This window comes from Xyrauchen texanus, chromosome 20, assembly GCF_025860055.1.
Source record: "Xyrauchen texanus isolate HMW12.3.18 chromosome 20, RBS_HiC_50CHRs, whole genome shotgun sequence".
Taxonomy (NCBI): domain Eukaryota; kingdom Metazoa; phylum Chordata; class Actinopteri; order Cypriniformes; family Catostomidae; genus Xyrauchen; species Xyrauchen texanus.
In genome coordinates, this window is record NC_068295.1 from 28,324,844 (window position 1) to 28,440,988 (window position 116,145).

At 39.2% G+C, this 116,145-nt stretch overlaps 5 protein-coding genes and 1 pseudogene across 5 annotated transcripts; 3 read left to right on the top strand and 3 right to left on the bottom strand.

The window, feature by feature from the left end:
• Positions 1–29,304: 29,304 nt before the first annotated feature.
• LOC127660489 (phospholipid-transporting ATPase VD-like) lies at positions 29,305–62,307 on the top strand. Its single transcript, XM_052150761.1, is given in 22 exon segments — positions 29,305–29,528; positions 29,530–29,948; positions 32,400–32,604; positions 35,044–35,129; positions 35,937–36,043; positions 36,199–36,330; positions 36,833–36,945; positions 39,122–39,374; positions 40,266–40,498; positions 40,695–40,871; positions 42,470–43,100; positions 44,451–44,548; positions 48,292–48,418; positions 48,517–48,701; positions 49,111–49,384; positions 49,489–49,565; positions 50,995–51,120; positions 51,250–51,450; positions 53,675–53,755; positions 56,906–57,010; positions 57,231–57,418; positions 60,975–62,307. Coding segments are annotated over 22 exon segments (4,113 nt in total). The 5' UTR covers positions 29,305–29,462; the 3' UTR covers positions 61,204–62,307.
• Positions 62,308–67,052: 4,745 nt separating this feature from the next.
• On the top strand, positions 67,053–75,143 carry dapp1 (dual adaptor of phosphotyrosine and 3-phosphoinositides). The gene is made up of 9 exons (XM_052150765.1): positions 67,053–67,254; positions 69,565–69,687; positions 72,694–72,827; positions 72,914–73,044; positions 73,306–73,353; positions 73,548–73,610; positions 73,700–73,785; positions 74,456–74,543; positions 74,758–75,143. Exons 1-9 carry the CDS (start codon positions 67,199–67,201, stop codon positions 74,779–74,781), a joined length of 753 nt encoding a protein of 250 aa, XP_052006725.1. The 5' UTR covers positions 67,053–67,198; the 3' UTR covers positions 74,782–75,143.
• A 147-nt stretch (positions 75,144–75,290) lies between these two features.
• Positions 75,291–76,734, bottom strand: lamtor3 (late endosomal/lysosomal adaptor, MAPK and MTOR activator 3). Its single transcript, XM_052150764.1, has 7 exons — positions 76,637–76,734; positions 76,403–76,444; positions 76,274–76,308; positions 76,049–76,107; positions 75,827–75,960; positions 75,677–75,740; positions 75,291–75,595 (listed from the first exon to the last, which is right to left on the bottom strand). The coding sequence occupies exons 2-7, from the start codon at positions 76,415–76,417 to the stop codon at positions 75,522–75,524; spliced, it is 381 nt and encodes a 126-aa protein (XP_052006724.1). The 5' UTR covers positions 76,418–76,444; positions 76,637–76,734; the 3' UTR covers positions 75,291–75,521.
• A 1,333-nt stretch (positions 76,735–78,067) lies between these two features.
• rrh (retinal pigment epithelium-derived rhodopsin homolog) lies at positions 78,068–81,888 on the top strand. Its single transcript, XM_052150763.1, has 7 exons — positions 78,068–78,310; positions 78,735–78,925; positions 80,198–80,297; positions 80,446–80,599; positions 80,821–80,989; positions 81,481–81,659; positions 81,748–81,888. Exons 1-7 carry the CDS (start codon positions 78,181–78,183, stop codon positions 81,851–81,853), a joined length of 1,029 nt encoding a protein of 342 aa, XP_052006723.1. The 5' UTR covers positions 78,068–78,180; the 3' UTR covers positions 81,854–81,888.
• enpep (glutamyl aminopeptidase) lies at positions 81,879–100,375 on the bottom strand. Its single transcript, XM_052150762.1, has 20 exons — positions 99,459–100,375; positions 96,195–96,336; positions 95,532–95,663; positions 95,288–95,408; positions 94,711–94,865; positions 92,940–93,053; positions 90,273–90,407; positions 89,195–89,260; positions 89,040–89,105; positions 88,746–88,906; positions 88,440–88,519; positions 87,873–88,009; positions 87,710–87,765; positions 87,004–87,154; positions 86,723–86,796; positions 85,320–85,424; positions 85,050–85,223; positions 84,670–84,810; positions 84,491–84,572; positions 81,879–82,754 (listed from the first exon to the last, which is right to left on the bottom strand). Exons 1-20 carry the CDS (start codon positions 100,085–100,087, stop codon positions 82,608–82,610), a joined length of 2,868 nt encoding a protein of 955 aa, XP_052006722.1. The 5' UTR covers positions 100,088–100,375; the 3' UTR covers positions 81,879–82,607.
• A 5,132-nt stretch (positions 100,376–105,507) lies between these two features.
• On the bottom strand, positions 105,508–109,270 carry LOC127660572 (leucine-rich repeat, immunoglobulin-like domain and transmembrane domain-containing protein 3; annotated as a pseudogene).
• Positions 109,271–116,145: the final 6,875 nt, after the last annotated feature.

A 116,145-nucleotide genomic window follows, 5' to 3' on the forward strand; every position in this document is an offset into this window, starting at 1 on the left:
GTCAAATTAGAACAAGATTTCTCACTTTTCCACTTTTTCCAAAGGTAAAAGAGGTTCAGTTTAAAATTATTAATGATATTTATCCTTGTAATGATTTCCTCAGACACAGATTTAATATGGATTGTAATGAGTGCACCTTTTGCGAAGCAGATATAGAGTCGTTGGAACATTTATTTTATTTATGCAAATTCTCAAAGAAATTCTGGGATGACCTTTATGGTTGGTTAAGATTGAAATATGAAATACCTGACTTTAATTTTAAAACTATAAAATATTTGTTTTTTTCTTTGAATTACGATAATGAGTTTTTGGTGAACAATATTGTGCTGTTGGCCAATTACTTCATACACAAATGCAGATTCTTTAAGAACCCTCCCATTTTCTTACTTTTCCATAAAGATTTAATGATCTTCTTTAAATCTTTAAGACTTGTGCATAACAAAAAAGCCCTTAAATTGTATAATCTTTTGAAGGTATTTTTTGATGATTACCCCCTTGTGTAATATTTTATTTGTTATTTAAGTTCTTTTTTTTTTTTCCCAGATTTATGGTATTTATTTATATTTTGTGCTGCTATTTAGACTTCTTTGTAATTGGATAAGATTTGTATCTTGAGGTTTGTTTGGTATTTTGTATGTTTCTTTAAGCAATTAAAAAAAAAAAAAAAAAGATTATTTGTTTTTTTTTGGTTTTTTTTTATATAAAAACAATTAAAACTTAAATTGTGGAAATTATTCTTCATTATTTTACATTGGTTGATTTGTACATGTTATTTAGCTTTAAATAGAAAATTCTGAAATTATTTTTACTATAATATTATATTTAAAAGTCATAAACCATAAAAGTTTAGTATACTGCTTTGATATTGTGTGTGAAGATTAGGTGAGGTCACGTATATATGCGCTCGGTTAATATATATATATATATATATATATATATATATATATATATATATATATATAAGGTGTGTTCGACATCGGCTGCTGCTGGATGTAACCGATCTGCGAGAGTTGCCGCGTGCAGGCGGGGAAGATCTGCAAACGGAGATATGAAGCCGGACACGTTGTGGCTCCCGTAGTTTGCTGCAATTACGTCAGTCAAGGCAGATCACGTGGTGTTTGCTTGCTTTATCGCAGACGAGCTGGAAGCGATAGAAATTCCATTATTTTTGCATGACATTGGGCACAATGAGCAACGAAGGTGAGTTAAATGGTTAAATGTAAGAAGTGTCTATTTAAACAAATTACACATTATCAATTTTGTTTTAAAGTTACTATACCTAAATCTGCAAATTATATGTTGAATAAAAATACTGTATCGAAAGTCTAAAGTCTTTGCAATGTATTACTGATGTAATGGGTGGCTTTTGTAATCAATAGCTGATACTTGCTCCATGACAGAAGAAAGGAACATTTGATCTGGGGGAATAAATGATAAATAAAACACTTGCACAAATCATTGCTGCCTTGTAATTATTTCACAGTTATGCGGTTTCCTTACCATTCTTCATCCTTTCAGCGATATCACTGGAAACTGTTAGCATGACAACATTACCTTTGCTGTCTAACACATTAATGGTTACGTTGTCCATTTTGTTGTGTGTTACATAGGGTAGTGCAGGTTCTTTATATATCCTAAGGAACCATGGGACCATAGCCAACACCAGTTCCATTCATTATTACTAATAGTTAGCAACAAATGCAATTACCCTTTTAAGTCAACTTTCAGTTTTGTCTCAACATTAATTAGCAATGATTTCCATTGTTTTCATGATTTAGTGATTAAGTAACTTTATGTATTAACCATGGACCATGGTATTAACACACTTTTGAGATGTGTGTTTATAAGTGGTGTTTTGGAAGGGGGTCTTCCAAAACAAGATAACATATTGGATATATACTTTAGCAGTTTGACATAGGTGTTTCTGCTAATACAAAATCATAAAAGTAACCTATAAAAAAAAAGGTTTCAGCAACAGGATTTACAGTACCCTCCAGATGAGCTCTTTTTAACATTTGAGACAAAACACCATTCATTTTCATATACAGAAAAGCACAATTCTGTTGGATTTCTATTGTGATTTAGACCAACTCTTTGAAAGTGAACAGAATGTTGTACTGTTGTTAAGTTGAAGATATAGCAAGTTGTTAGCAGTTTGTTAACCACATGCAGGTGAAGTATGACCACAGCTAAATAAACTAGAGAATATGAAGAAACCATATGAACAAATGGAAGAACAATGTATTATGCATCATTTGTACAGGAGCATACATTTATGACCACATTAGATTGTCTGTTTTTAAGATTAACATTTGAGTTATTAAAAATGCTCATTTGAATAGGTTATGCAGCTGAATACTGTAAAAGGTCTGTATGAAAAAGAAAGTCATGCAAAATAAACATACACAAACCCTTTATTAACAATAAAGTAAATACAGTAAAACAATATCTAATAAATATGACTTTTAAGATAAAGACGACATAAAAAGGTATTGAACTGTTTTAAAAGTCGCAATAAACTTGAAACGCACGTCATCGGTGTTGTCAGTGAATCCGGCCAATCGTGGATCAGTTGTGTCGTCATCAGAACCTGTGCAGCTGCTCTTGAAAAGCTGCGCTGGCTGAGTCCTCCGGCTTCTCTCGAATCGCTCTCGCGGTACTTTGATGGCATACGTCACAGTCACATGGCGTCGGCGCTGTATCAAGTCGGACAAAATTTCTAACCGGCATGCACTGCTTCAAGTCAGCCGCCGATCGGTCTGCGCAGAGCTGCATGAAGTCGAACAAGCCTATATATATGCACTCGGTCGCAGTCATAGACAGTAGGCTTGTTTGAGATGAGCAAAATCTGCGCAGAACCGATCACCGGTGATCAGCGCGTAATGCATGCCGGTTAGAAATGTGTCCGAGAGCAGTCCGCCTTGCTCTGATGTCATGCTGACGTATGTCAAAAAACACTCGCGAGCGCAAGGCGCACGTGTCGGATTCTGCAGTCGCGCGCAGTTGCTCTCCACCGACTGCGCTGATCAAAAGCATGATGGGAAACGACTTGCTGACGACACAACTTAATGCTCATTGGCTGCGATTGTCAGCTGATATTTTTTTCCCTTAATTCTAAGAAGTCCATTACCTATAGCCTAATACTATTTACTTTTTCTTTAGTACTTTATTAGTAATTAGTACATGTGCTTTATTTATCCTTTTATTTTTATTTTCTTGGTTTTAAGTCCTGTTTGTTGTAATTTTCTCTTTATTGTATTGTATGCTTGTGTTAATTTTGTACATTGACATTTTTGTACCACATTATTCCATTAAATAAATTAGTCAATCCATCAATACATGCATACATACATCTAATGTGACGGTTTTACAATTAGGCCTCATGTTGGTGTGTTTTTATCTGATATCTTTATCTGGGTATGTCTTATTCCTGGAGTGCAGTAAACCCACACATGCATGCTAATTTCTTAATTTAGAATGTGTTTTTGTTTCATATTATTTTTGAATAATAATTTGTTGTACACACTTTTCCTAATCATTAAACATGAAATTCAAACTTACATTAAGGTGACAAACAATTGTGTAATATATTTATATAGAATATTTTTCATGTAAAAAGGGGATAGTTCACCCAAATATTTTTTTTTTCTTTGGGTAAACTATCCCTTAAGTAGGATACACATCATTAGGTTAATCAGCTGTGCCATATCCCACTCTGAAATGTTTAACCCATAATTAGGGATAACAATGTAAACAGCATCTGTATGCTCAACATTTCTCGTTATGGCTTTGATTATAAGAGGCACCCACAAAGTTAACAATTGTAGCAAGATGGAGAATGTGTTATTAACACTATCAGACTCCCAGGAGCAATAACATTAACAGTAAGCAAAGAAATTGCTGAGACAATAAAGAATGGTGAGGAAAAAAAAAAAAAAAATTGGATGCTTGATGATGGAATTAATTTTATTTTATTGATTTAAATTCCTTTTTACAGATAAAAAAATATGCAGCATATATAATGCAACAAGTGAGAAATGCAGAACAGAAACAAGGTAAGGCATTTTAAGTAATGAGCACTGTTCACTTTCGGTGATTCTCCTCATCATAACCATCTTCGTGTAAAAACAGTGGTATTTCAATTGCATCCACTTCGTCTGCGATAAAGAACGCGAACGCGATCTCTTCCATTGCTGACGTTTGCAGTCCACAACACAGCGAGATTCAGGAAGTGTCCGGCTTGCCTGCACTTTTTTCACTCCCCTCACTGCAGCCGCCTACTCTCACCTACATTTCAGGCGAGGCAAGGCGCATCTCAAACAAGCCTAGTATAAGGCCGCAGTAGAGGTGACGTATATATGCGCTCCGGCGCAGTGGAGGTGACGTATTTCCGCTTTTGAATGGAGCTCCACTCGCCCCGTAGTCTGCAGCCAGCCCCTTTTGCGATACCCGGAAATGTCGTGACACTCACGAAATTTCAAATGAAAAGTTTAATAAAGTCAAAGTTCTTCAGCCAGACCTACATTCTGTTAATTTACTGTAAACTTAATTGCTGAATAATTAAATTAGGCATGGGTACCTTTTAAAAATATATAGACGTGTACCTAACTAGACTAAAACTTTTTTCAATGTGCAAGGTTAGTGTAGACACAAAACACGCATCATGGCATAAAATGTAACATACAAAAACATGTATATTTATCTCAAGACCCCTTTGAAGATGTAATTAATTACCGGTCTGTGCGTTTTTACATTACAATAAAATTAGTAATGCTTTGTTTCGTTTACTATAGCATGCTAATTGCGTCCTAACAAAGAGAAGCTGTGTGTGGGTCGGTGAGGGTGTAAGTTAGTGAGCACTTCTACAACACAACAGATGATGATGATGCTGCTGCTGATGTGCGTGCAGATTATTCTCCAACCCAAATATATAATGTGACTGCTAAGCATAATACCTCAAATAGTCAATTCACGGTTTGCAACAGTGCTTTAGCTATTCTAAAATATTAACCATTGTTCGACCATGTGGCCAAGTCGATGAAGACTCGAGGGTAAGTTTAACATCTTTGTTATCTTCTTCAAGGTTATGTGGCTAATGTTTTGTTTCCCGGGGCTTCTTGTGAAGTCTTTGTTGCTTTGAGAAATGCATCTTACTATGCTAATGCCATTTCGACGACTCAACGTTTTATGATTTACGTGACAAGATGAGACACTCTTTGTTTTAACCCACGAACACGAGGTTACATTGAACCTGTTTTATAGTTATGTTTCTGTCAGTGTACCTCGAATGTAGATTAATAATGTAACAGAGATTATCTTTTAACAATCAAACAAGAAGCACTGTGAGCATTTATAAGTATAAAGTATTAACATCTTTACTCTGTGATAAAACAGTGTGTAAATACAGAAACATATATAATGTTAAATCATACTTAATAATGTGAATGTTTTGTAATATATAAAATAGAGTTTTTTTTTTAAAGAAATATTAAATCATATTAAATTATCGAGACTAATAAGTCTGACAGTGTTTTTAGTTGGGAGTGTTTTCATTTCTCTATCCATAGTACTTGAATTGTATATTCTATTTAAAGACCACACAAAAATCTGCTTAGTTTTAATAACCTATGCCTGGTTATAATTGTGCAGTGGCAGCTAAGAACAGGGGTTCCCTATCGAGAGGTCTCTCCTATTGCGTAAGTAGCTTACGCTATGGGAAAACTCAGTTTCTCGAGAAATATTGAAGTCTTTATGTAAAACGCATTGCAGCTGCACAGCAGACAGCGATGAGCGAGGCAGCTCGGTCATTGGCTGTGCCGCGGCAACTGCTCGAACCAATGATGGGGCGACTCTGAACGCGCGACCAATGGGTGCGCGCCTCGCGTTCGCGCGCTCAGAGCCTGCCGAAATTAGCATAGGCAGGCTATATAATGGGCACCCCGTCATGCAAGTTCGTTTGGATTTAATCTCCTTCAGCGAAGACCTTCTCTTCGCTGGATCCTCCGGATTGTTGGAGTCTTTCGCCGCCGTTGACAAGCTTACAGCGGGACTGCTAAGAGGACGCCGGCGCCTTCAGCCGCCTTCGAAGCCTTCTGCTGCGCCTTCAGCCGCCTTCGAAGCCTTCTGCTATGCCATCCGGCGTGCATCGCATATCCTTTACTGCAAGCGCTCGCCCCCGCGACGCTTTTAAAAGTAAAAGAGTGATTTTCCAAGGCGTTGTTTCAAATGCCTTCAGCCTGCGCCTCGTGCAGAGGCCCTCTTCACGACGGAGATCGGCACATCATCTGCACTCGCTGCCTGGGTCTGGACCACGCAGAAGCTGCACTCATTCAGGGCGGATGCCCCGAATGCGACTCCTTGGGCCTCGCCGTGCTGCGCGCTCGCTTTGCCGTTTTCACCGCAAATGAGCCGGCTTCCACCATGCTGCCACCTCCGTTCGAGCCGCGCAAGAAAAAGCGCTGCTCACAGAGGCTGCCAGAGCACGCCGACTTCGGTGACGTCACGCCGGCTCAGTCCCCGCGTACATCACCGCTACCAGAAATCTCCCCGCCGCCAGTCCACTTCACGAGAGCGGACCTGAACCCCTCCAACAAAGCGGTGGGTCTCGTCTCGTTCGGCACATCAGGGGACGACGATGGAAAGGATGACAGCCTCTCTCTTGACGCTGCATCCGACGACTGGCCGGGCTTGTTCGACCCCGCGCCATCGACATCAGCGGACCTCGGGCTCGACTGGTCTTCCCCGGAAGAACCCGCCCGCAGCCGGCTGGACGAGTGGTTCCTGCAGGGGTGCCGGCAGGCCCCCCGACAGAGACCCTCTCCTTTCTTCCCTGAGGTCCACGACGAGCTCACAAAGTCGTGGAAAGCCCCGCACTCTGCTCGCCTAAAGCCTTCTTTTTCTTCCTCGCTCTCCTCAGTGGACGGCGCGAGAGAAAGAGGCAACTCCGCCCCTCGAGGAGACCGTGGCCAACAATCTATGCCCACCCTCCACCGCTGGATGGAAGGCCAGAGCTTCTCACTCCTCGAAGCCCTGCAGAACCACCTCAGCTCTCGCCGGTCGCGCATACGCCGCCGCCGGCCAAGCTGCGTCAGCGCTGCATTAGATGGCGGTCCTACAAGTTTTTCAGGCCAAACTTCTCCGCACCATGGACGAGTCTGGACCTGAACCCGAGGCTTTCAAGGACCTGCGCAGTGCTACGGACGTAGCCCTGCGAGCCACAAAGGCCACCGCCCAATCCATCGGCCGGGCTATGGCTAATTTGACCATCCTTGAGCGCCATCTGTGGCTAACGCTAACGGAGATGAAGGACGCGGATAAGGCACCATTTCTTGACGCGCCTGTCACTCCAAGCGGCCTGTTCGGACCGGCGGTGAGAGAATACACTGAGCGCTTCACTGAGGCTCGGAAGGATTCACAAGCTATGCATCACTTCCTGCCCAAGCGCTCCAGCTCGTCTCAGAAACCGCCCCAGCAGCAGCAGCGAGCTAGGGCAGAGCCGCCCGTCTCCCAGCCGAAGAGCAACCTGAAAAGGACGCTCGACGCCACTCGTGTTCCGCTGGCCGAAGAAAGCCGCACGAGCAACGAGGTCCTCGGCCCAGAATCACTCTGAACACGGAGCCTCGTAAGTCTTCCTAGCAACAGGAAGAAAAGAGAGAGTACGTGTCTCGCAAAAGCCGGACCGCTCTCTCTCAAACATCTAAAATATTACCCAGTCCCCTTACAGGCGGCTGGAAATGTCTATACAGCAGTCAATGGGCCAGTCATAAAACTCGCTCACCTGCAATCAAACGCCGTTTTCACGGCGACACACAGAAATCACGAAAAGAGTCATTTTCTGCCTGTGTCACTAAGGGTTCACATGTCCACACTAAAGTGCGCATTCCCGCATATCAGTACTGTCCAAACAGTGCCAAATACCTCCCCAGTTCAGTTCAAAAATGTAGATCGTGTGCCTATTGTCATGTATGCACCACTACACACAAGCACTGTTCCCACAGTTATAAACACTTCCCCAGTAAAAACGGGAAATACTATAAGTGTAGCGCGCGTGCCTGCTGTACTGCACGCACCCCTGCACACAGCTACCCATACAGTTTCAAACAGCTCTCTATTTCATGCCGCAAGCATCACAGATGCAATGCGCGAGCAAAGAATCTCCCCGCTAAATGCGGAAAGCTTTATGAATGCGGCGCGCGTGCCTATTATGATGTATGCACCCCCACCCCAAAACACTGTTCATACAGTTGCAAGCATCTCTCCGACTCATGCTGTGAGCATCACGGAGATAGCGCACGTGCCTGTACTCTCACACGCACCCCTGCACTCGGCACTCAATATGGCTGCTCAGCGCCCACCTGCGCCTCTGAGAGCCGTAGACTCTGTGTTAGCACAAAGCCGATTTGCCGGTGGGGCCCATACCTCACTGCGACACGCCCCCAGCCAGCATTCAGCCCATATCTTTGCGAGCAGAAGCCTGGGAAAAAATCCCCGACATGCCGAAATGGGTTTTGAACATAATAAAACACAGATACTCACTTCAGTTCGCTCGCAGACCACCCCGCTTTTCAGCGGCGGTCGAGACGAAAGTGAGAAAAGATGTGTCACATGTTCTACGCACCGAGGTGCTCAAACTGATAGAGAAGGGTGCTATAGAAACTGTTCCTCTCTCTTTGAGCGAGGCGGGTTTTTACAGCCGCTATTTTCTCGTCCCGAAAAAGGACGGTGGCCTTCGCCCCATCCTGGATCTCAGACATCTGAACAAAGCTTTAATGATTCGCTCGTTCAGAATGTTAATAACCAAACATATCCTCGCGCAAGTTCGCCCCTGGGATTTGTTTCTATCAGTGGATTTGAAAGACGCTTACTTTCACATTCCGATAGCGCCTCATCACAGGCCCTTTCCCTTTCTTTCGAGGGACAGTCATACCAGTACACAGTACTACCATTCGGCCTATCATTGGCCCCCCCGTACATTCACGAAATGTATGGACGCGGCACTTTCCCCCCTGAGACAGCGGGGAGTGCGAATACTGAATTACCTCGACGATTGGCTAATCATAGCACAATCAGAGGACCAGTTAATGACGCACAGATCTTGGATTATCAGCCATCTAGAATACCTGGGTCTGAGAATCAATTTTGCAAAGAGCGTGCTATCCCCCAGCCAGAATATCTCTTTTCTGGGAATAGTGCTAGACTCAGTGCAGATGACAGCTCGCCTCTCATCAGAGTGCGCGCTCTCTATTCGACGCCTTGCAACATCGTTCAGAACGGGCGCGCACGCCCCCGTCAAACGATTTCAAAGAATGCTCGGTCTCATGGCCTTGGCATCAGCTGTACTCCAGCTAGGATTGTTGCACATGCGTCCTCTCCAGCGCTGGCTCAAGAGCCGTGTCCCCACTCACGCGTGGCGCTCGGGCCACTTTTTGATCAGAGCGAATCACGGCTGTATAAAAGCCCTGACGCCCTGGAAAGCCATCAACCGGCGTGAGTCTGGGCGTGAGTACGCAGAGAAAAATGATCATGACAGATGCCTCCAAAATAAGATGGGGGGGCCCTTTACGAGGGCAGGCCTTTCTCCGGGTTTTGGTCAAACCCAGAAAAGCGCCTACACATAAACTGTCTGGAAATGAAAGCGGTCGCCTTGGCTCTCAGAGCCCTGCTTCCGTACTTAAAAACGAACACGTCCTGGTCCGAACGGACAACATGACGGTAGTTTCGTATATAAATCGCCAAGGTGGACTCAGGTCGAGCTCCCTGCACTCTATGGCCAGGGAGCTCATTCTATGGTCACAACACCACCTCGCTAAGGGCAGCGCACGTGCCAGGTGTCCTGAACCAAGGAGCGGACATGCTATCCAGAGACAAGGTTCTCCCAGGAGAATGGTCTCTCCACCCTCTGACGGTTCAGTGGTTATGGCAAACCTTTGGCGAGGCAGAGGTCGACCTCTTCGCCTCCAAGGAAAACGCGCACTGCCCTCTCTTCTTCTCAAAAGCACGGACCGCTCGCCCAAGTTTGGCCAAGCCACCCCTTGTATGCTTTCCCCGATCGCGATGCTACCTCAGGTCATCAGTCGGATCAGGGAGGTGAAATGTGCAGTGCTCCTGGTAGCCCCACTCTGGAAAAACCAGACGTGGTTTCCAGAACAGATACAGATGATACAATCTGCCCCATGGCCGATTCCGCTGAGGCAAGACCTCCTCGGACAGGCCAGCGGGATGATTCTTCATCCCGCCCGATCTGTGGGCCCTCCATGCATGGCCCCTCAACGGGTTCCCGAGAACCTCCCCAGTGGAGTTTTGAGAACCATTACTGAGGCGGCGCCCTCTACGAGGCGCTTGTATGCCCGAAAGTGGAAAGTGTTCAGTGACTGGTGTGATACCAAGAGTTTGAACCCCAAAACGTGCGAGATACCAAGTGTACTCGCCTTTTCGAACCTCTCCGAACCGTGCACCTTAAGCAGCTCTCGCTCAAAACCGCGCTCTTGCTGGCGCTCGCTTCAGTTAAAAGAGTGGGCGACCTGCACACGCTGTCATCAAGCGCTGCTTGCCTGGAATTTGGACCTAACGACTGCAGAGTTGTCCTTAGGCCAAAGCACGGGTATATTCCTAAAGTGCTCTCTACACCCTTCAGAGCACAGGTGATATCTCTGTCAGCTTATCGTCCCCAGCAGACTAAAGCGACGCAAATTTACTCTGCCCGGTCAGGGCTCAGAGTATATTTGGAACGTTCTGCCCTGTTCAGACAGACGGAACAATTATTTGTATGCTTTGGCGGCCGAACTAAGGGTCTCGCTGTCTCAAAGCAAAGAATATCGGCTGGATAGTGGATGCTATAGGCTGGCTTATGAAGCCAAGGGCCTTCAATGCCCCTTAGGCATCAGAGCTCACTCTACGAGGAGCATGGCCTCTTCGTGGGCGTGGTCGAGTGGGATACCCATTGAAGATATTTGTGCGGCGGCAGGCTGGGCCTCGCCTTCGACATTTATCAGGTTTTATAACCTACAGGTCCCCTCATTGCATTCCAACATTCTATCAGCCTGACTATAGAATGGAATAGAGTGTGTGTATGCTGGACATCACCTCCTCCCTTATAAGGTCCGTCTCTGACCGACTTAAAGGATTTATTATGCATACCAGTACATAAAAAGCTCAGTACATAAGATGTGTGCTTGTGTTTGTACAAAGAGCGCCCCGCCTTGGCAAGGACGCTCTGTAATATCCCTAGTATATAGCTTGCCGTTGGCCGGCTCGGGAATAATCACTTTGCTTTAAAGCTCAGGCACCTGCCTCTGGTTTTATAGAGCGAAGTCAGCACGCACGGCGTTTTACATGGTGTTCCCATAGCGTAAGCTACTTACGCAATAGGAGAGACCTCTCGATAGGGAACGACTCGGTTACTAACGTAACCTCGGTTCCCTGAGAGGAGGGAACGAGTATTGCGTAAGCTGCCGTGCTTGTGCTTGGTCAGTTCAGCTTCAGTCGATTGAACCTAAAGGAACTCGCATGACGGGTGCCCATTATATAGCCTGCCTATGCTAATTTTGGCAGGCTCTGAGCGCTGAACGCAGGCGCCGCGCCCATTGGTCGCGCGTTCGGAGTCGCCCCGTCATTGGTTTGAGCAGTTGCCGCGGCACAGCCAATGACCGAGCTGCCTCGCTCATCGCTCTCTGCTGTGCAGCTGCAATGCGTTTTACATAAAGACTTCAATATTTCTCGAGAAACTGAGTTTTCCCATAGCGTAAGCTACTTACGCAATACTCGTTCCCTCCTCTCAGGGAACCGAGGTTACGTTAGTAACTGAGTCGTTGTTTCACCTCTTCAAAGTGAAAGTGCTCTGAGGTTTCCAGTTTGAAAAGGCATCTGAAATTTTGTTTGCGCTTGCATGCCAAATTCTATGATGCTTAGTCATCTGATCTGATTTGTTTAACATTTCATTTTAGGGAGTAGAACTCTGTTAAAATTAGTATTTCTAAAAGGGATAGTTCACCCATCATTTACTCACATTCATGCCATTCCCAGATGTGTATTACTTTCTTCTGCAGAACACAAACTGAGATTTTTAGAATATCTCAGCTCTGTTGGACTTTTCAATACAAGTGAATGGTGTCCACAACTTTTGAAGCTCTAAAAAGCACATAAAAGCACATAAAAGTAATCATTATGACTCCAGTGGTTAAATCCATATATTCAGAAGCATTTTGATAGGTGTGGGTGAGAAACAAGATCAATATTTAAGTCCTTTTTTCCTCTATAAATGTCCCCTTTCACTTTAGAATGTGAAAAGTGGAAATTGATACTGTAAAAAAAAATATATATTTTCTGGCAGCAGTGGTGCCAGACAATGTTTGTTGAAAAACAGAAAAGTACTGTCCGATTAAAAACTAGGAATGCATTGATACCACTTTTTCTTTTCCGATACCGGAAATCTCAGTATATGCCGATACAGATCCCAATCCGATACCAGTGTTGTTTTTAGCGTAATCAGTTTAGAATATCTTTACATTATTGTGTGGAACTAATTGGGTGTACTCTTTAATATGTAAAGAAACACATACCTCTAACTACACATTATTTCAATATAAATGTATAGCTTATTAAGAAAAATCTTATTATTAACTAGGATACTGGATAATGTAGCAGCAAAATGAACAGTAATTCCAGTATACATTTTTTTGAGCTCTCAATATTCTTTAGAATGGGGAGAAAAACGAATAGTATAAAAGTCTTTCAGTTAAATTACACAACAGTAACCTTAAAAAAAAACGTAATTTAATTTAAAGCATCACAGATCTCCACTAAACAAAAATTCCTCAATGTTGAAAATGCTTGTAAATATAGAAATTGTACCTCTGCCGATACACAGAGGAGCTGCTTAGATAAGCACATGCTGCATCATTTAAAATAATATCCTGTTGACGGACAAAACAAACGCTCTTTAGATAATTGTTGCTGTCTGTTTGGTATTCTACATATCCTATAATATCACCATTAAACTGAAGTTAAACTGAGAGGTTAACTCAGTTACCTAAACCAGCAACTTGCTGTATGTCTCCATCCAACATTAAGTACTGTTTGGGATATTTATGTAAATACATCTCAATTTAATATTTGTCATGTAATAGTTCCCGTATTACAAAAAAAATTACAGATTTATGATTGATCTTGAAATTACTTTTGAATCCACTCGGACAGCGACGAACATCTTGATGGAGGAGAAGTGCACACACAGAGACAGCATGTGTTTGAACAGAGGTATATTCCTTCTCCTGTAGAAAACTCCTCTAATTAGAAGCGACATGCATATAAAACCTTAAATACATGCAAACTGATTTTTGGAAGTAGATATTACAGGTCCTTCTCAAAAAATTAGCATATTGTGATAAAGTTCATTATTTTCCATAATGTAATGATAAAAATTAAACTTTCATATATTTTAGATTCATTGCACACCAACTGAAATATTTCAGGTCATTTATTGTTTTAATACTGATGATTTTGGCATACAGCTCATGAAAACCCAAAATTCCTATCTCAAAAAATTAGCATATTTCATCCGACCAATAAAAGAAGTGTTTTTAATACAAAAAAGTCAACCTTCAAATAATTATGTTCAGTTATGCACTTAATACTTGGTCGGGAATCCTTTTGCAGAAATGACTGCTTCAATGCGGCGTGGCATGGAGGCAATCAGCCTGTGGCACTGCTGAGGTGTTATGGAGGCCCAGGATGCTTCGATAGCGGCCTTAAGCTCATCCAGAGTGTTGGGTCTTGCGTCTCTCAACTTTCTCTTCACAATATCCCACAGATTCTCTATGGGGTTCAGGTCAGGAGAGTTGGCAGGCCAATTGAGCACAGTAATACCATGGTCAGTAAACCATTTACCAGTGGTTTTGGCACTGTGAGCAGGTGCCAGGTCGGTGCTGAAAAATGAAATCTTCATCTCCATAAAGCTTTTCAGCAGATGGAAGCATGAAGTGCTCCAAAATCTCCTGATAGCTAGCTGCATTGACCCTGCCCTTGATAAAACACAGTGGACCAACACCTGGTGCTGACATGGCACCCCAGACTATCACTGACTGTGGGTACTTGACACTGGACTTCAGGCATTTTGGCATTTCCTTCTCCCCAGTCTTCCTCCAGACTCTGGCACCTTGATTTCCGAATGACATGCAAAATTTGCTTTCATCCGAAAAAAGTACTTTGGACCACTGAGCAACAGTCCAGTGCTGCTTCTCTGTAGCCCAGGTCAGGCGTTTCTGCCGCTGTTTCTGGTGCCTGTGCACGGTGGCTCTGGATGTTTCTACTCCAGACTCAGTCCACTGCTTCCGCAGGTCCCCAAGGTCTGGAATCGGTCCTTCTCCACAATCTTCCTCAGGGTCCGGTCACCTCTTCTCGTTGTGCAGCGTTTTTGCCACACTTTTTCCTTCCCACACACTTCCCACTGAGGTGCCTTGATACAGCACTCTGGGAACAGCCTATTTGTTCAGAAATTTCTTTCTGTGTCTTACCCTCTTGCTTGAGGGTGTCAATGATGGCCTTCTGGACAGCAGTCAGGTCGGCAGTCTTACCCATGATTGTGGTTTTGAGTAATGAAACAGGCTGGGAGTTTTTAAAAGCCTCAGGAATCTTTTGCAGGTGTTTAGAGTTAATTAGTTGATTCAGATGATTAGGTTATTAGCTCGTTTAGAGACCCTTTTCATGATATGCTAATTTTTTGAGATAGGAATTTTGGGTTTTCATGAGCTGTATGCCAAAATCATCAGTATTAAAACAATAAAAGACCTGAAATATTTCAGTTGGTGTGCAATGAATCTAAAATATATGAAAGTTTAATTTTTATCATTACATTATGGAAAATAATGAACTTTATCACAATATGCAAATTTTTTGAGAAGGACCTGTATGTCCAAATTAATATGCATGACAATAAAGGTGTCTGTTCCAGCACAATACTTTAAAGTTTTTAATGTACTTGCTTTGCTTTGCACATCACATAATAATGTTAATTGATTCTTTCAATACACAGGAAGCTCATTTTGTTCATGCAGGCCAATTCCTTTTTAATTGGCGTTATACATTGTATTCTGGAATGCTAGTAATAAAGGAATGTAGTGATTGGTAATTTACGCTTGATTTGCATGTCATATAAATGTAAGGAAGCGTAAAACACAGTTATTAACTTTTTTTAATGGAACTCTATGGTTATAAACAGGTTTATATAACATGAAATGCACTTATTTAACAATAACATTTTTAATTAATACAAATGTAGTGAAGTGAAATTAAAAATCTGATAAAATGTAGTTTTTAAACTGTCTCATAGGGTAGTCAATACCTGTGTTTTTTCAGTTTATGTATGTAAAGTAGCGGTTAAGCTATGCAAAATGACAAAATATTTATTTCTTTAGTCATATTTTATTGTTTTAAAAAAAGAATATTTAATTTAAAATCTGTTTAAAAAACTATATTTAATTTATTCCATTTATTAGTTAAACCTCGTGACACATTTCGATACATTTCACATTTCAGTTTATTCTTGTAATTTTAATAAAATGTTTCTGTCATTTGGAAATACAGGGAAAAAATTATATTTATTGGTAAAAACCGTCAAAATTAATACAAACATTCAGTGTAGTAAAAAAGGCTTAAATATTGATTTGTTCCTCATCCACACCTACCATTTCGATTCTGAAGATATAGATTTAACCACTAGAGTCTTATGGGTTACTTTTAAATGATGATATCGTTTTCATTTTTGGGTGAACTCTCCCTTTAAAGAGATAGTTCACAAAAAAAAAATGACATTTCTGTTTTTTACTTACCCTTACCAGTTAAGGCAGTGAATGTTTAATGCACTTTTAAATTATTTTATGTGTTCCCAAAACCCACAGATCATTCAAAGGATTATCTAAACTACTGTACAGTCACCTATGCCTACATTGTGCATGTTTTTATTGTTATTTTGTATTAGGGGGCTTTTCTGTCCTTTTCATTTCACTCCAACAATTCATCTGCGTCACCCTCCCTTTGGACAAGTGACAACTTTTGTACCTCAGTACTAACATGTAAAATATAAGACGCTTCAAATGAAACTAACTCCTTCCTCTTCCCATGATACAAAGGGAAGTATGAGTTTGATGAAATGGGCTTTAGCTACTGGCACTTCTGCATATAGACATTACTGATTTGCACATCACATGTCAATGGGATTCGAGCTCTCACAAGTTAAAAATGTTCATGTTGCATCCTGTCGAAAACAGAAGAAACAGCAGGTTGCCAGTAGAAGCCACTTTAAAAGTGGAATACTATGTGGGTTTAGAGTAATTTTGTGTGTGAACATGTTTATGTTTGTTTAGGAGGAGGGCTATATCAAGTGCAGACAGGGACATTTCGGCTTCTCTGGCACTGGAATCTCACTGGCCCACTCTCTGCTGCCTTCATGGAGTGCCTCCATTGGGTTCGACACAGATGTCTACAGCTGATATCCACAGATTCGAGGAGGGACTTGTACTCCCCTTCATCACTGTCCCCTAAGAGCAGTCTGGACACTCAAGAACCTCTGATTCAAAGACTCAGTGGCAAGAGGAGAGTGGTGGTATCACGATGGGGTCCGAACCATGCAGAGTACCACAGCATCTCAAAGGGCTACAAAAACAACAGCATCAGGACCACCAAGTACAGCCTTATCAGTTTCATACCAATGAATTTGTTCCAGCAGTTTCACAGGTCAGTTGTTCAGCTCAGCATTTCATACCTGGTTTATTTAGTGGTTCTTGACCCTTAAAAATGCCTGGGAATTTCACCAAATACGCTTGCATATTCTGGTCTTTACAGATCCGGCACGTACATCTACCACAAAAGGATCTACAAAATGCCCAGATAATGTAATTTTTTTTAAATATGTTCAAGACAATTAGAAAATAATAGAATTAAATATATTTAGATATTTTATTTTTCATATATCAAAAAGACAATGCAACAAATCAGGACAAATTTAGAACAGGAATCATTACTTCCACATTTAAATGTCCCGATACGCAACTGGCTGTCAGAAATACTTTGAGCTACACATAACACATAAGATGCTCATAAGCTATACATAAGCTACACATATGTATTTTCTCAGGCACTTATTGAGTCTAAATAGTTGCGAAACTTAAGTTAATCGCAACTTAACACGATTTCAGTAGTACATCCAAATGACAATACTGTTAAGTGTTGTACTTGCTATAGTTCACTTCAATGTTATTTTTTGTTGAAATAGCAATGTCAAAAGTCAATCACTGAAACATTTGCGGCACCTTGAGTAACAAATAGCATGTATGTTGTGTATGTGTACATGCATATGGGATTCTGATAATTCACAATTTGTACACAGAAAATCAATGTGATATTGTTATCATTTGTCTAAATATAATACGTATTTCTCTTATATCAAATAAATATATATCCTGTGAGAGTAAACTTATATAGATATGAAATATTCATAAAAAATATAAATTACGGAAAGAAAAAAAAAGCTTGACACTATTACATACCCAGGGTCTATAATAATCTGATATACCTTTGGTACTTAAGTCATTATAAAAACTTTTTTTGTGTGTGAGGCAATTTTGGCATTATTTGTGTGTGTGGGTTACACTATTTATAAGTGAAAGATTAAGGAATATTAAAGTGGTGTGGGCACAACTCCAAAACAAATAAATAAAAAATAGATGAGGTACAGGGGTGGAATGAGGTCCCGGGTCACTAAAGACCCGAGGTAGCCTATGCGTTTAAGTGTTAAACTATGGGCATGTTCACTTGATTATTTAATTTGCCCACTTAACAATGTCCTACAGTTGATATACAATACGTAACAGCATTTTTCCTCAACTTTAAATTTTTTTCAAACATCATGAACATTTCCGCCACATCTCAAATTATTTATTGTGTTTAATGGCATTCTGTGGTGGAAATTTAGTTTTAAACATTTATGAAATAAAACGTCTAGGTTACTGTTGTAACCTCCATTCCCTGATGGAGGGAACAAGCCGCCAAAAGGCCATTGAGAAATTGGCAGACTGAATTTGCATGTCCCTCCCCCGGACATACGGATATAAAAGGAGGAAATTGTGCATCTGTTCTTCAGGTTTTGCACTGAGGAGCCGAGAATAAGGTTCGGCCTTTACAGTGGCTTTGTACAGCGTCGTGGCTGGGGCGACACAACGTCTTGTTCCCTCCATCAGGGAACGGAGGTTACAACAGTAACCTATACGTCCCCGTCTGTCGCTCACTTGTTGTGTCGAATGAAGCAATACTATTATCAGAATGATCAGAATCCCTATCCACGCCATGCGCTGCACTTGTACAAGAGCTGCTGATGCGGGAGCATGCAACCGGGGGTGGGACATGTTAATTCTGTCTGCCAATTTGTCATTAGCCTTTTCTCAAGTTCAGAGGTAACAGAGACCTACAAGAAAGACCCCTAGTGTTTTTTCATTCAACACAACGTCGAGTGAAACCACGTGCTCTCACATGAAACTAACACCCGAATAGCACGAGTGCACATTACCAAGACAATAAGGCAATATGCCCCGACTGGCAGAGTGACAGGATCGTGACTTTTTTTTTTTTAAACAAAAATCACCCCCCGGAACATAAAAGTACCTTTAAAAAAAACACCTAGTTACACACTTTAACAGGCTTACAGCATTAGTAAGTCGATGACAATTTATGGCAATAAGAAAACAAACAACATTCACCCTTTGTATGCCAGAAAGTTACATCATTGTGGCAGCGGGGGCGTGGTCAAGCGCCCGTCCGGGAGAGAAAAGCGGTAAGGGCGCTTACACCTGGGCTAAATTATGTCTAACACCTGTCTCTAATTTCAGTGAGCACGGGGAGAGCGGCATAAAACGGCAGCGAGTGGGCCTCGAGGGGAAGATGACAGACTAACCCAGTGCGCTGTTATTGTGTTGTGTGTGTTAAAGTTATAGTGTAAAGTGGAACGTGAATTAAAAAGCTTACCTTGTGGGGAAGACGTGTTTCCTGTCGTCCTTCATGTGAATAGTGCTACACTGGTGCCGAAACCCGGGAATTTAAAGGAAACAACATTTCCAAGCATGGAAAGTGGTCGCCCCATAGAGTCCTCCCAGCTGGCAGAAGTCCTCCAGTCCCTCGCGACGCTGCATCAAGGCCACCAGCAATCCCTGCTTGAGCTCCGGCAGGACCAAGATCGCCGATTTTTCGAAATCATGCGGGCTCAGGCAGAGGACCGGCTCGCCATCCGGAGCCTCCTCAGCCAGGAGGCCGCGTTGGCCACAACCGCGACCCCGGACACCCGCGCTACGCTGCCCCCCCCCCATGCTTCAGAAGATGGGGGCAACAGATGATCCTGAGGCCTTCCTCGATTTGTTCGAGCGCTCAGCAGAAATCTGGGGCTGGCCCCTCGAACAGTGGGCAGCCCGCCTGATTCCCCTCCTGTCCGGGGAAGCTCAACTTGCGGCACAGCAGCTGCCGGCGACGAACCTCCTGGCCTACGCCGATCTGAAGAGGTCTATTCTGCAGCGGGTCGGTAGGAGCCCGGAAGAGAATCGCCAGCTCTTCCGGAGCATGAAGTTAGAAATGTCCGATCGCCCGTTCGCGTTCGCTCAACGGCTCCGGGACGCCGGTCGGAGGTGGCTGCTCGCGGGGGACCGCGACGTCGAGGGAGTAATCGACCAGGTGGTACTGGAACAGTTCGTTCAACGGCTGCCTCGGAAGACGACGTGGTGGGTCCAGTGCCATCGCCCGGCGTCGCTGGAGGAAGCTGTTCGACTGGCAGAGGACCACTTGGCGGCGATCCTGAGGGCGGACGAGCCTTCTTCTCTTTCCCCTTCCCTTGTGTCTGCCCCTGCCCTCTCCCCCCCCATGTTCTCTCCCTCTGTTCTCTCCCCAGGGCCCGCTCCTGCCCCGCGCAGGCGTGGAGGGTTCCAGAGACCAACTCCCCGGCCTTGGGAGAATGTACCCTCCCATTCCCCGTCATTCAGCCGCTCTCCTCCTCAGGTGGGGGCGCCCGCCAGCACAAGTGCGGCCGCAACGCCTGGGCCGGCCTGTTGGAGGTCCGGAGACCCGGACCACTTCCGGGATCAGTGTCCGCTGATGGAGGTGGGGACGGTGGTGCGGGTCTCCGACGTCCCGCAGGCTGCCCCCTATCGGGCTGGAGCATACCGGATTCCGGTAAGGATCGGGGGGGTATTTACCAAGCTTTGCTGGATACCGGCTGCAATCAGACCACCATCCACCAATGCTTGGTTCAACCCGGGGCTTTGGGTTTAGCTAAACTGGTGAGGGTGAGGTGTGTGCATGGGGATGTTCACGAGTATCCCATGGTGACTTTGGCGATTAAATTCAGGGGAAGAAACCATAGTGTGGAGGCAGCGGTTAGTTCCCGCCTCACCCATCCGCTAATCTTGGGTACTGATTGGCCGAATTTTAAAGATATTTTAGAGGGTATTTGTGCGGATGGGTCCTGCATAAAGAGGTGTACGGTGTGCGATGCTTTGGCAGGGGAGGCGGAGCTGGGGCCGTCCTCGGCTGCTCGGAATGACGAGGGAAGGGGCGAGGTGGCCACCCCTCCTCTCAGGGAATTCCCGGAGGGGGACTTCCCTCTAGAGCAGTCGCGGGACGAAACCCTTAAACATGCTCTTGACCAAGTGAGAGTAATTGATGGTCAACAGCTCCGGACGGGCATCGCCATTGCATACCCATATTTTGCCATGATTAGAGATCGGTTATATAGAGTGACGCAGGATGCTCAAACAAAGGAGGAAGTGACACAATTATTGATCCCACGGAGCCGCCGGGAAATGGTTTTCCAGGCGGCTCACTATAATCCTATGGCCGGTCACCTAGGGGAACGGAAAACACTTCTCCATCTAATAGCCCGTTTCTATTGGCCGGGCATTGGTGGTGACGTCTGCAGGTGGTGTGCGGCGTGCCGTGAATGTCAGCTGGTAAACCCACCGGCCACCCCAAAAGCGCCATTGCGCCCTCTACCATTAATCGAGGTTCCCTTCGAAAGAATTGGGATGGACCTCGTCGGGCCATTAGAACGGTCAGCACGCGGACATCGCTTCGTGTTAGTCCTAGTGGATTACGCGACGCGATATCCGGAAGCAGTGCCTCTGAGCAACATCTCCGCACGTAGTGTTGCAGGGGCACTCTTCAAGATAATCTCCCCGGTGGGGATTCCGAAAGAAATCCTCACCGATCAAGGCACGACTTTTATGTCACGGACACTTCGCGAACTTTACGGGCTCTTGGGCATTAAATCGATTCGCACTAGCATTTACCATCCGCAGACTGATGGCCTAGTTGAACGGTTTAATAAAACGCTCAAGAACATGATTCGTAAATTCGTACATGATGACGCTAGAAATTGGGATAAGTGGCTAGACCCCCTGTTGTTTGCAGTATGAGGGGTCCCACAAGCCTCCACATGGTTCTCCCCGTTTGAGCTGCTGTACGGGCGACGCCCCCGCGGTGTCCTTGACGTCATCCGCGAAGCTTGGGAGGAGGGACCTTCTAATAGCAAAAATGAAATTCAGTTCGTTCTCGATCTTAGAGCAAAACTCCACACACTGGGGCGACTAACACAGGAGAATTTGCTCCAAGCTCAAGAACGCCAACGCCGGCTGTATGACAGGGGTGCTCGGCTACGGGAATTTGCACCGGGAGATAAGGTACTTGTATTGCTCCCAACATCGAGCTCTAAATTACTCGCCAAGTGGCAAGGACCATTTGAGGTCACACGACGAGTGGGGGATCTCGACTATGAAGTTAAATGTACCGATAGAGGGGGCGCACGTCAAATTTATCACCTCAACCTCCTGAAATTGTGGAGGGAGGAGGCGGCCTCTGTGACATTGGCCATGGTAGTTCCGGAGAGGGCGGAGCTCGGACCGGAGGTAAACAAAAACTGTAATCTTAACACTCCGGTTGCTTGTGGAGACCACCTCTCACCGCGTCAACTCACAGAGCTTTCCGAATTACAAAAGGAATTTGCGGATGTGTTTTCCCCTCTACCGGGTCGTACAAACATCATACAGCACCACATCGAGACCGAGCCGGGCGCGGTGGTACGTTGCCGCCCCTATCGCTTACCCGAACATAAGAAGAAATTAGTACGGGAGGAATTAGATGCGATGCTTGATATGGGCGTAATAGAGGAATCCCACAGTGATTGGTCCAGCCCGGTTGTTCTTGTTCCCAAGAGTGATGGGTCTGTTCGATTCTGTGTGGATTACAGAAAAGTCAACGCGGTGTCTAAATTTGACGCGTACCCAATGCCCCGTGTTGATGAACTGCTCAATCGGTTAGGTACTGCTCGATTTTATTCGACTTTGGATTTAACAAAGGGTTATTGGCAGATCCCCCTGACACCAATGTCCCGTGAGAAAACAGCCTTCACTACGCCGTTTGGATTACACCAATTTGTGACTCTTCCTTTCGGTTTGTTTGGAGCACCAGCCACGTTTCAGCGTCTTATGGATCGGATCCTCAGACCTCACACCGCGTACGCCGCTGCCTATTTAGATAATATCATCATTTATAGCAATGACTGGCAGCGGCACATGCAACATCTGAGGGCCGTCCTGAGATTGCTGCGGCGGGCGGGGCTCACAGCAAATCCTAAGAAGTGCGCGGTTGGGCGTGTGGAGGTACGGTATCTGGGGTTCCACTTGGGTCATGGCCAGGTGCGTCCCCAAATTGACAAAACCGCGGCGATTGCGACTTGCCCTAGACCCAAGACCAAAAAGGGGGTGAGGCAGTTCCTGGGGCTGGCTGGCTATTATAGGAGGGTTGTGCCTAATTATTCGGATGTCACCAGCCCGCTGACTGACCTCACTAAAAAGGGGGCTCCAGATCCGGTCCAATGGTCGGAGCAATGCCAACAGGCGTTTTTGCAGATTAAAGCCGCACTTTGTGGGGGGCTGCTTCTTCATGCACCTGACTTCTCTCTCCCTTTTGTATTGCAGACGGACGCTTCAGACAGAGGGCTTGGGGCCGTACTCTCGCAGGTGGTGGAGGGGGAGGAGCGCCCGGTGCTGTACATTAGCCAGAAGCTCTCCTTAAGGGAGACTAAGTACAGCACCGTGGAGAAGGAGTGTTTGGCCATCAAGTGGGCGGTCCTCACCCTCCGTTTCTACCTGCTGGGGCGGGCCTTCACCCTCTGCTCGGATCACGCCCCACTGCAGTGGCTCCATCGCATGAAAGATACTAACGCCCGGATCACCCATTGGTATCTAGCTCTCCAGCCCTTTAAATTCAAGGTGTTCCACAGACCGGGGGTGCAGATGGCTGTCGCCGACTTCCTCTCCAGAAATGAGGGGGGAGTGGTAGGCAGGCCGGATGACGCCCCGGCCTGAGTCGGGCGGTGGGGGTATGTGGCAGCGGGGGCGTGGTCAAGCGCCCGTCCGGGAGAGAAAAGCGGTAAGGGCGCTTACACCTGGGCTAAATTATGTCTAACACCTGTCTAACACTTGTACATGTGTTTTATGTTCTACTGAGAGTATTTTACTAATACAAATGTATCTTCACTATTGCAACAGAGTGGCAAATCTATACTTTTTGTTCCTGGTGTTGCTGAATTGGGTTCCAGTGGTTGAAGCATTTCAGAAGGAGATTACCATGATTCCCTTAGCAGTGGTCCTCACCGTCATTGCCTTCAAAGATGCCATGGAGGACTACAGACGTTACTGCCATGACAAGAAAATCAACAACACATTGACATACACCTACTGCAGGTCAGTATTTATGTCTGATATAGAGAAATTAAGGCAGGGGTTCAATAACAACATTGCCTTAAACAAGATAGTGTTTTTGTGTTTATGTAAGTTTTATGCATTTTGTCATTTTTTAACTGTCTGCATTGAGTAATACACACAGTAATTTTAATTACATTTTTCCCCCATATTAAAATATAGTTGCATCTGTTTACAGAGTTTTTGAAATCATTCAAATTCAAAGAGGGTGGAAATGTAGATTTTCATGACCATTTAAGACAATCTTTACTAACATTGTTAGTGGACTTCAGGTAGAAAAACAAAATAATACAAATATACATTATCCCTTTAATTAATTGAGCTTTAATCAGCTGTTTAAACTTATATATGTGGGACACTTAACTTTTATTATAATTGGCAAGTGTTGACTTTTGACACAGATTCACTATCAAACATTCCTCTTCCAGGAAGAGGAGCTATTTTCCAAGAAATAAAGTTGCATAATTCCACTATTATGCAAAACTTCCTTCCAGGCTCTCAAGCAAACCTGCTTTAGCCAATAGGATTAATGATTAAAGAATGAATGATTGCTTATTGTTCCTTATTGTTACTTTATAGTCTTATAGAAGTTAGATAAAGGGTCTATTTCTGAAACAATGCTTAAGTGTTTACTTGATGGGATGGAGTGGGATAGGATAAGAGATATTGTCTTGATATGAAAATACAGACTTTCAGAGCTACACTGAAATTGTCACAGTTTGTCCGTCCCACCTAAAAGGCCAGTGATAATTTCCTTTCACTGCACACTAATAATTCTTTTTTTATTCTTATTTTAATCTCTTCTATGTAAAGCACTTTGAATTACCATTGTGTATGAAATGTGCTATATAAATACACTTGCCTTGCCTTGCCTAATCTTGCCATGGTATGCATTGTTAGCGGTTATACTTGGTATACCAGTGTGACATTTTATACAGGTAAAATGAGTAAACATTATGAAAGAAACGTACTTAATGACAACAGTTCCTATTTCAATAGCCAAACTAATAGAATATTCTATATTCTACTAATAGAATAATAATAGAACGAGTATTCCACTCATAATAAACCTAAATGAACGCATTGAAAGCCAGATATTCAAAATGACTGTAAATGCGCACTTACAGAACATGTTACTTTTAGTTGACGGCAACAACTGCACATGCCCCGTATTTTAGCAACTCACACGGACACAAACTGCACCCAAATGTGTATTTAGAGAAATTGACAGACACCTTCAGTGTGAGTTTGAGATGCATCCAGCTGCATACTTGCATCAGGTTCAAATATTGGTGAGTTGTGTGAGATAACATGGACGCTACATGACCGAAGCGGCTGCGGGGGCAAGATAAATGTCAATGCCACTCTGTGCACGTCATGTTTCCATCAAAAGAATTTTATAAAATATTTATTAAAAAATGTAGCATTCGAGTGCATTATAATTGTTTCTCATCATTGTGATCCCAAAATACCAGTAAAAACACATTCATGATGGAAGATGGAGAGAGACTCAAATGACTGAGGAAAAACTGCAGCAAATAAAAAACAAAAACTAATATAAAGAGAAATACACTACATTCATGTAAAACCTTTTCTTAAAAACAAAAAAGCAACAACAAAAAAACTAAAACATTATTAACATGTACAAAGAAAGTTGCCCCACGCAGCTTTAGGACTTTACTACCAAGTATTCATCTGGCGAATGTCCGTTCCCTCGCCAACAAAACAGACAAACTGCTTCTGCTTACTCAAACAAATAAGGACGTTTCTAAATCCGCTGCTCTGTTTTTCACGGAAACCTGGCTGAGTGAAGCTATCAGAAACGAAAGTTGATGTACAGATGTAACCGCTTAGAAGAAGCTTTGTAACAGCTGGCTGATCACATCACAGACATAGAGCAACAACACCTGAACTCTCTTATCATTATTCTAGGAAATTTTAATAAAGCTAACCTCACCAGTGAACTACCAAATTACAAACAACAGCAGCTAAATAAATATATTGGACCACTGCTACACCACTATAAAGAATGCATATCACTCTGTCCCGTTTGCAGCTTTAGGACTCATAGGTCAATGTTTGGTTCATCTTCCGACCTACAAGCAGAAACTAAAATCAGCTAAGCCTGTAGTAAGGACTGTGAAGAGGAAGACAAATGAAGCAGACCTGAAATTACAAGCCTGCTTTGGCTGCACCGATTGGAGTGTTTTTGAGGCTGCAGCCACAGACCTGGAGGAGCTCTAGTGAGACTGGGGAAACTCACATCCGGGACCCTCGCTATTAGCACTGGTGCTCCTCAGGGATGCGTTCTCTCTCCAATGCTCTTCTCCCTGTACACAAATGACTGCACTGCAAAACACCTCACTGTCAAGCTCCTGTAGTATTTCCACGATGGCAACGATTCTGCATACAGATGGGTGGTTGATCAGCTGGCTGTCTGATGCGGTCACAACAACCTTGAGCTGAACACACTCAAAACAGTGGAAATTATAGTGGACTTCAGGAGAAATCCTCCGGAAGATCAAACTGCCACAGGGGCTGCTGACACAGTTCTACTCGGCCGTCATTGAGTCTGTCCTGTTTACATCAATAACTGTCTGGTTTGGTTCAGCCACCAAATCAGACAGAAGGAAACCACAATGGACAGGACTGCTGAGAGGATTATTGGTGCCCTTCAAGACCCGTACGTCTCCAGAGTGAGGAAACATGCAGGTAGAATCACTCTGGACCCCACACACCCTGCCCACTCCCTCTTTGAACTGTTGCCCTCTGGCCAGCACTAGGACATCCAGACACAAAAACAGTTTTTACACTCAGGCCATTTTCGAACAATTAAACTGCTTCAGGACTCCCCCATTGTGCATTAACATGTACATGAGATATGTATTTACATGTCAATTCACACATTTAATTCAGTAACTGTACATACCCCTACCATGCACATACATTACCACTTGCACATGTACATAAACCATTCTGTTATATGTCCTGTTATTTGTATGTCTATTTATACTCCTTCCTTGTTTCATATTCTTGTGTCTCACTGTAATGTTCTGTGTGCACTTTTTCCTATTAACATAAAAATTATGTTTTTTTTTCTTTCTCCCTGGTAGTAGCCTTTTCCTTTAGGCCTATTTGTTGGGGCTGTTCACAACGAACATATATTTGCATGTAATTTAGTTGGACCTCTTTGACAGCTTGTCAGTTAAAAAATAACTTAAAAACTTGATACACCTGCTTTCTGCTTGTTGCGTCTTCCATTAGCTCAAGGGCACGTTCGTCGCCAAGAACATTTTCAAAATTAACGAATATATGATTACCATAAAAGAGTGACATCCCGTGGAAAGACCCGCTGCTGGCAAACGTGGAAAACAATATTTGTGTATTTGCGCAACAAGCACCTCGTCTGCAACGGCACAATATGAAGTGACACCCCAAGAGATCACTACTCAAGCCTGAAAAGGTGCACATGCTCTTATTGACCAAAAAATGTGTATGACTACTGTACATATTTACTGTTTGGCATGTTTGTTTTGAACATAGCCTTTGTTCTACACACTCTCACAGCGTAATCGTATGGATTCATACAAGATATTGTACGACTGTACATTTCCATCTAATACATGACAATTACTTGCTTATGTCACACACAACAGCTTTCTAACATGTTTACACACTCTTATGATCGGTTAGGATTTGATAAGGGGTTTGGGTAAGGGCATAAAATTGATAAGCATGTCCTTAACACTTCGTATGCGAAACTCGCGCTTTATTCCACATTAGACATCTGGGCATTTGCAAGTGATGAAATCATACAAATTTATATGAACGAACTCATACAAAATCATATGAAATAGCTCGTATGACTCGTAAAATATGTAAAAAGTTTCATGAGACTGGGTTGCCTGTGTTTGCTGTGTTGGTTGAGGTTTGTTGAAAAACACACAATTTAATCTGCACTTTATTTTTTTAGTATCATTTAAAATAAATAAAATTAATAGTGAGTGTGAGTGTATGTCTGTCTATGTGTGGCCCTGCGATGGACTGGCGACATGTCCAGGGTGTCCCCCGCCTTTCGCCCAATGTTAGCTGGGATAGGCTCCAGCCCCCCGCGACCCTGTACACAGGATAAGCGGTTGACGATGGATGGATGGATGAAAATTAATAGTTTTAAATCAAGCTGCATTGTATTATTGTGTAGTAGATCATTGAGCAATGAAAATTACACCTTAGCACCACTGAGTGTCCAACAAATGGTATTTCCAGAATAACCGGTTTGTAATGTGGTTACGCACCAGTATATAAATGATGACATTGTGGCAAGTCTACTGCACACCAGACATGACTTGCTTTCTCTACTATGTTTTACTATGGCCATCATTAAATACTCAAAATACAAACATCAAATATCTACAAAGTGCAATTCAATACAGGGTATAGTTTTACATTTACTATATAGTTACGTTACATTTACTGTACATTTTTAATTCATTTTTATTTCTGTTTTATTTAAAATTGTTCCTTTCATTTTAGTTTGGTTGTATTGGCTTTTGCCTTGTTTTATTTATTTTTTTTGATTTCTTGTTTCAATTTAGTTTTTCAGTATATTAATTTTAGATTATATCTAGTATTTTTTGCACCCCCAAAGGTAGTTATTTACTAATATAATGGAAATATTCTAACACAGTTACATTTCTCAGGGTTTTTGCTATACTGGCATTTTCACGTTTAGTGAAGGTGTGTTTAAAAAGGTTTCAAAGTTTAGTCTATTGTGTTTCAAAAACTACAAGTAGCTCATGTTAATTTTTATTTTTGTTGTTTTTTTTTTGTCGTGAAAATGCATTGTAGTATAATTTTGAGTTTTTGTAGTTAGGATAGTTTCTATGTTCATGCTTTACAATAAGGTTCTTATCATTAACATTTGTCAATGCTTTAGGTAATATGAACTAACAATTATTAAAAAAAAAATTGTTGATGCTAATTTATCAAATTACTAATTCATTGTTGTTAATTTTAGATGTTAGTTCATAATGCATTTAATAATGTTAATGTATACAACCTTTAATGTAAAAAAAAAGTCTTTTTATATATAGAAATTATCCAAATAACCAAAATGAATTAATCCTGCAAATATACTGTTCACTGTCACTAATGTAGTAAACTAATTAATAATGAATACAACCTTATTGTAAAGTGTTACCATTTTTATTCCAGTTGAAAAATTTTGTTCATTTAGTTTTTGTTAACAATAATAACACTAATTAAATTTTAAGCTTTGTTAAATTCTCAAAATTGTGCACTGCCCTCCTGAAGTTTAATGATAATAATAATAATAGTCCAGGGCTGCTTAGCTGATTGTTAGTGTGTGTTCACGGTCTCAGAAAAACGTCACACTGTAAGCTGGTCACTCATTTACCAGCCTCTTTGAGTCATAAAAAGCTCTATCTTGAGTTTGTTTATGATGCCTGGGAGTGTTTCCTTGACAAGGAGCAGCCCAGTCTATATGCTGTTGATCATTAGGCTTAGTATCATATGTTTCTAAAACACAAACTCACCTGAGATCATAACGCATCTCAAGTGTCAGATCTTTCACGTGTAGACCTTGGTTTGGAGAAGATCAGAATGAAGACAACGAGACACAAATTTGAAGCGTGGTGGTGAGACTTGTTGGACATGCTGGACACCGAGAGACTCCCTGAAGTGGCTGGAATATTCTTACACACTGTCTCTCTGGAGCTGAATGGCCAGTATCCAGAGTCCATTTGCCATGACTTCATTGTTGAACCCAGATCAAGGTGACACCGCAACAGATCGGACTAAAAAGAGAAGGACGGTGATCCCAAGTTGGACTGAAGATGAAGAGGTGAAGGAATTGCAGAAGTCGTATAGCAGAAATAAGGTCCGAACGACCAAGTACACCTTCTTGTCCTTCATCCCCAAGAATGTTTTTGAGCAACTTCATCGTTTTGCCAATGTATACTTCCTCTTTTTGGGTGCATTGAACTTTGTGCCTGTTGTAAATGCATTCCAGCCAGAGATCTCGATCATTCCTATTATCGTAGTGATGACTATCACTGCTGTTAAAGACCTTTGGGAGGACCAGCGTCGGAGGAAGTCTGACCAACAGGTCAATAACTGCTTGTGTGATGTGTATGACAGGTAAACACAATACATGTTCTGAACCTATGTCAGAATTCAAAATATAAGTATATAGCTAAAGTTTGTACTTTTAGCTATTATAATAATAAAATGAAATCTGTCCTCAGTAAATCATGGCATCTCTGTCACTTCCTACAGTACGTGCCTTTTCAATGACATATTTTAATTAAATGCTGGGAGTTTTGTGATTATGGTTTGTTTGCTTTTCATTTATTTATATTTTTATTATTTTGCTCAAATCATTATGTTGTATGTTTGTTCTTGAACAGAATGTTTAACTTGTAGTTAAAGCGATATGTAGCCTAGATGTGAAGTCATTTTTCTCCGATCTTTTTCTTAACACATTTTTGACACTTTTTTTTTTAACCAAACGTTAGCTCGATCTTCTAACAAATCAGGTGTGTCTTCATAACTGCATTGTCGGCTGGTTGCTCCTGATACAGCCATTGGAAACAAGTATTCACATGTTTAAGTCTCCTGACACAGCTAAAATGTTTTTTTGTGTGTGTGTATGTTTCTAAAGTCACAAAACTATAGTTGCTGGGCTTAGGCTGAGTTAACTGAGGCTGAGACTGAGTCAACCAGTATCATGGTCTGTAAACCCATATAGGTCATTTTTTTATTAGCATGGCTGTTAGTTAATGGTTAGCTTGAAGTATAGTTCTTATTGAACACTGTTTGTCTTTTATAATTCAGTCAGTGAATAGGTTTCTTGTAGCTTTGCCTGTGCACGTGTATTTGAATATGTGAATGTACATAGCTATAGTCTTGGGACAAATTTTCCTCAAAACTGAGCTAAATCTGACAAAACCACCATTTGGGGATGTCATCAATTGAAAAATTGATTAATAAATTAAGTAGATGAAATAAGTTTTCTTTTATGGATAAAGGATGTGGGTTAGGTTGCCATAGAGTATTTATAAGTAGCTTTATATAAAAACAATAGGTGTCTGTGTTATGAGAGTGAATGAGAACAGTGCCATTTTATTGAACTCCGTGTGTGTGTGTGTGTGCGCGCATTCTTTTACTTCCAATGACCTTGACATATGCACAGTTACAAACATTAGGCTTATTCTCATATATTGAATACTGTTTAATATATACATTGGGATATTTAAAAAGGCTTACGGGTATACTCATGGCACTTTGCTACTATACACAGTGTTTAGTCAACTGGCTTTGAATGGTAAATAAGAAAATGGTGTTAAAGTAGACTAAGAGTAATATATTGACTGTGTTTGATTGTTCCAATACATTGAATTATCTGATATTTGGCTCTAGCTGTTAATGCTGCTCGTTTAAAAAGGCTCCCATGTGAACATCTTGTCGCAGAGGGTCATATTAGTTTACCTGTTATGTAGCTGTTGCTGTGGGTGATATTGAAGCACAGCTATTACTTAATTAGTTTGAGGCTAGTGTGTTGTTCATTCAAAATCATAATGGCAAAGAATAGTTTTAGATTCTGTGTGTTTTTGTTGTACTTCTATTGTATGAAAGTATGAACAACAGCTTTGTTAAATGCATATACATACATGGCATGTTGCAGGACTGATTTTCAGGTGAGGGGGTGTGTTTTACCTCATAACAAGACAAATCAATTTAATATAGAAACAGACTTTTTTCTGAACACACTTAGGATTTTGTCTGCCTCATTGAACTAAACAATCTAAACAATGTATAGGTTTCAAAGTCTAACATTTTGATACCAACCCAAACCAAATATTTAATATAAAATGCATTTTTAACTTGTGCTGTTGTTACAGTTGTCATCAGTAGGTGAAGATTATACCTAAATGTGTGTATTACAACATGGCTGACACATTGCTCTTAACGCACTGTAAAATCTCGTATGTTGTAAAGAGAAAATTGTACTGTACTAACAACAATCATCAGCAAAAATAAATACCACTAGTCAGACTGTTAAAATTGACTGTTTTTTATCACTTAGCCACTGTATATTTGAAAAACATCAGAACTATTGTTCTGGAAGCTGGCTGTTGTTTAATGGAGGAGTGTTTTAAAAACAAGTTGGTGAAATACTAAAATTTACTGGAAGTGCATCCACTTATGAACCTGTGATACTTGTTAACATTTTTAGAAGTCATAGCTGTGTATACTGGGACTGGGAAAGGAACCCATACAGAAATCTGATAGTATATGGCCATATATGAACATAAAAATGTGGGCATATATATTGGCATATATATACTTATTCAAATCCAACTGTGATATACAGTTTGTTTCATATATGTGCATAATTGAAAACCATACATTAACTTGAACATTCTTATTACTTATATGTTTTACATAAATTGCCATACATCAGATTTCTGTTTTGGAAGAGTTAAACCTCTAGCAAAGTATAATGTTATTATAATGACATTATGATTATATCATTGTAATTCTGAATTTAAATAAGACATTTAAAGTGTTTGTGTTTGTGCATTAAAGGACGCAACAACAGTATGTGGGGCATCGCTGGGCAGAGGTACGTGTCGGTGATTTGGTCCGCCTGGGCTGTAATGAGATCATTCCTGCTGACCTGGTGCTTCTTCACTCGTCTGATCCTAATGGCGTGTGTCACATCGAGACTGCCAACCTAGATGGAGAAACTAACCTCAAACAGAGGCAGGTGGTTCGTGACCTGCCACAACAGGTGAGTGGCTCAAGGCCTTATCATGTCATCTCCATCACCGTTAATAACATTGTTTTCCTCCATGAATATATGAGGTAAATTGTGTTTGTCTTATATTTATAAATGGGTCAAAGGTGTGACGCAAAAAAAAACAAGGATGAAAGAACATTAAAAATGCAGTTCACACAGACAGTGACTTGAATACACCTCTTCTATTATAAACAATTACTGGAAGAAGAAAAAAAAACGAAAAAAAAAACATATATATAGATATGGTGTAACCGTCTTGAGATCATAACAAAGAAAGAATCTCATAAAAGGGGGAAATTCTTGAAATAAAACAAAATTAATTAGTTTGACAATTTAATTATCTGAAAAAATAAGTAGTGAATCAGTTTATTACTACTATTTGAAAAAAAAAATTTGACTGCCTTTATAACTTTTTGTAATAAATTATCATATTAGAGAGGACTCCTAGATACTAATGACTGTGTGTCAGTGACCACGTTTACATGCACTTAAGACATGCGTTTTTTTTGCAGAAAGCGGCATTCTGAAATGTCATGTAAATGATAACGCTGTTTTCCATAGGTGGGTTACCCCACTATTGCAGTCCAATTCATTTGTAGGTTGAGATGGAGAGTTCAGGAGGCAAGCACAACAACAACTCCTGAAATATCTGAAAAATAAAGTGAAGCAACAGAGAATAAAATAGCAACGTTTTCCTCAGATCCCATGTTTGTTATTTACACAAGTGTCTAGGTGAAATTACATTGCTGTAGAGAAAGCAGCTTACTGACCAACTGAATTTAATATCTGGGCGATCCTCCTTTGGCAGCAATAACCTCAACCAAGCATTTCCGGTAGGTGCAAATTAGACCTGCACAACGTTCAGAAGGAATTTTGGACCATTCTTCCTTACAGAACAGCTTCTGCTCAGCCATAATCTTAGGATGTCTGGTGTATACGGCTCTCTTGAGGTCATTGCACAGCATCTCTATTGGGTTAAGTTCTGGGCCACTCCAAAAGGTGGATTTTCTTTTTTTTTAAACCATTCTGTAGTTGATTTACTTCAATGTTTAGGGTCATTGTCATGCTGCATCACCCAACTTCCACTGAGCTTTAGCTGGCGCACAACCACCCTGACATTATCCTGTAGAATATCATGATAGACATGGGAATTCATTTTTCCCTCAATGATGGCAAATGGTCCAGGCCCCGAAGCAGCCCCAAATCATGATGCTCCACCACCGTACTTCACCGTGGGGATTAATCTTTCACGTTGGCATGCAGTGCCCTTTTTACGTCATACATAGTGCTGCTTGTTCTTCCCAAACAATTCAACATTAGTTTCATCTGTCCACAAATTGCGTTGTGGAGTGTCATGGTGGTCTAAAATAATTTTGTTGGAAAGCAGTGGTTTCCTTCGTGGTGTCGTGCATGGACACTATACCTGTTTAATGTTTTCCTGTATAGTAGACTCATAAACAGAGATGTTAACCAGTTTCAATTATTCCTTGAAGTCCTCAGCTGTCACTTTATTTTATTAAAAACAATTTACCTCACTGAGCATTCTGCAGTGTACACTTTGAGTCATCTTAGCTAGCCACTGTACTAAATTGTCTCCATTTATAGGCAATTTGTCTAACTGTGGACAGATGAATATGCAAGCTTTTCAAAATAATTTTGTAACCCTCTCCAGCTTTATGCAAAGCAACAATTCTTGATCACAGGTCTTCTGAGATCTCCTTTTTGCGAGGCACGATCCACATCAGCAGATGCTTCTTGTGAATATAAAACTCAACATGTTTAATTTATTTTTATAAGTTAAAGTAGCTCTAACCCTCACCTCCAAACTCATTTCATTAATTGGATGCCAGGTTTGCCAACTCCTGACTCTAATTAGTTTTTGTTTACGTCATTAGCATATACTTACTTTTCCCAACCTACACTGTAAATGTTTGTATGCTGTATTCATTATGTACAATAACAATACAATAATTTGTATTTATAGTTAAAAGAAATTGTTTGTTCATTGTTGTTACTTAGATGAATATCAAACAGGATTTTAACAAATTAATACTGAACATAAATTTAGGTGATTCCAATGTGTTCACATACTTTTTCTTGCACTGTATATTCAGTAAAACATTTATTTCTATTTCTTAATACCACTTGACATTTTCAGAGTCATTAAATATACTTCTGTTGAAAATGATTTAAAGGTTTTTCAAAAACATATGAACGTAACATGAAAACACTTATAAGCTTTAGATTATGTGTATACCTTTCTGAGAACTTGGTACTCCAGTTTTAAAAATCCAGATTTTTCATTGACTCAAATACACATTTAAAAAAAATGTTTTAAGAGTATTTTGTTCTTGCAAGCACACATTTCACCAATGATCATGAATCACCATGTGTGCATGCATGTATGTGATATATATCATCTTTTTTTAGGAATCAGAATTTATTCCTGAAAACTTCAACAGTCGCATTGAGTGTGAGAATCCAAACAATGACTTGAGACGGTTCAGAGGCTTCATGTGAGTATGCATTCTGTTAATCAGTGATTCTTACTGTAACTGCATCAGGGCCCATATATATCATTGGACATGAATTGATCCCCCAACACAGTACCAAAATTATCACATATCACATTATTATCACATAAAAATGAACAAAAACTTTAAAATCTTAAAAAACATTGAAATGTATTAATATTTCCATGAACTGCAAAAGTATTAACATGACATTGACTGAATAGGAAAATTGAAAATCTTTGTAATATTGTTTCTAAATGTTGATGGTTTCATGCTCCTGGCAGCCTATAATTCTCCACACAAAAACACATTGTGGTCTGCACAAACCACGTTTATCTTCACTGCTATTGAACCTGTATTTAATTTATCCTGGCCCATATATTCATGTGTAGTTTTGTTCATGGTTTTTGGGGATGAGAGCATATCACGTGACCTGTCTATGTTGGCACCTGCCTAATTTGACTGGCTTTTACTACCGGTAATTGACAGATTCATTTTGCATCATAATATCATAAAGTCTGATTGGACTCACAGCCTTTGACATCAGCACAAGATAAGGGAAGCATTTTCTTTTCCCTTTTAGGGCGTTGATAGGCCTATTTGATTTGCTATCCAAACTATGTATGCTAATGTATTTAGTTGCATTTTTTTATTTGCATTTAGAATTGTTTTTCCTTGTTGTCCACAACCCTATCATAACAGACCTGTGACCCACCAGTTGTTTGCTTTAAATAATAGGCAATAGGCTGGAAGAAGCATTGTCTTATTTGAATGAAAATAGTAATGGCTTTGTTTGTTTGTACAACACAGGGAGCATCCTGGTAAAGTTCGGGTTGGACTACACAGTGAAAACCTGCTTCTGAGGAGCTGCACTGTGAGAAATACAGAGACTGTGATTGGCATTGTGGTCTATGCAGGTCACTTTTAAATCTCTTCACTCAGTGATAAAGTTCAGATGTGAAAAAAGTATAGAAAGATAAAGAGCAACTACTGCTGGATTATTGACCATCAGATAAATGAATAAAAATTACACATGGATATAAATTAAGTAAATATGTGTGCATACTTGCAGGCCATGAGACCAAAGCGATGCAGAATAACAGCGGGCCACGCTATAAGAGAAGTAAACTGGAGCGCAGGCTCAATATGGACGTTCTCTGGAGTGTTGCACTACTACTACTCATGTGCTTTATTGCTGCTGTAGGTCAGTATTACTCACTTAAATTATTATTCATCATTATTCAAATTATTCATATATAGCAAATAGCATATAGCCATGTTTGTCTGAAAAGGATATCACCCAAAATGTATGTTCCGTGTCACTCTCTTTACCCTAATTTACTCACCCTATTGTCATTCCAAGCCTGTATGACTTTATTTGTTATGAGAAACACAAAAGGTAAATTCTTTTTATAAAAGGACATAAGTATTCCATAAAATAATATTCCAAGGCTTATGAAGGTATATTGTACATTAGGTTTTGTGAGAAACAACTTGAATTTGAAATCAGTTTTCTGTAAAAAAAAAATAAAAAATATTGAGGTATGATGTACATCGGATGAATGAGAGAAGCTCATTCACATTAACTAGCATGTTCACATGTGCACTTGCTTTGTTTTTATGCTAAACGTCATGCGCCAGTGTGAACTTTAATGAAAATGTGTTTCCACTTTGTGGTTAATAGCTAAAGTGTGATTGTTGTTTAGGTCATGGTCTTTGGTTGAATGGATTAAAGGATCCCATCTTCATGATTTCCGATGACACACCTGCTGCCCTCGCAGCCTTTTACATGTTCTGGACTATGATCATTGTTCTGCAGGTGAGTGATATTGGGTGAGCACATCTGACTTCTATACACACACATACAACTAGATGAACTGTGTATACATCAGTGGTATGTAGTGACTTCTGAGATGTGGAGGCGCAGGCTTTTTGACTAATGTAATCTTATGTTCCAGTTCTTTTTGATGTTTACATTGTTTTTGGATTGAAGGCAAATGCAGAGCTATTTGTAAGCAAGCAGTGGATAATTGAATAATTTCTGGATATTTATATTCACAAACTGCAGTAGTAATTAAAGAAATTGTTCAGCTAAAAATTATTATTCTCATCATTTATGTTGTCTCAAACTCGTAAATCTTTCTTCTATGAAAAAACCCTGAAGATATTTTGATGGAGAGACAATGATCAGCCACAACATTGAAACCACTTGTCTAATACTGTGTAGATCACCCTCATGCTGCCAAAACAACAGCAACCCACATCTCAGAATAGCATTCTGACATGATATTGTTCTCACCACAATTGTACAGAGTGTTTATTTGAGTGACTGTTGACTTTGTCAGTTTGAACCAGTCTAGCCATTCTCTGTTGACCTCTCTCATCAACAATTCATCAGCATTTCCATCCACAGAGCTGTCGCTCACTGGATGTTTTTTATTTTTGGCACCATTCTGAGTAAATTCTAGAGACTTGTGTGTGAAAATACCAGGAGATCAGCAGTTACAGAAATACTCAAACCAGACCATCTGGCAATCATCCATGTGATTTATCTAATCAGCCAATCGTGTGGCAGCAGTGCAGTGTATAAAATCATGCAGATATGGGTCGGGAGATTCAGTTAATGTTCACATCAACCGTCAGAATAGGGAAAAATGTGATCTCAGTGATTTGAACCGTGGCATGATTGTTGGTGCCAGATGGGCTGGTTTTGAGTATTTCTGTAACTGATGATCTCCTGGGATTTTCACACACAACAGTCTCTAGAAATGTAATCGGAATTGTGCCATCTAGTGTGCTACATTTCTGTGGATGGAAATGCCTTGTTGATGAGAGTCAACCGAGAATGGCTAGACTGGTTTGAACTGACAAAATCTACGGTAACTTAGAAAACCACTCTGTACAATTGTGTTAAGAAGAATACCATCTCAGAATATCATGTCAGAATTCTTTTCTGAGATGCAGGTTGGTGCTGTTTTGGTGGCACGAGGGGGACCTACACAGTATTAGGCAGGTGGTTTTAATGTTGTGGCTGATCAGTGTATGAGGTGTTTTTGTCCATACAATGCAAGTCAATGGGGTGAAACAATTTCCAAACTCCAAAAAGGACATATAGTAAAGGCAGCATAAAGGTAATTTATACAACTCAAGTGGTTTAATCCATGTCTTCTGAAGCGATACAATCGGTTTTGGGTGAGAAACAGACCAAAATGTAACTCCTTTTTCACTTTAAATCTTGCCATTTGCGGTATCCTTGGCAATCATGATTTGAAGCTCAATTACACTTCCACTTCTGTATATGCACAGAGTGCTGGATTAAACTACTCGAGTTGTATGGATAACCTTTAAGATGCCTTAATGTCTTTTTTGGAGCTTGAATCTGTTTGACCCCATTGACTTGCATTTTATGGATAGTTTCACATAATATCTCCATCCAAATGTTTGTTTGTGTTCTGCAGAAGAAAGAGAGTCATGCAAGTTTGAGGCGACATAAGGGTGAATAAAAAAGAGATTTGTAATTTTTGGGTGAACTATTGCTTTAAAATCACGTCATATAAGTCTCATGAAGCTACTGCGTTTTTAAAAAGTTTTAGAATTTTCTTAAATTTCTTTAAGAAAGCATTGTTGTTACTCTATTGGAAATGATATCCGTAGACACCCCCAGCTGGGCACCAGTTAATTTTAGTTGAAAAGGGGTAGTTGATTTGTGGTGCTCATATAGTTGACATAAATTCAAATCTGACTTTCCTACTTCCATTCTAGCTCTTCTCCCCATCATATACTGTCATCTCTTAATTAGATATTTCAATAAAAAGTGGTAAGAATTTATTTTGAATGTATTACTATTAGATATTGGTGAATCAGGCCCATTCTTCATTCAATGATTCAAAAATCATTACTTGAGTTGAATAGATGAGTATAATTGTTTGTACTCAAGTATGTGTTTAGAAAACCTCATAATTCACTCCTCTTCCCCGCTTTTCTGTGTGTTGTAGGTGCTGATTCCAATATCTCTCTATGTGTCCATAGAGATTGTGAAACTGGGACAGATTTATTTTATTCAGAATGATTTAGATCTGTATAACCCCCAACTGGACACAGGAGTGCAGTGCAGAGCATTGAACATCACAGAAGACCTAGGACAGATCCAGTATGTTTTCTCAGACAAGACTGGAACCCTCACAGAGAACCGCATGTTGTTTCGACGCTGTACTATAGCAGGAACTGAGTACCCTCACCATGAGAATGGTCAGTTTGCTTCATTTCAGCAACTACTTATGCTTGACTGACTTTTTGGGTGTGTCGTATATAATGATCGTTGTAAAATATGGTGTCTTTAAATCTAAACAATGGTTATGATAAACTAAACTGATTTATGGTTAGGCTAATTCTCTGATACTTCCTGCTCAGAATAACTTGTGATGTTTGCCAGATATTGTGTTGTTCAGAGGTTTAAAGGAATAGTTCTCCAAAAATGAAAAATAAAATTTGTTTACTTTTCTCACCCTCATGTCATTCCAAACCAGTATGCGTTTTTTTTGGGGGGGGGGGGGTTCTTTCTGTGAAAAACAAAAGGTACATTTTCAAGAATCCCCACATAGACCTTTTTTTGACAATACTCAAAAGTATAACAATTATCAAAAGTTGAACTACATGGCTTGTGCACTATATCCCAAGTCTTTTGAAGCCACAAAAGAAGCTTTGTGTGATGAATAGGTGTCATATTCACGGATAATCTTTACCTCTACTGCAGCTCTCAAACCATATATGCCACCTATGGAGCAGGTTAATTATCAATAACATCAAACGTCATTGGTTCTCAAATGTTTCATAACCAAACACCCATGATGTCCAACCTGCACAATAGGCATAGAGCGCATGTGCCTATGTCAAATGGGCTACTTTTATGAAACTCTTTTCATGCTTTTTGAAGCTTTACCTTAGTCAATATTAACTATTGTAATATGGAAAGATCTATGTGAAGATGCATAAAATTCTCCTTTTGTGTTCCATGGAATAATAATGGCATACAGGTTAGAAAGTGAGTAAATGATGAAATACTGATCATTTTTGGGTGGAGGACTACTTTAATATTTTGTTGTGGTATGGTCTTGATCGTGTTTGGGTGTGTGTCTTCAGCGGTTTCTCTGGAACATTATGAGAAGCAGGCTTTTGGTGATGCAGATCCCTCACTCACCCTGAGGTCGCGCTCTAGCAGAAAGTCTATGAGCTGTAAATCACTCAGCTGCAACCGGAGTTCAGTGTCCCTCAATACCCTCACTGAAGATTCTGACATACACTCCCCCCACGACACACACTCCCCCCACGACACACTACGCAGACACACACCTGGAGCCTTCAGCAGCACTATGGTGAGAAACACACTACCACATTTGCATTTATCTTTTGCATCCCGGTCCTGCGGTGACCGCTGGAATCCCACAGGAATGCAGACATCTACAATATGTTGCCATGGATAATGGTCAAATATACAGTTTATTGGTCATTATACAAAAATATTGGAACGCTCAATGCTGTGATTAATAAATAGTTTACTATTTCCTATAGGAGTGTGCTATTGTTCCAGACCCTCAGCTACAGGTAAAGCTGGGTGCCCTGTCTTCCCCCACGCATTCCCCTGTCCGACAGGAAGCTGCTGAATTATCTCACATCCTGGACTTCTTTCTTGCTCTGGCTGTCTGCAACACTGTGGTAGTTTCCTCACCCACCCAGCCAAGACACATGGTACGTTCCAGGTCTTTTTCCCATATTCAGCTGATGTGTCTCAAACTCCAATTAAATACAGATATACTGTAACATTTGGTATTTATTACTGTAGTGTACCATTCTATAGTTATAATTTTCTGCTAATCAATATGTAACCCATTTAAAGCTGTATATAAGCCCTTCATTGCATATTGCAAAATTGCTGTTCACTTATACAATGTAATTAGGACCACCTGAGCAGAAATTTAGGTAACATTTTACAATAAGGTTGTATTTGTTAACATTTGTTAACAACATTATTTAACATTAACTAAGAATGAACAACTTTTTCAGCATTTATAAATGTTGTTAATGTTAATTTCAACTTCTAGTATATTTTTAAAATCAAAAGTTGTTTATGTTAACATTTAATGCACTATAAACTAACATGAACTAATAATTAAAAATTGTATTAACTAGGATTAACAAAGATTAATAAATGCTGTATAAATATTTTGTTCATTGTTAGTTGATACCTAATGCATTAACTGATGTTAACAAATGGAAACTTATTGTAAAATGTCACCAAAATTTGCACCTTAAATGCATTAACATATAGCACTGGTTAAGATGAATAGTGATCAAATCCAAAGGCAACGCTGGTAATTGAATGCCTTTTATTCAGTTGGTAATTTATTCCTAAATAAATTGGTATTGCATCAAAACAAATCTGAATCTAATGGAAATGATTCCTTGTGAATCAAAATAAAATATTATTGGGTAATCTGTGGCAAAACCCAGCTCTAGTAAGCATAAAAGCTTAAAACAAATTGTTCACCCAAAAAATTTAATTCTCTCATTATTTACTTGCCCTCATGCCATTGCCACCCAGATTTGTATGGCTCTCTTTCTTCTGCTGAACACAAACAAAGATATATAGAAGAATATCTCAGCTCTGTAGGTGCATTCAATGCAAGTAAATGGTGACCAGAAATTTGAAGGTGCAAAAAAATATATACAGGTAACATAAAAGTAATCGATAAGACTTAAGTGGTTACATCCATACCTTCGGAAGTGATATAAGTGTATTTAAGTTCTTTTTTACTATAAATCTCCTCTTCATATGTGAAAGTGAAATTAAACAGCCACCACATGTGACTTTCAGATGTGAAAGTGGAAATTTATAGCAAAAAAGGATTTAAATAACAATCTGTTTCTCACCCACATTTATCATATCGCTTTTGAAAATATTAATTTAAACTGGAGACTTATTGATTACTTATTGCTTTAATGTGCTTTTTGGGCCTTCTGATTTCTGGTCACCATTCACTTGCATTGAAAGGACCAACAGAGCTGAGATATAAAAAAAAATAAAAAAATTCTTAATTTGTGTTCACCAGAAGAAATAATGTCACACATATTTGGGATGGCATGGTGGTGAGTAAATGATGAGAAAATATTTTTTTTTGGGTGAACTTCATATCTCCTAACTACTTAACCACATATAAGTGACTGTAATGCTGTATATCTTATGTGTTGTGAAAGTGATGACTGCGTTTGCCACCTTAAGTAATTGGAAACATGTGTGTGTGTGTGTGTGTGTTTCTGTGCATAAATGTGAATATATATGATATTAGGTCCAGATGCCTGTATTCCGCACTCCCCTGCGCTCTTTAGAGGAGATGAAGGCCCTGTTGCAGAAGCTGAGTCTGCCTCGCTTTCCATATTCACCTAACCAAAGCACAGACACCCCTCCTAGCCTGACCAAGAAACTCTTTACCCGGGGTCGTTCGGCAGCTTACTTCCCTAACAGTGCACCACAAACACCTATCATGTCCCTACAGTCACCCTCCACACCCATTTGTGTCTCTTCAAACCCTTTCTCCTCCCCCTCGACACTGATGCCCAGTGGGGCATGGGGAGAGGACATTGGAGACTTACAGCAGGCTAAAGATGATGGTGCTGATGAGACTGACAGCGAGGATGAAAATGAGGCAGAAGAGTTGCTTTATGAGGCAGAGAGCCCGGATGAGGCAGCGTTGGTGCAAGCAGCAAAGGCATATGGGTGCACTCTGCTGGGCAGGTCCCCTGAGCAAATCATTGTAGCTGTTCCAGGCACTGGGCCGCTCTCCATCCCTCTGCTACATGTACTACCGTTTCATTCTGCACGCAAGAGGATGTCTGTGGTTGTCCGCCATCCCTTCACTGGAAATGTGGTAGTGTACACTAAAGGAGCTGATAATGTCATCATGGAGCTGGCTGATGAAGGTATAACATAGTATATATGAAGGTATTTAGTGAAGTCTCACTAAAGGAAAAGTTTAACCATTTTGTCATTTACCCCATTCCCTTATTATTTTCTTTCTTCCATGAAGCTCAAAAGGAAATTAGGCAGAATATAAACACTTTTGTTTTCCATACTGTGAATGTGAATGGAAGCAGACAAGTTCAGCTCCATAAAGGTCAAAAAAGCACCAAAAAGTATCATACAAATAGTCTATTTGACTCTTCTGAAGCTTTTTATTTTGAGGGACAAAAACAAATTCCAGTTTTTCTTTTTTACTTGCTGTGTCACGGACCATCATGTGGCATGCAAGAACCAATGTTGTTTGCCATCAAAGCTGGTGCAATGCATCTTAAAGGGATAGTTCACCCAAACATGAAAATTATCTGATCATTTACTCACCTTCATGCCATCCAAGGTGTGTATAACTTTCTTTCTTCTGCAAAACACTTTTGAAGATTTGTAGAAAAAGATCCAGGCTCAGCAAGTCCTTAGAATGGGAGTGGGTGTGATTAGATATTTGTTGGTGCAAAAAGCACAGATAGTTAACATTGACGCTAGCATGTTCCTTTGACTCATTTGTTATGTCTGACATGCTTCAGTTCACGTGCCATCGTGCTCTGGTAAATTCGGCCATTCCTCAACGCCTGACTGTAAGCGATCTGTTATAGTTAAAAAGTTCTTAAATATTGTTATTTTTCACACAAATTGATCGATTTGCTTTAGAAGACATTAATGTCACTGCTGGAGATAGGATGGCTTAATCTAATGCTATCTATCTGTGCTTTTTGGAGCTATAAATATCTAATCACCATCCACTCCCATTCTAAGGACTTGCTGAGCCTGGATCTTTTTCTACAAATCTTCAAAAGTGTTTTGCAGAAGAAAGTAAGTCATACACATCTCCGGTGGCATGAGGTTGAGTAAATGATATTTTTTGGTGAACTATCCCTTTAAGGCACCATTTTTTAATTTGAACACAAATGGCTTTTTAATAAAGTTTGGTCTTTTCCACACAAAGCTTTTGTTTGGCTTCAGAGGTCTTAGAAAATAGCTTAGAGTCAGAAAGACTTAGTACTTTTTGTCATTTTTGGAGTTTGGCATTATGAATTACCATCCATATTCTGCCTAACATCTCATTTTGTGTTTCACTGAAGAATGAAAATAATACTGGACCAACGTGAGGTTGAATAAATGATGACAAAATGTTCATTTTTGAGTGAACTATCCCTACATAATAACTACATAAGAACTTGTTATGTGAAGTTGGATTATTCACCTGAACATGGTATGCATGTCTCTCTGTTATTACTGTGTGTGCATGTGGGTTGCAGCTGAAGATGGTATTTCTAGGGAGGTTATGGAGCGGACACAGAGACATCTGGACCAGTATGCAAGAGAGGGACTTCGCACACTCTGTGTTGCTAAAAAAGTATGCCTTTCTCTTTCATTTATTCTCTCTGCAACTTTTATTATCATCTGTCTGCATACTTGCACGTCAAACTAATCTGAGAGTAGCATTCATTGTGGTTTCACACTGACAGACTTTCTGCTGTATAACTGAGCGGCGGCTCTATCCACCGTTTCATGACCAAACACTGGGTTCCACCATGATAATTCTAATAATGTTTTCTTGTTCTGGTTTTCCATAAGAAACTACCAATACGAGCATTCCAGATGGAGAACAACAACCCTTTGTAGTGTTAGTTGGAGTAAAAATTTGTTCAGGCCCAACTTGTGCTGTTGTTGGCTGTCATAACAACTCAAAGTAGTTCATGATATCAACGTAACTAACCTTGGTTCATAGCTTCACATCGTCCACCCACTCCTTATACTTCTACGAGTGAGGCACTCTCAAATTTTAAAATAATTTTAATATGCTAAACGTCACACAATCCACTAAGAACATACACTGATGCAAGTAAAATCAGTACAGACCGGAAAACGAAAACAGGCTTTTATAAATCGTGGAACACTTCAGCATTCAGGAAAAAGGTGGAAACATAACTTGATTCATGGGTTGAACATGCCAAGTCTCTGCCTGCAGAAATCGCAACCCTTTTGCTAGCAAAGACGCGATAGAACCTGTCCCTCCAACCGAGATGAAGAAGGGTCTCTACAGTCCTTACTTCATCATACCCAAGAAAGGCGGCGGCTTACGACCGATCTTGGACTTGCGAGTTTTCAACCGGGCCTTACACAAACTCCCGTTCAAAATGCTCACGCAAAAACATATTTTAACTTGCGTCCGGCATCTAGATTGGTTCACAGCTCTCAGCATTGAGGCTGTCCTATATACAATATAGAGTACTGTGCAAAAGTTTTAGGCAGTTGTGAAAAATTTATAGTGCCGTTGTTTTTGCAAAATAGTGCTGTTGCAAGGAGGAGGGCGGGGAAAGCAGAGAGAGAGCTACAGGCGTTTTTGTTGTGTGTCTTTTGCTTAAAGTTAATAATTACATTATTATTTATATTTTTAAGCCGGTTCTCGCCTCTTCCTTTCTCTTTTACCCTGTTACAAGTGCCATGAATAATTAGTCATTTTGAATTAACTTCATACAAAGTGCAGTAAGCATAAAATTGTAGTCAAGCAGCTTGTTCCAAGCATCTTGGAGAACTTGCGTATATTTAAATTTGACACTAAAGCAGTGTCACTTTCAAAAAAGACTTTCAGTTTCATCATACCACGTTGGTGGAATGACCTTCCCAACTCAATCCGTGAAGCTGACTCACTCTCTATCTTCAAAAAACGGCTAAAAACACATCTTTTCCAAAAGCACTTAACAGGTCACTAAAAAAATTTACAATTCTTGTTGCACTTAAATCTGTTTTGTATACTATTCTGATGATAGTGAAACTTTGTAATATGGCACTTTTCGTACCACTGTCTCCTTAAGATGATTCGGTTATTTTTTCCACTTTTGTAAGTCGCTTTGTATAAAAGCGTCTGCCAAATTAATAAATGTAAATGTAAATAAAATATCCATCTTAACCATCATGTTTTTGTGAAACATCTAACATGCCTTAGACTTTTTGGACAGTACTGTATATTTAGAATGAAATTATTAAATGCAGCATGGACTGTTGCACATTATTATACCATGGTCTGGGTGAATACTCGATTTTGATTGGCTGCAGGGTGTCCGTTAAAAAGTGATAGAGGACACCTAGTAAAGTAGTTCTGGTGAAACTGCCTGTTTACCATTCGAAATTAATAAATAAATGCGCTGCCTACAACAGCTGTGAGTAACCATAGCAACAGGCAGTCAAAGTATCCGTTAACAATTTGCTCTATCAAAACAAACATCTAACGTTAGTTAGATATTACATAGCCTACTAATACAATAATGAGCGACTTCGTTATTTCTTTTAACATTTATGGAGAATATGAGAACTTTGATGACTGGGATGCTGCTGAAGAAAGAAAAAATTTAAATAAAACGGAGAAACGACACAAAGAGATAACACCGGGAGAATTGAATCAAATAGAAGACGAAAAAGATGAGATCAACACGAAAAAAAATATGAAATGGGCAGTAAATACACTCAGAGACTTTATTGTTCAAAAAGAAATGGACTCCAGCTTTGAAAATTACACCGCTGCTGCTCTGAATGAGACCCTGCGGGAGTTTTACGCAGCTGTCCAGACATGTAGGCAAATGACCCTCTCTTTGATCTGATTAATTTATTGCCCTCTATAAGCGCAAATCGCTGGAGCGCAGAACTAATTGTTTTTTTTTGTTTGATTGTTGTTTGATTAATTGTTTTATGTGTAATAAAAAAAATAACTATGCCTACCTTTGTGTTTCATGAAAAAAAAAATGCATTTTTGAACCTGAAGGGTTCTACAAGCTGAGCGGACTATAAATATCTCCGGTTGCTAAATAAACCGTCAGGCAAGTTATTTTTTGTAAAAACTAGATTTAGCCTAATTAAAATATAAACTAATGTTTTAAAAATGTTTTATTTGGCAAGTGACCATGGTATCAGCGGGTTAATGCCCTCCGAGGTGTCCATTGTCAGGTTTTAATCCGCTGCGCGTCGGCCGGTTCACACCTCGCCGTCGTCCATTAAAACCTGACAATGGACACCTCGTCGGGCATTAACCCTTACTTAAATAACAGTAAATAACAATGAAATGTAAACATAAATAAATAAGAGAAATGTATGTTGGAAATTCATTTATTATTGGATAATTTTAAAAAATGGCATGAAATAAACCTTTAAATAAAAAACCTCATGAAATAAGTTATGAAAGACACCTTGAAATTAAATTAAGTGGACAAAATAAAATAAAATAATTTAGCATGAAATAATCATGAAATAAAAGTGTAATGAATATTGAGTACAAATAAATAAATGTATTTATAAATTTATGTGAAATGAAAAACAGCAAGAAATGTGCCTTGAAACACAACATGAAATACATCTTAAAATGAAAGAAGTCATTAAATACATCATGGAATGCATCTTGAAATAGGTTAAATGTTAACTCTTTTAACTTTCAAAGTTGTGAGGGCAGGATTTAAAGGATTGCTTTGTTCCATAGATAACAGTCATACATTTTTAAATGTTTTTTTGGGAGTGGGCCATTGAGAACTACTACAAACTTGTTAGAACTCAAGAAAACCCCAAAATGTTGCTACTGCTTAAATGGTCTGGATTCAGATTTATTGAGTAGAATTTATGCCTGTCACTACGTGTGTAAATTGCTTTGCACAAGAAAGAGATATTTCTTCAAACATGGTGTAAAAATGTCTGACAAAGAGGAGGGCATCACCGGCCCGTGAGCGTGCACGCTTGCAGAGCTAAGTTGCTCAATCAGCAGGAGAGAGATAAGAGGAGTCGTCAGGGATGCCAGAGAGAGAGAGACAGAGAGAGACATGTATCATCAACGTTGGTTATTATGTTCCAGTTCAGTTTGATGTTAAGTTATGATTAAAGTCTTGTTGAATGTTGATCCGGTTCCCACCACCTCCTTTAAAAGTCCTACATTGGAAAAGATTGTGCTGTTAAAAGGTCTACTTTTAGGTTGCTTCTGCTACGCAGTACCTCACTGCATACACTCGAAGTGTGAATATTTTACATAAATATGAAACAAATATGAGCTTCTTATGTGTTGCTTACACAAGCTGTGCAATAGAGTCATGAAGGAAATTATCTGCATATGATTGACAGGTGTTGGAAGAGCAGGAATACAAAGCCTGGTTGAAGAGACATGAGTTTGTAGAGACCAGCATTGAAAACAGAGAAGAGCTTCTGCTTGAATCTGCCGAGAGACTGGAAACTAATCTCACATTATTGGGTGAGACACCAAGACAATTAAGAAAAACAATAAATTCACGTTTATGTGATATCCAATGTTGCTTTTATTAGTCATATAAGTTCTCTTTTGGCTTGCAGGGGCGACGGGTATTGTAGACCGTCTGCAGGAGGAAGTTCCTGAGACCATTGAAGCTCTGCAGGAAGCTGGGATTAAAGTATGGGTCCTTACAGGGGATAAACAAGAGACCGCTATTAATATTGCCTTTGCTTGCAAACTCCTCAGACCCACAGACCAGCTTCTCACAGCCAATTGTGACAGCAAGGTAAGGGTGGTGTCGTCATTTACTCACCCTAGTGTTTTCCCAAAGCTGCATATATTTATTTATTTCCAGGAAAAGAAAAATATTTTTGCTGAATGTGACACGTTTTCCTTTTCATGCAATAAACATAATTGGCTACTCGGGCTGTCAAGCTCCAAAATGACAAAAAAGCAACATGAAAGTATTGTGAATGTGGTTCATAAGACTTGTGTGCTATATTACAAGTCTAGATTTGTGTTATGATCAGCCAAAATTTTAATTTAAGTTATTCGTTTCAAATCTTTTCCTTTGCTGTAGTTTTTGTAATAGTATATAGAATTTAGTGCAGTCACTCTTTGTGCTTGTACAATGCTTGTACATTCTGAATGATTGGAATCTGAATAACTTTGTGTGTTTGTGTTTTGTCAATCAGGAGTCATGCGAGGCTCAACTTCATGAGTTACAACATGAGATAAGACAGTGCACAACGAGAGGCGTGTCTGAAGATGATTCGAGCAGTTGTGACTTTGTGCTAGTCATTGATGGCCGTACGCTGGACTTTGCTTTGCAGAAGGAGCTACAGGGGCTGTTTCTGGACCTCACGTGCTGCTGTCGCTCAGTCATATGCTGCAGATCCACCCCCCTGCAGAAGAGCCAAGTTGTACAGCTTGTCCGAGATAAATTGAAAGTCATGACCCTGGCTATAGGTCAGTAAGTGTAGTGAAATATCCAATTTGCTTTCGGACAATAAAGGTGTATATTCAAATGTGAAAATATACAATGATGTTAACACTGAAATGTGCTCACTCAGGTGATGGAGCAAATGATGTTAGTATGATACAAGTTGCAGACGTGGGTATCGGCATCTCAGGCCAGGAGGGCATGCAGGTACATGCACTTCTTTGATCAGGGTATCCGCGGGGTCTTGAAAAGTATTAAAAGGTGATAAATCAGTTTTGGGAAAATTAAGACCCTTAAAAAGTATTAAAAAGTCTTATCACGGCTTTATAAAGTCTTAAATTTTGAAAGTATTTTTTCTGAATTAGCTGTCCAACAGTTTGAGTCCCAAAAACATCGTAAAAGTGTGTGAATGTAGTCATTTTTATTAAAAAAACCAACAGGTACATAAAAAACTAGGCTATTGTGGGTGTGTTCGTAAATTGCCTCTGAGAGCACCAGAGCGGGCAGGCGGGCGGAAGTTCAAAAAACAATGTACGCTGTGGCGTTTCCAGTGCGTATTACAACGCACCGAAATGTTTTAAGAGAAGGTTGGTGAACTCATGAACAGAATGGGGAAGTGTAAATTTGCAGCGTCCTGGATGGAAATGCCGGACTTCAAAGAGTGGCTGCAGCCAGTCGAGGGGAATGTCAGGGAGGCATATTGTACATTATGCAAGAAAAAAAATAAGTATTGTGTCAATGGGCATTAACTCGTTAAAGTCCCACATGTGTTGTGCTAGCCACAAAGCCGCTGCTAGCCGCCGAGAGCGGCAGCTCTCCATCGCTAGCTTCTGTGGTAATCGCGTTGCACCACCACAACCTAGTGCCAACGTCGTTACACCACCGGCAGTCGCACCTGAAGATACAGCTACGACCCGGGCTGTCTCTGCTTCCTCATCTTCTGCAGCCGACATCAGAGTGGCTCTGGGCGGCACAGCAACACTGTGTGCTGAGGTGTTGTGGTGTCTCCACACAGCGGAGAAACACCATTCACTGAACTGAAACGGCAGAGGGGAAATCTGGGACATTAATGGCACAACTGATCACGAAATCCAACATCCTCAGAAGACGTAGTAAAGAAAAACGGAACGAATTGGTCCAAACTGAGAAGCTGCTGGGAACAAAATCAGAAGAACTGAGGCACATGTCAGCATGATTGTTGTTGAGGGTGGAGCAAAGTTTTGTTTTTTAATAAACTTTGCTTTGATTTACTATCCCAACCTATTTGATTTTTTTTTTTTTTTGTATCAGAGTGGTCTATAGTCTTTATCACAAACTAAAACTGTTAAGTTAAAAGTATCACTGATGTAAATGGTTACAGCTTGAAGTGGCTGTGAGGTATTACAAAATATTGAAGTTCTTGAAAAAGTCTTGAAAAGGTATTAAAATTAACTTCAAGATTCCTGCATATACCCTGTTGATCCTGTTTAAAATATATTAACACATTGAATAATTTGCCTGTTACTATAGTTGAATGCAGAATTAATGACAGAGAACAACAGTTTAAAAATGTACTATTCCCACTACACTTTTATGGGAAGAAAACCTTATAGTTTATGGGAGAGAAAAGTGTGATATCTTCACCTCTTGTCTATAGGCGGTGATGTCCAGTGACTTTGGCATCTCGAGATTTAAGTACTTGAGAAAGCTGATTTTGGTTCACGGTCATTGGTGCTATGCACGCTTGGCTAACATGATCCTTTATTTCTTCTACAAGAATGTGGTGAGTTACATTCACAATTACTCAGTTCTTCATACAGCCCTGATTATAGTAGCCAGTATGTATAAAGACAAATAGAAATGATTGTGTTGAATCCTCATTGTTTCTTTCCTGTTTCCTCTTTCCATGTAGATGTATGTGAACCTGTTGTTCTGGTACCAGTTTTTCTGTGGGTTTTCAGGCAGCACTATGACCAACTCTTGGGTTCTAATCTTCTTTAACCTACTATTCACCTCTGTCCCTCCACTTGTATATGGCGTGCTGGACAAAGATGTGTCTAGCGAGACACTCCTAGACCTGCCTGATCTCTATAAGTCTGGACAGAACTCTCAGGTGGACATTCTTCCCCTTACACACATTCTCTTCTTTGCTCCTCTGTTGTGATCAGGGCAGCTTGTGTTCTTGATGTAGTGGTCGACCGGTATGTTTTTTTTAAAGGTGCGTTAAGCGATTTTGTTTTCATTGAAAGGTATGCAAAAATAGATAAAAAGATATTAATGAAATAAGTGCCGTAAGATATATCACCGGTCTCTGTGAATGCTCTAGACTCTGTAAAAAGCAAACAAAAATGTTTCCACGGTCAGTGTCGCTTTCTGCAAATTATTGAGGCTTAATGCCATTTTTATGCCATGTTGCTCATAACAGTTTTCAGTTGAGGGCATTGTTGTTTTTGTCAACAGTTTCTGCTCAAGGTCAGTCTCAATGAAGGTCATTTTTAGTGCAGGGTTTTGGTAAGAGGGGGAATGTCTGATTGAACAGCTCAGCAAATTCTAGAATGGCTAAAGTCACTTAAAGCACCTTTAATGGCGGATGTCCATATCCAGAGAGCAGGTTGGCCGATAGACCGATATAATGCCATTACATCACACAATTTAATTTAGTAAATAACATATACACATACAATTGCTTGGCATTATATTTACTCAATTACACACAAACTTTGTAAAAAATAATTCTAAAACAAGTCTTGAAAATTGTTTTTTTTAGTGTTTTAGATGGAGGTAGGTAGTAGGTTTCTGTTTGGTCATCCAATTTATTAATTTGTTTGCACATAAAGAGATTTTTACTATATTAGGAAGAATGAAATAACAACTGTGCACACAGTAGTCCAGCAACCATGGACAGCTTTTGCACATTAGCAATCGCATTGTCTTATAAAAGACAAAATCAAAGTAATTGTACTTGCAGTGCACAGTGAATATGATATTTACTCATAGTGCACATGGAGGGCTTTTACTTTGATGTTGCTCTATCAAGCTAGTGCAGATCGAGTGACCAGCAATCTTCTGAAAGCTTTGTTTACATGCCCCAATCGCCTACTTTTTACTGTCATGGACTGACTGTCACGCAACATTCACACAGTTTTTATCCAGTCTATTATAAAACACACTTAAGAGGAAAACACTGATGAGCCAAAACAATATGACCACCTGCCTAATATGTTGTTGATCCTCCATGTGCTGCCAAAACATCACCGACTTGCCGAGGCATACACTCTAAAGATCCCTGAATGTGTCCTGTTGTATCTGGCACCAAGACATTAGCATCAGATCCTTCAAATCCTATAAGTTGCGAGGTGCAGGTGGATCAGACTTGTTGGTCCAGCACATCCCACAGATGCTCAATTGTTTGAGATCTAGGAATTTGGAGGCTAGTGCAACACCTTGAACTCTTCATTATTTTCCTCAAACCATTCCCGAAAAATGTGTGCAGTGTGGCAGGGTGCATTATCCTGCTGAAAGAGGCCAGTGCTGTCAGGAAATACCATTGCCATAAAGGGGTGTATCTGGTCTGCAACATTGTTTAAGTAGGATCCTTGGACGCCCAACACCCTGTCGCCAGTTTGTGGTTGGTAGGTACTCACCACTGCTGTCTGGGAGCACCCCACAAGCCTTTCCATTTCTGAGATGCTCTGACACAGTCGTCTGGCCATAACTATTTTGCCCTTGTCAAAGTCACTCAGGTCTTTACTCCTGCCCATTTCTCTCGATTGTTTCTCTTACCATCTAATCTATCCAGACCTTGACATGTGACCTTGTTAGGATATGATCAAGGTTATTTGCTTCATCTGTGATCACCATAGTGGTCATAATGTTTTGGCTCATCTGTGTATATATGAGCACTCCAAAGGAGGTTTGTGAATTAAACATGTTTAAATGAGATGTATGGATATATGCAGATGGTATATGTCAGAAGGTTTATTGATATTTGCTTTTGATCATTAGACAAGACAGTTAACAGTTACAGAGAACTGTTAGAGAGAGAGAGAGAATGAAACACACATGCACTTTGAACGTCATAAACTCATGCACTTCTGTCTTTGCTCTGATATGTGGGACCGTTTAAATGTGACTGTTTTGCACACTGGTCTATTATTGTAAGAACACAATGGCACTAACAACAAAACTAAATATGATTGGTTATTTACATGTCTAAGAAAAAAATTCTGAATATCGCCTGAATTATCGGACAATATCGGTCGACCAGTAATTATACTGTAGATGGTATAAACACTATGGTGGCTTATTTGTGGTTATTTGACATTTGTGACTTTCAGGCCTACCTTCCCTCAACATTCTGGTTGACCATGCTGGATGCTTTTTATCAAAGCTTGGTGTGCTTCTTCATACCTTACTTTGTAAGTCATACTGAAGCTGTTCATGTTACTGATTTGAATTTAGCTATTTGCATTATTTTCTAATGACGTTCGAGATGTTGGGTGTGCCCAAAAACAGGAAATGTGAAAGTTTTTTTAAATGTACAAAATCTGCAAGTTTCGTTAAAGATGAAGTGTGTAATTTTGTTTCTTTTCGCAGCCTAATATGCAGAGACATCTATACCTTGTAAAGGCAAAGTGCTGTAACTACGCAATGAGTCACATAAGGTCTCATATTTACACTAAGCCTTAATGCACAGATCTGATCTTTTCTCCCTATCCATTTCTTTCTTTTTTCCCCCTTTTAGTTCTGTTTACATTCACTTAAGACATAATCAAATGTGTTTACAATAATAACCTGCCAAGATGCCCTAGGCTGTCAGTCAGTAACATTTAGCTTTGTTAGAACATAGTACTAAAGTATTTACATGAACAGCAATAGACATGCTATTATATTACTTGTAATTGTTCTTAGAAATATAAAAAAAATCTCAAGAATATAATTAATTCTTCAAAAAGACAACTCCATCCACGATTCACATTTAATAATTCCTATGCATGCATTCATTTACAAACATGAGCGCTACAAAGTTATGATTTCACAAATTCACGTGTTTGTATATTGATTTATGCTTATTTCTTTTAATGTTCATAATGTTTGTCTCCTCGCTGCAAAATGTTGACCTCTCGTACCTCCAGAATAACGTTGTATGAAAATTCTGTTTCAGCAGATATTAATATATGAAATACAAGGAGAAACATTTACAAGTGTTTAGACTTGGGTCAGATGTCCAGATATCGAATAGCTATCTGATATGCCAAATTTGGAAGTGGCTCAAATTGAATTCCAAAAAATCAGATCTCATAAGGCAAGGCAAGTTTATTTATATGGCACATTTCATACCCAATGGCTATTCAAAGTGCTTTTTAAAGAAAATACAAGATACATTAAAGAATAAAAAGTAATAAAATACATTTGAAAAGTTTTCATATTTGTTAACTCCATCCATAAATGTTGTTAACCTTCCCTGATTAAACAGGATCAACAAACATTGTAAACATTTCAGTTTTTGTTAACCTTCCCTGATTAAACAGGATCAACAAACATTGTAAACATTTCAGTTTTTGTTAACCTTCCCTGATTAAACAGAGGATAACCAAAAATTATCAAGACATTCAGAAAAAACGTTATATTAAAATAAAAAGAATAAAGTAGAATAATTAAAATGAAAGAAAGACAAAAGCAAAATGATTAAGTGAAATCAATAAGTGCAGCACAATGCTCAGTCAGAAAATGCACAGCTAAACAGAAGTGTTTTCAGTCTGGACTTAAATGTGGCTACTGTTGGGGTACATCTAACCTCTTCTGGAAGCTGGTTCCAGATGTGGGTGGCATAATAGCTAAACACTGTCTCACCTTGTTTTGTGTGAACCCTCTGTATATCTAACTGACTTGATCCTAATGATCTGAAAGGTCTGTTGGGTTAATATTCAACAAGCATATCTGAAATGTATTTAGGTCCTTGTCTATTGAGCGATTTAAAAAAGAGTAATAGGGCTTTAAAAACCTATTCTAAATGTAACTGGAAGCCAGATCTGAGGACTGGAGTAATATGCTCAGATTTCTTGGTTTGGGTGAGAGTCCTGGCAGCAGCATTCTGAATGAGCTGCAGGTGTCTAATGGTCTTTTTTGGGAAGGCCAGCTAGGAGTCCATTGCAGTAGTCCACCCTTCTGGTGATTAATGCATGAACAAGTTTCTGGATACAAAGTCTTGACTGGATACAAAACATCTTATTCTGGCTATTTTTTTTAGGTGATAGTAGGTTGATTTAGTTATTGCTTTGATGTGAATACTGAAACTAAGGTTTGACACCAAAATTACATCAAGATTTCATACTTTATGGCCCTTGGAGTCATGGTATGTATTCACCTTTGGAATTTCACCTTTGTTGCCAAATACAATGACCTCTGTCCTTTCAATGATTAACTGAAGGAAGTTTTGGCACATCCAACTGTTAATTTCAGACCTATTTGGTGATTGGTGACCTTTACAATAGCATTGTTAACTTTTGAGTTAAAGTTATCAAGGAGATCATAAACACAGTCTACATATATACTCTGTTTCAAAGATCTAACCTTGATAAATTGCACACTAGTGTTCTCATTTATATACTTCTTTTTGACAGACAGATCTAAATTCAGTGACAGGATAAATCAACATTTCAAAGAAAATACAGAACTGGTCAGATAGCGCAACATCCTTAATAATAGTGGATGAAATGTTCAGACCCTTGCTAATGAGTAGCTCAAGATTGTGTCTGCGATTGTGTGTAGGTCCATCTGCACGTTGAGTCAAAAGTGTTTAAAACGTTTTTGAGTTCTTTGGCAGTGTTGTGTTCAGGGTTATCTATATGAATGTTGAAATTCCCAGTAATAACAAAACAGTCAAATTCAGAGGAAGTTGATGATAACAGTTCTGTAAAATCATCAACAAAGCCAGGAGAGTTCAGTTGAAGTACTGTATTTTTGCTGTTTACACAAATGCAGCAAGATCCGATCTGTACTAGATATCTGTAAAAAAAAAAAAAACATCTGAATTATTTGACTGTGTAAATGGAGCCATAGACTATGATCCTGAAATAGTTGAGTTTGGCTCAACTGTATACATATTTAATCAGTGTATTACTTTGTGTGTATTTACAACACATTTGGATGGACATGTAGTTACTGCATTTAGTAGGGCAGTATAATTAAGCCATTTGTAGGTTGATTCCCCTGAAAAATGTAAACACTGACACTATCAAAACATTGCAGTAGGTCTGGGCATGCTAACCGGCCTGACACAGCAACACTGGCTGAACCAGTGGCATGAGTTTGGTGTGAGGCTATATATCATTTTATTTACCAATGGGATATGGGAGGAGTGTTTAGGGAAACCTGTTTTTTGTATTTTGTATTTTTTGCATTTGGTTATGCTGCAGAAATTACACACTTCACCTTTAAATAAAAAATTGGAATTCAACTTGCCAGAATTTTCTATAGGCATCTGTTTGAAATGTAATTTATTGTTAAAATTTTCAGAACAAGTTAATATATAAATTATTACATAATGTCTTTTTTATGTTATGAAGGCATATGCAGGGTCTGATGTTGGAGTATTCTCCTTTGGATCTCCAATTAATGGCTCTGCCCTGCTCATCATCCTCCTGCATCAAGTCATAGAGAGCCGTACACTGGTGAGCCATTCAGTTTCACAAAGTGTTGTGCACAGCAAATGTGTCCATCATATTGTTACTAGAATTCAGTATAATATTTAAAGTAAATCTTTAGGATATTTATTGCATTCAAAACCAAACTTTGTAACAAAATGTGCTTACTGTACCAATAGTACTAATGTCTATATGTCTGGATTACTGTGTATCTTCAGCTAATGATGGTCTTGTGTGATTTTTGCAGACATGGCTGCACGCTGGATTGCTCCTCTTCAGTGCCCTGTTCTATTATGCCTTTGTTCTCTTGTTCAGCATTGTATGTGTGACATGCAATTCTCCTACAAACCCCATTGGCATTGAGACAAAAATGATGTCCGACCCGGTTTACCATTTCGTATGTGGACTTACCACAGTCCTGGCACTGCTTCCAAGGTACAACACACACATATTCATTAATTATTTTATCAGTCACAATAACAGACTATAGCTCTCTTCCAAAACTTTGTGAGCTGCTTATCTAGCCAGCATTTTAAAGTGTCATGAAACCCCCCTAATTTCAGCACCAGTTGTTCACACCTCAGACTAAAAAAAGGATCTTGGAATGGGCATGAAAATATTTAATAATATGGGAGCAAAAGAGTTTTGGGGCACTTTGCTGTATATCAATCATGGGAAAAAATTATGAACGTGTGAAGATGATAGAACAGTTTGCATATCAAAGATTTTTATATTATGGTAAAATAATTGAGAATAAAGTGAAAGCAGGCATTTTTACCAAAACTAGGACTGAATTAAGACGTAATATAAATGTAAAGATATGTATTCTTAAAAGGAATGTTTGTAGTTTAATGCCAATTAAACTCTATTGACAGTTTTTTTGGTTAAATTGTTGATTACCAGAGAATATTTAGACTCATCCCTCTTTTTCTAGAGAACAAAATCACGTTCAGTGAGGTACATAACTAAAGTAAATGGTCAAATACACAAGACATTAACTATACACTGTTTCATAAGTACAGCCACAATACTTAAACATTATATGTGTTAACGTGATAAAATCGCTTACTGGCATTGTCTGTGAAAAGATGTCCAGTAGTTCAACTTTGTTGTCTTGATGACGGAGTGCCGGTAAACCCTGGAGTCCTAAATCCTGGTAACTTTCGCATGATGTAAAGGAAACCAAAAAGAGATTTGACATGACATGTGATTTCGGTTATTAACATTGTCGTCTGTTTTTGAACAAGCTGTCATTGTTTCCTGTTCATGATCAGACGTACGGAGAAGACTTGATATGTGTGAATATGTGCGTCTTTAAGATGCTTCATGTTTGGACCACGAGTATTAGATCTGCGGCCAACGAACGTGCTCGCTCTTGCCTGGTTATCGACTGTGGCCCATTCTTATGAGCAATTCTAATCTCACCACATTGTTTAGTGTAAAAGTCCACTCTCATTTCTGTTCCACGAATGCTGATGAACTTGCATCAGGCAGGAACCGCTGTCTTCGCTGTAATGCAAGCTCATGGATGAGGCAGTGTAGTGATTGGATGGAAGCATTCTTTCTCATGAATAATGTGTAGAAAGGCTCAGACACAAATTAAACACTAGCATACTCTACTATCAATCATAAAGAGTTTGTGCATTTTTATTATATTTTATGATTAAAATTTTAGTATATTTTATTGCATCAAGTTGATTTTTTTTATACGATACAATCTGCAAAAGAAAAAATGGCAAAAAAATTAATAAATAAAACACTTTACTTGACAATAAACATAATGAGTGCTATAATTGTTTTCAAAGATGTGCAAACCTGTACATCATTGTTAACATCTAAAATAATTTGTTTTGGGGGTTTCATGACCATTTAAGTCATCAAAGGTGCATTTCTGAGGTGAAGGCTTCCAAAAGGTGTAATTATGTAATAGATAGTTATGCTACTTTCTAAGGGGAGAGATATCCATCCGTCCATCCATTTTCTGTTGCCACTTGTCCTATTTAGGGTCACGGGTAGTGCTAGAGCCTATCCCAGCTTTCTTGGGCCGAAGGCAGGGAAACACCCTAGATAGATAGCCAGTCCATCACAGGGCTAATACACACAGACGTACACACTCACTTATGGACAATTTAGAGTTTCTTATTCACTTGACCTGCATGTTGTTGTGCTGTGGAGGAAACCGGAACAACCGGAGGAAACCCACGCGAACATGTGGAGAACATGCAATCTAAACACAGAAAGGCCCAGGGTGAGCCGGGACTCAAACTGGTCTTCTTGCTGTGAGGCGACAGTGCTACCCACCGTGCTGAGTGATGTTTGTGTGGTTCACAGAGTTGTAGCGTATGTGGAATGTCACTAATCAGTCACATATGAGGTTCCATCTTGGTTAGGATTCAACCATAAGACCTATTTATACTTCTGCGTTGAACCTACAACGTAGTCTCCACATACTGGCAAACACGGTGGTTTGCATTTATAGTTCTGCATATGTGTGTCTGTGTCATTCTGTGAGAACACAGCCAATTGCTATTATATTGAGAAAATGCTTTTATTTCATAAATAATTATACATTTCATAAATAAGCAAAAGTGATGCAATTCATGGATTCAAAAGTATTTCTTAAATTATTGTAACAGTAAAAATAAGCTTATCAAAGTATTGTAAACATGTTGAGATGTAGATACATATTATCTATTAAACATTTCTGCCATGAATAGAGAAATAAATCAGGCATTAACTGTATGCCTGCTCTTGGATCAGAGCAGGCATACAGTGTGAATAATAATAATAATAATAATAATAATAATAATAGATAAATATTTCAGTGCTCCATGCTGATAGTTAATTTATAAATAGCCAACTTGAGCAACAAAATAATGGTTGATATTTTAAAGCTTAAAAGCTGTACTTTACAATGCATAAAACAATATAACCTATGCTAAGCTTTATAATGTTCTGACAAATTAGAAGTGTTCTGTTCATAACTTATGAAATATGTTATGTCATACTATCAAACATATGGTAAACACATTGTACAGATCAGAAAGATCTCAAGTAGAAAACAACAAATATTGTGTCACTAAAATACCAAATTGTGACGAGGAAGAAGGCGGGACTGGCCGTGAGATGGCACAGTCGGCCTCCAATCAGGCTAATCACCCGAGGAGAGGGATAAGGTCGAGACAGATTCGTCATTTCGAGAGAGAGAGAGAGAGAGAGGCACATGCAGCTGCCATGTGTGTTTTTGTTTTGTGTCTTTTTGTTTCATTAAATATTGCTTTGACTGTTCAGCCGTTCCTACTCCTTGCCCATTTGAACCGTGTTACATTGGTGCTGAAGCCCGGGAAGGAGGAGGGTTGCGCTGTTGTCAAGTCTTCGCCACTGCCGTCCGCCCAAAGGAGACCTTCACACTCTCACCTACGGGCAATTTAGAGTGGGGAAAACTGGAACACCTGGAGGAAACCCACGCTAACATGTGGAGAACATGCAAACTCCACACATAAAGGCCCTGGGTGAGCCAGGACTCCAACCGGGGACCTTCTTGCTGTGAGGGGACAGTGCTACCCACTGAGCCACCATACTGCACGATCATAAATAAATGCTGTGGCCGTCCGCTGGGGGACATAATTTTGATGTGATCCCTCAGATATATTTTTTTGTTATCCTGGAGGATGGTCTCTGTTTACAAAGTGGAGCAATCACAGCTGTTGATGTCTGCGTCTGTGCGACGGGTTACATTTTTGGAGATGTGCACTTCAGGCTATGCCATAGGCTACACCGTAACCCCCTTAGCTATGCATAGGCTAATCCGTTGGTTCGACATAGAAGTATAAATTGTCCTTTAAAAGGAAGTTGCCTACATAGGAAGTAGATAGCAAGGCACTTCAGTAGTTTTTGAAACAGAACTTGTGTGATTTTTTTTTTTTTTTAACCTTTGGCTTTTGTTCTTACCATATCTTTCTGTTCCACTCTCTTTGTTCGTCTGTCACAGGATCCTGTTTCATGCTTTTTGCAACACAATCTATCCTTCTGACCTGGTGAGAGCACAGAAAATGGAGAAACTTCCTTCAGAGGAGTATTTTTCTTGTGTTCGGCAGTGGAGGGAGAACAAAGCCGCTCAAAAATTGTCTCTCAGACACATCCCCCAAAGCCTCATTGTGAATGCTGACGCCCCCAATTTAACAGACTGTATCCCAGAAGCAGGCGCCGTTCTCTTCTGACCAATAAAAAAATGGCCACCTTTATCCATATAAGCATGGAAATTAGTTAAAATAATGACCTCTATATTCTTGCACTTTAATGATTGGCAGATACTCTGATCAATCAGATCTCAGAGCTGGCTTTTATCTGGTCAATGAGTGTTTTTAAATGCCTTGTTGGAGCTTACAGCTGGACTGCATTGCAAACTCTGAGTCGCCCATGGATTTTTTTTAAATAGACTTAAATGTGGTCTAGCACTGTCTCCTGACGGATATGCAGAAAGTTGTTTACATATCACAGGCTGTGCCTGTAGCCTTTTGAATTACATATGCACTCCAGCACCACACAGGAAATGTTGAACATACCTCTGCTGTTTGGAGGGATTTGAAAAGGTGTGGATTGCTACTGTGATCCTACTGTAATGCTATGCTCAATTTTTGGTTATTGAGGCTAAAATATAAAAAGTTGCACAATTGCTTTGATCACTGTTGTGGAAAATGAGATTGTATGCGTATTTCACACAAATCCCCATACAATCTTCTTTCAAATTCATTTACATTTTTCCTCTCTGATGAAAAATGATCATGATTGAATTCTATTACAATGCCATCAAATGAACAGATTTTCAAGTGACTAACTTCCCTACCAAAGTTCGTTTTCTGTCTCCAGCAATAATCACTGGTTGCTGGACACGTGAATTGAAACGAGTGAATTGATTGGAGGAGCAGCCTGAATGTTGGAAAAAGAAATGTATTCTAATTGTTGCTGATCTGGTTGTCCTTAAGTAGTTAGAAAACACATTACTATTTCATGCGCATTAAAACCTGATCATGGAGTACTTCATGGAGAGAAAATAATTATAATGTATTCATTATAATATATATAATGTATTTGTGACTTGACATCCTTTATTTCCATTTCCGTGTTCATTCTGAAAGTGAACATTCATACAAGATGAATTACAGATGGACAGATCCAGTATTTTATACATGCTTTTTATTCAAAAATTCTTATGACAGAAATGAATGCTTGAGTTTTGGAAGCATGAATTGATCTTTAATGATTTCAAGTGAATTACTTGGAAAACTAATATTTTTGTAATTTATCATTGTACATCTGATGTAAGCCATTTGTGTTATTTGCAAAATTTGTAATAAAACACTTAAATCTTGTCTGTTTAATTTGACTTGAGTCAAAATGAATGTGCACACAACAGGTATGGTGAATACAGGCTAAATACAATGCTGTGCACTACTTTAAAAATACAGATACAGTGGATATAACAAGTCTACACACCCATGTTAAAATGCCAGGTTTTTGTGATGTAAAAAACGAGACAAAGTTAAATCATGTCAGAAATTTTGCCACTTTTAATGTGACCTATAATGTGAACAATTCAGTTGAAAAACAAACTGAAATCTTTGTGCAGGGGGTTAATGCAAATCCTTACAATAACCTGGTTGCATAAGTGTGCACACCCTCTTATAACTGGGGATGTGGCTGTGTTCAGAATTAACCAATCACATTCAAACTCATGTTAAATAGAAGTCATTACACACCTGCCATCATTTAAAGTGATTCTGATTAATCACAAATAAATTTCAGCTGTTCTAGTAGGATTTCCTGACATTTTCTTAGTTGCATCTCAGAGCAAAACCATTGTTCGCAGAGAGCTTCCAAAGCATCAGAGGGATCTCATTGTTGAAAGATATCAGTCAGGAGAAGAGTACAAAAGAATTTCCAAAGCATTAGATATACCATGGAACGCAGTGAAGACAGTCATCATCAAGTGGAGAAAATATGGCACAACAGAGACATTACCAAGAACTGGACGTCCCTCCAAAATTGATGAAAAGACGAGAAGAAAACTGGTCAGGGAGGCTTCCAAGAGGCCTACAGCAACATTAAAGGAACTGCAGGAATCTCTGGCAAGAACTGGCTGTTTGCTACATGTGACAACAATCTCCCGTATTCTTCATATGAATGGGGTAGGGTGGCAAGATGGAAGCCTTTTATTACAAAGAAAAACATTCCAAGCCTGGCTGAAGTTTGCAAAAACAAACATCAAGTCTCCCAAAAGCACGTGGGAAAATGTGTTATGGTCTGATGAAACCAAGGTTGAACTTTTTGGCCATAATTCCAAAAGGTATGTTTGGTGCAAAAACAACACTGCACGTCACCCAAAGAACACCATACCCACAGTGAAGCATGGTGGTGGCAGCATCATACTTTGGGGCTGTTTTTCTCAGCTGGAACCGGGGCATTAGTCAGGGTGGAGGGAATTATGAACAGTTCCAAATACCAGGCAATTTTGGCACAAAACCTTCAGCCGTCCATTACAAATCTGAAGACGAAGAGGAAGTTCACCTTTCAGCACAACAATGACCCAAAGCACACATCCAAATCCACAAAAGCATGGCTTCACCAGAAGAAGATTAACGTTTTGGAATGGCCCAGCCAGAGCCCAGACCTGAATCCAATTGAACATCTGTGGGGTGATTTGAAGAGGGCTGTGCACAGGAGATGTCCTCGCAATCTGACAGATTTGGAGCGCTTTTGCAAAGAAGAGTGGGCAAATATTGCCACGTCAAGATGTGCCATGTTAATAGACTCCTACCCAAAAAGACTAAGTGCTGTAATAAAATCAAAAGGTGCTTCAACAAAGTATTAATTTAAGGGTGTGCACACTTATGCATCCAGGTTATTGTGAGGTTTTTTTTTTTTTCTTAAAGATTTTATTTTGTTTTTCAATTGAATTGTTCACATTAAAAGTGGAAAACATTCTGACATGATTTAACTTTGTCTCATTCTTTTACATAACAAGAACCTGGCATTTTAACAGCGGTGTGTAGACTTTTTATATCCACTGTAAAAGATTATAAACAGCTGTAGTTTATGTTTAACTTCAAATGTTTAATCGGGCTATATATAGCTTTAATGCTTTATTTTTGGGACACCTTTAGCATTTTTAGCATTAAAGATTACAATGAGTCTACATACAGAAGGGAGGTTGAACAGCTGACCGTCTGATGCAGTCAAAACTTCCTGGAGCTGAACATGCTCATAACAGTGGAGATTATTGTGGACCTTAGGAGGAACAGCACAACATTAGCCCCGCTCACCATTCTAAACAGCACTGTGGCAGCAGTGCTGGCTATGTCACAGGACCTGAAGTGGGAGACCCACATTGACTCCATTGTGAAAAAGGCCCAGCAGAGGTTGTACTTCCTTCGCCAGCTGAGGAAGTTCAACCTGCCACAGGCGCTGCTGATGCAGTTTTACTCAGCAGTCAATGAGTCTGTTCTCTGTACTTCACTAACAGTTTGGTTTGTTTCAGCTATAAAGTCAGATATCAGAAGACTTCAAAGGATAGTTCGGACTGCTGAGAGGATTATTGGCACTCCCCTACCCACCCTGCTAGAACTGTACACATCCAGATAGACGCAATGGGCTGGTAAAATTACTCTTGACCCTATTCACCAGGCACACTTCCTTTACAAACTGTTGCCCTCTGGCCAGCGCTACAGAGCACTGAGCACCAGAACAGTCAAGCACAGACACAGATTTTTCCTCAGGCCATCCACCTCATGAACAGTTAAAACTGCCCCCAATACTTTCCTTTTTGTCAATACAATCATGTGCAATATTCAATCCATCCATTCCTACTTATATACATATTTCATTTATATTTTTTAACATCTCCTACCGCTTCAACACCTGCACATTACTGTATTTCTGTATATAAAATATTTGTCACTTTATGTATATATGTGTGGCAGGGCGGAGGGCGGGGCCGGGTCGTGATACTACACACCCGGTCTTGTATTAGGCTAATTATGCCTCCGTGAGGTTTAAAGGCTGACTGCAGTGGGCCGTCCGGGAGAGAGAGATCGTTAGCGGACATGTCCGTCATATGTGTTTGTGTCTTTGTTTTAAGTTTACCATTAAACTATCATTTATATTATCCAGCCGGTTCTCGCCTCCTCCTTTCCATTGAATACGTTACAATATGGTTGAATTCTCTTTGCACTGGAAGCTTCTGTCACTATGACAAATTCCTTGTGTGTGTGTGTGTGTGTAAAAATACTTGGCAATAAAGCTCATTCTGATTCTGATAAATACTCGCATTAAGCGACTGTCAACCCAAAGAACCCTTTTGTGGAAAAAGGGTTCTTTTATCTGTAACTCTTTGTAAATAGAACCTTTTTGACATAAAGGGTTCTTTAGAGCGGAGTAAAGAACTTTTTTTTCTAAAGAGTGTATTTGTAGTAATTTTACCTACACTTGTTACCAGGCACAATTTAAAAACTTTCTATAAAGAAAATCCACATTAGATTATATATATAAAATAAAACAATATTCAGATAATTCAAATGCATTACATTCTTGTGGCAGAAGAGTTAATCATTGATATGACATTCAAAAAGCGGCTTTAGAATACAATGTATTGTTTACTACCATATTATTGATCATAAGTCAATCATTGGCACACAGTTCACAGCAATCCATTTCACAAGTGAATTTGTCAATCAGTTGGAGATTTATTATGAGGGCTTGTTTAAGGACCCGTCAATGTACACCTGCGTCAGACATTTTTTTTTTAAACAAGCCAGGGGTATACATAGTACACAATACTACAGATATACACTCACCTAAAGGATTATTAGGAACACCATACTAATACTGTGTTTGACCCCCTTTCACCTTCAGAACTGCCTTAATTCTACGTGGCATTGATTCAACAAGGTGCTGAAAGCATTCTTTAGAAAAGTTGGCCCATATTGATAGGATAGCATCTTGCAGTTGATGGAGATTTGTGGGATGCACATCCAGGGCACGAAGCTCCCGTTACACCACATCCCAAAGATGCTCTATTGGGTTGAGGTCTGGTGACTGTGGGGGCCATTTTAGTACAGTGAACTCCTTGTCATGTTCAAGAAACCAATTTGAAATGATTCGAGCTTTGTGACATGGTGCATTATCCTGCTGGAAGTAGCCGTCAGAGGATGGGTACATGGTGGCCATAAAGGGATGGACATGGTCAGAAACAATGCTCAGGTAGGCCGTGGCATTTAAACGATGCCCAATTGGCACTAAGGGGCCTAAAGTGTGCCAAGAAAACATCCCCCACACATTACACCACCACCAGCAGCCTGCACAGTGGTAACAAGGCATGATGGATCCATGTTCCTACTCCTTAAGATGGTAATTCATTTTGCAGTTTAGTCTTATACAATACTCCTCATGGCCAAATTTTTGTGGACACCTATACCCCAACATCCATACACCGATCAGCCACCGCATTAAAACCACCTGCCTAAATTTGTGTAGGCCTGCATCTCAGAATAGCATTTTGTACATTTTGTATAACCACAATTGTACAGAGCGATTATCTTAGTTACCCTAGACTTTGTCAGTTGGAACCAGCTAGTCTGGCCATTCTCGGTTGACATCAACAATTCATCTGCATTTCCATCCACAGAACTGTCGCTCTGGATGTTTTAATAATCTGGCACCATTCTGAGTCTTAGGGACTTGTGTGTTGAAAATCCCACTCACAACTGACTAACTGACACTCAGTGGATTTAACCACTGAGTCATAGATTACTTTTATGCTGCATTTATATGCTTTTTGGAGCTTCAAATGTCTGCTGAATGATTAAGAAGAAAGACATATTTGAAAGATCCATGTAAAGCTTATCAGCTCTGTTTTCAGATCTCAACCTAAAACTTTTATTAATATATTTATTATTATAAATGGATATTGTCGACTTTTCTCTAGTTTTTTTTTTCTTTTACTTTTTCTAATGACTTCTGCTTCTGATTTTCTAGTTTGAGTTTTGATAGCATTCATCTGTGGGCGGACCTACCGGACTTCCCGTGTTGACGCTTTCGAATCGATTGTAGCGCATGCAACTGTTTTAGCTCTACCTAAACTGACATTTGTGGTGACTGACAGCGACCTGCTAACCACCGCGCAACATCGTCCTTGTGGCACTGAAAAACAGAGGCAACATGAGCGTCAGTTCATCGCGCAGCAGCGAAGAAATGGACGAGCTGGAGTCAGTCAGGTGAGCAGAAGCAATCTTTTGTTACTTTGGCCTACTTGGACATTAGTCTAAACTAATTTTCGCCTCTAATGAAATACTAGCCTCGCAGTTGCTATATATTTTTATGTCTTCCATAAATTACGTTTGTAGCTATATTTCCACGTATGCATTATAGCATAGAAGGGGCCGTTCATACCGAATGTTTTCTTGCGCTAAAAAAAACAGCTGTCAGAAGCAGGTGTCTCGAGACCAGGGCCTGTGTCGTGCCAATTTCTCACTCCCTGGTATGATTAGGGATAGGGATTTAGGTAAAAATCTGGTGGAGAGTCCGATTTGGCATAACTACGGATCTAGGGGTGGGCTTTACCCCTCCAAATTATCCCTATGCACGGCCCTTATTTCTAAATTCATTGACCTAATTTCTGTGAAACTTGTGACAAATTCTTTATTTGTGATACCCCCTTTGCTTTATGTGTTAAAAGTGTTATGCTCAAATATTATATAACATATAGGGATGAGCAAAACAATAGAAGTTTATGAAGACCAAACTAATTTGCCTGCTGTTTTTGTTTACTGTGCATTTGAATAATGAGGAAATTATTCTCAAATTTCACAGATATGATAGGTGACAGGGCCATAAAGGAATGTTCCGGGTTCAATAGAAGTAAAGCTTGGTTGACAGAATTCGTATCATAATGTTTATTAACACAAAAATGTACTTGTTGCTCTTTTCTTAAAAACAATAAATAAAAAAATGTGGGTTACTGTCTAGCTGTTCATCAGCACCCATGTGCCCCCCACTCACAGACCCCCCCCAGGTTGGACGATCTAACACTCGCACACACACCCACCACCCACATCTGATGATATAACACTCACACCCCCCACCCCCAATCGGACGGAATTTTGGTGCCACCCCAGATTCGCACTTACAATGGAAGTGAATGGGGCAAATCAGTAAATATTAAAATACTCACCGTTCCAAAAGTATGGCCAGAAGACGTAAACAATATGAGTTTTTACATGATTTTAGTGTGATAAATTCACTTACTAACCTTTTCTTTATAAAGATATTGACAATTTTACAACAACGTTGCACTGGCAGTGTAACACATTAAAACCCTTAAAAGACCGAAAAAACAATGATTTAAACAACTTTACAACTCAAATAATACACACGTTTTAAAAGAAGCATTAATGTAAGTACTTTTATAAAATTATAAGCTTCATATTTCTGTCTTTAACCCCTCAAAATTTTGTCCACATTCACTTCCATTGTAAGTGCCTCAGTGTAACCTCGATTTTTGTTTTTTTTTAAAGAAGAGGAGGGACGAGTTGAAATCAATTCTTGCATAAAGTGGCAATCAACTTTATGCCACAAATGCTGTCGATTAAGCTTTGTGTTTAATTATTTTTTTTCTTTAAAGACCAGTACCAGCACATCTGAAATAATAGTAAATATGTAATTACACAATACAGTCTGCACTGTATCCAGATCAAGATGATGTAATATTAGTCTATTGGCCAAGAAAAGAAAAAAAAAAAAAGCATGGTGCCGTGTACAACTAGATTATTAATAAAAGTATTAATAATCCTAAATTTTGTGCCTTTAAAATAAAACATGTTATTTTCGAATTATCTTTTTTTCTTTACATCCTGTTTATTCGAAGGAAGTAATGTGTCTCCTCTGGTTGAAGACATCAGGACTAGGACAGTGTTTACAGTATTTTGAACACAGGAAACGGAAAGATATGAAAGGATAGAGTTCAGAGTCCACATTTTGTAGAGAACAATCAAGTGTTGAACCAACAATTGTACATGCTAACGTAAATGAAAATGTCAGTTAAACACTGAAAATTCATGAATATTACTATGTACTGCATAGCACAACAATAGGCACAATTATGATATTATGTTGGCATCTGCCTGTAGATCCTCGTTTGGGTTCTACCAAGTGAAAGATTAATTTGTACCAAAATACCAAAGTTATAGGAAGTGTTTTTTATCCTCCCTTTTAAAAGTTGATAAGCCTATTTATTTTGTTGTTCTAACTATTCAGGTTTATGTGGTTAGTTGCATTTTTAATTTGCATTTATCATCATTTTCCTCTATAAAAACAGACCTGTGACTTACCAGTTGAGAAATACTGCTGTAGTTACTGACTTAATTGAGTGAATAAATTGTGTTGTGTCTAACAAAGATGCCTGTTTCCAAAAATGCTTCTTGGTAACCTTGAATATACAGTGGACGTTTACAACTGATAGTGGATATCACCATATCTCCATCATGGCTTTGTGTTTATTCTCCCATTCTCTCTGTTTCTCTCTGTAGCTGGTATCATTATGATTTGTCCCGGCATGCTGCTGAAGCTCTTCTCCTTTCAAATGGGGTTGATGGAAATTTTTTACTCCGAAACAGTAACCAAGGACCTGAGTGCTTTGCTCTGTCTGTCCGGTAAGATATCAGCTTTGGAGACAAGTCCTTTTCCATAAGTAATTTCAGTCACCCAAAAGAGGTATAAAAGTGCAATACACACCTTGACACTTTTTACTTTATACTTGCATGATGTTCTTATATACCGGTACTTAATGCTAAACTTTCAATGATGGGTTTGTAAGATGATAGGTTCTTAAACGTGATGTGTAATTTTTTATATCATTTTCAATGATAAAATACTTTCTCCCATCCCAGCTTTATATACAGAGACAAATACAGTATAATTTAGCCATTCGTTAGAATCGGTCAATATTTTTGGCATTTGGCGACACTAGTGATGCAGAAAGTACACACTTTGCTTTTAAAGACAGGTTAAGCACAAATGTGTTACCAGATCCTAACCAGTCTTGAACATATGCAGTCTTTGTTCTGTGCATCGGCACTAACTTTTCTTAAAATAAACTTTGTTCCTCTGACCTATTAATATAAGCAATTAAATATCAAATGATGAATAAGTATGTTTTTTTTTTTTTTGTCATTCCTATTTTTCCATTCCTTTTACATTCTGTGGTTCTTTGAGTTTGCTTTAAACTTTTCAGTTCCCTTTTCTTTTTTAAAAGTGTCAGTTGTGAACCTTTTTGCCATCTTGCTCAGTCTTTAAAATAAAGGTAGTTGCATCCACCCACTGGAATATATTAGTAAAACATTATTTCATCACTTTGATTTGTTTAAATGCATCATGGCATTCGTTTAAAGGGGTCATGGCATGCCTTTTTTCTAATTTTAATATTTTCCTTGAGATTCACCTATAACTTTAGTAAAGTTATTTGCACACAAAAAGTGTCATATATTTGTAAAACATATTACAAAAAAAGACCCTCTGTTAGAACGCTCGGTTTGGTGCTGCTTCTCCTTTAAGACTTGACAGTAAACACCCACTGTTATGATTGACTCTCTGCTCTTTACTGACCTGCTCTCTTTACTTGCCATCTCACTGCTCACCACTACAGGGCGGGCTACAGAAGTGATTAAAGGTAAACCAGGTGTTGATGTTTTGTGTTGGAGGCAGTCACATGCAAATGCCTACCACAGTGTGACATCACAATAGCCTAGTTTTCATCCACTTTTCGTGCTATTAATGCGTAAAACTTTTTTTGCAAAATTTGCCGTCTTCTGCCTGTTTCCATTCAAATGGCCTTTTATCGATAAAAATGGTGTGCGTGATGTCGTCATGCAAAAAAAAAACACTTTGTCACATGAGTTTTGCTTTATCGCAAAATAAATCTGCCCTTAAGCTGTTTCCATACAGAAATGTTTTTATATCGCTAATTAGTACCTTTCACCTCCCAGATGTCCCTATCCCCCCAAAGTTTTTGTAAAATGGGGAGAGTATTGAGACAATTCATTGAATTTCACAAATAAATGCAATCCGAAGAGGAGGAATTTGCCCTTCTGATAGGACTGTAATATTGGTCCTGATGTTGCCACCGGTTCTGACCCGAAAGTGAATCATCATGGCCTTGTTCAAGCTGGAAACCTGCACCATGTAGTGGGGGAAACTTTCAATCTTAGTATAAGGACAATCCGTTGATGTGTATATGCTGTGTGCACAGCTATTAAAGAAACATGTATGTGGTGTAATATCAGGGATTACATTTGATACATTCCTGATATTCATCAGGCTATTTTGAACAATCATCTAAAGCATTGCCATCACAACTGCATTATGTCCTGCATATTTGTCCAGCAACTTTTAACGACCAACTGAATCTAAAATTTATTTCAGTGTCAAAATGCAATTTACATTTTCTGAAGAAGCTCCGCAAATGCGATCTGAGGTAAAGTGGGTTAGATTTAAAATCTTTAAACATTTTAAAATGTTCTAAAGCTCATTTTCTGAAAGTGAACTCAGCATTGGACAAATAGTTCCAAAAGTTTTTAGTCTTGAAAAAAGTGCAGACAATTCTGAAAAAATCTTTCAGCCGACATTTTTTTGTCTACAGAACAAGGTAAGGCTAATTTAAGTTTGTGTAAAGAAAAGGCATATAAAGGTCTATAAATATATATATATATTTTTTCATTTGGCAATTTCTTTTTTTTCTTTAATGCTTTTTTCGTTGGGTAATTTATTTAATTTAATACTTTTTCAAAAGTAAGTTAAACAATAATTTTATAGAATTGGGCTAGAAATGTTAGTGTTCCAACAAAAATATTATGTCAACATTTGTGAAATTTTAGTTAATATGAAGGGAGTAGAGAACAAGTCGTTTTGGCAGCTTGATTTCAACAAATGGTATTTTTGCAGTGGTTTAGATATCTGAAACTTACAGTATGATTTTATTGCACAATGACCTCTTATATGTCAAAAGATCAAGGAAAATGTTATTACTCATGTCATGACCTCTTTAAGTTAATATATGGAAGATGTATTGATTCCTCTTAAGTACGGTGTCATCTTGTAGGTCTCAAAAATATTATTGTTTATTTCAGTACAATGTATTAAGATTTCGAGTATTGCTTCCTTAGAACAGATCTTTAAAAAAGAAGTTACTATAGAGTAACCATTTCAGACACAATATGACAAGCTATTTTGTTTATTTTTGCACTACCAACAAAATAGTAATAGTTCAGTTACAAAGTTGTGAACCATTGAACTGGAATTGAATGTAGCGAACACAGTCAAGCAGAGTGATACAGAGTAAAAATATCAGTACCGTTGGAATGCTGTTTGTCCTTTCAAACTGGATCTATATAATATTTTTTTTTTTTTAATGGATACATTTTGATGGAATGAGCCACGTTCAAAGGCGGTGCACACCGGTGATATCAGTTGAATTTTATTATTGCAATTTGTAATTCTCTAATAGTGCTGAGGGGCTGTGTGAAAGATTTTGTTTGACTATTGCTTTATTAAAACAGTCACATGTACATTAATTCATTCAATCTATTCTATTTTTCTGAGAGAAAAACAAAAGTTATGATCAAATGTCTACACTCTTTTTCTTATCTCCAAATCTTCTTCAGAGCAAAAGATTCGGTCAAACACTTTAATGTCCGGAGGCAGTTTGGAAGATATTCTTTTGGCTTCAACGAATTCTCTTGCCTTCAGGATTTTACCAGTCACCTTGCCAATCAGCCCCTGCTTGGAAGCGAGACAGGCAAGCTTACTTTTACTTAACGGTTTTACAAATGTAGTTTTTTTTTTCATCACTGCTATGGCATAGTGACCCTGTTTTCATTTAAGGAAACCTGATAGTGTTGAAGTTCCCATACCCACGGCAAGTGGAGGAGCCATCTATATACGAGACTGTGTGTGTGCATACGGCCATGCAGACAGGGCGGCATGAAAATGACCTGGTGCCAAGCGCTCCATCAGTAAGTCAATGACATACATTTGCATAGTCATATGCACTTCATTTAAACAACTAAAAGTTTGATATGACTTGAAAAGAGTAATGCATTCATCTGTGATCAATATGGCTCCATGCATTAAAAACAGCTATTGGAATTGACACCGTGCTAAAAATCAACTAATTAATTAATGCAGTGAATGTGTCTTTTAATATTTTTCCTGTGTGTTAATAGTATTGTGTGTGCTCTTGAATCATTAAAAACCTTAAAAATTGTTTTCTACAGCTTGGAACTAAAGAGGGTTATCTGGTAAAACAAGGAGCCATCATCAAGGTATGGTTCTTTTTAGGTTTCACAATTTACGAAATATGTAGATCCATTTAAAAGTCAAACCAATGTTGGTGTTATACTCCAGTTCCAAATAAATATGACTCAGGTTAGACTGTGGCTTTGTAAACGGTTGTAAACCACTGTTGGCTGATCAGATGCGTTTTTTATTTCTTCTTCTTCTTTTTTTTGCTGGGCAGAACTGGAAGCAGAGATGGTTCACTCTGAATAGACATGAACTTAAATATTTCAAGGACAAAATGGTAAATTCATTTTCTTGCAATAACCCTAAAAAAATGTGTAGTATTTTGATTCTTTGTTGTTATAATTTTTGTTCTTCAATCCCCTTCAGTTTGTAGAGCCACTTCGAACCCTGGATCTGACAGAGTGCTCTGCTGTCCAGTTTGATTACAGCCAGGAGAGAGTAAATTGCTTCTGGTGAGGTTCTGCCTGCAATTTTTGTGCATTAGTGTGTGTATGTGAAATGGTTGGCTTTAATGTTGCTTTATAATAAAGCTGTTTTAAAATGGATAATAGAAAAACATGCCTAAGGAGGACAATCCAATATTGCAGCATACTATATATTACATTACAAAAAGCAATTGTTTTAATGGAAATAAGAACTTTTTGTTGTGCTTGACTAGACACCCTCACCATGATTACAACTGAAACTTCTGTGACTGGCCAACCATAAAACTGCTAGCTATTTTTGACAATTGAAAAAGTAGCTTGCACAGTTCCTATGCTCACTTTATATGCGTTTGAGAACATATTGATTTATATGAATGAAGATTTGAATTATATTGAATAAACATAATCATAAAAGTGAGAAAAATGTAACTTTGAAGAAGTATTGTTTTTAATTACACTAAGCAATCGAAATAGTTAATAATTGCCATTAGCTGGATGTTTAAATGGAAATGTCTGATCATTTTCTTTGTGCAAGTGAAGCTTCGTAATGGGGAAGTGTAGTTAGAAACTCTTTACATGGACTTCCTCCTGCCTACATATTTGTGCAAACTTATTAAATTTTTTACTGATTCTCCATGAATGTGAGCAAAATATTCCCTGAACTTCGATAATTTTTCCACTCCTTCTTTTTTGAAAGTCTGGTGTTCCCGGAGAGAACGTTTTATCTGTGTGCGAAATCTGGTGCTGAGGCAGATGAATGGATAAAGCTACTACGATGGAAACTGGTAAGAGGAACTCCATAAGTTAAGCATTACAGAAGAGTAGCAATGAATAATGAGTGTACATCTTGGTAAATAGCCCAAATACTGGCATGTCCTTGTTCCAATGTATTAATGGTTTACTTGAATAAAGTTGACACTTCTGCATCGGTCATTGATTGTGAAACGTATTTGTCTTTTGCTTTTCTTATCACTAATGGCAACTGGCCAACATTTCCAGTCACAGATAAGGAAAGGTCGATGATGGTCATCATGGAGAAGACAAGTATTAGAGCAAATGAGAGCTGTTTGTAATTACATAGGATTCATTGCCTGGATCTGGAGCCCTGTTACTTGGTATCATGATTGAAATAATCACTACCAACGTTAGAATAATTGAAAGTAGTTATTGGTATTCTCATTTATGTTCTGTGTAGAGTTCAGTTTTGATAGCAAAACTGTACCTTCAGCATTGAACTTAACATGCTTTGAAACAGTGTGTGTGCATATCCTGTTTTATATATTTCTGCTACTAAAGCGTCTATAAAGTCTAATGTAGTTTGTTTGCTGTAACAGTTTTGGATAAAAAAAATTGTTTATTTTTATACCAAGAATATATAGTTAAAATGGAAGTTATAAACATGTAAATTCTCTAAACCTACAAAAGCTATTTATACTGTGATGACTGACAATGAAAATGCTTGTGCTATTCAGGAATGTGGACATAGTACCAGTCTTCCTAACATGGGTTCCCTTCTGTAAAAATGTATAATGGATGATGAATAAAATATATTTTTGTAAACCAAAGCTTTACACAAATGTATTAATTACAAGGAGACAACAGGTGTGGGTTACATTCATAAGAGAAATACAGCATCAAAAAAACATCCAACATACACAGCCAGCCAACATTACTTATCTACATCTGAATTTATATGAGCTAGAACTGCAGGAAAAGTGCAACATCAGTGATAGATGGGTGTCTCTCTCTTTTGTCCTCGGATGCTAAGCTAATTCCACCACCTGCCTTAGTTCTTCAATCAGAGGTACTAGCTCCTTCTCGAGACTGAAGATCAAACCTGAATATGACAAAAGACCATTTAGGGTAGATCAATCTAATATTTGTTATTTTCATGCATAGTTTAACCAAAGTGACTCACCTGTGTTGGCATTACTGCTTGCGATGAAACTGATCACTAAGGGTAATCGGTTAAACTGTACAATCTGCCAAAGAAATCCGTTACAGATCAAATTCTTAGAAAGTAGAACATCAAAAGTGTTTTGAGGTAATTGTTTTATGAAGAGAGTACCTGATATGTGTTATAGTAGCAAATTATGCTTTTATTTTTGGATAAGCCCAGTTTGCTGCCCTGGTCTGTAGCCAAGGCAAAGGTAGATAGGAAAGCCGGCCGCTGAGCATACTCAGGGGCATTGTCATTGGCAACTACGAGTGATGGCAAAAACAAAAACCCAGACTTAGATGGAGAAAATAAGACAAAAGATAACTCAATTTACTGTACTGAGGCTGTTACCTTTGATCACAGGGACTCCATCTCTATCTGTTACCACTATTGCATGGAGGCCTTCAACACTGAAGTTATGGGAGAATAATTAACCCGTATGAAAACAATATTTGTGCCATTCTAGCATAACGGTTCACATTAATGCTTCGTTCATTACATCTCACATAATACATAATGATACAGTAGTCAAATAAGAATGAAGGTTTTACCGTAAACAATGATAAATCTGCTTACCTTGGCAGTTGTTTATACAAATAACTCCTCAGGTTCTGTGATAATTGAATCAAACATGTCAAGCCATTTGAATGATATTCAACATTTCAGCAAATGCATCGCAAACGTCAGATAAGATGCTATACTCACATCTGCCATATTCATTAACTAGGCTATGTAGTTTTCTGTAGCCTGAAACAAAATGTGTAAAGACATTACATGAAATTATTAGAAATTCTGAGACTCTTGGAGTCTCATTGTCAAGCAGTCATTTCTATCTAGGTACTAACGTTTCAAACGTTAACGTACATCACGGTTACATTTAGCTAACGTAAAAACAGTTTTAAAGGATATTATATCTTAACAGAACACTTAATTCGTTACCTTTAATGTTGCCCGATTTTATGAAAAGTTCTCGATCCAAGTGCGTTTCTCACATCACATGACTGACAACACAATCCTTTCCGCTTACGCAATATCCGTTAACACGTCACTTCCAGTAAGAGTTCGTGTATAGGCCCTCTAGTGGCTTTTATGTTTACATATCGGTTTATCTTTTAATTTAATTTAATTGATGTGGGGGGTTTTATGTGAGCTTTGGGAGCAGGCTTTAATCTTGGAATTATATCCTTTTATTGGTACTTTTTCTATACTTACAGTTTATTTTAGTCCATATAAAACGAACTTAAAATCTTTGGTTTCATTTTAAGCTATGTTTATTATATATGTTTATCATTTATTATTCTTGTGTAAAGCACTTTGAATTACCAATACCACTATGAAATGCGATTTAAAGGAATTGTTCACCCAAAAAATGTATTCTCTCATAATTTACTCATTCTCAAACCATCCCAGTATAATTTCTTTCTTCTGCAGAACACAAACAAAGATTTTTAGAAGAATATCTTAGCTATGTATGTCCTTTTCATGCAAGTAAATGGTAACCAGAACTTTGAAGCTCCATAAATTACATAAAGGTAGCATAAAAGTAATCCGTAAAACTCCAGTGGTTAAATCCATATCTTTTGAAGCGATATGATAAGTGTGGGTGAGAAACGCCCAAACACTTTTGAAAGTTAAAGTGGAGATTTATAGTAAAAAAGGACTTAGCTAAATATGAATCTGTTTCTCACCCACACTTATCATATCGCTTCTTAAAACAGATTTAACGGTACGGTACACCATTTAATTGCATGGAAAGGGCATACAGAGCTGAAATATTCTTCTAAAAATCTTTGTGTGTTCAGCAGAAGAAAGAAAGTCACACTAAAACTGGGATGGCATGAGGGTGAGTAAATTATGTAAATTATGAATTTCATTTTTAGGTGAACTATACCTTTAAGCCATTTAATTCAAAAGTGACGTAATTGAATTCTTTAAATCTGAAAATGTTAAAGGCTTACTAAAGTTATTTTTGCATGTTAAGCTGGGACATGAGAAAGTATTTTAACACTGAAAATGTACTTACTTTATCCTTCATCCATTCATACATACTTTAGATGGTGCTAGAAAATTCAGGTGTGTTTGACCTCATGCACGTTTTACAAATAATCCTGGGGCCTGAAAATACTTTCAACCATTTGTAGCTATATGTTTAAACAACAGAATTGTGTTTAGTTATGTATTACTTGTTGTCTTTAATGTGAACTTATAACTTGTACTCACTGTTCCAAGAAAGATTTTCTTATGATTGGAATTAAAAGCCTTCATGTGTGGATTAGTACTGAAACAATGGTTTCTTTGGTCCTAATCAGAGAATTTTAATCCAGCCCATTGCTTTTCCAGCCTTTCATTCACGCACACTTTCCTGATCTCCTCTTTCACGAGGTAGAACAAAGGGAGTCTGGACCTAAAATTCTTTCCACTTGCTTGTTTTGTTTTTAACAGATGTGATTGTTAGACAGAATTTAAATCTGAGCGGTGTGTAAATGACTATGTGTGACAAAGCGATGGCATCTGGAATTTTGAGTTCTTCAACTGAGACTGTTCCCTATGGTGAAAAGAGTGCTTTCTCACAAACAGAACACAATGTTGTCGCTGTATACCTCATCACAGCAGGTAAAGTACATGTTTTTGTGTGGTTTTTGTACTGTGTATAATTGATTTTAGAGTTACAAATTGGCAGACACTTTTAACAGTTTTAAGTTCTTGAGGTACCGAAAGTTTGCAATTAACTTGTATCATCTCATTATGTAAGAGTTTAGTACTATAAAAGCCAAGCTATATTTGCTCTTGCAGCAATTCGCTTACTTTTGTGGCCTAAAGGGTCAGATTCTGCTGCAATGTTTTCAAGCATTCCTTGAAATTGACATTTACAGATTCAGCCAAGCGTGGAAAGGTAACCACCAGGGGGAGTTTGTCAAAAAAGGGAAACTGCAAACGTGAAATGTTTTCATAGGACATGACATATGTGTGACACTCTGTGTAGGTCCACAGATGTATTAACCACCCTCTCCCTGTCTGTTTGTCTCTCTTGTGGCAGGAGTGATCAGTCTGTCTAGTAATATTGTGGTGCTGCTGATGTTTGTGAAGTTCAGGGAGTTGCGTAATGCCACAAATGCTATCATTATTAATCTGGCCTTCACTGACGTTGGTGTGGCCGGTATAGGTTACCCAATGTCAGCAGCCTCAGACCTGCACGGGAGCTGGAAATTCGGCTACACAGGCTGCCAGGTGCGAACTTCCTACTTCATTTTCAACCAGACACACAACTATAAATGAGTGAATATTAAGAGAAAAAAAAAAAAAAATGCTGAAGTCAGATTTCACCCCGGAATCAAAAAGAAAGTAAGAAAGAAAAAGACTAAGAACTTATATTTCGCATAAAGAACTTCACGTTTATTATAAGGACCAGTAAGATGTCTTGGATTGTGACAATTTCATGAGCACCCCTCAAATTCTTCTGTAATGTGTCAGCATGTTTATTCTTTGGGTTAAACAGTGATTTTAAAATTAAACAGTAAACGTAGTACAACAAACACTACTATAATGTATAAATACTTTACAAACTACCTTACAATTACTTTTTTTGATTACACTAATGAGAATTTGGGAGGAAAACGTGCTTAAAGGGATAGTTCATCCAAAAATGAAAATCAATAATTTAGTCACCATCATACCATCTAAGATGTGTATGACTATCTTATTTCTGCAGAACACAAACAAAGGTTTTTAGAAGAGCATCTCAGCTCTGTAGGTCCATTCATTGCATTTAAATGGTGACCAGAACTTTGAAGCTATCAAAGCACATAAAAAGTAATTTTATGTCCTCACAATGCAAGTGAATGGGTACCAAAATTTTAAGCTAAAAGAATACGCAGCATAAAAGTTATCCAAACGACTCCAGTGGTTTAAAAAAAATCTTAAAAAGCAGTATGATAAGATAAACAGATATCTTATCGCTTCTTAAGTCGTATGCATAACTTTTATGCTGCGTATTTTTTAGCTTAAAATTTTGGTAGCCATTCACTTGCATTGTGAGGACATACAAAGCTGGGATATTTTTCTAAAAATATCATACACATCTAAAATTGCACAAGGGTGAGTAAATGATGAAAGAATGTACATTTTTGCGTGAGCTATCCTTTTAATTGTCCTAAATATAATGTTATGTTTCATAGTTCATAAACTAATGTTATATATACAATATACAACTTATTTTTTTTATTAAGTTTTACTATATGTTTGGGGGGGCAAATGTAATATTTGAGCAATCTACCATGGAAAATCCACATATCAGTAGAGTATTATGAATATGTCTATGGTGGTTATGGCCTTGTCAAAGAATATAAGTTAAGTAAAAGAACTCAGGGTAGCTCCCTCTAGGGGGTGCTACAAATACATAAGAACTGTACAGCATACAGTATGTGTTTAGTGTCGATGTGATTTAGTGTAGACTGACATGTTATGCTATTTTTCACTCATTGCCAGATGCCTCTTTCCTAGATCTATGCTGCTCTAAATATATTCTTTGGAATGGCGAGTATTGGCTTGCTCACCGTGGTTGCCATTGACAGATATCTTACCATATGTAGACCTGACATAGGTATGAATATACTATACATCTGTCTGAATGTAATATGAACTAATAAGGTCTGTCATGGTCTCACTGAAAGGTTATGGTGGAATACTCTTTAATTTGTGGTATACTATTTCTTCAAAGGAGCTCTTTTTTCCATGTGCATTTGTTACAGTGCAGAAGCTGACAACATTGTCATACACACTTTTAATTGTGACTGCTTGGCTGAATGCAGTGTTTTGGTCATCCATGCCAATCGTTGGTTGGGCAGGATATGCCCCTGACCCCACAGGCGCCACCTGCACCATTAACTGGAGGAACAATGACACGTGAGTGAAGAGTTGAGCTAAAAAATGACAATTCAAGTAATTCAGACCAGTTTTATTTGTTTACTACTCTGTTTTATTAATTTACAACTCTGTAAACCTTTCCTTCACATGATCACCTTTAATGTATGAGGTGTCACCTTGTATCACAACGTCATGCTAATATATAAGTGAGGATGAAGGTAACAAGGGAATACAAGAAAGACTAATCATGTTTATTTTAGATCTTTCGTGTCCTACACAATGGCTGTGATCACGGTCAACTTCATCATTCCCCTGTTGGTCATGTTCTACTGTTACTACAATGTCTCAGTAACTGTGAAGAGGTACAAATCCAATAACTGCCTAGAGAGCATCAACATGGATTGGTCTGACCAGATGGATGTGACTAAGGCAAGCAGCACTTTTTGATACTTTAATCACATGAGAACATGTCTAGGTCACATTTTACCACAAATTCAAAAGGAAAAACACAATTTTAATTTATTTTTACTTAGACTTTTCACAATGTAATATAATAATTATCCTTTTTATTTAAACAAATGAGCAATACAAACCATGATGATAAATAATTTAAATAATAAATAACTTTTGAAAATATATATATATATTTCTCCTTTCTTATTATATTAGAATAAATGTTTGCATTACAGTAATGAGAATTTATAAAAATACATATGATGCCAAGAACATGTATGGTACAAAGTAGGTTTAATTTCTTTTAAGAACATTTTTATTTAATAATTATTTGATTTTTGACATATTGTCATATGACCCAGACATAAACCCTTGACTGGTTTTGTGAGATTCACCCATGTACTCATTGTACTTTCTGGTTTCCAAGTATTAGTTTTTGAATGCCAATTTATTTCCCCCTTTTTTAGATGTCCATTATAATGATAGTGATGTTCCTGGTTGCCTGGTCTCCATATTCCATTGTGTGTTTGTGGGCATCATTCGGTGACCCCAAAATGATCCCAGCTCCAATGGCCATAATTGCCCCACTCTTCGCCAAGTCCTCCACTTTTTACAATCCTTGCATCTATGTCATTGCCAACAAGAAGTAAGACCTCAATGTATTGCATCTCTATTGTGATATATAAAACTTATTTCTTTCCTTACTAGTTATTTGAATTTGTTGATTGCTGCAGATTCAGAAGAGCAATCATTGGAATGTTACGATGTCAGACACGACAACGCGTTACTATTAGCAGCCAGGTTCCAATGACAGGCTCTTCTTTACCTCTCAACCCCTAAATGTGGAATGGAGCGGATATTCATCAAGCATGGCCACTATCCAGCGCTGGACGCTATCATACACCATTAACACCACTAGGGCATTGTTACTTTGCAGTCATTTGTGATACTGTTCCATGATTAAATATCCATCTTGCAAACCATTGACTACATTTGACGGTATACTGTTAGTTTAGTTGTTTATTTCCATGGTACTCCCTGCAAATCAGAGGTAATTCCAAATTTTTACATAGAGTTTACAGTGCAACTTCTTATGTTATTGACATGGCATTATTTTCAGAATGGTTCTTGCTGCTGTGTGTACTTTATATGTTTTCAATTGAATACTGTTCCACCATGATTTCTATGTCTTTTAATTTTCTAAGAACAAAGTTTTAAGCACATTTTGTTTTACGCACTTCAGGATATGTGTACACAGTGTTTAAATCACAGAATTTAGAACATTTATTTTACATTTACACATTTTACAAAAATGAATATGCTATATTTATCTTGCAACACATACAAATACAATATATTGCAACATTACATAAACAATGTACAGAGCCTAAAGATCAATAATGCTTAGTCTCAATTCATTTAATGAATGGCAACATGGCAACAGAATCCAAGACTACTTTATTATTTTAATTTAAGACTCTTTAGCTTAGGATTTGTTTTCAAGATGCCCCGAGCAATTCATTGACTTTCTGAAACATTTAACCAAATCTGGGTGATGTATAAAGGGGTGGTGGGTTGAATTTCTCTGACAGCACTAAGAAACATTGCTCTCCAGCCAGAAGCGGATCTCATCCATGTTCCGTTCCATCCACTCAATATTGTTCCTCACTGTTTCTAAAGCCTGTTTCCTTGACATCTCACCTGCTCCTGCATTCGGGTTCAGGGCAAAAAAGTGCTCCATCTAAAAAGAGATTAACTTGTGAGGCCTTTTCATAATTTAAACCTATGTTATCAGAAATTGAATAAGTGATTAACTGCCAAATCAATGTTAACCATGACAAAACATTTTCTAGACTATAGTATTGGTAGCAGTACAATACTAAACTGAGGCTATGTTCAGAACAGCATACTACAGCTCATAATATTTCTGCAGTATACAGTATCGATGTATATTCTGCACAGTATGCACATTTTCTGTATGCATAGAAAACAAAGATAGCCTATTATTGCCAAAATGTGCAACATACACTATACATTGCAATGCGATCAACTAGACCTTCCATTTTCAGTGTGATGAAGGCACTAATTATTGCAAAGATATTTATTTTGACTCGTGACATTTAGTAATTAAGTAATGACATTACCCAAAAATTGTATTAAAATTGTAATAAATAAATAACCACAACAACAACTTCTACAGTATTTAGAAGATGATAATTGGACAACAATCTAGCATATAACTGTTTGGAAGCGTTTGGAATATTCCTACTGTTTCACATACTATTTTATAAAAATAGTAGGCAGTATACAGTGCATACTGCTCAGTATTCAGTAAGTAGTAATCCAGGTAACACTACAATAATGTTGTTTTTTATTAATATAGTTTACTACGTTAGTTAACATGAACGAACAGAACTTATACATTTTGTTTAATGTTCATTTCAACATATACTATTAATGTTTTTACATTTACCTTAACATTAATATTATACTGTGTATATAATTAACGCGTTAACACAAAATTTGTTTAAAGCCATTAACGTGTAGTATGACCATTGGAATTAACCGTAGTTCATGAGAAGCGAGTCAATTCTTGCAAATGCCACTAATGTCACATGCATTGCCATCGGGAAAACAGATGGTGGGAGACATTATGCTGAGACCTGCATCAAGCATTTTATCAATGTAGAACATGCCCGTGATAGAGCTCCTAACATTGCAACCATTGTTGGGTAAGTTACTCTAAAAAGGTAATTAATTTCAAACTACTAATTTCATATTATATAGTGTAATTAGATTACTGTACTAATTACTCTGTCTGAAAAGTAATTGCATTACTTATTACTAATTACTTTCTTAAACCCTGATCAACCTCGACCAGATGAAAAATACAAGGATAGACATGAAATTGTTCTTTTAATTCTTTCAAATAAATCAAATACGTTATTAATGAACTGGCCAAAGAATTTAAGGGAGCAGCGTTAAATTAGAGAACATATATTTTAACATTAGATGTTAAATTTCGATTTAAATTCACTATTGTTTTATATAGAATTTTTCTAGAGTCTATACAGTATTTAACGCAATTACATCAGAAGTAACTGTAATTAAATCACAGAAAATTAAGAGTAATCCCTTACTTAAATTTTTTATGAAAAAGTAATTTAATTACAGTAATTAATTACTTAGTAATGCATTACACCCAACACTGATTGTAACATCATTGTAGTGTCAAGACAGCTGCCATTTGAACACCTGCCTTTCACTGCGAGGAGCGGCGCAAGGCAAAGGTTGAGGAGTGATACACATGCATTCACTAATGTTAACGAGTAGAACCTTATTGTAAAGTGTAACCACAATCTAGTATTCCATTCTGAGCATACTCTAAATCCAGCCTAAAATAACTTAATATAATTTAACTCTATAATTTATTTAATCAATTATCTGACATTTTTCAACACTTTAGGTGTGCATCACCTTCCACAGCTGCAGCTTTGAGTTGTATGTACTTGTAATTCTGGAGGGCAGACGGCCCAAATTCCTGTCATTGATAGTGTATCTAGAACAGACATGAGATCATTCAGAACATTTCTTTAACAGTAAACAGTAAAAAGTGGTTTAATCACCTAATCGCAACTGATGATAAATCAACTGACCTGTTCACTAGGTAATCCCAGTTGAGAGTGACCCAATCCCAGGCCATGGTTTTACCATATTTGTTTCGGGACACATATTGCACTAGAGTGAAAACATCTTGACTCCTCACAATGCTCTCATTTTTAGTGGCCTCAAGCAACCTGTAATAAAAGAAAGATTTGCCATTTGAACAGACTAACAATAATTATACAACATGCGATTAGTATAGAAATGACAGCCTTAAGTATTCCAAGGGAAAAAAGAATGTCATAAAAATTTGGAACAACACCGAGGGGGAGAAAATAACAAAATCATTAACATTTTTGTGTGAACTCCCTTTAATGCAGCCTCAGCATTTTTTCTAACATTAATACAGCTTGTTTGAGAAGAGGGAAGTTACCTATTAAGGAGAGTGATATCCTCTACAGATGCCAGGCCGTAGAGCAGCTTGTCTTTCTCCTGTGCAAGAGTAGCAGAGAGATACCTCTGGAACATGATTTCCCATCTCCTTGACAATTGCGAGTTCTTCATTCCATAACGGTACACCAGCAACCTCAAGTTGACAGCAACACTGCTGCTCTCCCCAGTCAGACAAATAGCCTCTTTTCATATATAAACTCTTGAGTGGACTTCTTTTGATATATACAAGTTCATGTATGAATGTGCTTACCTTATTGTTCCATTAATCCATTTATCGAAAATTTCAGAGGCTTGGTTCAGAGCCTCCTGATCACCCATCTGACATGCAATGCCCAAAACAGTCTCTCTCAGCAGCCTGCAAAGAAAACACAGACTTCAGTTTGTTTGGTTGCACATCTTCGTGAGAACACGCGCACACATGTGTGGACATTGTATTTTGGCTTTGCTATGTGCAACGCATAATTTAAATTAATTTAAACCAACAGTTCAGTAGACTCTATAAAGTGTTAAACGTTTGACGCACAGAGACATGTGACAAAACAACATGACACACAGAGTTTGTCTTTGGGAGAAAAGTCAACAAAGCATTTCAAACTGTTCTGAGACCTGTACAGACAGACAGCATACTGTCATTCCAAACTTCCTATCAATAGTTCAGTTTCAGGCTGCAGATGATGTCTGAACCACTCAACATGTTTTGCAGACATGGGACAATGGTAATCAGTAGAAAGATTCAGAATTTATCATGTTGTGGCAGGGCGGAGGGCGGGGCCGGGTCGTGATCATCGTGACACCCGGTCCCGTATTAGGCTAATCAAGCCTCTGAGGTATAAAGGTCGACTGCAGAGGGTCGAGCGGGAGAGAGAGATCGTTTACGGACATGTCCGTAATGTGTGTGTGTTTATGTTGTCTTTTAAGTTTACTATTAAAATATGATTAACATCGTCAAGCCGGTTCTCGCCTCCTCCTTTCCATTGGTCCCTTTACACAAGTATAATTTTATTTTAACATGGTTGGCAGTGATTGGAAGATGCTGGCCATTACTTTGAATCAGAATTAATTATGCTAATTTATAACCAACACTCCTGGAAACATAATAAACAGTTTGATTTAAAAAACAAAAAACTTGGTATTATTTAACATTTCACAATTAGGTCCTGAAGTCCACATATGTGAAACAATTTTTAGGAAAACTATTTACTTTTTATATTTTTAATTTATTGCATGTTTATTAAGTGCTACTAGTTACAAATAAAAAAAAGGGATATGGAAAATGCACACCGCAGTCATGCTTGGGTCTCAGGAGGCTATAGATTGCAAACACATGCATAAAGGTCTGCGTATACATGATCAGGCAAACTAATACTTCAGCATATGTATACAGTAAATATCCAGCATTTTAACATCTGGTTAAAGGTATAGTTGCGACCCTGTCTCATAAAAAGTAATACTTAGTATTAAGACAAAATTGTGCGCATTGGCTCATACAAAAACGTTTTCCTCTCATAAAGAAAAATTTACGAACCAACGACGTTGTTACAGTTTTTCCCCTCACCCAAACCCCAAACCTTTAAGAGATTGTTAAATGCAAGAGTGTGTCCATGAGTTGTGCTTAGGAATGTTTTTTAGTTCAGCTAAAATAAGATCACTCACCGTTCTGTTTGGGTCCCAATGTCATCCCACCCAAGCTGTCTGGATATCTCCTGCACATGGTCCCGGAAAAGTTTCTAAACACAGATTATGAAGATGAACAGAAAAAATGAAAATGAACATCTTGCAAACATCACATATAGTATCAGTGTTAAATATCACAGTTGGAACAATTCAACATTCAATATTATAATGGCATTTGTGTATTTTCATTACAAAATTACAATTTAAATATTGTGCTTATGCTCTCAGAAGGTAATTAACTCAAGACTTTGGGATCCTACTTGCAATTTGGGGTATAGCACTGGGTCATCCGCCAGCATTTCTCTCACATAGGAGATAGAAGTGGATACCCGATCCCAAACAATATAATCTGATTCATTAACCAGATATCTTGTCAAGTTGAAGGCATTTCCATAATCAACTATATCTGCCCTGTTAAAATGCACAACAAAAGTCATGGTGTCAGTATTTCCATCATCATCATCTCTCCTCTAGACATCCTCCTCATTCCTCATCAAGACCATTTGTAGTTGTGTGATGATAATTATATTGTATATTACATGATTCACTTTTATCTGTCTACCAGCTCAAATTGAAAGAAAATATGGTAACACTTTACAATAAGGTCCCATGTGTTAAAATGTATTAACAACATTATTTAACATGAACTAATGATGAACAATACTTTAACAACATTTATTAATCTTGGTTTATGTTAATTGCAACATATATTCAACATGTGTTTTTAAAATCAAAAATTGTATGTGTTAACATTAGTTAATGCACTATGAATTAGTATGAACTAACAATGAACAATTTTCATTTTATTAACCGATATTAACAAAGATTAAAAAATGCTGTAAAAAATGATTTGTACATTGTTGGTTCATGATATCTAATGCCTTAACTAATGTTAACAGTTGTAACCTTTTTGTAAAGTGTTACTGAAAATATTTTTGCAGTGGGAAAATGATTTCACCAACTCACCGTCCAAATGCAAAAACATCATCAATGTAACTGCTTCGGTCAGTTGCATCATACACCTAAACAAAGAAAAGCATCATGTGGGTTATTATATTTTGACACTCAGTACAAACAATATTTCTATTTCTTAGAGTTCTTATAGAGAAAAGGATATGAATGACAATACCAGATGATCTGTGAGAAGTTGCTCGCCGATAGCGCTCCACACACTGTCATGGTGATTTACTCTGTAAAAGCCCATGTGGTCTTTGTTGACTTTGATGAGCCCATCGTTAGTAGGGGAATAGCCAGTAATGACTAACTCTGATTAAACAAAGCGCAATGAGGGAAATTACACAGTGAAACATCTCAATTAAGAACTTATAAAGATAGATTGCCCCAAAATTTTAAAGATGTCATCATTTACACACCCTTGTGTTGTTCGAACCTGTATGACTTACTTTCTTTCATGCATGGAACACAAAAGGAGATGTTAGGCAGAATGTTTGTCTCAGTCACCATTTATTTTCATCACAGCTTTTTGGGACTGAAGCATGTCATTTAAATTCTCTTTTTGCATTCCATGGAGGAAAAAGTCTTATGAGTTTGCAACAACATCAGAGTCAAGAATTTTCTTTTTAGGTGATCTATCCCTTTAACTGATTCTGAGTAGATACAGATACACTGTTGTGTGTGTAAACACACTGAATGTCAAAAGGTCTGAGCATAAAGGTCTGTGAATGATCTTGTTTACCTGTTTGTCCTTTGTCAAATAAGATGGAATCGTTTCTGGAGTTCAGTGTGCTCCATTTCACAGGAATGGTCCATTTGTAGCTGTGGGAACCAAATGAAAGACGCAGGATCAGACATTGGGGTCAGCTCAATATCTCGGTTTTTGACTAGAAAGGTTTTTTAATAAATTATACTTTGTGATTATGTTGAAGATCTTGGCAGACATACAGAAGAATATTGTACATATAATATGTAAAGAATATTATAGATGATCTAGAAGATAATCAGTCATTGTAAGAGAGTAGAGATGCAGCACTCTCAGGCTCACCCCAGGGAAGTGGTGGGCTGGCTGGGGTCCGCCTTGGGGTCCAGGAGAAACCTGGTCTGGGTGAGTTTGGCATCAGTGCCTGTGGTGGTCAGTTTCAGCATTGGATAACCCATCTGTTTGGTCCATGTATCCATAATTTCTGCCACAGGTAAGCTACTCTCCTAAAGTATGACCCAAGAGAAATTTGAGTGTAACTTCTTAACACTGACATATGAACTTTTATAAAATTGGACATTGATTGACAAAAACCCTTCAAACGCTAGTCGAAAGGCATGACTAATAAAAGGTATTTACATCAGCCATGGCTTTCCAGAAGTCTGCTGTCTTTGCATTCTTGAAGGGGAAGGTTTTCAGATATCTCTGTGGTGCAGAAAGAAATGGGTTTGATTTCATATATGAATGCCTAATTAAAGGAAAATTAATGCAAAATAAGAGATGTGGTATCTTACTCGACATCCAGCCCTAAAGATGTCACGGCCAAGCAAGTCCTCCAGCATTCTTAAAATAGAAGCACCCTAAAACAGAGTGTGATCACAAATCAGAAATATTTACATTTCCTGAAGGAAATACCATGTTCCAACTAGCCAAAGAATAGAGTTTTAGGTAATCATAGGTTCTAGGCTTTGGTTTGTCGCTTTGTTGGCCATAGCTGTTTAACTAGATGCAAGAAAGACACTACCAATTTAGTATGCAAATAGACAAATCATAATTCATGAATGCTTGTATTACATGCGAGTGAGGGCAGCTGGTGGAGTTTCTGGTGCCCCCTAGGGTATGATGGTGCCCCCCTAGGGAATTGGTGCCCTACGCAGACTGCGCATTATGCGTATAGATAGCTGCTGTACTGTGGTAGCCTAATGTTATTTTTCTGAAAGTGATTAGTCTAATGGCTCATTAGTTTCAACAAAACCAATCTGGCTTTGGCTGAACTAGACAGCTCCTTCAGTTTATGTCAATATTCTATAAAAGACTAAATGAAAATCACTGAAAGCGACGCGACCGCTCCCATTATAATTCATAAATCTGTCTACACTAGTGGCATCGTAGCAATCGAGAATGATTATTTTGATGAACTTACAACACAACAAATGGAGTGGACTTTTTACTTGTCTGAGGTAATGGCACTTTGATGTTCCGGGGGAAATTCAAAGCTGCATTTTTTGCTTCCTTGAAGGGCACTCTTGTGGAAGGGGATGCCTCTCGAAAGCTTGTTCAAAACGAAAGTGAGAAAACGAATCTTTTCTTGGAGGGCCCTTCCACAAAACTGCTAGCGAAGGGTTCATTCATACAGTAATGCCATGTTTCCTCCAAAGTACCCACCCTGCAGTTTGGAGTGACTCTAGGGCAGAGGAAGGATCACTCGCGATTGGAATCCGCCCTGATCTGCTGTAGTGTAACTTCTTAAATACACCTTTGCCTAATTTTCTTTAATATGCCCAAAAGGGCACAATTAGATTTGTGAACGAAAGGGCGTGTGCCCCTGCTGCCCCCGTTCTGTGCATGTCATTGTGTCTGGCATTACCTTACCTTGCTGTACGAGATGGCATCAAACACAGATGTGATCTCAGCAGGGGTGGACACATCCACAATTATAGGATGGGAGGAGAGAAGTGCATCATCAACCATGACAGGAAACACATCATCGATAAGCATGATGTCACGCTGAGAACAGAGTGAAGGGTATACAAGGGGATACAATTTACATCCAAAAATGATCCACCTTAATGTAAATGGGTGGTTTAATATTACCAAAAGAGCGCAACAGTGAGAGCACACTTTTCCCAGTACCTGTGGTTCCGGAAAGTATGTTTCCCCATTTATCTTCTCCAAAAAACATCATAAATAAAGTTATATATCCTAATTAATCACAACATCACAACCTTTATTTACAACAAAAAATAACACACATATCAAATCAAATCAAATCAAATCACTTTATTGTCACACTACCATGTAGACAAGTGCAACAGTAGGTGAAAATCTTGTGTGCAGTTCCGAGCAACATAGCAGTCATGACAGTGACGAGACATATACCAATTACAATAAACAACACAATTTACATATCAAATGTACACATACTTACACAACACAATAATTATATACAATGTACAGTATACAATACACACAATATAGAATACACAATATACAATAAGTGGGAGTATATGAAAATATATAAGTAGTTGTATTGAGGACAATATGTTGACAGTCCAGTGTGAGATTATAGATGAATAAAGTGCAGTGCTAATTATTGATCCTGATAGATCAAGTGTTCAACAGTCTGACTGCTTGGGGGAAGAAGCTGTCATGTAGTTGCTAGTGCGGGTCCTGATGCTGCGATACCGCCTGCCTGATGGTAGCAGTGAGAACAGACCATGACTCGGGTGGCTGGAGTCTCTGATGATCCTCCGAGCTTTTTTCACACACCGCCTTGTATATATGTCCTGGAGGGAGGGAAGCTCACCTCCGATGATGTTTCTGGCAGTTCGCACCACCCTTTGCAGGGCTTTGCAGTTGTGGGCTGTGCTATTGCCGTACCAGGCAGTGATGCAGGCAGTCAGGATGCTCTCTACAGTACTAGTGTAGAACCGTGTGTGGATGTGGTGGTTCATTCCAAACTTCCTCAGCCGTCTCAGGAAGAAGAGGCGCTGGTGAATCTTCTTCACAACGGCCTCAGTGTGGACGGACCATGTGAGTTCCTCAGTAATGTGGACACCGAGGAACTTGAAACTGGTGACTCTCTCCACCGGTGCTCCATTAATGGTGATGGGCTGTGTTCGCCGTCTTTCTTCCTGAAGTCCACTACAAGCTCCTTGGTTTTACTGACGTTGAGGGAGAGGTTGTGCTCCTGACACCAGCGTGTCAGAGTGTGCACCTCCTCTCTGTAGGCTCTTTCATCATTGTCAGTGATCAGACCTACCACCGTCGTATCGTCAGCAAACTTAATGATGGTATTGGAGCTATGTGTTGCCACACAGTCATGCGTGTATAGGGAATACAGGAGAGGGCTAAGAACACAGCCCAGCGGGGCTCCAGTGTTGAGGGTCAGTGATGAGGAGGTGTTGCTGCCCATTCTAACCACCTGATGTCTGCCTGACAGGAAATCCAGGATCCAGCTGCACAGCGAGCTGTTTAAACCCAGAGTTTCATATCAAGCTTGGAGGGCACTATGGTGTTGAATGCTGAGCTGTAGTCTACAAACAGCATTCTCACATATGTGTTCCTTTTTTCCAGATGGGAGAGAGCAGTGTGTAGTGTAGATGCAATGGCATCATCGGTGGAGCGGTTGTTACGGTAGGCAAACTGCAATGGGTCCAAAGAGGGGGGCAGAACAGAGCAGATGTAATCTGTGATTAACCTTTCGAAGCATTTGCTGATGATGGTGGTCAGAGCAACAGGACGCCAGTCATTTAAGCAAGTGATTGTGGCTTGCTTCGGTACAGGCACAATGGTTGATGTTTTGAAGCATGTGGGGACTACAGACAGGGAGAGGGACAGATTGAAAATGTCCGTAAAAACACCAGCCAGTTGATTCGCCCACGCTCTGATGACGCGGCCCGGAATGCCGTCTGGACCCGCGGCTTTACGGATGTTCACCCGTCAGAAGGATCGGGTTACATCCACAACAGAGACGGAGAGTGAACCAACCTCTGTAACGTCAGCCGCGAATACTCTCTCCGCGAGGGCGGTGTTATTGTCATCAAAACGAGCATAAAATGTATTAAGTTCGTCCGGGAGAGATGCAGCGGTGTTCATGGCGGAGTCTTTATTCCGTTTGTAGTCCGTGATGGTGTTAATTCCCTGCCACATACTTCTAGAGTCAGTGGTGTTGAACATCTATCTATAGATATATATATATAGATAGATAGATAGATAGATAGATAGATAGATAGATAGATAGATAGATAGATAGATAGATAGATAGATAGATAGATAGATAGATAGATAGATAATCTAATTTAAATTTTGAATTATCTAAATATAGAGCATAATTTTCTGTAAAGCTGATTTGAAACGATGTGTGTTGTGCTTTTACACCATTGCTTAACCTCAGAGTTCAAGTTAGATTTGTCCTACAAGGTTTATACTGTATATGATTGTTAAAAATGTCTTAACAGACTAAATCAATGGGATTTCTACTTCCGGATCCTGACTGTTGCGTTCTATTTGGCATCATATTTGTATGACTGTGCTCACCATTCCCCAGTCAGGCTCTGCCTCTTCCACTCCCACATACTCAAAGAAACTAGCAAAGCCCTCATTCAGCCACAGGTCATCCCACCAGTCCATGGTCACAATATTTCCAAACCACTGCAGATAAAAGAGAAAACACAGCCCCTTAAATGGTAGACATCATGCTTATTCAGCCAAAAATGACTCTTGCGACAGTGCATTTGATAAAATGTGCTTATGCCTGGTGAAGGAAATATTTTTTACAAATGCATAGAAACTCTGATGCTCGAAACTAAAGAATTTACAAATATTTCATGAATTGAATACATAGATGTGACAAGGAGGAGGGCGTGGCCAGGCCGTAAGTTTGCACAACTGGCACAGACAAGAAGCAGCCGGAGAAGCCAGTTCGAAACAGACGCTTGCGTCCTGTGTGTGTGCGTCAATGTTTGTTTGTGCTGAAAAGAAGTTTTTCTGTTGTGTCTGATTAAAAGTCTTTGCGATTGTTCACCCGGTGCCTAAATTTAATTCAACATGCAAACCAATACACATTGCAACATCAGCAGTCAGTTTAATAAAGTTTGTGAACAGAGGGCATTGCGGTGATAGTCATCTTTATGGTAACTGTATTTATTCTCTGTCAGTCTCGGGTGACTGTAAACGGGTCAATAAAATGAACTCTGATTGAAAATGTAGTTACAGGAAACAATGGTGTGCACAGTAAAATGTAATAGATGAGCATTCAGCACAGGGTGTTCTGCCAAGGCCTGTTCTGATGTGTGACTGATAATGTATCTGTATATTGTCCTGCAGTCAGCTGAACCAAACTCTTTAAGTTAAGAAAACCTTTAGAGTTAATTCCCTTACAATCATAACAAAAACTTTTCTAAACTTAAGTGGCCACTGGACTCTGCGTGTGAAGTGATTTCCTTTAGTGTTCTATGAATGACAAAGCTGCAGTCTGGACATGAGTTAAGAATCCTATCACACCTCAGTATACTGGCCTATTATCTAAATCATATATGACTTTCTGTATATTTTGGTCTACAATGACCAAAAAGCAACAATAACATTGTGCAACCCCGCATACACATGCATGGACGTTGTAATTTGGCTTCACTATACGCAACACATTATTTAAATTAATATAACCTGCGCATCTCAGTTCAGAAAACTCTGGGTTGTTAGTACAGGTTTACATTTTATGTAACAAAACAACGCCGATCACAGCAGAGTTTGTCTTTGGGAGAAACGGTAACAAAACTACATCTGGTAAAAAAACAATTAACCTTGTACTCTGAAACCTGTTTGACTCAAAAGATTAGAGAAACCCCACGCTGCTAAACAAAATGTACACTAATGTGTACTTTAATGCATTTTGTCCTGAGAAATCCTTTACTTACTATGCATTTTGCTTTATATAGTCTTAATATGGAGTTAGGATGAAAATAAGGTGCATTCCGAACTGTTCTGAGACCAGTACTGACTGACAGACAGCACAATGGAGGTTAAGTCATTCACTAAATAGGGAGCATAGCTTTCCTATGCAGCTAAGTGCATTCACTCTGTGTTCAAATCCCACATAACTAAACTTACATTATAGTTATCTTAAGGTTCAGACTCAAAACTCTAAATGATACTTAGACTAATCCTGACACAAAAAGAAGTCTTTCATTGTGGAATTGCTTCTTAGCATCTCTATTTTTTGAAATGCTTCTCTATTCCAAGAAGATACAATAGAGAATTGTATGAGAGAGTGACTGATGTGATGTGACAGGACTAGTGAAGTAGTAACCTGGTGAACAAGCTCATGCGCAATGACACTGGCCACTCGCTGTTTGTTGTATGACGAAGACTCATTCTCATCGAACAGCAGGTTGGTTTCTCTGTAGGTAATCAACCCCCAGTTCTCCATTGCACCTGTCCCAAAATCTGGGATTGCTATCTTATCTGCAACAGAGACAGAATGCATCATACATTCTTTTTTTTTTTTTACAATAATCACAGCATAGACAGAAATGACAATCAGTCTATTTGGATGGGATCAAAGCATGTACAGCTGTTTCAATCTGTATAAGAAACAGAAGTCAATTTCAACTGTCTGTTTTAGAGATACAGTTAACAAATCAAATGTTCAGAAGAGCCTAATGATATCTCTAAAATCGTAAACATTGGACAGCAGAAATATAATGCAGTGCAAATGCAAAAGGCAGAAACTACACACATTTAGTTAAAATTGTCAAACTGAGTCATGACCGAAATTGGGTCTCTAAGACTATTATCTCTGCTGTGATTTTTAGTTTTTTTCAGTTGCACTGTTGGGAGTTTGACTTACTGCACTTATGCAAGGCAGTACAGATCTGCACATTTACCTAGTTTCTGTATGGAATATGGCATGTCAAAGTACTCCTCAAAGTAATCAAATATAATCTTGGTGACATTTGCAGCATATTCAGCTGTTTTAATCTGCAAAGGCTGAGCATAGATCCGCAGCTGTCAGGAGGGAGAGAAGGAGAGAAAAAAAGAGAGCTGAAAAAGGTGTACTTAATATCAATAACTATTTCTGTACATCTTGGATTTAATCAAATAGAATGGCAATTGATAGAAAATGCTTACTGGTATTCCACTTTTTGATTTCCGCTCCACAAAATCGAACTGGTGCACCGCAAAACATACCAAATAGGTGCTCATCTTTACTGATGTTTCAAAAGAGGTTTTCTTTCTTTGGTCTGACACTTCTTCTATTTTCTGAGGGTGTGTGTGTGTGTGTGTGTGTGTGAGAGAGAGAGAGAGAGAGAGAGAGCGAGAGAGAGAGAGAGAGAGGGGGGGGGAGGGGCAAAATATGCTGTTTATATGTTAAAACAAAAAGTGCGTAATTTTCAGTCATTAAGCAGAATTGCAAAAATAATAATGATTATCTTCCATTGTTCAGAAAACCAAGTATCCCACCCCAAACTTTCCATTAGTTTAGCCAATGTTGCTGTGCCGGGCTGGTTGGGATGCTCAAACAAATAGAGTGATGTTTGAAAGCACCACAAACTCACAGATTTCCATGAAATCAACCCAGAATTGGCTTATTTATAGTCTCTGCACATTAAGATGGGATTGGAGAAAGTATTGTAACATCCAAAAACATTACATTACCTTTAACATGTCACATAAAGAATATGAATGGAGCAAGACTTCTTTTTCCACAGAAATAAGCACTCAAACACAAAACACAAGCCAATAACCCTTTTATAAACGATTTTTCTGGACTGAGGGAGCAAGTGAATGTACCTCCACAGGCATGTTGGACAGAGCTTTATATGTACTGTCATGGGTGATGGAGATTGTGTAGTTGGCCTTTTTGTTTGGCTCATCAAAACAAGGGAAGGATTTACGTGCGTCCGTGGGTTCATGGTCTGTGGCAGCGATTTTCCTGTAAAATTTCAGAGAGGGATTCATAAAACTCAACCAGTGGTTTACATTTACCTCATTTAGCATATCTGGGGAAAGCCCAACCACAGCGACATTTTCATTAACATCTAATCAAGTCTGATTATGACTAAATAAAGTCCAAAGCCAGTTCTACATGTATGCATTAAAATGGATTTAGGAGGCTCCTGATATATTGTCCAGTTGCTTTGAAATAGAAGTAATGTGTTCAAGTAAAAGTGACTAATAATGTACATTAATCGACACACTGTTAGCACAGTTGAGTTACACTGTTTATATCACTCTGCTTATCTGTGTTTGTGGAATTCCAGACCAGAGTATGTAAGCAGTGTGGAGTGAAGTTGCGTGAATGTGCCTGAATGTGCACCCAGCGCCATGTGTACTGTAGAATAAAGCAGCTATTTCTCCAAGACTTAAATTACATTATTTTAAACATATTTTTCAAAAATAGCCTAAATAAGTTTTAGTATTTTGTATCAATCTCTGGGACAGGCTGTAATATGGTAAAAGGTTGTATATGTGAGTGCTGGTGGCTGAAGTCAAACAGTAACTCTCAGAAAGTTTTTCCACTGATACATTAATATAACCCTGAGTATGTATGTCAAATTCAGTCCAAAATTGATTTAGGCAACCATGACAGGTCAGGGAATAACATATGTAGCTATGTACCTGGTAGCTGTTACAGTAAAAATATAAAAAATGATCCATTGTTTTTTATTATTCAATTCTGGATGCTGAATAATTACACCACACAAAGTTTTATAATGGGGGTCTATAACCCTTTTCAGGGCATGATTCAGGGCATGAGAAATAGAGCAGGACCCACTGTTGCTTATTGTTTAAGAGTTGCATTTTAAGCCTGGCATATAATAACATGCATACTTTGTTATGATGTTTACATTAATAAAAATTAATGATGTGCAGTCACATATTTGTACATTGCTTTTAAATTCCATTTGAATGTGGAAGGACACTTAAACATTTAGCTTAACTTTAGCTTTGGTTGAAAGTTAGCCAGTAACACTTTACAATAAGGTTCCATTTGTTAACATTAGTTAATGCATTAGGTGTCATGAACAAACAATTAACAATATATAGTTAACAGCATGTATTCATCTTTAATGTTACTTAATGAAAAATCTTTACTCTGTTTTTCACATTCCCACTGTATATGTGTGCCCTCTTTATTCCCTGTTATTACGATGTGTTATGACGCGTATAGGACTTTATCACAGTCTGCATGTTGTCACATCCGAATAGTTGCGTAACCAAACATCCACCCATCGATCTGTCTGTGGACGATTGCAGTTATTCTAAATAAATTTAGCCAACTTGGATGGACTTGGCAGTAAACATCTCATTGTTTCTTTGGATTAACACAGCACTTCACCATGAGTGCTTTAATTAGCACTTTAATGTGTAAAAATCTGAGCGATGCGATTATCAGCACGAAGATTTCCCAGTTCATGAGGAGCTGCGCATGCTGTTCAGCTTACTCCCAGAGGATTATTGTGCTCAACTCAAGTCTGAAGAAACATAAATAGCATCTACTACCAACTGTTAGTGGTCACAGTCCATACAAAACCTTTCAGATTAATACATTTATATTATTGAAGTTTATATAGATGCCAGTAGGCTACTCATATTAATAATTCCTTTAGCAACTGAATATTAGCTACAGCAAGTAAACATGAATGATTTATTTTATCGGCATAACAGTAATATGCAGTAAGCACTTTGCTAACGCAGCAAAATAATAAAATACATTTAAATAAAACAGAACCATTTAGACCTGCATACCAGTTGTTACCAGTGTTACCAGTTAACCTAATACTGTATTTTGCTGAACATTAGACTGTGGCTAGTTGTCACATGGGGAAGTTGTTACAAGAGCTATATCTTAGTAACGATAAGACTTAGAGTCTAAAGTCCAATTACATAAAGGAACATTCCAGGTTCAATACAAGTTCAGCTCATTCGACAACATTTGTGGCATAATGTTAATTACCACAAACATTTTTGACTCATCCCCCTTTTTCTTAAAAGAAATGCAAAAATCAAGATAACAGTGAGATGCTTAATTTTTGGAAGGTTTAAAGGCAGAAATGTGAAGCTTATAATTTTATAAAAGCACTTAAATTCATTCTTCTGTTAAAAATGTTGTATTATTTGACCTGTAAAGTTATTTAAATCGTCATTTTTACAGTCATTTTTAGGGTTTAGGATTTGTTGGCATTACATCATCTTTTAAAATTGGCTATACATTTACCCAGAAAAGGTTGGTAAGTGATTTTATCACACTAAAATAATGTTAACACACATATTGTTTATGTCTTGTGGCTACACTTTTGAATTAGTGAGTATTTTAATGTTTACAGATTGGCCCCATTCACTTTCATTGTGAGGGCCTCACTGTAACTTACATTTTTGCTTTTTTGAAAGAAAAGGAGGGGCAAGTCACAAACATTTTTTGTGGTAATCAACACTATGCCACAAATGCTGTCGATTGAGCTTAAGTTGTATTAAACCCACAATATTCCTTTAAATGTGTTTTCTCCAACAATGGTTTTGTATGTTTTCCTTCTTAAATTAGAATACATTTTGGTGATTTGTACACTCCAAATAAAATTTTCACATCATATTCATAATTTTTCATTATATTTTTGTAAGAGCTCTTGGGTAAACAAGTGAACATTATCAAACCACATGGTATGCATTCAGACAATGGTCATATTATATTATGGTTGTGTTAATATTTTATAAAGGCATATTTTTATAGAAAATCTAATGACAAAGGTATAAGTTTGGTCGGGGCATGTTGTCACATGTGTTTTAAATGTTATACATTTACACAATTTTTCAATTACAATATTTTATGTTCAAAATAATGTTTTGCTATTACAAATACACAATGCTATTACACTTTCAAAAATAAACCTACCATGAGAAATGTTCACTGGAGTAAAAAATGCACCAACCAGCTCTGGTTTCCTTATACATACGTATGTATTTTCCCCCACAAAAATTTGTTTGTGATCAAACAAATAGTTGACAGACCCCCTGTTTAAGTGCCCTGTTCTACAATCTAGTTACTGTGAAACTTACTTGGTAACTCCATTCTCCTGATAAGTGGTCCTGTAGAAACCAACGAGAGAGCCATTGAGCCAGCCCTGGAAGTGGAGAGTGAGGATGTAGTGCTCGCCTGTGCCAGGAAGCTCCTCAGCTGCCTCCACTACCACATACTCCTGTGGTTTGTACTCAAAGCATTCCTTCACTGCAACAGAGGACAGGCCAGATGGGTCACTGCGCTGTAAAGTGGGAACTGCAGTGACAAAAGTCTCTCGGATGTGGAGCCAAAGATGCGAGCTGGGGTGCCTCAGGTACAGATGGATGGACACACTCCCGGTGTAGATGTCTGTTTCAAGGTCTGGCTCCAGATGCAGCTCGTAATGGAATGGTACTATGTAGTCAGGCAAGCGAAAGTTGCTCCAGTCACCATTTGTGTTGTTAGTGGGTTTGCAGGGACCCCGGTCAGCTGGTGGTGGTGGTGGTGGTGATGTTGGGGGTGATAGTGTTGGTTTGGTTTCCTCTTCTGATGAGGAGGTCTTCTGGCTCAAACCTACCCCGAGCCCCACAGCAACACCTGTCACTATGACCACTGCGCAGATGACAGCAGTGTGTGTCTTGCGGATACAGTAACGCTTTTCTTTCTTTTCAAATTCCAAGGATTCCATGGCAAACAGTCACACGCATACACAAAGTTAAAATGTGTACAAATGCTCAAAGTTCACAGATTGTCACAACACTTTAAACTCTCTCCAAAACACACACACACACACACACACACACACACACACACACACACACACACAAAGACACACTCAATCCACACACTCATTCAGGGCAGCCTTTGGGAGGCACAGATGTTAAAGCAGGAGTTAGGTTTCAACACAATCAAAAAATGGCTTGGATTCCACACAGTTGTCCACACCAGGAGGTGATCCCAAGCTGTAGTGTTTCACTAAATCTCAGGCTGATATTAAAGATAGAGGAGACACGGCTGAATTTGTACCGTCCTTTAGTTAAACATCAATCAAAACATGTTAATCAGCAGTGGAATGGGTAATTATGAAGAGAGTAGAGGACGGGGGGTGTTGTAAGGGTGATTCAGTTTACATTTTATCTACTTTCTCTAAGTGTTATCAAAATTCAGGATTCAGATTGTAAAGTAAGACTCATTTTATTAGACACTAACCTCCACAGCAACTACTATAAAAGTGATCCTTTTAAAACACAAAATTTTCCATTTTAAGGAACAAATGTTGTAATCAGTATAATCTTGAACACTGTAAAACACGATAGCCCCATTAAGTTAAGTTAACTTATTTCTTATCTTTAACTCCAGTTGCCATGACAAGTTTTGGATATTGAACTCAAGTTTATAGTAATCCATTGTCTTGACTTCTTGTGAGTTTTGTCTGATTTCAATGTTCATTTAACTCATGTCTGTAAGTTATAAGTTGAAAAGGGGGAAGGGGGAGGACGCGAGTGAGCTGGAGTCGCTGAATTTCTGTTGAGTAACACAAAGACGGAGAGGGATAAGTTTGTAGTTTATAATTTGTGTTGATAAAGTTTTGTAACGTTGCCACTTTCTTGTGTGGTGAAAAGTTCAGCACAGTAACCGTGCTCTGTGAATGTGACTGCACCAGTTCTGTAAAACATTGGAGAATCCTGGATATTATTTTGATGAAATGGATGTTTTTACAATCAGCCTTTATTGGAACCTGTTGTCCTACAAGGAATGCATTCCCAAGCCAATGTTAAAGCCTGTTAACATTGTCCATTTTAAATAAATGTTATATTTTTGAGCAGATAAGTTGTAAGTTCATTCAGTGTAAATAAGGAAACTGGCAAACTTGCCGTTATTAGTCAAGATGAGAAATACATTTAAGAAACAATCAAAAAACATTAGTGCTCTTAACTTAAAATGGTAAATGACATGAATATATTTTAAGTTATCTTAACTTGAAAGTGTAAGTTGAAATAGTGGGGAATTGTGTGTTTATTTGACAAGATAATGTGAGTTTTCTTGAATTGATAATGTAACAGTTGTTTTAACTGTTTGTTATCAAGTTGAAACAACAAATGATCATTAGTTAAACAACTTGTAAAATGTAACTATTTGAGTTGAAACAAAGGTTATCTTCAAGTTGATTTTACTCACATTTTTAAGGCAGCAGGTGAACTTTAATTTCTGCCTTTAACCAACTTAAAATGTTTACAGTGTACATGGGATATTCAAACACAATCACTCATCGTTGGCAGCATGGTTTTGGACAAGAAACCCATATGCAAACTTAAAGGTTTAGTTCACCCAAAAATGTAAATTCTGTCATCATTCAGTCACCCTTATGTTGTTACAAAAGTGACGTTCTATCTTCCGTGGAAAGAAGATGATTGGTAGAATGACAATCTCAGCCCCCATTCACTGTCATTGTATGGAGAGAAAAAGAGAAACAGGAAAACGAATGCTGGCTGAGCTAACACATCTCATTTTGTGTCATATGGGAATGAAGCAACATGAGGGTGAGCAAATGATGACAATTTATTTTTTGAGTAGACTCGAGAAGACTACATACAAGATTTATGTTGTTTTATTGTTTTATTTACTTTACATTATTATTATATTATTGAAACACAAATTATTAGAAGGAACGGTTTGTTTTAAAAATTGTTTGGGGCTCAGGTTTACAGTCATAGGGTCCGTTCACATAGAACGCATCAAAAAGAATGACGCAGTGGCACAAATAGATCAGAATGCATGTAACTGGATTTGAAGAACTATTTAACGCGTGTAAAAATTCGGCACTTTTGCACTAGACACTGAAAATACGAAACGCGGCCTCAACAGTCAAAGACGTCCATCTTGCACATGTTTAAATCGGAAAACAATTGAAAAACAGTGTGGGCAGACACAAATACGCATTTGGAGTGAACAGTCCCTGCATATACAGCAGGGAGAGAGATATTATATTTCACAGTCTTAGAATATCATCTAAATCTCTGATCCATAAAGTGTATCTGAAAGAACTTAGTGCCACCGCTTCAATGTAACATTCAAAAAGTGAACGTGTAAGGTAATTATGCTTTGGTAATTTGAGTCAAATCAGGGGTGAGTTTGTGGAACATTTCCAATATAAAATAAACATGCACATATATGTGATTTTCCAAAGTTTGTGTCCACTTATGAAAATGTTTCTATTTTGCATTTTTCTATTTTAATAGTTTTTTTTTTTTTATGACAAATTATATTCTCAGCACAACAGTCTGAGTGAAAAATGTGTGCAAAAGCTGCATGTGAAAAATGTTGTATGTGAATTTTCACAGAGCATGTTGTGAAAGTGCTTAATTGAAAGAACCTTTTGATCAAAATAAGTTGACACTGTTATTATCACAAATGTACTTATTTGATTACTGATCACAAATAAATATTTCTCATATGGTGTCATGTAATCGCAAGCACGCAAACAACAGCAAGAGAGGAGCAGTCTATTTAATTCATATGAAGTTTTTTGCACCTGCATTCCAATCTACATCTTGATGTACTACATCTTCATGATCACGCAGCGTGTTTTCATCATCTGAAAGGGATAGCTGAACACTATTAAAATTTGATGAAACTTGCATGCAAGCCATTCGCATCACAAGCCGATCAACTATTAAGCCCTTCTCTGTTAATCGAATCTGCAAAATCCTAAAAGTTTATTCCCAGGTTTATATTTATATTTTGAAAAGATTCAGATTTTTATCAATTTATGTTTTCTCTTTTAATCTTTTAATGTAATTTTGAGTGTGGCTATGGTTTAAGGAGGGTGTACCTGTATGCTGGGCTGGAAATCTCAAGGATTAATAGTGCTGTTTTCCATATTAAAAAGCAAAAATAAATAAATGAAACACGGAATGTAGACTGTCATCTGCACAAGACTGTTGGGTGTACTGCAGCCTTGTCACATTTTAACTGTTTGTTTAACAGGATGTTTACTGAGATTAAGCGAGTAGTATTCGGCTGGTCATGTGATTCTAACATGGCAGCACCCGTGTGCAGACCCTCTCCATATAAAATAAACCAGCTTTTATAATGTTGCTGATGTGACTGAAGTCTTAATTTTAATGTGAGTGCAATATACATATATTGCAAAATTACAATTCAAGTCTTTAGGAGTTAAACTTTTTAATGAGGAAAATACTGAGTGCACCTTTAAATATAGCATGGTGTGTAATGTTTTCACAGGACTGAAATCCATTCTTGAAACTTTATAGCAGGGCCATAATTCAGACAACAAAGAGCATGATAAAACTGTTATCACTGTCAAATTAGTTATTATAATCATAAAAAATGTGTTATCATTAGTCTTGAAGGCATGACGTTAAATATAAAATGGTAAAGTTGTGAAATACAGAAATGTAAAATCTAGAAGTCTGATTATCTATGATCAGATACAGAGTGGAAGCTGTTAGAGCCATATCAAAGAAATTGTTGTGAATGATCTGAGTCAGAGAGATCCATTTGCAGCTTAATTTATTGAAGAGAGTAGTCAAACAGGCAAGGGTAGGAACCAGCAGACACAGCAGTGAGGACAGGGCTAAATCGTAGTACAATACCAGGCAGAAGATCAGGGCAGGCAGCAGACAGGGAGATAACCAAAATAGGTAGGGTCACAAACAATGAGGCAACCACAGGAGTTAATGCTCAGAAATGTTCACAGTAGCAAAACAACACTTCGCACTGATAGCTGCGTGCAGTGCAGCTAAAAAGCCTAGTAGATGAGAAACAGCTGGACATGGTGATTAGAGTCAGAACTGGGGCTGTTGGGAAATGTAGTGCGTGGTGAGAGTCAATATTCGGGCGAGAGTGCCCTCTGGTGGTTGGAGAGGGAGGTTACAGAGTCTGTGATTGTGACTGAAATAAGTTTCATCTCTTTATTATTTGACTTACTAGAAGCTTCATTTCAGAAGAAATTCTGCAAAATTGTCATCCTGGCCTCTTAGAAATTGTTGAACAGCAGATACTAGCTAGTTATTACAGAAAACAATGTAAAACAGCTTAGAAAATTCAGTTAAATCTATCACTTCATTATACATGATGAGCATTACCAGGGCCGCAGTCTGGTATTCTGCATGGGTCCCCCCTGAGAGTATATTTCTCTGGACCCCTTTCATATTAAAAAATATAGTTTACAATTTGTTGTGGTGCCTTCGTGGACCTGTGAGCTCCCAGAATCATTATCTTTCACCCCAATAGCTATGGCCCTGAGCATCACAATGTTTTTCCTCTATTTAGCCTGCACTATATGTACAGTAATGCATAATTCAAATTAGGTATGTTGACAATGAATATGGATGACAAAAGTCATACTATTTGTTACCTCAATATGATTCACCAGATGAATTCTTCATGAGAAGAACACAATCAAGTTGAATCATCTTTAGCTGAAAGCTGCCATCTGATGGTCATAGTGGCTAAATTACAAATGAAAATAACCTTTCAGTTAAGAAAAAATAGAGGCTACACAAAGTATAAAATGAGAGAAAATTTCTGTAAATGCTCAAAGAATTATACAAGTGCTTTCCCAGATTAAACTGGGTCCCACTTTATATAAAGTGTCTTTAGTACTATGTACTTAAGCATTTGATACATTGTATTTATTATGTACATATGTGTTTTTGCATTGTACTTACATTTAAAGAAGCTACTATTTATTACATCTGTACTTGCACTTTTAACCTTACACCTAATCCTAAAGTTTACCCTACCCCAACCCTAACCCTAATCTAAACCCTAACCATACACATAAACCTACCTGTACCTCAACCTCAGTAGCAGCATATATGAATCTTGTGAGAATTTGGCAGAACAATATATACATAACAAATTATGTATTTTAATGTTATTACATAGTAGTTAAAGACACCTAATATAAAGTGTAACCTTAAACAGATATATGGTTGTGTTAGGTATGAATGGACATGGTGACATGAGGTGTTTGTCTTTTGTGCATTTGGATGAGCAGAAAAAAATCAAAAAGTGTTTTTGTGGCAGGTTTTGTCCGGCGGTTCTGTCTCGTTGTTGGTTTTGGGGACGTTCATGATTCTCTTAGGTGGAGAGAGTGGTCCAGTTATGTTTTGAGGTAACAAATATGTCACTGTAGATTTCTGGTTGGGTTTCCTCTGAGAATTTAGTACCTGTTTGCTGAAGGTCTGCATATTCAGCCATTACCCCAACCACATTCAGATTAACAGTGGCTTCTGATATCAATGCCATGGTTTGCGCTCTGTACATTAAGGCTGACTGCAGGCAAACAAATTCCCACTTGTGGAGACTCATGTACATCTGTGGGTGGTGGGAATAAAAGTGAATTGAGCACATAGACAGCCATGAAAACAAATGAATGAGCTTAAAAAGCCTTATCATACAGTTTAATAGGTGATAAGGTTTATTCTGGATGCTGTGCAACTTTTGCACCAATGCTTTGTAAGGTAATATTTAGACATGAAGGTGCACTATAACTACAGTTAATTATTTTCTGGGTGGCCAAGTTCTCATGTAACATACAGAATTTTCCATGTGGTTCTGTGTCTGCTTACAGCAAGCTTAAAATAAAACACAATACATATGTTATACAATTGGTCCATCCTTATCAAATGCACAGAAGACAAGCAACAGAGTTTCATGCACAGTCAAATTAAAAGGAAAAACATTATGCCCTCAATGCCACAATTTCAATTTGTATTAATTAGAATTTTTATAGAAGTACAAAATTGATTAATTTCATTGCACAGATAACAACATATCAATCCAAGAAGGATCTGAAAACAAAATATGCTAGACCTTTTCTGGGAACCAATCTCACTTTTTGTTGCCCTTTTTACAAGTACTTTTAACCAACTGGTCTCAAGGTGGTTTCAAGTTGAAGTACAGTATGAATTTGGTTAACTTCAAGTTTACACAGGTGTAGTTCATCACAATAAAGGTGCAGTGTGAAAGATTCAGAAACCCTTGTTATTAATGACACTTGTATGTTATTAAGTGAACTGCAGCCAGCAACCTGTTGCTCCTGCTCGTGCACACACTCCATAGGGACGTAAGCGAGCATCAAACAAAACAATGGCACAATGTACAAATAGACGACATAATTCACTGGCATCATGCTTAAAGCATGGTTATAGTATGGTAGCATAGTTAAAATTACAAAGTTATGATTGTTTTACTATAAACTTTGAGACAGCATATTATATTTTACTCTCCAGTGCTGGAACAGGGCTAAAAAAAAGTGTGGATGCCAGCTGGAAAAGGGGAAGGAGAGCCAGCATTCTCATCAGACTAAGATGTTGTGCAAATTGATCCCTGCTACCCAGTATTCTGCTGGCAAATGTTCAGTCTAACAAGATCTGCAAGCTGAGAATTTCTTTCCAACAAGAGACGAGGAACTGCTGCATTATCTGCATTAGAGAAACTTAGATGTCTGACATTGAACATGTGGGGATCTCCATGCACCGAGTGGACAGAGTGAAAGACCTCTCAGGTAAAAGCAGAGGTGGTGGTGTATGTTTTATGATCAACAAATCCTGGTTTGATCAGAGGAATGTACATTCTGTCAAGTCTTTCTGCTATCCTGATCTGGAATTTCTCATGCTTCTGTGTCGACCATTCTGGCTACCGAGGGAATTCACAGCGGTCATCATTACAGCTGTGTACATCCCCACACAAGCCGACACAGAGCGGGCACTCAGGGAAATGTATGGGAGTATAAGTGAGTAATCAAATGCCCTGCCAATGTTCACTAGTCTTCGCTTGACTATGATCAAGTTCCTGCTTAGCCAGACAGCATTCAGTCTGTAAATGTTTTTTTGTTTGTTTTTTTTTGGCCTGTTGTGCCAGGGGCGAGACATTTGCTGGATTTCATCTCTAAGATAACGTTAGAATAGGGAAAGAGAAGAGATTACTGAGGCAAGGCTCTCGAGAGCGTGCATAAACGTCACATCCTTTGGATTTTCCCGGCAAAAGAGGCACGCTCCTTACATATGAAAATCAGTCTACAGGCTTTACTAGGCAACCTATGAAGTCCTGGAAGGGCTAATTTTTTAAGTTGCGTTTCAAGCCGTTCACACATTGGCCAAAAAAATGAAATTGTTTACATACTGCACTTTTAACTATGGACGAGGTCCACTACCATTTGACAACTAAAATGTGTCTATTTGTCTACAGTTTTAACAGTATATTTATCGTTTAATCATTTAAACCAACTATTAATAACCTTTTTGAAATGTTTTCCTTAAAAAGTGGGATTTTGTCAACCTTTTTTTTTTATATACAAATGCCATCTGGTTTTATATTTTTTCTCTAATGCAATGGCATTGCATAATTATACATTTTAAAGTTGGGTTTAAGTGGGGCATCTGTATATAGATTAAAAAAAACTAACTGTGTGCATGAAAATAATGAGTTTATAAGAAGATAACTGTTTTATAAAGGTAGGCTCTGACAGCTTTCATTCACATAAATTTGGGAGTGGGGTATCCTGGAGCATCACAGCAAAGTAAGACATTGCTTCCCTGCAGAGCTGTGACTTTCGTGGCAGAGGTCACTACATAGGGCCTGTGGCAGCGAGAGAGCTCCACACTCTGAAAGGAAACTCCAGCAATGTCTGGCGGTCCACTGCATTCTTGTTCCTTACTAATATCAAGTAAGGAAGAAAGTCTACAGTCACACACTCATGGGTTATCCTGTAGACCAGTTAGAAATTGGGCAGGGAATAAATTGGGTGAAAGACGTTCGCAGACCCATTGAGAAAATGCCACTTTTGCACAATGAGTCTTCAAATGTATGCATTTGGTTACATAAAGCTCTTCTGCATGGCTGGGCTTATTAGAGTACAGAGCATTGGTTTCCACTGGAGATTTAAGCACAGTGAGCCATCTAAAGACTGTAGACGCTCAGATCGCACTTAGATATAATGTGTGGGTTTGTGTAAACCAGTCAGACTGGATAACTATTTAATTACCATAAGACATTAATGACTTAATTTAGTTTCAATTTGGCAGTGTATACTGGTGTGCTCTTGGAACAATGTGTCTATATAGATGTGCAAGGTCCAGTCAAGGAGTACTACTACTACATTATTACTGTATGTTATAAGAGCATTTTACTATTTATTTTGACTCACTAAATGCTAAAATTATAGTAGGAAAATATATTTGTACATTTATTTAAAAGGGGTCAGGGAGCATGATTTATTGTGTTAATGTTTTTAACACATTATGTTTTATAAATATTTAATATTTAATCACGCTTAACCAGCATGTTAAATCAAGCTGTGAATTAGCTAGTTTTCATATAAATAAATCTGTTTATTTAATGGTCCTATATTATAGCCTATTAAATTACCTATAGTGTGTGTGGTCTCCTCTGTATGTTTCACCTAGAACCACAGAGCACTGGTCTTGAGCGCTATCACTGTCTGCGCTGAACGGCCAGAGAGCAGTCAGATCATTAGGCAGGGTGCTCAGCCGCGACAGGTCCAGGTAAGTGATGTTCCCTAGATAACACACAGCCAGTGGTGGGATTCATGCCAGGTGGTTATTGTGCAGTCCAAGTGTTCTGAGGTGGGGCACATCCCTTAGTCCCTCCGAGGGGAAGGTGAACAGAATGTTCCCGTCCAATTATGATTGAAGGTAAGATAGGTTTGTAAAACTTCTCAGATGTAGAACGGTGATGGAGCCACAAATATAGGAGTTTGGGCATGGTGGAGAAAGCACCTCTAAAAGTTCTTGAGACAGAGGTGCTCCAGATGAAACTTTACAATGTCACTTGGAAGATATGTTGGAATGGCAGTCAAGGCTGGGTTCTTACAGAGCATAGTACTTAGAAAGACATTATAAAGAATTGAATAGCAAAAACAATTAAAGAAATAGTTTGCCATTCTAAATAGTCATTTATTCACCCTCACAATGTTCCAAATCCCTTTGACTATATTTCTAAAGTGAAAAACAAAAGAAGTTTCTTAGTGAAATGTTTAAGCTGCTTTTTTTCCATAAAATGAAAGGGTAACACTTTAGAATAATGGTCCGTAGTTAACAAGTAGCTATGCAGGAAGTAATAGGTAGTACTGCATTAACACCGAACTTAATACTATTAACTAATATGGAAGCAATATTAACTAAGCAGTAAGTAATAGGTAATTTAGTACAAAGGTAGTTCCTTGGTAGGTATTTGATTATTACTAAAGAAATATATCCTCATTGAGAACTACTTGTGAACTAAGAAATAATAACCAATTAATTACTAATCACAAAAGTAACATGTCTAAAAGTGAACAATTGTGGGGGTATGGTCATCATGGTCATAACATTTCAGAAGCATGTGCCTCAATTGGGTTCTTTGTGGAAACCAGTTTATGAATATTATCTCCCCAAATACATTAGCTACAGGTTGAGATTGTGACTACTACTCTTGCCAAAGGATGGACGTATGTTCTCTGTTTATTTCAAACTTAAACATAGAATAATACTAATAATGATATATTTTTTTAAATCTTAAATAATTAGGAAGTGATGTTGACACTCTCATGATTGGATTAGTTCACTATCATGAGCTCTATTGAGTGTCAGTTCAATATATCTCAGACTCCAAAGACCTACCTTTATGTTACAGTAGCTGCCTGAGGAGGACTTCTCTTTAGGATATGAATATAAACATTGATGTTCTCTTGTCAAAAACAATTTGCATCTTTAATGAAGAAATTGGCTGCATTTATGTTGCGATAAGCGCAAAACCACATCTTCCAGATTACAGTGTTTGTTATAGTGCCTCACAGAACCTGTAAAGTATGAGTCAAATATAAAATTAAATAACTTGGGTAACACTTTAGAATAATGGTCCGTAGTTAACAAGTAGCTATGCAGGAAGTAATAGGTAGTACTGCATTATTCACAAGTAGTTCTCAATGAGGATATATTTCTTTAGTAATAATCAAATACCTACCAAGGAACTACCTTTGTACTAAATTACCTATTACTTACTGCTTAGTTAATATTGCTTCCATATTAGTTAATAGTATTAAGTTCGGTGTTAATGCAGTACTACCTATTACTTCCTGCATAGCTACTTGTTAACTACGGACCATTATTCTAAAGTGTTACCAATGAAAGTTTAAGGTACAGAGCCCCTAAGAGGACAGGGTGGACATTTGTGCTGAAATTGTTTTGCATGCCCTAGCATTATAGTTTGCTTTCCCTCGCAATAAGTTTGTGTTTGTTATGTTTTGCTGTTCAAAAGAATGACATGGACATCCATTTCACTGCAGACACTTTTACTGCTGCTTACGGTCAGAACTCACTCTCCTGTTACACTGCGTCACTTCTAGAGCCAACCCTTTCCGTATAGAGAAAATACCACAATGCATGGTATAGATTCAAATGGATAATACATTACAATTCCTCCCCATATATTTTACCCCTTTAACAAACGTTTTGAAAAAATGACCACAGATTAGAAATGTTTAGGTTACAACATCTTAACTTGAACAGAATTGCCTTCTTATGATCACTAATCAGTCCATAACATAAGATCTAGTCTGTTAGGCACCTTTCTCTGGCGAAGTGGATATCTCCGTTCAGGGATAGGAGCTGTCCTTGAATCCACTGAAGCATGTGGCTGTGTCACACTGGCATTACCCTTGCCACACACATCTGAAGCAAAGTCATCTGCCATGGTACTATCCATAGCAGCTGTTCTGATATCCTGTATATTAGATGACAGTAAATGGTCGACATGTTCCTACGATCTCCAACTTGTAATTGGTATGTGAGAGGTCCATGTTTGAAAAAGATCGCTTCTGGAACCCAGGCACAATCTGAGTGTTGACTGTTCTGCACTTTCTGGCCACTTTCTGCCCAACCTCAAATGATTTGAGTTTCCTGGAAGGTGTGTCATGAGCTCTCTTTTGCTGCATTTGATGTGTGACAATTAGAGCAGACGTATCTGGCTTTATCAGTGTAAGCCTGGTACGAGGCTGGCTTTTCAGAAACAGTTCAGCAGGTGTTCGTTCTGTTACTGTATGGGGAGTGTTGTGGTAGGTTAAAAGGAAATGAGCCAGACGCAGATGAGGTGCTACAGACTGCGCTCGTAACCTTTACCATCCCTTTTTGAAGGTTTGTACCACCCGCTCGGCTTCACCGTTTGTGGCTGGATGATATGGAGGTGACAAAACATGACACGCACCATAGTTGCTTAGGAACTTCTCAAACTCCCTGGAAGTGAATGGTGGGCCATTCATTTATTGTGACCACACACGTTGTTGCTTTTTGAGCATAACTGGTTAGAACGTGCATGTAAAAACACTCATTCTTTTGCGGACGTGCTGGTCCTCTGTCATGTGTTTAGCTATATTCATTTAATTATATTGGTTATGGTTCTAAAAATCACAAAACCGATCATTTACTCTATTTGCAGCCCTTTACAGTATATAACTCGTATATGCAACTTAAATGTCTGCAATTAGCCACTGCCTGGTAATATTTCAGATTTCATTCACCAGTTCAGCACGTTCAGCGTCCTTTCACTGTGTGTTTAGAGTAAAAGTTTGGTTTGCCTTAATGTGTGTCCAAATACAAGATCCATGTATATACTTTATTACCCTCTTTGGTCTTTACAGGTAGATATCGATAAAAAAAAAAAAAGAAGATAAAATTAGATTATAAATGAGAAACTTCGAGATAAAATTAGTATAAATTTACAATAGTAATTAATACTCTGACACTAATTTGGGCAAAGCGCACTAATGACTTCTTTAAGACTTGAAGCTAAAAGTTGAGGACTTGTAAATTGACTAGGACTTCCCTGCCTTGACTTGGGACTTGCCTGCCTTGACTTGGGACTTGACTTGGGACTTGCCTGCCTTGACTTGTGACTTGACTCGTGACTTGCCTGCCTTGACTTGGGACTTGACTCGGGACTTTAATGCAATGACTTGGGACTTGACTCTGGACTTTAATGCAATGACTTGGGACTTGACGCGGAACTTTAATGCAATGACTTGGGACTTGAGTCGGAACTTTAATGCAATGACTTGAGACTTAATTGTGACTTGGAAAACAATGACTTGGTCCCACCTCTGTTGATTTCAGCCTTTAACATTTGTTGGAATTCAGGATTTTGCAAAAGGGATGCATTAAAGCACTAACTATATGATTCCTTTTTCTCCGTATGTGGCAACATCTCTAAACTCACCAGGGCGTGATCTGAGACAGATGTTTCCAATTAAGCAATCAACAACAGATGAAATGAGGGACATAAAAAAAATCAATTCTAGAATAAATCTTATGGACTGATGAAAATAATGTACAGTCCCTACCAGATGGGTTCAAAAGTCTCCAAATATTTTTAAGACTAAGATTTTTACACATCCTGTGAAGCGTCAATGTTGCTCTAGGGGCTTTACACACTTTTGTTTCTCTGTGATCAAGGTGTTAAGAATGCAGACGAGGGCAGACGAAGAGTGGGAATCTAACTGCGGGTTCTTTATTTAACCAAAGTGAAAACAAACAAACAGGAACAAAAGAAACATCCACGGGGGGAAAAACTGAAACTAAAACATCGGAGGTACACGGAACTGGGAAAACACGGCAGGATGAACACGACAGGTAACAGAGTAAACATCAGGATACTAAACATCTGAAACATACAAAACAGTAGAAACACAGCAGGGTTTAAATACACAGGAGACATGATGATAACAAACGACAATCAGGTGAGAACAATGATACAGGGCTGGCAGTGATGAGGGCCGGGAATTGTGGGAAGTGTAGTTTTTTTTGGGGGGGGGGGGCAGGCAGACAAAAGAGGGCACAAGGGGCAAACAGACAGTACAAGGGGGCACAAGGGGCAGACAGGCAGTCCAAGGGGGCACAGAGGGCAAGAAGGCAGTCCAAGGGGCCACAGGGGGCAGACAGGAAGTCCAAGGGGGCACAGAGGGCAAGAAGGCAGTCCAAGGGGGCACAGGGAGCAGACAGGCAGTCCATGGGGGGCACAAGACGGGGACTGGGTCAGGTGGCCTGGGAGCTGGCCACAGGGCAATGACAGGTTCAGGAGGCCTGGGAGGCGGCCACATGACAGGGACAGGTTCAGGAGGCCTGGGAGGCGGCCACATGACAGGGACAGGTTCAGGAGGCCTGGGAGGCAGCCACAGGACAGGGACAGGTTCAGGAGGCCTGGGAGGCGGCCACAGGACAGGGACAGGTTCAGAAGGCCTGGGAGGCAGCCACAGGACAGGGACAGGTTCAGAAGGCCTGGGAGGCAGCCACAGGACAGGGACAGGTTCAGGAGGCCTGGGAGTCGGCCACAGGACAGGTTTGGGAGATCTTGGAGTCGGCCTCAGGACCACAGCCATGGGGAACTCCGAGGGCGGAGCCAGGGTAGGCGGAGCCATAGAAGTTTCTGGTAGCGGAGCCATGGAGGGCGGAGTCGTGGAAGACCCAGGTGGCAGAGCCATGGGTGGCTCAGGAGGTGGAACCGTAGAAGGCTCTGGAGTCGGAGCCGTGGGAGGCTCAGGAGGTGGAGCTGTGGTAGGCGGAACCATGAAAGGCTCTGGAGGCAGAGCCGAGGGAGGCTCAGGAGGCCGAGCCGTGGAAGGCAAAGCCGCGGAAGGCTCAGGAGGCGGAGCCGAGGGCGATTCAGGAGGTGGAGCCGTAGGAGGCTCAGGAGTCGGAGCCGTAGGAGGCGGAGCCCTGGGAGGCTCGAGAGAGAGAGGCGGGGCAGAGGAAGGCTTGAGGGGCGGAGCCCTGGGTGGCTTGGGAGGCGGAGCCCTGGGTGACTCAGAAGGAGGCTCTGGGACGGTCGAGGCTACAGGCGCTGGCTCAGGGACGGTCGAGGCTACAGGCGCTGGCTCAGGGACGGGAGTCGGCCACAGGACAGGTTTGGGAGATCTGGGAGTTGGCCTCAGGACCACAGCCATGGGGAACTCCGAGGGCGGAGCTGGGGTAGGCGGAGCCATGGAAGTTTCTGGTAGCGGAGCCATGGAGGGCGGAGTCGTGGAAGACCCAGGTGGCAGAGCCATGGGTGGCTCAGGAGGTGGAACCGTAGAAGGCTCTGGAGTCAGAGCCGTGGGAGGTGGAACCATGGGAGGCTCTGGAGACGGAGCTGAGGGAAGGCTCAGGAGGCGGAGCCGTAGGAGGCTTGGGAGTCGGAGCCGTAGGAGGCTCTAGAGGCGGAGGCCTGTAAGGCTCTGGAGGTAGAGCCAAGGGAGGTAGCGCCGTAGGAGGCTCTAGAGGCGGAGCCCTGGAAGGCTCTGGAGGCGGAGCCGTAGGAGGCTCGGGAGGTGGAGCCGTAGGAGGCGGAGCCCTGGGAGGCTCGAGAGGTGGAGCAGAGGAAGGCTCGAGGGGCGGAGCCCTGGGTGGCTCGGGAGGCGGAGCCCTGGGTGACTAAGAAGGAGGCTCTGGGACGGTCGAGGCTACAGGCGCTGGCTCAGGGATGGTCGAGGCTACAGGCACTGGCTCAGGGACGGTGGAGGCTACAGGCGCTGGCTCAGGGACGGTCGAGGCTACAGGCGCTGGCTCAGGGACAGTCGAGGCTACAGGCGCTGGCTCAGGGACGGTCGAGGCTACAGGCACTGGCTCACTGACGTTCGAGGCTACAGGCACTGGCTCACTGACGTTCGGGGCTACAGGCACTGGCTCACTGACATTCGGGGGTGCAGACACTGGCTGGTTGGCCGTGGTAGGCGGAGGCTGGAGAGCAGAAACCTTTCCTTTTCTCCTCCTCCGGGCGGACGAGACTGGCAACGCTGGATTGCTGACCGTGGCTGGCGTGGGCTCAGGCTCGCTGACCGTGGCTGGCGTGGGCTCAGGCTCACTGACCGTGGCTGGCGTGAGCTGGGGAGCGGAAGCCTTTCTTCTCCTCCTCCTCCAGGGGGACGAAGTTGGCAACGCTGGCTCATTGACCAAGGCAGGCGTGGGGGATGGCTCGCTGGCAGGTGGGGCAGGCGTGAAAGGATGAGCCATGGATGACTGGAGGGTCACCACTGTGGGAGGAGAGGCAGGGTCCTCCTCAACACGTCCACAGTGAACGGCGAGCCACTTGCCAGCAGAGTCTCCTCCACGAAATCGCGGAGCGTCCAGCCGCGCATCGCCGGTGGCAACCGCTCCTTGAGTGAACTGGTCAGGTTGTCCCGGAAGAAAACCACCAGGGAGGAGTCTGGGAAGTCCGTGGCACTCACTAGCTCGAGAAAATCACGGACATGGTCCTCCACCGGACGGCTTTCTTGCCTTAGGTTCAGCAAACGACAGTGTGGCAGCGGGGGCGTGGTCAAGCGCCCGTCCGGGAGAGGAAAGCGGTAAGGGCGCTTACACCTGAGCTAAATTATGCCTAACACCTGTCTCTAATTCCAGTGAGCACGAGGAGAGCGGCATAAAAGCAGACACAGAGCCTCCAGTCGGGAGAGACGACAAGCCAACTCAGTGCGCTTGTATTACGTTGTAAAGAAAGAGAATAAAAGGTGCCGAAACCCAGGACTTGTTCATCCAAGTATGGAGATGGGTCGCCCCGTAGAGTCCTCCCAGCTGACGGAGGTCCTCCAGTCCCTCGCGACACTACACCAGAGCCACCAACAATCCCTGCTTGAGCTCTGGCAGGACCAGGATCGCCGGTTTTTTGAGATCATGCGGGCTCAGGCAGAGGACCGGCACGCCATCCGGAGCCTCCTCAGCCAGGACACCCGCTCCACGCTGCCCCCGCCCA

Bases quoted from the DNA above. Each gene is read 5' to 3' on its own strand.
- dapp1 (XM_052150765.1), top strand. From the start codon at position 67,199: ATGAGCGTCAGTTCATCGCGCAGCAGCGAAGAAATGGACGAGCTGGAG. The intron at 73,354-73,547 runs GTATGGTTCTTT...TTTGCTGGGCAG, and splicing joins AACAAGGAGCCATCATCAAG to AACTGGAAGCAGAGATGGTT. The intron at 73,786-74,455 runs GTGAGGTTCTGC...CTTTTTTGAAAG, and splicing joins GAGAGAGTAAATTGCTTCTG to TCTGGTGTTCCCGGAGAGAA.
- lamtor3 (XM_052150764.1), bottom strand. The intron at 75,961-76,048 runs GTAACAGCCTCA...CATCACTCGTAG, and splicing joins TGGAGTCCCTGTGATCAAAG to TTGCCAATGACAATGCCCCT. The intron at 75,596-75,676 runs GTGAGTCACTTT...TGTCATATTCAG, and splicing joins AAGCAGTAATGCCAACACAG to GTTTGATCTTCAGTCTCGAG.
- rrh (XM_052150763.1), top strand. From the start codon at position 78,181: ATGACTATGTGTGACAAAGCGATGGCATCTGGAATTTTGAGTTCTTCA. The intron at 78,926-80,197 runs GTGCGAACTTCC...CCTCTTTCCTAG, and splicing joins TCGGCTACACAGGCTGCCAG to ATCTATGCTGCTCTAAATAT. The intron at 81,660-81,747 runs GTAAGACCTCAA...TGATTGCTGCAG, and splicing joins TATGTCATTGCCAACAAGAA to ATTCAGAAGAGCAATCATTG.
- enpep (XM_052150762.1), bottom strand. From the start codon at position 100,087: ATGGAATCCTTGGAATTTGAAAAGAAAGAAAAGCGTTACTGTATCCGC. The intron at 85,425-86,722 runs GTGAGTGATCTT...TTTTCTTTGCAG, and splicing joins ATTGGGACCCAAACAGAACG to GCTGCTGAGAGAGACTGTTT. The intron at 84,573-84,669 runs GTCAGTTGATTT...TGTCTGTTCTAG, and splicing joins TGGGATTACCTAGTGAACAG to ATACACTATCAATGACAGGA.